Source organism: Camelina sativa, chromosome 7 (genome assembly GCF_030686135.1).
Source record: "Camelina sativa cultivar CO46 ecotype springtype chromosome 7, ASM3068613v1".
NCBI lineage: Eukaryota > Viridiplantae > Streptophyta > Magnoliopsida > Brassicales > Brassicaceae > Camelina > Camelina sativa.
In genome coordinates, this window is record NC_141886.1 from 22,171,806 (window position 1) to 22,314,113 (window position 142,308).

At 33.3% G+C, this 142,308-nt stretch overlaps 16 protein-coding genes, 1 long non-coding RNA gene and 2 pseudogenes across 23 annotated transcripts; 10 read left to right on the plus strand and 9 right to left on the minus strand.

Moving 5' to 3' along the window:
* The first annotated feature begins 1,736 nt into the window (after nt 1-1,736).
* Nucleotides 1,737-3,637, plus strand: LOC104701620 (homeobox-leucine zipper protein ATHB-13-like). The gene is made up of 3 exons (XM_010417336.3): nt 1,737-2,258; nt 2,330-2,715; nt 3,106-3,637. The coding sequence occupies exons 1-3, from the start codon at nt 2,123-2,125 to the stop codon at nt 3,487-3,489; spliced, it is 906 nt and encodes a 301-aa protein (XP_010415638.1). The 5' UTR covers nt 1,737-2,122; the 3' UTR covers nt 3,490-3,637.
* A 6,934-nt stretch (nt 3,638-10,571) lies between these two features.
* Nucleotides 10,572-12,660, plus strand: LOC104701622 (putative serine/threonine-protein kinase PBL18). The gene is made up of 5 exons (XM_087459126.1): nt 10,572-10,871; nt 11,040-11,392; nt 11,476-11,611; nt 11,715-11,845; nt 11,949-12,660. Exons 1-5 carry the CDS (start codon nt 10,814-10,816, stop codon nt 12,459-12,461), a joined length of 1,191 nt encoding a protein of 396 aa, XP_087315252.1. The 5' UTR covers nt 10,572-10,813; the 3' UTR covers nt 12,462-12,660.
* Nucleotides 12,661-12,949: 289 nt separating this feature from the next.
* LOC104701623 (uncharacterized) lies at nt 12,950-17,893 on the plus strand. Its single transcript, XM_087458570.1, has 4 exons — nt 12,950-13,455; nt 13,579-13,730; nt 17,549-17,733; nt 17,827-17,893. Exons 1-4 carry the CDS (start codon nt 12,972-12,974, stop codon nt 17,891-17,893), a joined length of 888 nt encoding a protein of 295 aa, XP_087314696.1. The 5' UTR covers nt 12,950-12,971.
* An 8,685-nt stretch (nt 17,894-26,578) lies between these two features.
* Nucleotides 26,579-28,142, minus strand: LOC104701624 (ubiquitin-conjugating enzyme E2 2). The gene is made up of 6 exons (XM_010417339.3): nt 27,918-28,142; nt 27,513-27,637; nt 27,399-27,424; nt 27,190-27,279; nt 27,027-27,115; nt 26,579-26,945 (listed from the first exon to the last, which is right to left on the minus strand). The coding sequence occupies exons 2-6, from the start codon at nt 27,635-27,637 to the stop codon at nt 26,817-26,819; spliced, it is 459 nt and encodes a 152-aa protein (XP_010415641.1). The 5' UTR covers nt 27,918-28,142; the 3' UTR covers nt 26,579-26,816.
* Nucleotides 28,143-29,933: 1,791 nt separating this feature from the next.
* LOC104701625 (SNF1-related protein kinase regulatory subunit gamma-1-like) lies at nt 29,934-32,032 on the minus strand. The gene is made up of 5 exons (XM_010417341.3): nt 31,580-32,032; nt 31,029-31,471; nt 30,679-30,945; nt 30,427-30,599; nt 29,934-30,335 (listed from the first exon to the last, which is right to left on the minus strand). Exons 1-5 carry the CDS (start codon nt 31,755-31,757, stop codon nt 30,053-30,055), a joined length of 1,344 nt encoding a protein of 447 aa, XP_010415643.1. The 5' UTR covers nt 31,758-32,032; the 3' UTR covers nt 29,934-30,052.
* A 7,897-nt stretch (nt 32,033-39,929) lies between these two features.
* Nucleotides 39,930-42,471, minus strand: LOC104701626 (putative WRKY transcription factor 36). The gene is made up of 4 exons (XM_010417342.3): nt 42,118-42,471; nt 41,003-41,542; nt 40,781-40,894; nt 39,930-40,623 (listed from the first exon to the last, which is right to left on the minus strand). Exons 1-4 carry the CDS (start codon nt 42,181-42,183, stop codon nt 40,189-40,191), a joined length of 1,155 nt encoding a protein of 384 aa, XP_010415644.2. The 5' UTR covers nt 42,184-42,471; the 3' UTR covers nt 39,930-40,188.
* A 10,549-nt stretch (nt 42,472-53,020) lies between these two features.
* LOC109125475 (putative defensin-like protein 33 pseudogene) lies at nt 53,021-53,483 on the plus strand (annotated as a pseudogene).
* Nucleotides 53,484-54,382: 899 nt separating this feature from the next.
* On the minus strand, nt 54,383-59,277 carry LOC104701627 (alpha-amylase 3, chloroplastic). 3 transcript variants are annotated; one of them, XM_010417345.3, is made up of 14 exons: nt 58,853-59,275; nt 58,558-58,685; nt 58,396-58,450; nt 58,221-58,328; nt 58,021-58,129; nt 57,502-57,857; nt 56,425-57,068; nt 55,960-56,149; nt 55,762-55,868; nt 55,429-55,678; nt 55,221-55,343; nt 54,972-55,139; nt 54,697-54,862; nt 54,383-54,576 (listed from the first exon to the last, which is right to left on the minus strand). In XM_010417345.3, exons 1-13 carry the CDS (start codon nt 59,156-59,158, stop codon nt 54,704-54,706), a joined length of 2,703 nt encoding a protein of 900 aa, XP_010415647.2. In that variant the 5' UTR covers nt 59,159-59,275; the 3' UTR covers nt 54,383-54,576; nt 54,697-54,703. The 3 variants fall into 3 exon arrangements, with proteins under 3 accessions (XP_010415647.2, XP_010415646.2, XP_010415645.2); XM_010417344.3 differs by having other exon boundaries at nt 54,383-54,617; XM_010417343.3 differs by having other exon boundaries at nt 54,383-54,862; nt 58,853-59,277.
* An 862-nt stretch (nt 59,278-60,139) lies between these two features.
* On the minus strand, nt 60,140-62,539 carry LOC109124810 (hypersensitive-induced response protein 2). Of its 4 annotated transcripts, none has more exons than XM_010417349.3 (6): nt 62,215-62,539; nt 61,428-61,631; nt 61,211-61,331; nt 61,030-61,121; nt 60,841-60,937; nt 60,140-60,742 (listed from the first exon to the last, which is right to left on the minus strand). In XM_010417349.3, the coding sequence occupies exons 2-6, from the start codon at nt 61,614-61,616 to the stop codon at nt 60,384-60,386; spliced, it is 858 nt and encodes a 285-aa protein (XP_010415651.1). In that variant the 5' UTR covers nt 61,617-61,631; nt 62,215-62,539; the 3' UTR covers nt 60,140-60,383. The 4 variants fall into 4 exon arrangements, with proteins under 4 accessions (XP_010415651.1, XP_010415648.1, XP_010415650.1 ...); XM_010417346.3 differs by having other exon boundaries at nt 62,100-62,337; XM_010417348.3 differs by having other exon boundaries at nt 62,096-62,309.
* Nucleotides 62,540-66,395: 3,856 nt separating this feature from the next.
* Nucleotides 66,396-70,578, minus strand: LOC109124461 (protein NRT1/ PTR FAMILY 4.6). The gene is made up of 5 exons (XM_010417350.3): nt 70,252-70,578; nt 69,987-70,092; nt 69,626-69,843; nt 67,767-68,195; nt 66,396-67,677 (listed from the first exon to the last, which is right to left on the minus strand). Exons 1-5 carry the CDS (start codon nt 70,252-70,254, stop codon nt 66,673-66,675), a joined length of 1,761 nt encoding a protein of 586 aa, XP_010415652.2. The 5' UTR covers nt 70,255-70,578; the 3' UTR covers nt 66,396-66,672.
* Nucleotides 70,579-79,877: 9,299 nt separating this feature from the next.
* Nucleotides 79,878-80,770, plus strand: LOC147941572 (uncharacterized). The gene is made up of 3 exons (XR_015560826.1): nt 79,878-80,124; nt 80,206-80,240; nt 80,315-80,770. It is a non-coding gene; the product is annotated as an uncharacterized LOC147941572 (long non-coding RNA).
* A 19,300-nt stretch (nt 80,771-100,070) lies between these two features.
* On the plus strand, nt 100,071-101,847 carry LOC147941573 (uncharacterized; annotated as a pseudogene).
* Nucleotides 101,848-103,295: 1,448 nt separating this feature from the next.
* On the plus strand, nt 103,296-104,585 carry LOC147941574 (uncharacterized). The gene has a single exon (XM_087458572.1). The coding sequence runs from the start codon at nt 103,296-103,298 to the stop codon at nt 104,583-104,585; it is 1,290 nt and encodes a 429-aa protein (XP_087314698.1).
* Nucleotides 104,586-113,959: 9,374 nt separating this feature from the next.
* Nucleotides 113,960-116,383, minus strand: LOC147941575 (uncharacterized). The gene is made up of 5 exons (XM_087458573.1): nt 115,901-116,383; nt 115,115-115,725; nt 114,767-115,012; nt 114,532-114,592; nt 113,960-114,442 (listed from the first exon to the last, which is right to left on the minus strand). The coding sequence occupies exons 1-5, from the start codon at nt 116,381-116,383 to the stop codon at nt 113,960-113,962; spliced, it is 1,884 nt and encodes a 627-aa protein (XP_087314699.1).
* Nucleotides 116,384-119,358: 2,975 nt separating this feature from the next.
* Nucleotides 119,359-122,235, plus strand: LOC104701631 (putative protein NRT1/ PTR FAMILY 2.14). 2 transcript variants are annotated; one of them, XM_087456639.1, is made up of 5 exons: nt 119,508-119,724; nt 119,826-120,043; nt 120,367-120,611; nt 120,782-120,926; nt 121,369-122,235. In XM_087456639.1, the coding sequence occupies exons 3-5, from the start codon at nt 120,563-120,565 to the stop codon at nt 122,159-122,161; spliced, it is 987 nt and encodes a 328-aa protein (XP_087312765.1). In that variant the 5' UTR covers nt 119,508-119,724; nt 119,826-120,043; nt 120,367-120,562; the 3' UTR covers nt 122,162-122,235. The 2 variants fall into 2 exon arrangements, with proteins under 2 accessions (XP_010415653.1, XP_087312765.1); XM_010417351.3 differs by having other exon boundaries at nt 119,359-119,724; nt 120,367-120,926.
* Nucleotides 122,236-128,837: 6,602 nt separating this feature from the next.
* Nucleotides 128,838-133,312, plus strand: LOC104701632 (protein NRT1/ PTR FAMILY 2.13). The gene is made up of 4 exons (XM_019227727.2): nt 128,838-129,431; nt 129,921-130,138; nt 131,692-132,257; nt 132,352-133,312. The coding sequence occupies exons 1-4, from the start codon at nt 129,242-129,244 to the stop codon at nt 133,241-133,243; spliced, it is 1,866 nt and encodes a 621-aa protein (XP_019083272.1). The 5' UTR covers nt 128,838-129,241; the 3' UTR covers nt 133,244-133,312.
* Nucleotides 133,313-134,624: 1,312 nt separating this feature from the next.
* On the plus strand, nt 134,625-135,990 carry LOC104701633 (thioredoxin H8-like). The gene is made up of 3 exons (XM_010417354.2): nt 134,625-134,898; nt 135,392-135,514; nt 135,631-135,990. Exons 1-3 carry the CDS (start codon nt 134,707-134,709, stop codon nt 135,766-135,768), a joined length of 453 nt encoding a protein of 150 aa, XP_010415656.2. The 5' UTR covers nt 134,625-134,706; the 3' UTR covers nt 135,769-135,990.
* A 430-nt stretch (nt 135,991-136,420) lies between these two features.
* Nucleotides 136,421-138,009, minus strand: LOC104701634 (uncharacterized). The gene is made up of 2 exons (XM_010417355.2): nt 137,259-138,009; nt 136,421-136,986 (listed from the first exon to the last, which is right to left on the minus strand). The coding sequence occupies exons 1-2, from the start codon at nt 137,811-137,813 to the stop codon at nt 136,705-136,707; spliced, it is 837 nt and encodes a 278-aa protein (XP_010415657.1). The 5' UTR covers nt 137,814-138,009; the 3' UTR covers nt 136,421-136,704.
* A 2,493-nt stretch (nt 138,010-140,502) lies between these two features.
* LOC104701635 (uncharacterized) lies at nt 140,503-142,250 on the minus strand. Its single transcript, XM_010417356.3, has 2 exons — nt 141,309-142,250; nt 140,503-141,196 (listed from the first exon to the last, which is right to left on the minus strand). Exons 1-2 carry the CDS (start codon nt 141,966-141,968, stop codon nt 140,684-140,686), a joined length of 1,173 nt encoding a protein of 390 aa, XP_010415658.1. The 5' UTR covers nt 141,969-142,250; the 3' UTR covers nt 140,503-140,683.
* Nucleotides 142,251-142,308: the final 58 nt, after the last annotated feature.

A 142,308-nucleotide genomic window follows, 5' to 3' on the forward strand; every position in this document is an offset into this window, starting at 1 on the left:
CTGACTGGTAATTGATGTTAATTTCATCAAGTTAAGCGTGTCTGGTATATCTCATGTTTGCTTGATGGAGGCTTTAGTATTGCAGCGGGTTTGTGTAGTGTGACCATGGTTTCATTGTTTGTTTTATGTGAGGCTTAAATTGATGGATACGGCTTGTTGTTGAGTTTGAAATTGGATCTTTGCTCTACCTCTCCTTCAAGTCCTCTTGCTGGCTGTGGTAGTGTGTTTGCTCTAGATTTGTTCTTGGTGTGAGCCATTTGGAGGGATTTCGTTGCTGAGTCACCTACTAGCCTCTCTTTGAGTTTTCTTTGGATTCTTTGGAGTTAGGTGTTAGTCGAAGCAGTGGAATCGGTCTCTAGTTCTTCTCTTGCGAGGACGTCACCAGTTTTATGTCTGTAGGTGGCTGAAACTGTGCTCGACGAGTGTCCGCGTGTAAGAACAGTTGATCTTGCGTGGTTTGTCTCCGGTCGATATCAAAGTTTTTTCTTTGTCCCTAGGGTTTCATGCTCTCTACATCTGGCTGGTGAGGTGCTATGGGGGTTGTATTTTTGTCTTTGGTCGTGTGGGTATCTTGCTTTCCTCCCTGTCAGTCTGCTTCTGGTTTGGCTTCGGTGTGAGGTCTATCCGGCTTTATTGGTGCTCCCGGCGTTTAATGGTTCTATAGGGAAGCTTTGTGAGAGTCTCATGCCATTGTTCAATTAGTGGGCTTAGGTTACAGTTTTCCATTGACTTTGCTTTTTAGATTTGTGTTTTGTGTTTGTTCTTAATATGCATCCTCGTTTTTTGAGGTTTGTTTCTTTCTTAGACCATGGGAACATTCAGTAGTCTGTCGCCTAATAACCGCGAGGACTTCAAGTTGTCCGTTGCCTCTTGTAATTTTAATTTAGTATCTTTTATGATGTTCAATAATAAAATTGAGATGACAAAAAAAAGCTATTTATTAGATAAGTTCTCGTCCTATGCAAATGATTTAAACTAAATAAATTAAGTTATCTAGAAATTAGTTTGGAACATAAAAAGAGAGAGAGGCACAAACTTTGATCTACTTATGATTTTTCTTTTTTTTTTTGAACAAAATTATAGCTATGATTTAAGATGAGAATTGGACCCATCTCATTTGGTTTTCCAAAAAAAAAAGGACAAATCTAATTAAAAAAGATGATAGAATAGATAAAGATTAAAGGACAAGTATGATGAGTGAGAGAGAACACCTCTCTGCATGTCTCTCCCAAGGGGAAAAAGAAGAGTCCTTTCCTCTCTTACCTTTTTGATTCTCATCACTTCATTTTCCACATTGTACGCAAACTGAAACCCCTTTTATAATTTTCTTGCATTTTTTCATCATCAAAAATATGTAATATTCTGCGAATTTGATATGAATGGTAACACAATAAAAACATTAGCAAAAACACTAAACAAGTTTGTTCTACCTCTTGATGGTTCTTTTTTTTTTGTTCAACTCAAAGTAGATATTACATCTCAATTCATATTCAAATTGTGTCCTTTTTTTTGGTCTAATCTAAATTTGGTTAATCAATGAATTCGCAAGCATCACGACATACTTTACTAAGTATACCATGGTCAATTAAATTGGATCCCACCACCACTTGGTTGGAATCAACATTTGTTTTGAAATATCTATCGAGAGTGGAAAATAGAAATAAAAATTGGAGTTAAATTAGATATACAACTTTAGCTTAATATAAAACAAGTTTAAGCTATTTGATCGAGTTAATTTTTTTTTTTTTGTTAACGAGAATCAACTGAGTGCCTTGATCTGATCTATACACAGCTTAGAGAGGTCCTCTCTCTCTCTTTCAGCCCTTTCTATATAAAACGAAAAAAAAAGAAGAAAATAAATAACCAGAAGTGGTATAGTCTAGGCCGATACATTTCAGTATCTTCCTCTCTCTCTTTTTCCTCTTTCTTTTTCTCATTTTGATTCTCCTACTCACACACATTTTAAAAAAAATAATAAAAAAAAAAAGAGATTCAGATTTATAAGAGGGTGATGATGTCTTTGAGACAAAGATTGGTAAGAAGAAAAAACTAAAGAGAAACGACCAAAAAACTCAAGCAAACAGTACTTTAATTTTATCTTCCTGTTACAAAACAGAAGAAGATGTCTTGTAATAATGGAATGTCTTTTTTCCCTTCAAATTTCATGATCCAAACCTCTTACGAAGACGATCATCCTCATCAATCTCCTTCTCTTGCTCCTCTCCTTCCTTCTTGCTCTCTACCTCAAGATTTCCATGGTAATACACACACACACACTCTCTAATACATTCATCTCCTCTGTTTCTGAATGATCTGTTTCTGTTTTCAGGGTTTGCTTCGTTTCTAGGTAAGAGATCTCCAATGGAAGGGTGTTGTGATTTAGAACCAGGGAACAATATGAATGGAGGAGAAGAGGATTATTCAGATGATGGGTCTCAGATGGGAGAGAAGAAGAGAAGGTTGAACATGGAACAAGTCAAGACACTGGAGAAGAATTTTGAGCTAGGAAACAAACTTGAACCAGAGAGGAAAATGCAGCTGGCTCGTGCCTTAGGTTTACAACCAAGACAGATCGCGATTTGGTTTCAAAACAGAAGAGCTCGTTGGAAAACAAAGCAGCTTGAGAAAGATTATGATACTCTTAAACGACAGTTTGATGCACTTAAATCTGAAAATGATCTTCTTCAAACTCATAATCAGAAACTCCAAGCTGAGGTAATTATTTATCTACAAAAAAAAAATTTATCTAAAAGATGATATTATTTTTGTTCTAAAAAGATTAAAGATAACAAATTTGGTTTAATAATTTCATAATTTAATTGTTTTACATGTAAAAAGATCATAATTTTTTCAAACTTTTTTTTTGGGTAATAATTGTTTAGATCAAGAGTTGCTTTCAGGTAGGGTTAGAAAACTATACGTGATTCATGACTTTATAAAACATCATTATATCTCTTTTTTTTTTTCTTCACACTTGTCTGAACAGAGATCTGAAAACAATAACTTTCTTATTCAGCTTATCACAAAACACAGTACTCTCTGCATATGACTTTATTCTTTAAAATTTTTGAATTTAATAGTGTTAATTTGTCTCTAATTACGCAGATAATGGGACTAAAAAGCAGAGAACAAACAGAGTCAATAAACCTAAACAAAGACACAGAAGGATCTTGCAGTAACAGAAGTGATAACAGTTCAGATAATCTCAGACTTGACATCTCAACTGCACCGCCGCCATCAATCGAAAGCACATTAACCGGTGGCCAACCACCGCCGCAGCCGCAGACACTCGGTAGACACTTCTTCCCACCGTCGTCGCCAGCCACCGGGACGACGACTACTACTACTACAACAACAATGCAGTTCTTTCAAAACTCGTCTTCAGGACAGAGTATGGTGAAAGAAGAGAACAGTATCAGTAACATGTTCTGTGCAATGGATGACCATTCTGGTTTTTGGCCGTGGCTTGATCAGCAACAGTACAACTGAAACTGGTCTACTTGTCTTTTTTTCTCTTTTCCTTCTTCTTTTTTATTTATTATATATATATATATATATATTTTTTTTTTGTATCATGAATTTTGATCTTTTTTTGTATTATGAATTTTGATCAGAAGAACCCATGCATGTTTCATTAGCTCACTTTTGAAATCTGCAAACCAAACACCACCGAGTCTATTCTCTTTTTTTTGAGTGATGAGATGTTAAAAAATGGGCAATAGTCATCTTTACTATAAAAAAAAATATCTCATTATGGCCCATAGAAAAATAAAATATAACGTATATTATTATATAGTATTGTTTTAGTCGTGGGTACTGGCACCATGTGGTCGTAGTCGTCATATTCAGAAGTGGGAAGAAATAAATGGAATGCACAATGAAAAGGACGTTTTCCATGAAATAAATTATTTATATTTTTGTGTAAATCCATGAATAAATTCTGCCTATGTCATGATTTGGTCGAGCGGGTTAAATTTAAATATAAGATTGAAGAAAAAAAATAAAATGATGGGACAAAATCTAAAGGAGTGAATTTTGTAATCACGAGACCTTACAAAAGACGTACGATATTTAAAATCTGACGATGCAGCAGACCATGAATTTCATAACCCTCTTTTATTCTACAGTCTTCATATTATTCATTTCACCGTGTGTGTGTGTGTGTGTTTTTTTTTTCAAGAAACAAATTAAGTAACATATTATGAAATAAAATAACCTGTTATCGTGTAAAATAACAACTTATTTGTCAATGACAATGTTATACGGAACATTATATTACTTGATATACAATAACACAATATATCGTGTCATCATTAAATAACATGTCAATGTATATATTCTCATTATATTTCATCAACTCAAATCCATTATGTGATTCACATATTCTCAATATATAGTTGTATGATATGTGATTTCACATAGAAGAGGTTCTAAAATGTGATCAGAGTAAAGGAAGCAGCAAGAGACATAGAGACACACACAGATTTCAAGGGAGATAGAGGAAACGGACAAATAGAGTTGGAAGAAAGCAAGCAAACAATTTGGGGTTGGAAAGTTGTCACTCTCCTTTTTAATCGACTCTTCTTCTTTTAACCCCCTTTTCCTCTTCCACAACCAAATGGCCGACACTTTTAAACTTTTCGAAATTTCTTAAAGAAACCGAAGTTTTCTTTTTTGGTGATAAATTTAAAATTTTCACTGCCTTTTTATGTGTAATTTTAAAAATGTTTGAACCAATCATTATAAAGGACGTGAATTAAATTGCATCTGCTTTGTATAATGTAAGGGTGCAAATGGTTGCAAGGTTGAAAAGATTGAATAGGTTGAAAAAAATTATTCAACCAATTTTCACCATTTGCATTGTAAAAGTTGAAGAGGTTGGAAAAAATTATTCAGTCCGTTCAACTTAAAAAGTTGAAAAAATAAATTAATCCTACAACAAAAGTATTCAACTTGTTCAACCACTATTTTAGAGATGAATGAGTTGAATATTATTCAACCCAATTTTGTTCAACCCATTTTTTCAATTTTAAACAACCATTTGGATCCTAAGTGTAAGAAGAAGTAGCTTGTTCGGGACTTAGATGCTAGTGACAAAAGAATGCGACAAGAAGAGCTAGAAATAAAAGTTGCTTAAGACGTAAAGATGTAGAGAGACTAAAGCTATTGTTGGCTTAAGGGACGTGAAACCAAAAAAAAAAAAATGGTTGCCATTAATAAGAGCGGTTATAGTCTCGCACACCGAAACTTTTTCAAAACCAAGAGACTTGAAGTGCAGCTAGCTACGGAATCCTCTAAACAAGATAAATAATATAGTTTACTTAACATCTTCAAGGTTAATTAGATGAATTTATCCAGATATTTGGTGACAACTAAAAACTACATTGCAAATGTGATGCCATACGCCCCAAAGTTCAGCACGATCTATCTCCGGTCTCTAATATATGACCATAAGAAATTTAAATGAAAAATTTAAAACGAAATGAGTTGGTGCGACCCACTAGTATCACCCACTTCTTTCATAAAGTACAAGTTTCTTTTTAGCTAACCGTGTTTGGTTTGCTTTGCTTTTTTGGTTAATGGACCCTTTGTAAACTTGGATGCTTCAACAACACTTATAGGCGTTGCTCACTCTCATCACTAGTTCCACGTAATATACTTATAACTTGCACGACTAGCTAGGAAAGAACTTCCTTGCCTGCATATGTTGCATACTTGCATATGTCTCTATGATAAATCCTATATCATAGAATCATGCATACATGGGATAAAACATTCTTGAGTTTGATGTCTAGTTATAAATTGTTGGATTATACTGGGTGTGATTGGTGAACAAAAACAAAACAATATAAGTGATACAACTTTGAATTTTTACCAATAAAGTCTCAATTTTTTAATGTACTGTTTTTGGTACCTAGGTCCACCCATGATTTCAATACTTAAACATCACATATATAAATGTATACTTACACTATGTAATTTAAAGAACTGTTTACCATAAACCCATATCATGAAGATGTGGGGAGTGGGAAACTAGCTAGCCATATATGGGTAAAAACATTTTGAAGTTTTCACTTTTCCAAATATCATACTTTTTATTCATATTTCAAAGTTTTCTATTCAAGTTGTAAATCTAATCAAGATTTCATATAGACAAAGAATGGTGTGTGGACACAATTCAAGGGTCAAATCCATCAATTATGCTCAGAAGCGTAATTATATCGACAGGACACTTACTCGTACAATCATATTTGGTGGTTATATATTTTAGGAGTTCACAACGTTTTCTTATAATCGATGATCAAACTGAAGCAAAATATCTCTGACATGTTACGTAAAAGGTTACAAGATTAAACTAATTCAGATGACAGCTATAACCTGAGCGTCCAATGAAAATCAACTTTAAAAAATATGTCGATAATACTATAAATACATTTTAAGTCGCTATATTGATTAGTCGGTGTTTAAAATTGACTACGAGAAACTGTAACCCCTTTTTCACGATTTCAAGTTAGCATCTACAATTTGATAACAACCCAGATAATTTAATAACAGCTAATATATTGAAATTGAGTTGAAAAAGGAAGATATATAGTAAACTTGGTAGTTTAAAGGAGGGTTAAAAAGTTATAAGAATTTATACGGAAGAAGCAAGCATGTGACAGAATCTGAAACCCTAGAGGATCAGGATGGTGTTGACAAATAAATGATGATGGGAGAGAGATCAAGTTTGTAAAAATGCGCCATTATGCATTAATTAATGGAAGAATCTTTATGGGATCATGTGCATTTCCATAATCTAATCTTTTGCAGCTTTGCTGGATATTAATTCCTCATTTTCTATTATAAAATCTCTTTGTAAATTGTAGTTTATTTATTTTCTTTGGCATTTTTGGTGACAGTGTATCAGATGCCAACATGTATGTTCAACTAGTTTTATAATCATAGTGTAGCTACAACCAAACAAAGAATCACCCGTAAAGAAGAGCTGGCTATGTGGCCATGTGCTTGCTGCTTCAATTCCCTTATTAAACTACTCACTTCCAATGAAAAAATGGCTCAGAAGAATATCAACTAAAAGTAGATAAGATCACAATATGTTGTCTTTAAGCTACATATAAGTTAACTATGAAAACTATGAATTTTTATAATTTGTTATCAGTTTTACCATTTTGTTTTTACACTGTTGTAAATTTATCAGTATAATGAGTACAGATGCCTTCGCTGATGGTCTCTGCTACTGGTTCCACACAAGACAGCCCTAATCTTACCTCTGTTGTTGTAATTTTGATTTTAAGTTTATGATCCCATTGGCCCTTTAACCCACTGCATTTATTGTAACAAAAGTCTTTTTTTATGAATAAATTTTACATTCATACAAAAAAATAAAAATTATCAGAAAACTACATATGAATTATGGGTATATGTTGTATACGACTGAACGTTTAGGTATAGTTAAATTTCCTCAAAGATGACCACTTTCGGGGAGATGTATTCATGAAATTGAGTATTATATTTGTATATTCGAACTTTCTTTAAAATAAAGTATTTTGACGTCATTCGATACGTGGGCTAAAATACGACACTAAACAGTGTACATACATTGTTTAGAATTGTTATATGCTGTAAGTTCCAACGAAAGATACAAAACTATGAGCAAGATAGTATAAATAATATTTAACAAAACAAAAAGATGATATATATCATATAAACGCATAAGTATACATATTATTTTTTCTTTAGATGTTATATTAGAGTAGAATAATATATACAAATAGTGATAAAGGAAAAAGAGAAATGGGATGTATGTGACTGGCAATGACATGAAGGATAGTGGTTCGATGTTTTGGACTTTGTTTAAGTGTTAGCAATCGATCTTTCGTTGCCATTTCACGTTGCCACATATATATTTTATACTATTTTCAATATTTTTCGTTTATTTTGTCAACGGTCGAATTACGGTATTTTATGTACACATATATGATATCTTAGATTCTAAATATACCAAAAACTCAAGTTGGACTTTGGGACCGACTTTCGGGAGGGATCTTCTTATCGAGTGACCACACTAAATCGAAAACATAAATTCGATTGTCAAAAAAACAAGGTCTGAGTCTAATGAATATATAGATAATAGATTAACTAGTAGTGGCATACATATATGTGTATGTGACTTAAACATGTACATATGTAAATTTCATTGATGTGACATTTGAACTCTCGATCCGGCTTGATTGGCTCGAGTAAAAGAGTATCAAAGTGTAAATTCAAAAAAAACAAAAGTATCAAAGTGTTGTATTTTACTATCATAAATTTAAATTAACTAGAGTACTTCCAAGATTTGATTCTGTTAAAATTGCTAGACTATAAACGCAGGCATTTCAGAATTTCGGTACTCAATTTGCCGCTTAGTCAATATTTATTGTAGGGATAAATGCAGAAATAAACTTCCCGAATATATGCATGATTATAATCGTTTGTGTTCTGAACTTCTGATCAAGAAGACTTGATTAAGCGCTTAAAAAAATGCTCTTGAATTTTTTTTTTAAATGAATGGTTATGAACGTATTCAGTAGAATAAAATTTTGGTTGTTTGATCTACTTTGCACTGGATCCACTCAAACATGTAAATAAGCAGATGTATGGCCTCGATTGTTTATTCGTTTGGATAAACTCTTTGTTAGTTCTGAGTGAAATGGTCAAATTGTTTTTAACTTTCCATCGTTCAATTAGTTGTCCTCATGGTTATGTTGTTCAAATAAATTGTCATATACTGTAAATAATCAACACAATATATTTTTTTGTAGTATTTTTTTATATTAATTATTTTATGAATCAAACTTTTGTTTTAACAATATTTAATTTTAAAAAATTGAAATTTCTTGTCCATTTTTTATATAATTGTATATTAATATCAAAGAAATGGAAAATTTTGAACCAAAAACTTTGCTCAAAATCGATGATGGGCTTATGAGAACGCTTGAGTTCCAGATGATTTATATCCAAATAACTGTATGAACATATTAGAAATAATTTACCATTAATTTATTAATATAAAAACACATATTAGTAATAAAATAACATTAATTTTTTGTTTTGTTTTAAGACCGGGAGAGTCAAGCATTAATCAAATTGATGATGTTAGAATCAAATCCAAAATAAGGAAGTAGTTTGTAAATGGCAATAAAGCTTCAAAATATAATGGTTGTCATCAGTGAAAACGATTTCAAAACTTTGATTTTTTTTCTTTCAGTTTCAAGCCATTTCTTTTCACGGCTAGACGGATCTTTGGATTAATAAAGTCAAATGTCCCCTATCATTCTCGGCCATCATAAAAAAAAAAACAGTTGTTGGAAACTCCTATGTACCATGACGTAGTTAGGAGACAAATAATTATACATGTTAGACATTTGTTTGAACATTAGGTGCACACATTCCTTTGATTATACCAGTTTTTGTTGTTTTGGTTCAATAAAAATCACCAATGATAGGAAGATTTTGTTCTGAATTATATCCAATATTGCAATAATATTGCTAAATATGTTGTATAAGAATTTTTCATTAGTAATTTAAATTTATGTCTACATAGTATTGTATCTTACACTCAATATTACATAATTGACATAATATAAATTTACTTTTGTCTCAATATTCACAGCAGTACAATTATCAAAAGAAAATTGCTCAAAATCGATGATGGGTTTTTTTAAAGCACTATTGGATCTGACATTATTAAAGCCCAATATGAAAAGAGCTTTTGAGTTGCAAAAAAGAGGAAAAATCATAGGTTTGAAATATGACTGACTCAGAAAACCCCGAAAAAGCAATATTTTTATAAGATAAAAATATTGAAACCTTTACTTGGAGGGAAAGCAATAATTCGTCTTATTTTTGGTGATTATTGACTTCACAACCCTCTTCATTGACTATTTTGTTACAAACTTCTTGGAATCTTTCTTCAAATGTTTACAATCATATCCTCTTCACGCTTCATTCTCTATTTAAAAGTTGATTATTTTCTAAAAATGTGCGAAGGATACGTCACTGATCGACCAAAGGATTAGTGATTTACATTTACACAAAGGATTAGTGATTTACATTTACACTGGTCTCAAGGTTTAATATCTTAACATACATTTTTCTTTTGTAATTATGAATGTAATAACTATATATTGTAAGTTAAACTATTGTGATCTAGAATTTTATATCTTTATTATAAGAGTTTATGGTCAGGTTTTAGTTCAAATGGGTCGACGATTCCTTATGTAATATCGAGTTTCACAAACTACAAAAAAATGATTGTTCTTTATTCTCTTGGCAAATTGTAGACGTTTAAAAGATTTTTTGGGAAACGTGATTTTTGCAATATTCGATCGACCCATAAAATATTAATACTAATATATATATCCTCGTTATATAATTTTAGATATAAAATTTTGGGAACTAATGTTTGGGAACTACACTAGCTAGAAAATTCCATGAAATTAGTAGTAAAGATAAAAAGAAAAATGCAAAATTAGAAAGTGCAGCAGACCAAAGTAGTGATGGGTGGTGCACACGTTTTAGGTGTTGACCAACGATAACGACAACGACAGACAAAAAAAAAAAAATCATCATACAAAAACAAAACAAACCCTTTGCTTTTGTCTTTATCTCTTTTCTATTTTTCTAATACTAAAAATCCTCTGTTTCTTCTTCTTCTTCTAATTTTCTCTGTTTCACATTCCTTCTGCCTCTGAGATCCATAAAGATTCTCTGTTTCATTGCTTCGTCAGACAAGAAAACCTCGGTTTAGTTTTGTTTGATCTTTGTAATGGGTAATTGCTTGGGTTCTTCTGCAAGAGTAGATAACAGAGAAAGCACTTTTGGAGGTAAGAATCAAAACCCCACTTAAAGATGGATCTTTGATACTAGGTTACTTTAATTCTCTTTGCCTATATGGTTCCGGGATATGTATAAGTACCTTTTTATTCATTAAAGCTTTCTATCATTTAATTTCCAACTAATATACTTATGTTGATGTCAAAATTTGACAACAGGGTCAACGAGAATTTCACCTAAACCGAATCACTCATCTCGTCTTTCAAGCCTAAGCATACCTTCATACAGCAACAATAGCTTCACTACTAGTTCATCATGGTCAAATCTGACACTAAGAAGTGAAGGAGAGCTCTTACCATCTCCAACGCTTAAGGCCTTTACATTCAACGAGCTCAAAACCGCTACTAGAAACTTTAAGCCTAATAGTATGATCGGTGAAGGCGGTTTTGGTTTTGTCTATAAGGGTTGGATAGGTGAACGCTCGTTGTCACCTTCCAAACCAGGGTCCGGTATGGTCGTTGCAGTCAAGAAACTTAAATCAGAAGGGTTCCAAGGACATAAAGAGTGGTTGGTAAGTTCATCATCTTTAAACTATACAACCAAACAAGATTGAAGTCAAATAAAATAATAAAGGTGTTGGTGTGGATTTTTCAGACTGAGGTTCACTATCTTGGGAGACTTCATCATATGAATCTTGTGAAGCTAATTGGATATTGCTTAGAGGGAGAGAAACGGCTTTTGGTTTACGAGTACATGCCCAAAGGAAGCCTGGAGAATCATCTTTTTAGAAGTAAGGATCAATTTGGGTTGAGATAGAGGTTACATTCAAGTGTATGTTATATTGACTATCATGTGTTTTCATTAATTCTTGGCTGTTCTGCTTGTGTGCATAGGAGGCGCAGAGCCACTTCCGTGGAAGACAAGGATAAAAGTAGCGATTAGCGCAGCGAGAGGGCTAGCTTTCCTCCACGACGCTAAAGTCATATACCGAGACTTCAAGGCCTCCAATATTCTACTTGATGTGGTACGTACGTATGGAAGTTGTTAAAAGCAAACAAAATAGTAAACTCTACTTTATTAAAATGTTGGATGGAAGTTGTTAATGTACTCATTGCTTGTAAATGCAGGATTTTAATGCAAAGCTATCTGATTTCGGATTAGCAAAAGCTGGACCAACAGGAGACAGGACCCATGTGACAACTCAAGTGATAGGCACACAAGGCTACGCAGCTCCAGAATACATAGCAACAGGCAGGTTAACGTCCAAGAGTGATGTCTATAGCTTTGGAGTGGTGTTACTCGAACTACTCTCAGGACGTCCCACACTAGACAAATCTAAAGTAGGAGTAGAACGTAATCTTGTGGATTGGGCAATACCTTATTTGGTTGACAGAAGGAAATTCTTTAGAATAATGGATACAAAGCTTGGAGGACAGTACCCTCACAAAGGTGCTTGCGCAGCTGCCAACATCGCATTACGGTGTCTCAACACCGAACCTAAGCTAAGACCTGAGATGTCTGATGTCTTATCCACTTTACAACAGCTTGAGACTTGGTTGAAAAAGACAGGTCCTAGTCCAAATACATCTTCATCTCACAAGGTGCGAGAGATCTCTGCGACTATTAAGGTGGGAAACTAGGAGATGTAGCGACCTTTTATAGTATGTAAATATAGTTTTGTACTATCTTTTGAGATTTATAGAGTTTTTGGTTAAAAATGTAGATGTATATGTATATACAGTAGTGGAAAACTTGACGATTGGATTTTCACAAATGTATAATGTATGACGATTGGATCTTCTCATACATAGTATTAAGCAATTGGATCAATTTCCAACACTTTCAGTCTTAAAGAGAGAGTGATCGTGAATTTTAATTACATCAAGAAGGGGAGAGAATTAAGCTTTACGAATTGGTTGCTGTTTGCTGGTAATATCCATGATCATTACAAGATTTTACAATTGACTTGGACGACATTCCTAGGGTTGTTGTTGTTGTTAATGTGACAGTTCATAAACCCAGAAAGCTAGAATCTTCATTTAGGCCCATTAGTTTGGTTTGGTGTATATATTTTATACATCAAACTTATAAAAAAAAAAAGAAACAGATCGAGGAGGACTTGGTGCTGTGATTTGTTTAGGGTTTAGAAAATGTCGGGGAACGCAGCGGCGAAGCCTGAATACGCAACAGAAGACATAGCCGTGTGGTGGGACATGAACGACTGTCCTATTCCCGAGGGTTATGATTCTCGTCGGGTTCGTCCGAGTTTAGAAGTGGCGTTCAAGAAACTAGGCTACTCTGGTCATGTCTCCATCACTGCATATGGAAACCAAACACGAACCCCTGATCACCTCCTGCGTGGGCTCTCTTCCACTGGAGTCGATGTTGCACATACCATTCTCGATGTTACATACACGCGCATCTTTTCGGATTTGCTTAAATGGCAAGACCTTAATCCTCCTCCAGCTACAATGATGCTCATATCCGATACTGTGGACCTTGTCTTCTCAAAACCTCTTGCCTTGCTTCAACAAGTGACGAAATACAATCTTTTTCTGGCTTATTCATATAGGCCTTACAAAATGTCAATCCTGGTCACCTCTGCAGAGTGGCTCTGGGACAGCTTACTGGCAGGTGTTTGTTTGTTTGTTTGTCCTCTCATCATCTTCCAGTTACTACTTGCTGAAAGCAAACCTAATTTAATTATTCCTGTTTCTGAGCTCTTGTTCGTTTTGTTTTTTTCTTCTTTAGATACAGTTTCAGAGACAAGAACACACTTTCTTCAGAGGTGCAGTGAAAAGGGCGAAGAATCTACCGGAATGTTTTATTGCAAATTGTTGGATGATTGTGATTGCCAGAGCCTTGATGATTTCAGGAAGCATCTCTCAAGTAAAGAACATGCCCTCGAAGTAAGCATCCTCTCTCTCTCTCTGTCTACTTATATCAATCAATACATTGTTTCATTGTCTAACCATTTGTGCAACAACAACCAGTTTACCACTCGTTGTCTAAGCAGGAGGGTAGTTTTCCGAGTACGAGCAACAACTATCCCGAGAGGCAAGTTTTCTTAATGTTAATTATAGATTTTCTACAGAGAGTAAAAATGCATATATATGTTTATCCGATTTCTCTCGTAAACATTAAGGGGACACCCAAATATGAAAAAAGAAAGAAAGCGTGAAATTGTTTACTTTGACTTTTTGTTTTTGCTTAAAGGCTTTTTGAGTACACCCACTAACTCACCACAGTTTTATGTTTCCAAATACTCATGTTTCATATATATATATATATACTAGAAAGTAGGTGACAGATGTAATTGTTAATATATGTCTTATAGGCAGAAATAGACAATTTTCCAAAGAGCAAACGTTTGAGGAAAACATCTCAGACGGGCTTTCGTTTTCATAATCATTTACTTGTTGCCAATCGTGGAGTTCGACGTAGAGCTCAAACCTGCAATAAAGAGTACTGAAGTCACCACTGGGCAATCATCTGGCTGATGAGACGAGTGTGCCTACCGAACAGAGACATGATCAGCCGGCTGCATCGAGACTCGAGAGTGGGCAATGAATTCGGTTGTGTTTTCCTACTCATGGAAGCTGTTATGTTTCGTTTTTTTTTCTCTTTGTTTCATTCCGTCGGTTTGAACTATTTATTTTCCATCTCAGTTTGTTTGTTTTAAATTAAATTATTAACGAATGTAATCTTTATATATTACTCTCTTCGTTTCAAAATATAATATGTTTTAGAAAAAGTTTTTTGTTTCATAATATAAAATGTTTTCAAGTTTATATGCAATTTTTAGATTAGTTTAGTATTTTATATTATGCAGTATTGTTTTTGATTGGTTGAACTTGTTAAAAGTAAAAAAAATTTAATCTGCATGCTTTAGTTAAAACATCCTATATTTTGAAACGAGGGAGTAATTAAGAAGTTGCCGAAAATCCTGTGTGTCGTTCATAGAACGAATTATGGTACATAATATACTTTAACCAATCAGAATACAATACCGTAAGTTTTATAACTTGTGTATACATGAAATGATCGAAAGTATCTACAAATACTCGTTAAATGTTAGTTTGGTCCATCAATCATATACATATGGCTTTTAGATACAAGTGCTTCCGATCCACACATATTCTGTGTCTCACATGGACAAAAAATTGTATTATCATATGATGAACAGAATATCATACCATTTTCCGAATATGTCTCATAATTTTCAAGAAGTAATTCAACATTAAATAATTCCCCGATCGAGATGTGTAAATAGTGATCCGAGGGACAACTGTTAGGATTTGTACATCACATCCAACATTAACATAACAGCCACATATTTATATATCATTTTCTCTGTGATTCATTTACAATTTTTTCTAAATTCGCTTCACAAACAAATGAGTTCAGCGCTCAAAATAAAGGGGAAAAACCTGAGGGTATAAAAGAATGCAACTAAAACCTCAAAAAGAAAAAACATATTATTCTGCGCAAGAATACTAACTCCCCGAGTGATCGGTAGATAAAATGTTTTAGCTAAAGGTGAAATTGAGAAATATTAAAAAGATGTATAGACAATAGGGTGAGTCAAGGTACCGAAGAACCTGAGAAAACAAACAAATAGAAACGGTTTAGCAGATGATATTAGTATGATATTCTATATAACTTGATGCCTTACCTTACCAATATATATATATAGAAAATCGAACAAATATATGTAACACGTACTAAGTCAAACTGAATCTAGTAAATTGAAAATATCGAATGAGTCCAGGAGTTCCCCCAAACACTTCAGTAGAATACAATTTAATAGACAATAGTATCTCCAATGAAGTGCTCAGAGGAACTCTAGGGAACATCCGACCAAAACGTACGATGTTTGTTTCTTATGTATTTGAACATATACTTCGGTGGAATGGGCAAATTGTGGATGGAAACATTGGCGTTTCAGTTTCATATATATAATTTGGAAGCATTGTGAATGTAGACGTGAATTCAGGTTAAGGGTTTAAGTGTACCTACGTGAGGGAATCAATTTTTTTTCAAGAAAAGTGCATAAATCCTTTCAGCTAGCTTTTTGAGAGATACGGAAGACGTTTCTGTACACGCATAGGCATACACACACACCTACTTCGTTTTTATGATACTAGATTTTAACTAATTTTTTTTATATATATTTAGTTTGTTTTATTTAATTAATTTTGTTTGGATTGTTAATTATTAGAACAATAATAAGACAATTATACATAAATATGTAATTTATAAGCTATTGTCTTATTAAGTCACAATATTACCAATGATTTAATTGTTTTACAAAATTTTAGTTAAATTGTCTGATTTAATATTTCTCATATTCTAATATTGGTAGTATCGGCCAAATAATTAAATGAGGATTTAACCCATGTATCAAGACCGAATTAATAATATATTATATTTATACAAATAGTAATTCAAACCATCATGTATATTTAGATATTCAATTTCTAAATAAAATATATACTGAATTAAATGTATGTACTCTTGCTAAAGTTAAATATTTGTGAATATTGGTTTTTAATCATTATATAATTGGATTTTCGGTTTAGGAAATTTTTTTAATGTTAATATAATTATAGAGATTATTACTTTTTTTTTTAACAAATCTGTTGTATATCATTTAAATTTGAGAGATTCTAACATCAATAATAATAGTTTTCGAGATTTAATTGGTTAAAACTTTAAAGGGTAGAGTTGTTTTTGGAAAAATCATAATGTATCGATGTTGTTAAGATTTTTTTGGCAATAAATGTAACAAATGTTTGTCAATTTAAGAAAATTTAGTATTTGAGTTTTTCTGCAATATTATTTATGGAATTGTTTTAGGGGTTAATATTGTAAAAAAAAATTAAATAAGTAAATTCAAAAGGGATACACCAAAATGTACTTCAAAAATAATAATATAGATATAGGAAGTAGACACACAAAGACAGTTCAATTTTACGATCGAATTTACCATATTTACAATATGTTTAACATAATTATGTCTTAACATAATTTTACATATCTCGATCTGCGTTTAATTTAAACAATTAATAAATATAACACTCCATCCATATCACTTTAAGTGATGTTGTGTGAATAGTTTTTTCCAGTTTAAGTGATGAATGTTTTTAAGTTTTAATATAAAAATTTAAATGTATTTGATTTTTTGACCATTTATATTCTTATATTTGCTTTCTTATTGGTTGAATTAGTTTTAACTAATGATGTTTTTATGTAAAATAGAATAAAGTTTCATGTCATTTCTTAATTTGTGTGTACAAATCTTATACAACACTTAAAATGAAGCAAAGAGAATATTGTGAAATTTGTAAAATACTTTCACAAATTTTTTTAGATGGTCTTACATTTGTTACTTTCATTAATTTTACATTGTTGTTCTTTTAACTTCGTTGAAATGTTCATGGCTTAAGCAATTACATGGAAAAAAGAGAGTAGAAGAATAAGATCTACCGGAGGAAAGTTCTTTTGAATAGCAAAGATATTAATATTCTCTCGGCTCCTTATTCCCAAAATTCCGACTTGGTTTATCTTCATATAAATATATTTCCCTCATGTTTTGCTATTCAATGAAGAATATATAATCTATGGTGAAAGGGTATAGAGATCTCATTTGATCCTTGTAGAGGTTTATGGAAGTTTTTGGTTCCTCATTTCAGTAGATTTGGGTTGACTGATGATATGGCTGAAGACACACGAAAGTGAGGATTTTAGAGAACAAATTGCTCATCTTATGCCATTCTTCACTAAACTAGATGTAAGACCTTCACAGAAAAGTTCTGGAGGACAGCATGGAAAGAACAAGCAGCAATGTTTATCATTGGAAGGAAGGAATCTCCAGTCTACTGCTGATGTTGTAGATGCATTTGAAGGAAGGTAGAATCTTGTGTTCTTGATACATTTAATTGGTTATATCTTGGGGTTGAATATGGTTAATGTATTGATTTTTTTTCTCTCTTGTCTCTGAAGTTTGAAGCCAAGAATGCGTGGAATGAAGCAGAAGAGGAAATGTGCAAGTCCTAAGGTATCCAGTTGACACTAATTACATTGTGCATTTATGATACATTGGTGATAAAGAAAACGCAAGCTAGTGCTTTTAAAGAAGCAATGTTTGATTGTGTTTGTTTGATTTTGTGTCCATTATATTCTTATTGGTTGAATTAGTTTTAACTAATGTTGTATTTATGTAAAAGATGATAAATTTTCATGTGATTTCTTAATTTGTGTGTACAAATCTTATACAACACTTAAAATGAAGGGAAACAAAGAGAATATTGTGAAATTCATATGAACTTGTTTAGATGTTCTTAGTTTTACATTTTTTTTTTAACTTCGTTGAAATGTTCTTGGCTTATGCAATTACAAGGAGAAGAAAAATGAAAGTAAAAGAATAAGATCTAGGGGAGGAAAGATCTTTTGAAGAATGTGCTTCTGTAGCAAAGATGATATTAATATTCTCTTGGCTCCTTATTCCCAAAATTCCGACTTGGTTCATCTTCACATATATATTTCCTGCATGTACGTTTTGCTATTGAATAGAATATATATTTTACGGTTCCTCCCAGAAAAATTCCTCTACAAAAATATAATATGGAGAAGCTCATATATAAATAAGCAGTTTGGGTTGTCACTAAGAAGGTAAGTAAGAAAACAAGCATTAGCAAAGAGACATAACATGTAAAGTCAAATGTCCCCTTGAGTTCCCTTAAACGCTTCATTGTTCATACTATTTTCTATCGACCGATGAATTGATCTGATGAACACTGAAGTGTTTGGGGGAACTCTAGGTGGTATATGGCAACCAAAGGTGTGAGCGGTTCTTTCAATGGTCAGGTGAGTTATGACTTATGAGCCATTTAAACAGTAATGTTATTGTTATCTTCTTGGGTGAATGTCTCTAGATCTTCATCGTCATCTTCACTTCTTTTTTTCGGGTTGTAACAAATGCAAGATTTCTTTCTATCTTTCAGCGAGACATCTACTCATGTCCTGCATCTTTATCTCCATTTCGTACGTTTGGATATAGCCAATGAGCTCTTCACCTTCATCTTCATTACATCATCGGATTTCATCATTGCAGTCTTGTTTTTGAACAAGCTTTTCGGGAAGAGTCGTCAAGACATTCATGATCATGTCCAACTCCGTATATGTCTTTCCAATAGCATACGTTTGTGATATCTCTTAGTTCTTTGTAGAATTCCACAATCGAGCTGTCATGTCGCATTAATAAACTATTAAAACTATATTTAATCATAATGAATTTTGTTTAATTAGCCTTAGATGTGTCTTCTAAAGGCACACAAGATTGATGTTATATAAGAGAAACAAGAAAACAGAGTTTCCAATGTGTTTTTCAAAAAAATGTGTTGCTATTGAGTTTGAAGGATTTCATGAAAAAGATATTGTAAATTACATATTAAGGCACATTATTTCTCACAAACTCTGTTTTTTGGTTTCTGTGTTATAACATCAATATTGTGTGCCTTTTAGAAGGGGACACAATATTTCTTCTTTTTATAGAAAATTTTCCCACCACTCTAACGTATCTGTCTTTTCTCAACATAGAAAAATATCAATCACCACTTAATACAAAGAACTTTAGAGAATAGTATCATAGAAAAAAAGAAAACAATAGTAATTTCATAATTATAACCTTTATCATAAAAAGGAAAAAGGAACAATGCAACACTAGTCTAATTAAAAAAATAGAAACCACAATCTTTTAAATAAAGTTTCAATACTTTACAATTAGAGATAGCTTTTAATCAAGTTCCTTAAGTTTAAACCTATAATGCTTCAAATGATAGCAATTGCATGGTTATGCCGCAATAGTACTAAATGGTAGATCCCGCAAAAAAGTAGTGCTAACACCAAAGTTTGGTATATGTCTACAATAAACTAAATTATGAAAATGTACGACTACCTTAAGTTATAAGTCTTACCGGTAAATGGAGAAAAATCATGGATTATACGTATTTCTAGGGTTGTAAAGATTAAACTGTTATCACACTTGTGAGTTATAATTTTAGACTATTCATAGAGCATCAAACAGTTCTTAAATTTAAACAAAATTCAAGAACATTTTGTCGACATTGTACTTTCCACAATGTCATGGTCATGTAACTTAATTATCTTAATGTAAAAAAGGTAACTCGATCGAGAGTTCTAACCTGTAAAGACGCACGCCAATCATTTGAAACGGATGGGATACCAATTTCTCTAAGCCATATATAGTACAAAGCTAGTGAGTAGTGACACTGGACCCATGACAAATGATCATTTTACCTACCCAAAAATCGGACCTATTTCTAAAAGAACAAAACTATTATTATCGCAGCGGAAAAATATCTAACTATTTTTCGAATATATATCTTGAATGGTGGCAGAGCGCATGAATTTTCAAGAAAGTCATGATGGGGAGTCCTTGTAACTTGTCCCGTATATGGAACTCAGTTATGTTCATCCATTCCTAGACATGACGATCATATAGATCGATAGCGGAAGACATTTCAAGAGTAAGGTTTTCTTTGTGTCTTATTTTTTTATCTACTCTTGTGAAAGTGAAAAGGTTTTTTTTATGAGTCTGTATATATACTTTTGGTAAGTGTGTTGAACAGTTTTGTACTTTCTATTGAGATTATATCTGGTTGAAAATGTAGATGTATATGTTATGGAAAACTTAATAGGAATCATATGATTGATGGAGAATATATCCTTAGAAATACATTTTCTCATCCCTTGGTAATAGTTATCCCTCTTTTCAAATCTGAGATGGAGTAACTTCTTTTAGTAATAGTGACCGAGGTCGGTGATTGCAGAAATTCCAATGACCAAGGTCGGCGGTTACAAAAAATTTGCTGACGGAAAATAGGACGTACATAATGAAAGGAAAAATACAAGAAAAAAGAGTTAGGGTTTCGAGCTAAGCAACGCTTCTCTCTCTCTGAGTAATGACTTCTTGTCTGGATTTCCTTCTCCAAGAGTATCTTCCGCTAGTTATGAGCTAATTTTTTTTTTCTCCCTTGTGATTTTCCTCTTTTGTCTTCCTAGGCGGGGATGCCGCCTTAATAAAATAAGCAGGTTTTCATAAACAAAATCTATGTATAATTGTTTCTTTGAATGACAATATATGTAGTTGTTTTTTTGTTTTTTTATAAGTAAATTTTAGTAAATAGACAAGTTATATGATGTATTTAACAATAAATATTGTTAGTCATAAAAACTGAACAGTATATAAAGGTACCATTTAATACACATGGATTGATATCACTAAATGACATCCGGAGTTCCCCCAAACACTTCAGTGGAATTAATTGTTAGGTAAAAAGAATAACATATTTCCAATGAAGTGTTCGGGAGAACTCTAGAAGAGATCTAGTTGAATTATTGTTGTGTTGTTGTTGTGCTTATTTGGGTTTGAGGAAGATAGGTGGAGTGAAATTTTAATTTATAGTGAAAACTAAAGAATCTCATGTACTTTAGTGTGAGGGGGGAGGGGAGTGTTTGAACCTGGACGTAATGTTGGATTCAAGAGTTGTGACAAGAGAATTAGTCTTTATTTTCCTTGGTGTCTTTTCACGAGATAGAAACATACATACCTAAACGATCTCTGGATGGTCGAATAATAATCTTGATTGGTTTAAATCAGTCAACGATTAAATGAAGTCGCATAATATACCATTTTTATTAGTGCTAATAGCTTCTTCAGGTCGAAACCACATCAAATAAAGTTTATTGTGATTGGAGTCCACTTTATACTGCTGAGCTTCACATCCAGAACATATATATTTTTGATGATGAACTTATATTGTTTTGCTTTCTATAATTACATATGGATATCCAAAATTTTCGGACTGAAATAAAATACCAAACTGGAGCGCATATTTTTTCCAGATTTAGTGTGTACTTATGCATGTTAATATAGAAGATATCGAGCAACTTGTTCCACACATGCTATTGTTAGTTCCAATGAATTATTACGTCCAAAACACGGACCAGGTTCATCTTGGTAACATATATAAAAGTTTTCTACACGTTCTGATAAGAATCTAAACCATGATGCTCCTTGTGGCTATTGGACATATTGATCAGTACGAAAGGCACGAGTCATATGTCCCTTTGCCCTTCAATGTATAATCAAAACTTATAGTACCTTTTACTCATTTTTGAAAATGATGCGATTCCATAAGTTCTTTAATTTACAATTTTACGTCAAAATATAATTAGTTATACAATTTCATTGACCTTTTAAGTTAATGTTGTCCTGTTATACTAGTCTTGAATAGTTACACTTTACAATTACCAGCAATATTAACACCAATTTCGTTTTTAATTATTTCTATAAATGATTACAGACTTCTAAGAAAATCATTACGTAGTCATGAGTGGATCTGTCCATTGCTTTCTTCCAGGGTTCTAGAGATTTAGTGTAATCGCACTTGTGACTTCTAATTTTTACACTATTCACAGAGCATCAAACAATTTATACACAAACGCATATGTCACTATCTCAACAATTCTTTGTTTGTTCTCTACATGTACTAGATTGTTATGACCTATCAGCAACATTTTCATTAATTAGCATTAGATAAAGTGAAATAAATTGTTCTTCATGCGACAATAATTCGACATAAAGCTCATGTGATACAAGTGCTTCTACAAGGATTAAACTTTAATTATCGCAACGAAATACATGATGAATTTAATATCTTACCATTTTCAGAATATATCTCATGATTTTCAAGAAGTTATATGGGGTCAATCCATCATCCATGCATGTAATTGTCCCGTATATGGATCTCAATTTTTGTACACCATTCCTCGACTTGAAGATTTGTAGATAGTGGATGACATTTATAAATTAGAGTAAGGTTTCTTTGTGTCTAAGTTTTTTTTATCTCTTGTTGTGAAAGTGAGAAAGTAATTTCATACAAACGAGAATTGTGACGCTTATAATTATGGTCGATAATGTTGTCCATGTTCACACTATCACATAGTCGGTAGAGTTTCCATATATAACTTAAATGTTTAATTCCATATATTTCATTTGCAGTTGAAGTAATTTTGTGTAAGTATGATAGCTATACAACGTTATAAGTATGATAGCTATACAAAGTTAAGTAATTTATATTGCTATTTTAGTTCATCCTAGATAGTTATGATGAAGGAACTCAAGTTATTCTTGTATAGAGACATTATTTAATTACGTTTGCTTATCTCAAATACCCACTGAAAACAAGTACATTGGAAATACACATTAAAACGGTACAAATAATTCCCCGATCGAGATATGTAAATAGTGATCCGAGGCACAATTGTTAGGATTTGTAAAATAAAAGCCACATATTTTTTATATAGTTGTTCATATTCTTTGTGAAAGTTACATTTACAGTTTTAATAAATCGTCGCTCTACAACAAATGAGTTCAACGCCCAAATAAAGGGAAAAAACCAGAGGATATATAAACAAATCATTTATCCTATAAAGCACAACTCATACGTCGAATAAGATTAAGCCACATCATATTCTTTTTTCTATTTTTTTTAAAAAAACTAAAAAATAATACAACAAATATGCAAAACATTGGAAAAAAACCTGAATTTTCTTGAGTAACTGTCCTCCCACTCCTCGATCTCTGCAATTTCAAAATATAACCACTGCAAAATTATAAAAAAACTTAACAATCATCCAGACCATTCTATTTTTTTCCAACCATCGACACCATATTTGTTTCTTTTTTTCTGCAAAAAAAAAGGCCCTCAATGATTTTCACAATAGATCTTTACTCAACCCTTTAAATTCATCCAATAAGATAATATCATAGATGCTTGCTTCCTCATATCGGGTAGAGAAAAAGACGGAGGCCTAAGGAATCTGAATCAATAGACAAGAGCTCAAACTTTTTTACGGTAACAAACTCACGCAAACTTCCTCAAAAAAAAAAATGCAATTACATCAGCTGAATTTATGGTTTTTCTAACAGGTGCGTCAACTAAACATGATGTTTTTTTCATCTACCGGAACAAGAATTGGTGAGTTTGGTAATGTAATTAATTCTGTGTTATTTAAATGCCTACTAGAATTATCCGATCATGATAAACATAAATTTGACTCTAATTTGCAGTACAGTATTTTCATTTTGTAATATGCGTAGCGATTTTTGTTTTTTTTTTTACTTTGCTATACTATTTGTGTATGTACGTTGATATCTTGAAGGTGGAAAATTAACTGCTACATACATGCAAAGCACAATGGTGTAGATGGAAAAGTGATGAGAGGTTTAGGAGATGCACATGATTCTTATGTCTAAGCTTTTTCCCATACAAGGTACGGGTCTGATACTAGTACATATATATATCTCAAATACTCGAACTACGTACTAGCAACTAAAACCTCAAAAGATACATTTCATTCTGCGAAAACAATACGAACTCTCCGAGTCAATATTAGATAAAGCGTTTTAGCTAAAAGGGTGAAACTGAGAAATGTTAAAAAGGGTATATATATTAACAAAACGATGTATAGACTCCAGTTTATCTCCCTATCCTTTCATTTCATTTTTCGCACTTTCAATGTTGTAGCTGACTCTTTAGCAAAGAGCGCTTTATCTCTTTTAAACTCTCCAACAGAGGTGTAATCCGTTTTGTGATTAATACAACTGTTTGCTCAAAAAAAAAAAAAGACAATAGGGTGAGTAAAGTAAAGGTACCGAAGAACCTGTGAAAATAAACAAATAGAAACAGTTTAGCAAAGATGATATTAGTATGATATTCTATATTACTTGATCCCTTACCTTACCAATATATATATATATATATATATATATATATATATATATATATATATATATATAACAAATATATGTTACACCAAGTCACACTGAGTCTAGTAAATTAAAATTCTATCGAACGAGTCCAGGAGTTCCCCCAAACACTTCAGTAGAATACAATTTAGTAGACAATGGTATCTCCAATGAAGTGCTCAGAGGAACTCTAGGGAACATCCGACCAAAATGATGTGTTTCTTATATTAATTGAACATATAATTTGGTGGAATGGGCAAATTGGGTCTACAAGGGTGTTAGGGGTTTGAAAAAGAATGGAGACATTGGCGTTTCATATATACAATTGGAAGCATTGTGAATCTAGACGTAAATCCAGGTTAAGGGCTTTAAGTGTACGTACGTGAGGGAATCATTTTGTTTCAAGAAAAGTCACAAGTCCTTTCTCCATTCAGCTTTTTGCAAGATACGTTTCTATACACGTTTAGATGCAAAAGAATCACACTCATATACATGCAAATGCACATGAATTTGTTTGCTTCTTCTTGTGCGCATCAGCGCATATACACACCGCTACTTAAACTTTATGATATACTGTAGACATAAAAGGACGGTTTAATTTTCGCTTTTACCATATTAACAATACATTATCATCTCAACATAATCTTAATAATTATTAAATATACTACTCCCTCCGTATCCCTTTAAGTGATGTTTTAGGAATTTTTTTATTTCGGTTCAAGTGCTGTTTTCAAAAATCTATGCAAAATTTTAACTGTATTTGACTTTTTGACCATTATATTCTCTATTATGTTTTCTCATTGGTTAAATAAGTTTTAGTTAATAACTTTTTGTTAAATAAAGAATAAAATTTACTATGTGATTTCTTGAAAAAAAAGTTTGTATTCTTTCACAACAAATGAAACAGAGAGAATATTGTGAAAATCGTAATATACTTTCACAGTTTCTAGACTTTTTTACATTTTGTAACTTTCTTTATTTTTATTTTGGTTTTCGTAACTTTGTTGAAATGTTCTTGGCTTTAAGCAATTACAACTTTACAAGGAGAAGAAAAAAGAGAGTAGAAGAATAAGATCTTTTCTGTAGCAAAAGATGATATTAATATTCTCGTGGTTCCTTATTCCCAAATTCCGACTTGGTTCATCTTCATATATATATTTCGCCCATGTTTTGCTATTCAATGGAGAACATATATTCTACGGTCCCTCCCCAAAAAATTCCTCAACAAAAATATAATATAGAGAAGGATATATATATACATATATATATATATATGCAGCTTGGGTTGTCACTAAGAAGGTAAGTGAGTAAGAGAAGAAGCATTAGCAAAGAGGCATAAGATGTAAAGTCAAATGTCCCCTTGAGTTCCCTTAAACGCTTCATTGTTCATACTTTGTTTTCTATCGAGCGATGAATCAATTCAATGAACACTGAAGTGTTTGGGGGGACTCTAGGTGGCATCATGGCATTCAAAGATTTGAGCGGTTTTTTCCAACGGCCAGGTGAGTTAAGAGCTTTTTCATGTGTACACGGATAAACAAATCACATAATATTTACTTCTCTTTTATAGTAAATGTGACTCTTCTCATTTAATTTCTTAGTTAGCAACTAATAATTCGTCTCATTGGAGTTTAACTAGTTAAATATACAGTTCACTAGTTAAATGTTGCTTAACCACTCAAATGAACAATAAATATATTATGGTTGTATAGCAAAACCAATCCAATATGTAAGAATCATCTAGACAATATCAGCTTTATCTATGACTTTGCTCAAACGTTTGTGAAAAAAACCTAAGAACCTAACTAAGATCTTGAGACAGAGCACTATGTGCTTTGTTTTGTTCTGTTCATCTGAATCACCAACTGATTAAAAACTCCACGATTTGAATTGCCTCCCTTTAAATCGAATCTAAACAGCTATAGAATCCATACTCTATATTGAATAGGTGAGGGAAATACAAACACAAATACAAATTGAACAATCCAGAATATATGGGACTTATCCAAACATTACACTACACATATATATTCAACTGAAGGCATGAAACAACTTAACTTTGGAAAACTGATAAATGTCTCACGCTTTTACCAGTTTGATCGCCTTCACTTCTTCAAATGTTATAAAATCCGAGCGCAGAAGATTTGGTTACCCGATATTAATCAGCGGTCCAACTCTGTTCCACAATCTCCTTCACCCGTCTGTTGTATTCTCGCTTGTTCTCACTGAATAAGCGGGCAGCTTCTGAGTTTGCAGGTGAGTTCGGGTTGGGATCACAGAGGAGTGACTACAAATCGAAAAAAAATCATTCATCCATTGAAAGGGATAATCTCAAAGATGAAATGGTACACAAGGATTGATCATATACCTGGATAGATGTAAGGATCGCTGCAACATCATAGATAGGACTCCATTGGTTCTGTAAGATGTCAAGACAGATACTTCCATCTGCATAGACTGAACAAAAAAGCCAAGCGAAACAATAAGATCAAGTAACAGAGCCAAAGATTAAGCATGAATGAGAGACTTACTATTAGGATGAAACATCCGAGAAACAAAACGAACAGTTGGTGGTTTGTTTGGATAATCCTCTGTAAACTGAAGGGTCAACTTAAAAGTACCTGAAAGATAAAAAACATATACAGGTGGTGTGGTACTTCTTAACAAGGATTGAATCTATACAAGTTCATGTTTCTCTAGTCATATATGTAAAAGGAAAATACACTTTGATTGTACAAACCTCCATCCCAAGGTGTATCATCCGGACTGCAAAGTTCCATGAAGCAGATCAGAATCAACACAAGAAGAGAACAAAAAAAACAGTAATTAGCACAAAAGGCAAATGTTTTTATACCCGAAGATAACAGCGTTCCAGAGCAAGATGTTGTTGTCTTGAGGAGCACCACTGATACCAGCAGGAGGATCTTGCTGCAACCTTTTGAAATCTCTCATAAGCCTCTTCCTTGCTGGGGTTGACATCTTCGAAAACCACAAAGATGCCACCACAAGTCAGAAAACAAAAACTAAGACTAAACAATCAAACGTTCCCAGGATGTCGTCTTAATTGCAAAATCTAAACAGGGGAAGAGGATAGATTCATATCTTAACATGGGCTAGATCAGACCCAGAACACGAATTACGAATAAGGGTCTCAATGAAAACTAACAAAGAGACCAGACCCTCTCAAAATCGTAAGCAACCCTAAATCATCCCTATCAGGAGCAGAGCACCAAAACAGGATATAAGAAATTGGACAAACCTGAGATTCTCAAGATGAAAAAGGGATGAACTTTCGTAAAGATGAGCCGAGATCGAACACTTTTGAGGTAATCGGAGGAGATAGAGATGTCGGGAAATTAGGGTTTATGTTGTGGTCTAGTAAAAAAGACAGGGGATGATGATTGGGGTCGCCGAGGCACCTGAAGGTGACAACCAAACCATGCATTCAGGAAAGGTAAAAATGTCATTAAAACCATCAATTTTCAAATTTTGACCATTTAAATCATGAACTTTAACATTTAAAATATCAATTTTTATTAACTATTTTTTTAAAACATGAAGTTTCATTGACCACATGAAGTTTCGTTGACCAAGCCAAAAAAACATGACATTAAATCCGATAATTGACTTACTAACAGACGTTACTAAGCCGTTAATCATTCCGTTACTGATCTAAAAAACTATGTCGTTTTAATAGAAGTTTTAATTCGAAAAATGTTATTTAAACCATGTACTTTTAAATATAGGTCATTTAAACCATAAACTTGTAAATGCATATCATTTAAACCATGAACTTGTAAATGCATGTCATTTAAACCATGAACTTTCAAATTAATGTCATTTAAACCATGAACTTTCAAATTAATGTCATTTAAACCATAATATATGAAAAATGTGATCAATCCTTCAAACTCTAGTGTAGTGTCCTTTAACAAAATGATCAATCCTTCAAACTCTAGTGTAGTGTCTTAATAAATAAAAAAAACTCAAGACAAATACAAAAGACACAAAATACATGACAAAAATCGAAAAAGAAGGATGAATTGATGTTGTTCTTTCTCTTTTTCAGAACCGCATCATGAGGAAGAGTCGAAGAAAGAAGAGAGAAACTAAACTACGGTTAAATGGTTTAACCGATTAGACATATATACTTTTGCGGTTTCTAATAAACCAATAGGTCTGATTACCGAACTGAACCAAAATCTGATTATCCAAATCAATTGCACCGAATGGTTAGGCTTTCTTTTTTCGGTTTGCTTCGATAACTAAAATTTTCAGGTTGTCTAGTTTTCACCGAACGCCCATGGCAAGTTTTGTGGTTTATATGACAGAAATTTGAAAGTTCATGGTTTAAATGACATACATTTACAAGTTCATGATTTAAATGGCCTATATTTAAAAGTTTATGGTTTAAATGACATTTTTTCGAATTAAAACTTCTATTAAAACGACGTCGTTTTGTCAGTAACGGAATGATTAACGGCATAGTAACGTCTGTTAATAGGTCAACTATCAGATTTCATATCTTTTTTGGCTTGGTCAACGAAATTTTATGTTTAAAAAGCTAATCAACAAAAATTGATGTTTTAAATGGCCTACAACAAAGTTTATGGTTTAAATGACCAAAATTTGAAAGTTCATGGTTTTAATGACATTTTTTCCATTCAGCAAACGCTCTTTTTTTATTTATTTATTTATTTTAATACATTTTTATTTATTTTATATATTTTCTTGGTCAATAAAATTCCAAATTTAAAGAAATTATACAACTCATAAATAAATTTCAAAAATTTATAAATAAATTCTTATATAATATGCATGCTTTCAAGAATAATAGTATGATTTTTGCGTGATTTAAACTAAACATATTTTACTCGAAATGTATTAAATTATATTAGATTTAACGTATAATATTATCTTCGCGCGAAATTTAACTAACTAATATGTTTTTTATTTGAAAACATATTAACTTACATAATATCACATTATTAGCCTAAATGACACTCATTTAAAAAAAATCACCACCATACAGTATATCTTTTTCTAATTTCCACTATGCTTTTGTAAATTATATAACCCAATTTTAAAATCTCCTAAGTTTTGCAAATGATCAGTTCACATCAAAAACCAATTTTGTACACTCATGTGCTGCTGTTGGATGGCAAGTGTCATCCTAATCCCTTTTTATCAGTGTTAAGTTCCAATCATTATCCATCTCTAGGCAAAATTCCAACTTGATTAGATTTTTCTAAAGATAAATCACAAATGACAGAACTTTTAAAACTCAAAATGGTTACATAAATAAAGATATAAAGACAACAAACTCCATAATCTAAAACCAAGAAAGAACAACAGAAACAAAGACAAATAGTAAAGCTGAGAAACAAGAGGTGATCATCGGTTAAGCATTTCTTTAACCGAGAACCCTAGACAGTTCTCAAAGTAGTTTGGAGGTTCTGATACGAAACAAGAGATCACATCCCTCAGTGTTATAACCCCATAAAGCTCATTCTCATCTCCAGCCGCTACATAAACCCGGTGCACCGACCTCGAAGCCAAACTGTTTATAACACTCCCCAAAGTCGAATCAGGCCTACATGTTATCGCAGGAACCGCTAAACCATATTCCTCTCCCGAGGTAGCAATCTTTGTCGCGAAACTCTTCACCGTAAGTTGTCTTTATCATAATAATAAACAAAGAGATCATTGTTAGTAGTTGAACCAGAAGTTGATGAAATGTGAAACAAGCGAGTAAAGTAAATTTAGACCTGAAATTGGAGAAGACTTCAGGTTGTAGAAGCAAATATCTGATATCTCTCATGCTTATGTTTCCAACAATCTTCTTGTTCGGTCCTTCGATTACAGGTAGACCACCAATGTTGTTGTCTCTCATCCGCTTAAATGCTTCAAGAATAAGTTCTTCACTCTCAATGCTAACAACCTGAACCCAACAAGTTCGATTTCACACCAGTTTGAGAGCCTAGAAGGTCGGGTTCTTAAAGAGTTTATATATTGTTTACCTCGCTAGGAGACATGAAAGGAAGGCCGAGATCAGCAATGGGGAGAGCAGAAATGTGATCAAACCAATCTCTACCTTTGCAACCTTCAAGACCTTGAACAACTGCAGATTGAGTAATGTAGTTCTTGATATCTGGTTCTCCTGCTTTAATAACCGGCACATTTCTTAACCGGTACTTGGAGAGTAGCAACATAACACTCAACATTGAACTCTCTGTAGATACAGGAAGAAAAGGAGCCCATCTAAACGACTTAAGTATCGTTCTAACCTGACAACAACAACAACAACATAAAACATATCCATAACACTGTCCACAAAGCAAACAAAGCATTACTAGTTAGTAACACTTACAGTGGTTGATTTGAAAGGCTCTTCTTGAAGAATAACTTGATAAAAATCTTTCCCTAATTTATCAGCAGCAGTAGGAGCATCTTTACCAACCCCACGATCAGCTACAACACCACCAGCAACAGCAGCTCCAACCGCAGCCGCAGCTAACCCCGCTGCAGCAACAGGACCAGTGACACCGAGGGCAGCAACACCAAGAGCTCCAACAGCTCCTGCTCCAACACCAGCAGCGGTTGCAGAAGTGGCAGATAACGCGATTGCAGCGAGTTCAGCACTCTCTAGTACCCATAAGATGATCGAAGAGTAATCAATGATTCCTAGGTATCTGTCTCTCCAATCTAAAGAAGTCTCGTGATCTGTGTTGATCACAGGAGCTGAGAGTATCTTGCTGTCTGATAAAATCTTTACTGCTTCTGAGACTGGTGTCTCCGCTGGTATCTCTATCACTGTCACCAAACAAAACAAAATGGCTAACTACTACAATCACGGACCCCACTCTATTCACGGAATGAAACCAAATTGAGTAAAAATTGGATTTTTTTTTTTTTTTTTACCTCTGCCGCCGGGGACTTGAGGGAAGGAGGAAACAGGGATACCGGCGAAAGCAGAGTTTAGGGTTTCTTGAAGAGATTTGGGGAGATTCTTCCTTGACTGAACTTTATCGAAATAAGCCTCACAGCTCGAAACTGTTGATCTTATCTTCTTATCTACTACTTCTTCGTTTCCCGCCATATCTTGGTACTGCACGAGATCGATTCAATTGAAAAACTCGCAAAGCAATCTACAACGGTGATTCCAAGATTGGAAACGAAGAAACCCAGAAGAAAAAAAAAGGTTTTTTTTGCTTGAGGAAAGAAAAAAAAAAAGACAATCGAGAACAGTGGAGTGGTTCGTGGTCGGGATAAGCGACGTGTCGGGAAGATGGAACCTTTGGTTTCGCAATTACTGGCGGTTACGCGCGCCCTGATGAAGTGCATCGACACGTGGCGTTACATTAAGATGGTCGTGTGTCAAAGAGTTTTAACAGCGCTACTATCGGAGTCGGAGCCTCAGATATGGATGGGCCGATTTCTAAGAGAGAGTGTTATTGTTAAATGGGCCTAAGCCCACAATTGAATCGTGAATTAGAAGCGAATTGATCACACACACCCTAATAAAGATCGTAGTGTTTGTGTTTTCATATGTTTATAAGTTTTTTGTTGGAGCACAAAGTTTCTTTCACCAGTGGAAAAAAGAAGTGATTTTGGAATCCATTGCGATCGGAATGCCAATATATCCAATGTCATATTTTTAAATTGTCAAGAAAAATAAAAATGTTGTATCGGAAATAAGTAGTCATATATAACTTGGAGAGCCTCACAAGTTCCACTTTTACATTTTTTTTCACCATGAAATAATGCAGAAGAAAATATAAAACATATACTATTATTGAACTTGCAAGAAGTTCAATAAGGGATGTAGAGTACTTAACAACTAGAAATTTACATGTAAAGTAATAGCTTACACTAAAACGTGATGGTTATTCTCAGAAGGCATTCGTCACATTACATTAATGTGTTGCATATTATTCATGATACAAGGTCATTATTTCACCAAATATAAGACGTTATTTTACCAAATTTCACGCTATTTAAAATCATTCATGTTACATGCATGATCGATAATTTGTCAAATAACACATTATTTTATGTGATACCAGTTTATTTTTTTTATTAATTGGTTATCTAAATGGAAGAGAATAATGTATATGATTCTTGCTAAACGTGATAAACAATCATGCAGCTCTCTACCGACGAGAAATAACATAAAGATAATTTAATATCTACGTGACTCATGTGAGTTATTTTGTAAATTCACACAATTTCACAAAAGTATAGAGTAAGGGAGATTTTGCCAGTCCGCATGGAAACCTCTTTTATTTACCATTTTGTCACCATATAGTAATTTACTTACAGCTCAAAATTAGACTACCTGCCTATTCACCCAAACCCAAACATTAATGTAACATTGTATTTTCAAAATTTATACAAAAGGTTCTTTCTTTTTTAGTTTAAATAAATACGTTAGGTGCAATAGAAAAGTCAACGGCGAACCGCTGGTTCCCTGAGGATCGAGTTTCCAGCCCAAACCCTACTTCAGCCACGGCTGAAGGCAGTCCTAATCGCCCCCTCCTTTCCTTCCTGACCCTCTTGACCATAGCCTTATTGTTTCACTTTCAGAATTCTCTTCCCTTTCTCCCTTCTCCCCTTCCTCCCCTTCCCCCCACTCCCCTCAAACTGCTTTCATTGAGCATGAGCGAGTGGTACTAGCTCTTCCTGCACATTACAAATCTACTCATGTGGTGGTAAATGCTCAGGCACAAGCCATTCTCAACTCTTACAACCAAATCCTAACTCTAAACTCCAGATCTGAAAATCGTGCTACAGTGAAAGATAGCAGAACTGAGGCTCAAACCGATGGTCTCTTAACTCAAAACCCTCCTAAGGTTACTCGTCGGGTTCTTGGCTCGAACTCGGGAGCAATCTCTGTCACTCCAACTGCTCACAGCGAACTGCCCACTCCTGCATTGATTCCAGCCGGTACAGGTTTAGACTATAACTCCTCCCTCCCCCCCCTCCCCCCTCCCCCCCCACTACTGCCTACTCCGGAGGTGAACTTTCAAACCCCAAATCCCCCCTTGAGTGCTCTGGTCTCGCCACCCTCCTCAATTCCCCTAGGTCCCCCTCCGTCTTCGATGAACCCTCCAACCTCCTCCCCACCCCAAGTTACCCTTGCTCAAAAGCTTAAGCGAGGAGCTGATCATACTCTAACCAGATTGGCTCCTGTAAACTACTCTCCTGAGGGGAAGCCGAGAATCGTAATCTCTGATTATGTTTTTCATGAAGGAGTCGAGTTACATAAAGATTTTATCATTGGTAAATTTAAAGGCAGGCTTCCTACTTACAAACATATTCAGAGTGTTTTGAGCCACATGTTGGGTAAAGGCCAAAGGATAGAAGTGCACCTCAATCATTCCACCAAGGTACTGGAAAAGAAGCTGTGGTATATCGGTGAGTGCATGTTCCTCATGGCTCAGTGGGATTCAACTGGTGGAACTAATACTGACCTAGATACTATTCCAATTTGGGCCCATCTCAAAGGTATGCCTTTTGACCTGATTCATCAGAAGGGCATTAGCTTAGTTGATGGTCTGGTTGGTGAGCCAAAGGAAATGGATGAATTTACAAGAAACCTAGTCAGTCTGACTGAAGCACATGTCAAGGTGGAGAGAAACATAAACGAACCTATGCCTACAACTGTCGAAATTGAAAGATCCAGTGGTGAAGTAATTAATATTACTGTTGAATACCCTTGGATCCCTCCCTCATGCTCCTACTGTAAAAGCATAGGACATTCTATTAGATTTTGTCCCAGTGTTACTCTATCCTGGTCAGAAGCAAAAAAGCCATCTGGTGATAAAGTGGTGGGAAAAAATCAGAATGTCAAAGCTGGATATATCCCCAGATCTCAAAAAGGAAAAGAACACATTGCTCCCGCTTCCTTATTACCTCCCCATGACACTAAAGAGGCAAGCAACTCTACTTCTCCATATCCAGTTGTTGACTCAGTCCAATGTCAGACTAGCTCTGATGCTATCCCGCAAGCCCCTCCTCTTCCAAAATCAGTTGCAGCCACCCATGTTCTTCCAAAAACAAAAAAGCCCTCACTCTCGCTTAGTCACTCATTGGGATCCAACAAAGATTCCACCTGGACTCCAACCCTTGGCTTTTCGGTGGTGACTTTAACCAAATCATTCATCCGGCAGAGCACTCAAATCTGATGGTCAACCACCTAACCTCCCGTATGCTAGAGCTTCGTGATTGTGTGCTACAGATGGAGCTGTTTGATCCTTGTTAACAAGGCCCCCTTTTCACCTGGTCGAATGAAAACCCTATAAATCCCACAGCAAAAAAGTTAGATAGATTGCTAGTAAATAATCACTGGCTCTCTACTTACCACAACAATGTTGCTTCTTTCCTAGCCCCTGAACTCTCTGACCATTCTCCTTGGCTCCTAAATCTAGCTGCTTCCCTCCCCTCTGCTGGCACAAAACCCTTTAAGTTCTTCAACTTCCTCACTTCTCATCCCCTATTTCTCCAAACGATTGGCTCTGCTTGGGTCTTGGCTAGAGGTGTCAATTAGGCCTTAAGCCCGCGGACATAGCCCGTCAAGTAACATTGTGAGGCGGGTATGGGCCTTGTTTTTGAAGCCCAAAAGTTGGCGGGTCTCGGGACTCAATCTGTTTGGTCTGCGGTTTTGGTGGTCATGTCTGTCGTGGGTTTGCGGGCGACCCGACGAGCCATGGAAGGTTTTTCATATTCGTCTTTCTTAGTCTCCAAATCGGACGGTGAATTGGAGGATTCTCGATAAGATGGTAATGAGACTCACTCTTTGCGACGACTCCAAGGACAAATCCTGGTGTCTCTAACCTCCTTTCTCTTACCATGTTTTCTCAATCTCTCCATGTTCGTGAAAACTATCAACTAACAAGGCAAGTTAGACTTAGAGATGGACAACTGAATTTAGAATTGGCTGCTTTGGTTTGTTTTTAAATGTTGTAGCTTTAGTTAGACACTGAACCGAACATTGATTCGAATTGAATTAGCTGATGCCTTGTTTAGGAACTAGAATTGGTTTACCTTTTTGAAAGTTACGTGAGATTTAAGAGTGAACATGAACTTTTTGCTTTATGTTTGTATTGAATGATTAGGTAAATAATAGAGACATTTCAATTGCTGTCTTAAGGGAATTTTTATCGAAGTTCAAGCAAGAGCATGAGGGTAAGCCATATAAAAGAACAAGACCAGCTTCCAAAGGGAACGGCAAGGATTCTTCTGATGCTTCCAAGGTAGAAACTCCTAGTGAGAACGAGATAAATAATGGTGAACACAAAGTAGCATATGTATAATAGTTACAAAGAGTTGCTTGATCTTAATGTTGAAAGAAACATAAGTCATCATCGCAAGGATGAAAGTCTCAGGTATTCTAGCTCATACATAAATTTTAAGTCTTTCATCTTTCTTGGATTAGTTTAATTGATATTTTTTTGGACAGAGACTTCTTTGATCAACCTGTTTTGTTTCCTGCAGTTCGGATGCAGCAAGTTCTGTTTCCTGCAGTTCGTTGCAACCAGTTATAGTTTTGGTCTATGGCCCTAAAAACAGTGGCAAAAGAACATTTTCACGCAATCTTGTTGAAGTACTTCTCCAAAGTTTATTATTTGTGTCTAATGAAATTCAGTTTGTTTTATAAGTGTTGCTTATTTGGACCTCAAACTAAGAAGGATAAGTCTAACGGATTGAGCTGGTCTGCTTTGTATTCAATAATATAAGCTATATACACACACTGTCATGAACGAAGAACCAAGGTGATATGTAGGTTATTGGCGTATGATCTTAGACTCTTAGTTCTTTTTATTGAATCAGTTTTTCATGTGTTAATCTTTCCGTATGTAAACAGGGACACAGGTTTGAGTTCAAGTGGTATAACAACTAAAGAATGGAAAGAGAAACGAATGAGAGAAGAGGCTTTACATGCTAGAAGTCTTATCAACGCCTGCGGGCATGCCCGTTAGTCTGCTAAGCTAAGCGGGGCGGGTATGGGCAGTGATATATAACCCGCCGCCCGTGGCGGGCTGTCCGCAGCGGTTCGAAAGAAAAACAAGACCGTCGCAATCAGTCCGTTCGGTCACGGACATGCCCGTTTGACACCCCTAGTCTTAGCTGAAAACTCACATCCCTTAGAATCAAGTTTGTCAGTGCTGAGTGCAAAACAAAAAACACTAAAGAGAGAGTTAAAAACCCTTTCAAGAGAGAATTTTTCGGATATTCAAAATAGAGTGAGGGAAACTAACCATTTACTTCAAGATGTGCAGGTACAGGCAATGTCTTCACCATCCACTGACCTTTTCTACCAGGAGAGAGAGATGCATGCTAAATGGGAATTCCTCAGGAAAATTGAAGAAAGTTACTTTAGACAGCGGTCCCGCATAAATTGATTAAGAGAAGGAGACCTGAATACTGCTTACTTTCACAGAATGACTCAGATCCGTAACGCTTTCAATGAAATAAGATCATTCACTTCCCCCTCTGGCAGTCTAATAGTAGATCCGCAGGAAATGAGCAGGATGGTTGTAAGTCATTTCCAATCTATCCTCGGGCAAGTCTCTCTGGGAACCATCTCCACCTCCATAGCTTGGTTCTGGTCCTTGATTAGCTATTGTTGCCATCCAGAGCTGAAACAAACAATGATTAAGATCCCATCACTTGAAAAAATAACGAAAGCAATGTTCAAGCTAAATACAAACAAGGCGCCGGGCCCTGATGGTTTTACCTCAGCTTTTTACAAGTCTGCGTGGGAAATTCTGGGTCTAGAAGTTACAACTGGTATTCTCCACTTCTTCCAAACAGCTTTCCTTCCATCTACAATTAATGCAACCATCCTGGTGATGGTTCCTAAGTTCTCATGCGCTTCTTTAATATCAGATTTTTGTCTCATTTCCTCATTGAATACCCTTTACAAGGTCATCTCTAAGCTTCTTGTAACTCGGCTGAAACCCATCCTCCCATCACTAGTCCAACGCAATCAAACTGCATTCATAAAAGGGCGTCTGTTAGTTGAAAACACGCTATTGGCTGCGGAACTGGTTAACGGCTATCACAAGACTCGGGGACCCAAGCGAATAACAATCAAAGTTGACATAGCTAAAGCTTTCGACACTGTTAGATGAGAATTCATCTTTAGTTGTCTAAGAGGTATCGAGGTACCAGAGTTTTACCTGAGGTGGCTAAAGGCATGTGTTTGCACGCCTACTTTCTCAGTGGGTCTCAATGGGCTTCTACATGGTTATTTTAAAGGTGGAAGAGGCTTAAGGCAAGGAGATCCGCTGTCCCCATAACTTTTCGTCCTTGTCATGAACTGTCTGTCTGTCATGTTAGATAGAGCTGCTGAGGAAGAAAAATTTCAATATTATCATAACTGCCAGAACTTAAAGTTAACTCACCTCTGTTTTGCTGATGACCTTCTGATCTTCGTAGATGGGTCCTCCTCCTCTGTAGAAAGTGTTCTCCAAGTGTTGAAGGAGTTTGAGGAAGCCTCAGGTCTAGCAATCAGCCTACCAAAAACAAGTTTCTTATTTCAGGACTCTCACAACCTGAAATTGACCACATCAAATTAGCTTCAGGCATAAACCATGGCCAGTTTCTGATAAGATACTTAGGGGTGCCTCTCTGCACTAAGAAACTTACTCTCCTAGATTGTGCCCTTCTGATCAAAGCAGGTTAAACGCTTGGGCCACAAAGTCTCTATCGTTTGCTGGTCGCCTCCAGCTTCTAAACACGGTAGTCACTGGTATCTCCAATTTCTGGTGCTCTGCTCATGTACCTCTCAAAAGATGCATTGAAACTTTGAATTCCCTCTATGGGGCTTTCTTGTGGAAAGGTACAACAGAGGGTCATCACTCAGCACGAGTAGCTTGGAATGTTGTGGTCAACCGGAAAGATGAAGGAGGTTTGGGGGTTCGTGATCTACGACTGTGGAACAAAGCTTGCTTGATCAAACTTATCTGGATGCTCTTCTTTAGGTCTAGGTCAATCTGGGTCGCTTGGTTCACATGAGCTTATCTCTCAGGAAACCTAACCAACTTCTGAACTTGTAAGCAGAAGAATCACCACTCCTGGTTATCAAACAAACTGTTACAAATTAGAGAGGAGGCTTACCCATGGATTAAGATGAAAATAGGAAATGGAAGAAGCTGTAAATTCTAGAGTGATCATTGGTGCAAATTAGGCCGTATGTCAACTTACCTTCAAGGAGAAGGCCCCTTGGGCATTTATCGAGACATAATCATTGCTGACTTATGGAGAAGAGGCGGCTGGAGGTTACCCCCGGCGAGATCAGAAGCTCAAGTCAGCTATCAAACCGAACTATCCATCCTATCCTTAACGGATCAACCAGATTCCTACATCTGGTGGGTTGATGACCATATGAAAGATGCACATACCACCGAGACTATTTATCATGCTCTTAAAACACATATACCAATGGTTTAATGGCACAAGATCGTTTGGTTCAAAGGAGGAATTCCCAAACATAAATTTCTTACCTGGCTTTTTATGCTGAAGAGGTGTTTAACTCGCGACAGATTACTAAACTGGGGGCTTCAGGTTGATCCCATCTGCCTACTATGTGGATATGCGGAAGAAAGTCGCGACCATTTGTTTTTCAACTGCCAATTCAGCTCACTGATCTGGACCACAATCTCTCGCCGATGCTCCCTCAACGTGTCCTTAACTTGGACTGGAACGATTCAAAACCTCATCAACTACAGGGGATCAGCTGTGGCAAAGAAACTAATCCTCATCGTTTGGCAAGCTACGATTTACTCCATCTGGGCTGAAAGAAACCATCGACTACACCGTAATTCCTTCAAACCAGCAAATCTCCTTCTCCGGCAGCTTGACTCTCTAGTGCGGAACAGAGCATTAAGCTTCCGAGTCTCCAATCCATCCTTAACAACAAACCTTCTGATCCTTTGGTTCGCTGGATCTGAGAGATAAGTTAGCTCCCTCATAAAACACCTAATTGCAGGTGTGGTCCTTGTGATTTTCTCGAAAGCGATTCATCACCAATCAGTGATGGCAAAGCAAAGTGGTTTGAAGTGGTTATTTCCTCAACCGTTTATTTGGTTCCCCCTTAACTAGCTGGTTCGAGTTTGGTTCATTTCTGGTTCCTTTCAAAATAAGTGGGTCATGTAATAGCCTTTTATTTACTTTGATTGTTGGGCTTCCAACACTGGGTCTTTGGCTCTGTTAAACTTTTGTATTTCTTTATATTAAATGCCTTTTAACAAAAAGAAAAAAAATATACAAAAGCAAATATATTTTGTGTAGCAAATTGTTTGTAGGACAATATACATTTACAAAAGCTTCATATATGCTCCATTATATGATTGGTCAGCCACTAATTTAGATACTTGAATATCTACAAGTATATATATATGCAATTTGCATATCATGCCAAAATGTACCAAATCTCTCTTTCGGAGGCTGAAAATCAAATGAATGAGAAAGGAAATGGAAATATATCAATTACTTTCCGGACTTGTATCCCTATACCGATATAGTTACTGTTGTCCTGAAAGTCTCGTTCGATAACGGGCCATTAGGGAATCTGTACTCAAAGAAGCTTGTGTTCGCAAGCCACCAAAGTTCAAAGTTTGATCTTGAGATGATGGAGGTGGAGGATCAGGCGAGGAGAAGTTGAGACTGAAAGAGGAAGAAGATATTGGTGATTGATTGGTATAGTTGGGTCGTGTGAGGTCCAATGTCACGGTGGGGTGGGCGTTAGTGGTGGAGATAGAGAAGTGGTGATAAGGGAAATAGTAGCTTAGGCTCGCTGAGGTGGAGGACGAGGAAGAGGAGGAGCCAGATCGTAATAAAGAGGCAGCTGCGGAAGTTCCAGCAGCCATGTGGGTTGCTTCCATGGGAAGAGGATGGTCGTGGTTTCCTTCGTATGTTGTCATAAACGAGGAGGTATCTTCTTCTCCACATCTTTGCACCTATAGACATATTTATATTTTATGAGTTCTAAAATTTCAAAAACCAGTTGACAATGAATATATATATATATATATATATATATATATATATATATAATGAGTTTTTAACTCAAAACCAATTAACAATGAAAAAAGATTGTTTAAGAATGTAGTATACCTGTTTTCTGACGGGACAATTTGACGACATGGAGCAACGGTAATAGGCTCGTGGAAGAGGATTGGTTTTTGCTGTCTTTTGACCGTACTTCCTCCATTGGCAACCGTCGTTTATCTATACATTCAAGTAACATATACCAATATGATCAAACTAATTAGAATAGATGTTACGTGCTAAATAAACACATATATGTAATGTATGCATGGTTTTGGTGGTACGTACTGATGGGTCTTCACATGTTGCTTTAACACAAACCCTAGTTTTCTTCAAACTTGTTTGCTCATGCTCTTCCAAAACATCTTGCTGATTTTCATTTCTAGCTGTTTTGACATCTTTCCTCGAAGATACACATTTATTCTCTGCGTTTACATTCTTAACTTGTCTACAAAGATAATCTAGTTTCGAGGTTGAATCTTCACAATTTTGGATCTGAAATCCTAACCCCAGTGAAGATCTTTTCTTTTTTGATCCCTCCTCCTTCTCACCAGAAGCCTTGTCCACCTTCTCCTCTTTTTTAGAGATCGTTTGCTCTGATGATCTTCCAAGCCTAAGTGATATATCTACACCAAAATCATTATCTTTGTCTTGATCACGATCAACCTCTAGCTCTATAGAAGCTCCTTGTTGTTGTCGGAGAACTTCGGAGACATGCATTTGAAGAGAGTTGTAGTTATTAAGAATCGTCGAGAGCAAGAGCTTTAATTTCTCATTTTCTTCCCTAACTTTTTCCACCTTTGCTTTTGTTGCATCAAGCTCCTCTTCCTGTAAATATATCCACATGCATTTATATTCACCTTCTAATCTTACATGTGTTTTACACACAAAAGTGAAAATATCATAGAAAATGAACGGAGATGGAAATGCCAAAAAACAAAAACAAAAAAAAAAGAATTTGTATCCGACCGGTCTAGAGAGGATCTTATATAATTGGATGTTAACATCAAAAATATTTAAATACCAGAATAAATTTTGGTATCCTTGAGCATTCAATAACCGACCCGAATTAATTAAAAGCATGCACCATTTTTGTTTGTGTTTTATGTGCAAAGCATGATACTACAAAACAATGAACTTTTCGATACTCGAGACCATTTCTGAACAAGCAAAGTTGACTTTTATTAGAAGCAGCAAATCAAGTATTAATTTTCAAGCATAAAAATTATATGAAAGTAAACTATATGTAAATCTATATGAAAAACCAGAATCATATGAACATGAGATTAATTCTCACCGATTGAAACACCAGAAGGAGATTGAGAAAACAAACAAAAAATTACTTAATTTGAGAAAATCTGTGGTTTAAAACACTTAAATCAAGAAATAGTTTCAAGATTTACCTTATCAGATTCTCCCATAACACCATCGGAAGGTTGGGAGCATGAAACGGTCTCCTCTTTGGTCATGATATATATTATGATTCAGATGCGATCTTGAGATCAACTGGATCTGCTCTTTTTCTTCTTTGCAACAAAAAAAAATAAAATAAAAATTATTGTCTTCTTTTTAGGCCTAAGTAGGTTTTATATAGGGACCCAAAAGCCTATAGTATTTGACTTTGGATTATAATAAGAGGGAATACAGAACTAAAAATATATAATTATATCACCACCACCATGTTACCAGCTCTGTCTCTATTCTTGAATAATCCCCAAACAGACGACTCAGCATTATATAATAAAATTAATTAATGCGCATCATCATATTATAATTGTGGTCATATATATAAATAAATTATCAAATCTTTTATAATTATTGACATTAATAATATCAAATGGTATTGCAATCCAGATGAATCTGGCCTAAACATTAATACTTTGGAATATTTCAATTTCTTACATATTTACATGATAATTAAAGCATGTGTATATAGTATTATAGTTCATATTAGGTAACTAAAAGCAAGTGTTTACTTTCATCTTATCAATAAATTGAAAGATTAACTTTAATATATCATATTTCATCTTATCATTCTTTTTTTTTATAAATGTTAACTAGTTTTAATGTACAATATCTATTAAGAATTTAAGAAAAACAAAAAATTATAAGTGTATTATATTTAACCTTATATTAAAACTACACATATAAATTTATAACTGATACAAGATCAGAACAAATATTTTAATTTTTATCTTTTTTAGTGTGCAAATTTTTTCTTATAGGATCTTAATGTCCCTTAAACTTATGGTTATCTAAATTTTTTAAATGGAATTAAATCAAATAACGAATCAAAAGCATGCTACTTATTATAATCATCCAGCACTAGGACACCGCATGTGAATGAGTGCATTTGCATTTGTAAAAGAAAGTTTCAGCCGTACAACGCGTGTTGAGTATTTGACAGCACGGTTCTAGATGTGCGGGGTCGATTGTGGTGATCGTATCCAATAAAAAAAATGACATCTCATCGATCTCCATGCTAACTTAATTACGTTGACTAATTTCATGTTAATAATAGACACCGTATGAATTTTATAAGATAATAAAGCATCTTTAATGGTCCTCTATTTTTTATTTTATAATAGAGATCCACCTCTATTTTCACCTCTAAAATAGAAATTGCTATTTTTTCCTCTATTTAGACTATCTCCAATAGTTTTCCCTATTTTTACCTCTAAAATAGAAGAACTCTATAATAGAGGTGACTTTTGCTCCAATAGATACCTCTACTTTTTCCTCTAAAAAAGAATATTCCGTAGAGATTCCTTTTTTATTTTACTATTAATACCTTTTACTTATAAAAGTTGCAAATTAACCCATTTATTTTATGAAATTTTCATAAAATTATGATATTATTTAAATTTTTAACATTCATAAATATTATTTAAATATCACATTTATTAAAAAAATACATTGCATCATATAAAATAATAAAACATAGTAGATTTTTTTAACCATCGACATTAGTGTATTTTTCCCACAAATGCTCAATTAATGCATTTCGAAGTGAGAAATGAGTTTCTTTATCTTTGATTTTTCTAAATCGACCTAGAAATTCTTGGAATCGGATATCATAATATTATGGTATGAATAAAAACTAAAATATTTAAGTTATTTATATTTAATAAGATTTTATATAAATTTTCTTTTGCAAATAATAGTCTCAAATTTTAAAAATGTTTTTCTATACAAAAACCTTTAAGATTTTGTTCAATACAAAACCTCCACTTCACTAAATTATTATTAAACTATTTATATATATATTTTATTTATTTTGATCATAAATATAAAAGTGTTAAAAGTTTAAGGGCCATTTTATAAATAAAAAAGTTCAACTCTATTATAGAGGAAAAAATAAAGTTCCTCTATATATAGAGAAAAAAATAGAGATCTCTATTATAGAGGTAGAAATAGAGATGGGTTGGAGTAGATTTTACTCTAAAATAGAGTTAAAAACAAATATAGAGGTGAGTTGGAGATGCCCTTATAGAGGAACTCTATTTATTTTACAAAGGGTTCCTCTATAAATAGAGGAACTCTATTTTAGAGGTGAGAATAGAGGTGGGTTGGAGTAAAACTTACATCTATTATAAAGATCTTTATTATAGAGGACAAAAATAGGAAAAACCATTGGAGATGGTGTAATGAAATGTTAAATTGATGAGTAACTTTCTATGTTTTGAAACATATATATATAAAGTAAGGGGTTATTGAAGTTTGCTACTATTATATTTAAGGCTGCTCTAGTTTGAATGATAATACAAACAACGAATGTGGTCATTTTTTATTAGGTGGAGGGATACTAATCGAATGCTTTTTTAAAAGTTTTGTAAGACATCAAAGAGTGTTTAACCATAAAATATGTGGCCGGCGCATGCCAAATTTATTATATAAAATGTTAAGGGAAGTTTTGATCAAAAAAAAAAAAAAAAAATCTTAAGGGAAGATACAGACATTGCCGAGAGTCGAGAGAGATGTATAGGCGCCTTCACCCGCAATACGCATCGTTCTCATAACTTCATCATCACACGAATCAATGAGATCATCAGACTAGTGTCTTGTTTGGCTCCTCAATTCATCTTCCACAATCCGAGTAGGCTTTAAGTTCTTAACTAAGATTTAGTAAAATCTTCACTTTCTTCGTTTAATGATAAATCAGAAACAAACAAAACATTGTCGACATTTATTATGTAATTACATGTTTACGGGAATTTTATGAATTCGATGTTGTCATATTTTTATGCAATGCTTCTCAATTTTTATAATTTATACTCTCTTCATTCTAAACTAAATGTCGTATATTTTTTTTTTCATCTATATGAAAAGAGCAATTAAATTTTATTTTTCCTTCTTATTATTATATTGTATTGTTTGTTTTTGGATGATATATTAAAGTAATGTAGTAGGAGTAAAACTAATTTTTAAAAAGAAACTATATTAAAAATTAAAAAGAATTTTTATTTTTAAACAAAATTCGTGTTTAAAAACGATATTTAGTATTTAACCGAGAAAAATATGCTTAAATTAACTATAGAAACATTTAAATGTTTTTATGTTTAAGTTCAAACATTTATTAATGTTTTAAACATGTAGATTCTTCTGGAACTTGCGCCAATTCAAATGGAGTATACATTTATAATTAAACTTTTTTTGGACAAAAAGAATATTTTAACATTTTATATATAAATTAATAGTATGATTTCGTGGCCTTAAAGTCTACCAATGATAAGAAAAAGGACCCAGCATCTGACATCTTGTAAGTAAAAATATTAACAAAATAATATAATATCATTAGTTTAGATCTTTTGTTAAGAAGTTACTTATTATGAGAACATGTTCAAGATCATAAGATTTAATAATATAATAATCTTAAACATATTATATTTATAAAAACTTTAAAAATAACATTTAAATTGCAAACTTATAAAACTTTTACTAAAATTCAAAATATAATACCAAATTTTTATGTAACAAAAAAAACATATTACTTAATTAAAGCACACAAACATTTTATTTAATTAATACATAGTTTAATGTCCAAATTTATTCTATATATTCTCAATCAGATCCTCTTTTAATTTGTGAAAAATTGTTTGCAAAAAATTGTATCCATTCATAGCTTGCTACATCAGCTTAGAATTAAACCAAGATCAGTTCTACATTAAGAACTAAAAAAAGTGTTCTAAGCCACTATTCATTGTTTTTCTAATTTTTTTGGACTTAGAACACCAAAGGTATTCTCCCTATAATGATGGCCGAAGTAGTCTACCATATAATAAATATGATGTCATTACAATCTAGTCGTATAAATAATTAAGAACCTTATGATAGTTGAAATATTTATAATTAATAATATGCGATATTACTTTTATATCACACAATAATGACATTATTATATAGCCAATGATCTCTCACATCGTGCTCCAGAATCTATCGCATAATCAAATCCTCTATTATAGTGGCCAAGTCATTTTTTTTGGTATAGGTATAAAATGGTTACCTTATTTAGCAATTTTGTGTTGATACTATCTCGCAAAGTGTTCTTTGAAACTCGGATCCAACTAATCCTCTATCGCAACGCGAATTGACCAATAAATCTAATCCAATTAGATCTTAACATATCAGAATTGACCATGCTATATGTAGCTATCTTTAACCAAATCCACGATGTTTCTTCCACGTTTTCACTATCTTATTAAGTTATTAGTAATTAAGAACTTACGTTTCTAATTTTAACTTCTCAAATCATATATCAGATCTGCAGTGACAAAATGTACATAATTTTTTCTTCTTCATGTTTTTTTGTTTATTGTTAAATATTTATACAATTTTGCCAATTTTTGGCCAAAGTTATATAAAGAATACAAGTAGCAGGAGAAAAAAACGAAAGCTAAAGATAAATACAAAAACTATAACACAACAAGGTAGCAGAAGTAAACACTCAAGGAAAAAACACAGGAATTTGAACCCTTATCATTATTGTTACTACAAACCCTGACCTAAACCAGCCCTCAAACGTCTCTAGCAAGGTTGGTGGATCTCTTTACGAATCATTCCGACTTTGACTATTATGGATTGGCTCCATTTATCTAATTTTTTCCGATCTATATTAACATTTTTGAAATACATCTGGTGTTTTACCCTTGAAGTTATACTTATTTACAAAGTTAATTCCTAAAAAATTTCTAAAAAAAATTTTACTTTCCTAAATATTTTACATTCCTTTTCAACTAAAAAAATTACAGGAATCAATATAAAAACAAAAACTATAATTTATTTAACCACACTTTCTATATTGTGTTTTGAAAATATTTTATCTCTGAATCCTTTGCAAAGTCAAATGCAAACAAACAAAAAACAACAATTTGATTCCCATTTGGTTTTCTAAAACATGTGAGCTTTGATTTTTAACGTAAAAAGAACTTCGATTCAAATATTATAATTAATAAATATAAACTTAATAAAAATTTAAAATATTCTGAGTAAAATTAGAAAATTTTAAAATACTATATAATGTGGTTATATAGTAGATTAGTTATAAAGAAGACATGTTAAATTAATGAAATATCATTAAATTTGTGCTAACACGGGTTAAATCCTTATTCTATTATTTGTCAACACTACTAATACTAGAATATTTGACATATAAAATCAAGTTGATTTAACTAAGATTGTGTAAAATAATTAAATCATAAGAAAATGTGACTTAATTACAATGTGTAAATTACTTATTATGTATTTAGATCTCTTATTTTTTGTTATAATAATTAAAAATCAAAATAGAATCTCAAACACTAAACAAAACAATCTAAATATAACAAACAAATTGTCATGAGTATTGGGGGTTAAAAATTAATATAAACATTTAGCCGCACAAACGGCCAGAAAATTTAGGTATTTCTCTATTTACAAACATCTAATATTTAACAAATAAATAAAACATAAAATATAAATAATAATAAAATTTATATGTACGATATACCAAAAGTTAAAATCTTGTTATATTTCTAACTGTGTACTTTATGTGTTGATGTACCGTATGCTTTTGCTAATGGACGTTGGTTTTATTATGTTTTATATTTGATGGGCTTTGTATTCCTCCTTTTTTTCTTGTCTTTCTGATAAATGTGACAGCCTTTTTTTTGTTCACCTCACAGCCTTTATATATTGTATATACTAGGTTTTCATCCGCGGTACACCGCGAGACTAAATTATAAATTATTGTATTTTAAATAATAATTTTTAATTTATTTAGTTTTCAAATTCTCAATTAATTAACTTTTATCTAATTAATTTATAATTTTGTTTAAAATGTTTTTTTCTTCTTCTTATGTTTTATACAGTTTATAACCTAATTACATTAAATTTATTATTAGATAGAATATAAAATTTTAAAACACTTAGTTTTGTTTTCTATAATTAAATAGATGTATATGCATATATGGTATGTTAGTGTATATTTATGTGTATACAATTTTTTTTTTGGAATATTAAGAATATGTTGTAGTATGTGTAATATTTTGTAATTCATATATTAAATAATTTATAAGTTAATTTTCTAAACTATGACTACAAATCTATAGTATATAAAATAAATTAATAGTTTTAGTATTGGTTCTATAGTCCAAACCTGCCATGCTAGGCGGATCACGCAATATGTTCAAAGATTTTTAATCTGCAAAAACTTATCATACGAAACCCATGAAAGTAAAATATAGTATGTGAGGCTAAAAGTCACTTTTTATCAAATCAGTTTTTTAAGTTTTTAAAAAACAATAGCTCTTCACTCACCTCCTTATAAAATAAGGAAATTAAATCTGTATACATTAACAATTATGTTTGTTACCTTTTAAAATACTTAGTTTGTATAAAAAATCGAATATAAGTAAAGTTAATTTATTTGTTAAATTAATTATTTAATGACAATGGCATGCCTGTAAATAAGTGCCAACTTCATGATTTTTTTTATAAATATCTCCAAAAATGTATATATAGAAGATTTATAAATCACGTAAAACCGAATTTAATGTATATGGGTTGCTGAAATGGTAAAAAAAGATTCTGATATTCGTTTGACAAAGAAAAAAAAAAGATTCTGATATTCAATTCAAAACTTTGTCAAACGTTGAGAGTCCTTGTCAAACAATATGAAACAACCTCACAATGAAGGGTTCGTGCACATTTCACATTCCTCTTTATGATTTGGAAATGGTTGTAAATGTATATAGCTAGTCATATTTGAGGTCTACCAAAGTCTCCTTCTTAGCTATAAATTTACTCATATTTGTAAGAAAAGATAACATCAGATATAAGAAAATGGTAGGCCTGGGCGTTCGGTTTATTCGGGTTATTCGGTTCGGTTTAATCGGTTTTTCAATTTTTCGGTTTTCAAAAATTCTAGCCGAATTAAACCGAATAAAAGTTCGGTTCGGTTTATTCGGTTCTCGGTTTATTCGGTTCGGTTATCTTGATTATCTAACATTCCGAATTAAACCGAAAAAAATTCTATTTCGGTTAATTTAAACCGAAATAGAGCAGAAAAAAAATAAATACCTGCATACTTAAGTAAATACTGCTAAAAACAAACCAAAACAGAAGCGAGGCCTTACAAATACATTACAAACCTTAGTAAGACCACAAGTAAAGCTTCAAATATGTACTACGTAACTCTAACCAATGTACATTCTAAGTTAGTAGTTACACCAAAAAGGCAGCATCATATGTAACAGGTTCATAGTTCACAGAATTGGCTTAGTACCATCCATTGTTCAAAAGAAGAAGGTACTGACTCAATACCATCCATCGTTTAAGGCTGCAGGCTGCTTGTTGCTTGGTTATCCACATCAAAAACAAAAAGGACAAAAGAGCAGCTTCCATAATCCTAGGCTGCAGGCTGCTAATCGACATCAAAAAGGACAAAAGAGCAGCTTCTGTTTCAAACCTGTAATCATTGAAACACAACACAAATTAGCATATGAACCCTACATTATTACATTCAATCAGAGAAAGTGAAATAGAAAGTTAAGAATACTTAACTTACTAAAAGTTACTGAGTGAGCATTGCATTCCGAGAATCTACAGAAACAAACATATTGTTAAAAACTGCAAAGAGTAAAACTTGTATATACAACTAAATTTGATTACTTACCAAGAGACTCAAAGAACGCAGCTTCTTCCAACATTTGCACCAAGTTAGCAACTTCAGCTTGTGTTTTAAAAGAAACCCTCAACCATTGTTGAGTGCATAACAACATTTCAACCATATAAGGAGTCAGAGAACTCCTATATGGATCCAATATTCGGCCACTAGTACTGAAAACTGATTCTGAAGCTACTGATGAGACTTGGATAGCTAGAACATCTTTAGCAACTTCTGATAATATAGGGAACTTTTGGCTATTACACTTCCACCAAGACAGAACATCATAAGGGAAACCCAAAGTAGTCTCCACTCTCATTTCCGTTTTCTCATTCAAGTAGATATCCAACTCACTGCAACCATCTACTTTTCTCTTAGAGTTAACCAACTTATTGTAGATAACCTCCATCCTTTCACAACCATCCTCATCATCATCATCAGATAATTCACAAGTAGTAGTAGGTGTTGGCTCTGAGTCTGCTGGTTCCTCAACCTCAATAGGTTTGCTAAGTCTGAAACTGTATTCTTCATACAGTTTTTTCATTACACTTGAGACTGAACTAGTAAGCTGCTTACATTCAACAGTATCCTTACCATAGAGTTGCTCAATGCATAGATTAGCAAATTGCATCTTGTTGCGGGGATCAAAAACAGAAGCAAGGATCACAAGCGGATTCATATTTATCAATCCATCCCAATATTTTTCAAACTTATCCCTCATTGTGTGTGCATCTTTTCTGACTTTCTCATTACTGTTGCCACACTTGGTAATGAGATTTCTTTCAATGTTTACAATCTCATTGTAACAAAGACTGGAAGTCACTGTTGTTGAAGCAGAGAACAGTAGAGTACACTTGTAAAAGATCTTGAGAAACTTAACTAACCTTGAAACATCTTCCCAATCCGAAAAAGGGGTGGTCCAACCCGTTTTTTCTTTGTCTGCTCATCTATTTCAAAGAAATAATCATCATACAGTTTGTCTTCACTCAACATCCTCTCAAATGGTACTCTTAGCTTCAGAGCAGAAGTTAACATCAAATACGTTGAATTCCACCTGGTGGGGACATCCATTGGCAAACTGCCTCTACAAACTTTTCCCGAGTCACACCTTAGAGCAAATGACTTCACTCGATTGAAAGATGACCTGACATACTTGATAGCATTCCTAATAGCAACTATACTAGGCTTTGCTACTTTAAGACTATCTCCAACAATCAGATTGAGGATATGGGCACAACATCTCATATGAATGAAATCACCATCTCTCACTAATGCTTCTCCTCCTCTGAGCCTCATCTCATCCTTGAACTCTTTCAAAGCCTTGTCATTTCCTTTAGCATTGTCAACTGTAACAGTAAACACTTTCTGAACCCCCCATTCCTCTAAGCAATCTAGAAGCTGTCCAGCAATTGTGGATCCTTTATGATCTGTGACCACCTTGAAACTAAGTATCCTTTTCTGCATTTCCCAATTCTCATCTATCCAATGACCAGTGACAACCATGTAGTTCACAGAAGTTGTTGAAGAAACCCATATATCTGTGGTGAGAGAAATCCTTTGCTTCTGAACACTAAATAAATGCTTAAGCTCCTCTTTCTCTTGCAGATACATTCCAACAATGTCTCTACAACATGTCCTTCTGGAAAAGGTCTTGTATATAGGCAGGATGTTAAAACAGAAACGCTTCCAACCCTCAGACTCCACAAATGAGAAGGGTAACTCATTCACCACAACCAACTCATTAACAGATCTCCTAAAGAGCTGAGGATCATACTTAATAACCCTCATATTCCCACTCTTATCACCACCCAAGACAGTCTGTTTCTCCCTTTCAACATGATCCTTGTACATTTTACATCTTTCTATATGACCTTTCATCGGACTAGTCCCTACTGTCTTAGTGTCACATTTAATCTCTGTACCACAATACCTACAGTTAGCAAACTTATCATCCTCTACCCTTTGTATGAAGTGTTGCCATACCTCTGCTCGTTTAGCAAACTTTTTCTTTGGTTTCGGTGGCAAACCAGAGTCTGGTGTCGCCCTCTTTCTAGTCGCACCATGTTCTTCTCTGGTTACAGGTTCTCCAGTGACAGCAGGTTCCTCTTCGTTAATACCTTGAGAAGCCATCTACAAAAAAGTACAAGTTTGGCATTAGACAAAGTAAATGCAATAAAAAATTTAGGGTTATAGTTTAATCTTTGAAATCTGAAGATTAACATGAACAAAACCTCATAAATAAAAACCCAGATGAAGAAAGATGAAAAATTAAAAATGAATCGGTTTCTCAAAAATTAGGGTTAGAGTTTTTGTTTTCAAATCTGAAATTAAAGATGGAGAATTATAGATTTTAAGATGATCTTACAAAACAAAGGGTTTACAGACAATTTCACAAACTAAGGCAAAGAAGAAAGCATTACCACTCTGAAACTCGCGGTTAGGATTTGTGTTAGACAAAGTCGATTTCTACACAACGTCTGACATAAAGAGGAGCTGTATGTGACGATGATGAAGAAAAGAGGTGATGATGATGGGTGATTGAGAGGTTTCTCGACTAATCTCACTTCGTAATCGCCTATTTTCAGAGAGAGGTAAGATCGAAACTCGAAAGTCAAAACCGAGGACAAGAAATGAGTTAGTGTCGGCAATATTTGTTTATAGGGCAACATGTTTTTACTAAGTAAAAATAAAATAAAAATATTAGTGGACTGGATCACATATTTTGTTTTTATTGGATATTAGTTAAACAAAAAAATTAGTGGATCACGTGGTCCATCAAACTTTTGTTGGGCTTACTAAAAAACAATGAGAAGCAGCCCAATGCCAAAACAAATTAAAAAGAACAAAATAGAATTTATCTAACCTAAATCGATGGTGAGAGAGAAGGGATTAATGGCCGCCACCTGCGACTTCTCCTTCTGCAAAACACACAGAGGCTAACAAGTGAAGAAGAAGATGGAGTGATGTAGAACAGAAACCGAATAACCGATCGGTTTTAGGCCACCGAACCGAACCGAATCAAAAACCGAAATCCCCTAAAAATTCTGCCGATCGGTTCGCTCCATCCTTCATCTCCGGCACCGAAAACCGAAAAAGTCGGTTCTTTCGGTTCGGTTCTTTCGGTTCGGTTCTTTCGGTTTATTCCGAACGCCCAGGACTAGAAAATGGCATCTAAAAAGGTTTCATTCTTGTTTATATATTCATTTTTCTATGTGTCCTCTCAACCACAGGTAATCATTTTATTTGGCATATGGTTCCCTTCAGTTAAATAGATTTACGATATCAGATATTCTTCAGATTAATTATTTACGTTTAGTTGGAATTATTCACAATATCTATTATACATTCAAAAGTTAATGTGTTTACCTGATTCATAGAAAACATCATTTCTTATTTTCTTATTTTAGCAAATAAAACCATTAATTTTCCTTTCAACATAGACTGATGGAATTTGGAGAAGCACAAAACCCAACGGGAAAAAAATGCGAAGATCCAAACGGCGTGGACAGAAAATCGAAGTGTTAAGGATACACCAATGAACAAGGGTTTCTCGGTGGTTCTTGTCAAGGATACACCAATCATTATATGTGTGAGTGTTATGTAGGAGTTAAACAGACATCTCACTGATATAAGTTTCTACTCATATATAAAAATGTAACGTTTTCTTCTCTTGGATACTAGTTATTATAAAGTTCTTGTCTTATATATTATTATGATTTTGCAACTAATGCCATGATTTTCTCAAATCCTGCAATACTTTTTGTGTGTACAAAATGAAATATGTTTCTATTATTCAAATTTATCAAATCTAAGAATGAAATATTGTAAGTTTTACATATGATAAAGTTTAAAAGAATAGAATCATATTCTATTTGGTACATACAAAAAAAATTGTTGTTGGATTTGATAAAGATTTTAAAATAATAATAGAAACAAATTTCAATACACGTTTATGGAAATACTTGGCCACAAATTATATCTAAGACTTTTAAAATAATAAAAATATATTTTATTACACAACTAATTCAATAATTGGCTAAATGTGAGTATATATATATAAAAAACATCCCTATTTTTATAGAAAAATATCCATAAAGGTTTGAAATTTATTATAAATCTATAATATATGAAACTCTTTTAAACTTATATATTTGGGGTCTAAAAAAGTCTATTTCCTTGTCTAAATTCATATATTTTGTATTTTGTGAAAAAAAAAAACTTCGATAAGAAAATGGCATCTAACAAATTCACAATTAAACTATGTATCTTCTTCAGGATACATGTTCTTGTCAAATTTTCATCGTCATATTAAGAATAATTAGTGGGATTTATCTGGGAGAATTTGAAAGAGTAAAATATTTTGTAATTTTTGTTTATGAATCAATCATAAATATATAAAATAATGAGATAATATAGTTTGCGTGTATGAACATCTTATATATCTTACCATTAAACGTTTTAGAATTTTGGTTCAATGTTAATCTTTTTACCAACTATGAAGTTGAACAAGAAATATACCACAGAACTACAGTGACAATATCATCTTCACTACTTTATTCACCAAATCACCTTAACACATATCCTTCATATATATATATATATATATATATATGCATGCACTTTACAAGCAAGTAAGCAACCAATACAACAATATGAATATACTCTCAATATTGTAAAAACTGGGACAAATCTTAAATCTGGTGTTTAGTCCCACCACACCCTACATCACAATTTCCAGGTAAGCTTATTTATGGTTCTTCCCTGAAATAATATATATATAAATTTCCCTCCAGGAACATTTTTTTATTTACTTACTACTTCACACACGTACAAATTTTACCTGCTTCTTACGATGATTCCCACACCTTGTAGTCTCTGCCTTCGACAGCTACAGACCAGTTTTTGGATCCGTTTGGTGGTTCGTAATGCCCTGGTCCAATCTTCATTGCAACCTTATCATCTATTATAGCTGCATAGACATCTCTCTCACTCTTGTCTATATTCACCTTTATAATAAACCCCAAAAACAAGAAAACAAAGGAGGCTAGTTTCAAGATCCGTCGGGTTTCGTAAGATATATGTTTAGAGAATGTGGGTTCCTTAAAGTAGTTTTACCTCACTCCTACAGTGGAGCTTCTGTCTGCTCCTGAGAGAGAGAAGAGAAGCAATCTCGGAATGATAATCTGAGAAGATATGGTCGAAGAAAACAGCCGGTGTTCCTGGATGAGTCAAGATGTAAGCATATCCTTGCATTTCTTTCCCCTCTGGAAATCTCCAATGGCCCTTTAGAAACAGAGAAAAATAATCATTAAAACGGCTTCAAACAGAGACTTGGTGATAGTTGAACTGGTGAGAAACAAAAACCTGAGTAGAGCCAGTGTCATGATTCTCTATGAATGTTACAGCACGAGAAGGCCACCATCCAACTACACCTGGAGGCTTCCCTTTTGGATCTGAGAGTCTCCAATACTCACATTTTTGAAGAGCCTACACACAGAAAGTTACCAGATCTTATTTACCAAAAAAACCCCCAATGTCGTATCAAACGGTACAAGATGGATATTTTTAGTACCGCATGAAGAATTCCTTTGGTTGTGACATCAAAAGCACCAGCAGCTCCACTAGTTGCATTAATCCAGTCAACAATCCTTTGACGATGTGCGTCTTGATTGTAGTCCATTTCTCCATACGTGTAACTTAAGGAGTCCCAATATTCACCAACAGCAAAGTACGGTTTGCTAGCATCCATATAGTCTTTCACATAACCTCCCCAAAACCCTCTTACAAAATCAAGCCTCCATCCATCATACCCAACTTCTTCTCTGCAGTTGAATCGAAATGGTAGATGAAATCAGACACGAAAACCAAATCAGTAGAAAATCAAAGAAATGACAGGGGAACTTACCTCATCCAGCATAGCCACTCCTTAATATCCTTTCTAACAAAGTCCTGTGAGTGATCTATGTTTGGTGCAGCATGGAAATTATCTCCACTGCTCTTGTTTCCTCTACCCTGAATCAATGTATAACCATCAAAGAATTTGCTTGCATTTTGTTATATAACAATAAGATCAAAGTTCTATTTATATAAAGGGGAAATATACCTGAAAATGAGGGTCATCTGCAACTACTGCCCTATCATCCCAGTTCAAACGTCCTCCAAATAAATTCCATACACCATTTTGATTCTTGAAGTGTGCACAGCGGTGATTCAAAACAGCATCACCTAAAACTTTGATCCCAACCTTGTGAAATTTCCTCACAGTATCTTTTAGCTCATCAATAGTTCCATATCTGAAAGTTAGCAACAAAGACGAGTGGGAAAACAGGTATTCCGATACATGCTACTATATTTTTTTATTATCTGATACACACTATCACTGCATCTTGTAACTGTCATAAGACAAAAACAGTTCCACTCTGGCTGACCATGCATTTAAGACAACAAAAACAGCATTCAACCAGAAGTTCATTTCATCCCATTTGACGATTGAACAACCCCAGATTCATGATGAAGTTTTAAGCAACTAAGAGACAATATGACAGTTTAGTCAAAATGTAGAGCTCACCTGGAATTCAAGTTATACAGGTCTTTAGGCATGTACCCTTCAGGTGACACAGATTCTGTCGGTGGAGGTAACCAAAGAACGGTGAATCCAAGTGAAGCTAACTCCTTGGCTTTTTCTTGAAGTTCCAAGTACCATCTCCCTGATTTATGGGACTCCCAGTTGAATCCCTGGCATAATATCTCAAATCCGGAGCCGGTTCCTGAGGAGATTTTAATTTCAGGCTTTTCATCCTCTGATTCTAAAATACTTTCCTCGGTAAAAGTTGGAGTTGTGCTTCTAAATATGCTGTATGCCTCCGCAGCCAGTTTCTCAATTTCTTGCAGAATGTTTTCCTGCACTTCTTTTACGTTTGTCTTCTGATTCTTATGATGGGAAATGTCAATGGCCAAGTTCCTAATCTCAGTGATGATTTCATCAGTAAATCCACTAGCAGACACTTCTTTATCTGTTTTTGGTGTGTGTTCACTCACTTGAGCAGCTTCAGTTTCAACGGGCGAGCTACTTGAAGTAAGGAAAGGGACGTAGAAGTCTTCCCCCCTATAATTTAGCCAAGTATTTTCATTTAACTTAAGAACAAAACATAACCCTTCAAGCTTTCCATCCAGAGAGAATAATCCAAACGATCCAGTTCCATCGTCTTTTCGCTGCAGAATGTTCATATGCATAAACACTTAGATAATGTCACTGATAGAATCAGAAAATATTCTAATAGGAAGGTTAAACAAAAGATTTGAATGAAAACATGAAAATGATCTCTAGGTGCCCAAAAAATATCTGAAAGCAGCCGCAAAGATATAGTGACAGCATCACGTAGTAAAGGTATGACGGCCATGTCTTATAGGATGCAAAAATAAAGAACCAGATGCATTCTGTTGCAAACCACCCTAATGCTAAGTTAAAAAACCAGGCATGCACAACCTGAAAATTGCTTGGACAGATGCCAATATGGCAGGTGCTAACCAAAAACTAATTTGAATCTCACAGACTAAAATTAGAGAGACACAATACATGTGATTCTCGCCAGATTTTCAAATCTACACATGCGAATCTTGCCAAGGAACATACTTCTAGACGTACCTGTAAACGAGTTCGTAATGCCTTGTTCTTAAACAACAATGTTTCTTCGGGGTAAGGTTCAGATGGAATTTCCCATCTTTTGCTGCCGTTTTTGCAAACTCCCCAGTGGACAGTAACATCACCCGGTAAATCGGTTTCAATTGATACAATGTTCTTAGATGTTTCAGGGCATTTCCTTGCAGTGACACTGACTGAGTTATCATCGGCAACACGTTTACTAATTGGCATCTCCTCGTAAAACTCTTGAAGACCTTTCCTTTCTATCGTAGAATCGGATGAGCTATTGCTCTCTTTTTCAACTTCTGCACCAGATTTCTCTTGTTTGAGAGGTATGTTTGAAAGCTGCCCAATGGCACCTAGAGATTCAAGAGAAGCAAGTCTCGATCAGTTTGAAGATTCAAGAAAGTAACTTGAAAAAGAATAGTTCTACATTAAAAAGTAAAGGAATGCTTAAGTATAAGAATGAAAAACCTACAGTCCGGATAACAGTGGTAGATATAAAAAATCCTGGCCACTTACCAAACCCTTTCTTTGCTCCGATCAAATTTCCGTTATCAGGAACATCATCCACAAGAGGAACCTTAAAATCTCTCCCTTTGTGCTGATACCATGCCCCAGTTTCTTCGTCCTGGAAAACAAACAGTCCCAAATAAATGCACAATACAACTAAGGGCAAACGAATAACCATCTTTATCTAGCAAAGGGTTAAGAAAGAGAACCTTCAAAACAAAATTGAGAGCTGCTACTGAGCTTTCCAGATTCAGATTAATAGTAACTTCAAAATCTCCTTCGGATAACTTCTCCAAAGGTGTCTCTATAGCATAGTCCTGATACAAGATAAAACTAAAAGTGTTACAACTATCCAAAACCAAAAGTGAAAATGCCGAGTAGTACCTTGATGGCAAATGAACCAGGAGGTCTCATATCTTCCGGAGGTTGATCCCATTCACTGTAAAATTCAAAGTAGAGAACATCAAGGGAATAAAATTTTCCCCATTAGTCCATTACTATAATGAGGATACCAAAAACAAAAGGTAGAAAGGAAAAGGAAAGGACCTTCCAGTATCACCCACATATGAAACTCCCCAATGCAAAATCCATTTCCCAGGAATACTACATCCAACACTCAGCTCCCAATCATTCTCTTTAACTTGTTTCAATCGTACATAAATCTTTCCTTCTGCCTACCATTCCAAAATCGAAATCAAAATCCATATATATCATCAAAAACACACACACACACACAAACCAAAACCTATGATATTTAACCTCGTCGATCCACAAATCAATCAATCGATTCGATTCAACTAACAACAGCAAATGTGAGTAAGATACGGGGGATTGAGAACACCTTGTCGATTCGCTGAACAGGGAAATTTTCCTTGAAAACTACATCATCCGATTCCGATTGAGAGGTTTCCACGACGGCAGTATCGGAAGAGCTAGCACGAACCGCGACGGAGTTGGAGCTGCGAAAACCTAAGGCACTCGTGGCGGAACCAATCGATGAGTTTAGTACTAGTTGTTTGTTGGAACTAGTGAAACGAGAACGGAGATTCAAAGAGCAAGGAGAGAAGCTTCTAGTTCCGCGGTAGGTTCTAGAGCTGTGACGAAGATGAGAATGGTGGAGAAGAGACTCAATGGGAACGGTGGACATGGCAGCAGCTTCGTGAGCGAGAGAGAGAGAAGAGAGAAGATATTTTCGTTCTTTTTTTTTTTTTTGTGCAGCGAGAGAGTGAAGAAGAGGTTAATAAGAGTCGTTGAAAATTAATATACAATAAATATATATATATATATATATATAAATTACTTTTATGACTTGGTGAAAGGGAAGATACCTTTATTGAGATTCGAGTTCGAGTAATGCGTGGACTTAAATATTTAAAAATACGCCACGTAAGCTTAAGCGGGCCATACTTTTTCGTGATCTCTGCCCCGTCGGTAAACTTAATATTCTCTCTATTACATAAGATTTTCATATAGATTAAGAAAAACATTTAATGTTTAGCTGCATAATTTATTTTTAACAATACATTTTTTATTGTTATTAACTAATAAAAATTTATTAAACTTTTAAGTTTTCATTTAATGATTTTCAAAATTTACAATTTCTAGCATTAATTGAAAAAAATATATAAAAAATCAATTTTTATAAGATAAGAAAAAATCTTAGAAAATCATCTTTTAGAGAGAATATATATTTATGATTTCTTTTTTACAAAAAATATGATTTTTGTGTTTAGTTGCGATGGTTGTTTTGTTTCTGAATCCTTAGCAAAAGATCCCATTGGTTGGTATCGTAAATATCTAAAAAGTAGTAACAACTTTTTGTTAAACAAGTTATTTATTTTTAAAAAATTTGATTTCCTTTTAAGAAAACGCTATTTTCTTTCTCCAAATTTTGGAATTTAAATTACTTTTGAAAAATCTGGCCTCTTATAATCAACTAAAACTTATTAATGCTCTACACTCAATAATTTCATTATTCAAATACAAACTTATGAAAAATATACCAAAATATTCATTTTGTAGTCCTATGATGAGTGATGAAATTATTTTTATTTTCATTTTTTTTTTCCATATAGCATATAGCGTATGTTTAACAGAAACAGAAAACAATATTGAAGAGAAGACAAAATAAAGATGAAAAACATATTTTTAACAGAAAACAATCATGAAAAATGATAAATCACACTAAAACCCGAAGTGTGTCAGATATTTCAAATCCCAAATCATATCCACAAACCAGTCTCACAAGCCTAAACATATTTGAAGAACTCCATATAGATTTCGTAGCAAACGCGAAAGAAGAAACTATAAGTAGCAAACACAACTCTAAACCCCTGAAAAGCTTTAGTACTTTGAGAGACCTCTCTCTCTCCCTACTCAGCAGCGTTACCCTGAAGAAGACCGTCCCTGATCTGTGAAGCAATGTCCCTAACAGCACCTGGACCGTGAGGTATGAACACCGAGTTTGACTTTGAAGACGCACCAATTTCCTTCAATGTGTCAAAGTACTGAGTCACCAGAACCATATCCATCACGTCTTTAGAAGATGTCCCTGGAACAGACTCAGAGAAGGCGAGCACGCTGTTTCTCAGACCGTCCACAATGGCTTGTCTCTGACGGGCTATACCCATACCTGAAAGGTATTTCGATTCAGCTTCTCCCTCAGCTCTCTTGATCTGCAGAATCTTCTCTGCCTCAGCTTTCTCACTAGCCGCCTCTCTCATTCTAGAAGCTGTTTTTTTCATCAAGAAACAGAACAAAACATTGTAAGATTCTCAGCAAATACTAATAGAAGTCGAAAACTTGTATATCAACAACAATTGAGCGTACCAGCATTGATCTCATTCATTGCCCTCTTGACGTGCACATCAGGCTCAATATCCACAATAAGGGTCTGAACAATCTCATACCCGTAATGAGACATAGCCTATATTATACACAAAAGCAGTTAAGAGTCTATTCTATGTATATCATTTTTTCCAAGCAGAAAATACAAAATTGTTGCTCAATGAGATGTACCTTTTCGAGCTCATTCTCAACGGTTTTTGCAATGTCATTCTTTTGCTCAAAGGTTGAGTCAAGATCCAGCTTAGGTACACTTGCTCGAATCACTATTGTGGATCGATTAGTTAATCATTAGGCAAACACAAGAACATCAAGAAGCACAACAAAAAAAAAAGGAAGGACATTTGAAACAAACCATCAAAGACATAAGCTTGAATCTGATTCCTCGTGTTGCTGAGCTTGTAAAAAGCATCTTGAGCACTCTCAGGTTTGGCACGGTATTGAATGGAAGCAACAACAGTGACAAACACATTATCCTAAAAAAAGAAAAAGAAACCCACAACATTCATTTCAACAGTCTCAAAGACAGTTGATCATGAACTATATATAGAGGATGGAAGTGTCAATAAGACCTTAGTTTTTGTCTCGCAGCGAACATCAAGCTGTTGAACACGTAAGGAAAGGTGACCAGCGACTTGACTCCCCAAGCACCATGGCAAACAGTGACAACCAGGCTCAAGAACTTCGTCAAATTTCCCAAAAGTCTCTTTGATTGCTACATTCGACTGATCAACTTGAATACAACCCAAAGCTTGACCCATTTTTCTTTTTCTTTCCTGAAACAAATACAAGGAAAAAAAAACATCAGAAAACATGAAAATTCCAAAACTTTACAACTCAAATCATCATCAAATACTAGATTATGGGATATAAACCAAGAAGTAAGCAACAAGGGGACTAAACAATACATCAAGTCAAAGAGAAAGGTTTAAAAACATATCTTTAAGCAATTTTCAACGACAAGTAGACTCAGACCTTAAAATTTTTTTTTTGACTCTGCTCTTAAAACAATATTATAAGGTTTTGGTCAGAACGGAACATAAGACCTAAGAATTGAACCAAAAAGAAGTCACAAAACCCTAACAGTCACAGAACCCACCACTACACAGAAGAACGAAACCCTAGGATTGATGGAGTCCAAAAGGGTCCACGATTCAAAGAAAGACACGAAATCAACGAGTAACGAAACAAAATTAGATTACAGAGAGAGAAGAAGAACAGAGGAGTTTGAGAAATTTACACACAAGGAGAGAATAATCTGATACGGCTGCGTAAGTTCAGAGGAGGAAGCAAAGTCGCAAATTATAAGCAAAAGCAAAACAGACAAAAAGGAAAAAAGAGCAAGTTGGAGGAAATTACTGAGGAAGGTTCGGCGAAATTGCTTAAGCAATTTTGTGATAATTAACGAAATTAGTATAAAATCTTTTGGGTTATTGTTGGGATTCCTTCGTGACAAACCTGGGTAATAAATACCTCGGATTTATCTAGTTTCTATTTAAAATAGATTTTAGTTGAGACTTGAGACTGCTTTAATAGTCCTTATCCAATTCCTTTTTTAAGAATTTTATTCTATTTTACAAGTATTTTATGTTAGCATTAATAATTTTATTTTGGCATTGGATTTATTGAAAAATTCACCCAAAAAATCCTTAATCTAGCTTTGATTTTTTAAAAAACAAAGATTAATTTAGTTTTACAAATAGAAAGAATACTTATATTTTACTGTTATTATATATTTTAATTGATGTTAAGTTGAGGTTATTGGTTTGAGATTTGAATAGAGTTTTAAAGGCTTTAAATGTTATATAGGATCAGTTGTTATTAGATAAATTTTTTGTTAAACTATGTTAAAATTTACTGTTATTAGTTTGTTATTTGTAAAAATTTATTTAAAATCTTAACAAATTTGAGTTATTAGATTCAAACTTTTATAAAGTCAATAAAAGTTTTGTGTTATTCTATTAAAAACAAAAGAATTTAGAATTGTTAATGAATTCAATTATTATATTATTTTTATGATTTTATACATTTTTCACAAAATAAAGTCATGGAAAGTATCACAAAAATACAGAGATTGTTTGGAGCACTTTACAAGATTTTAGAAAACTAAACAACAAAACTATAGAATACTTGTTGAAGTTTTCAAAATTCTTTATAAATTATAATCCAATAACACTCCCTTAAAATTTTTACACACAAATTAAAAAATATATAGAAATATGAACCCCAATTTAGTTTAATCCTTTTTACATAAAAATATTACTAAATAAAATAATACAACTAATAAAAATATAGTTTAAAAAATGTTTGATAAAAAAGTATTTACATTATTTAAAATAAAATAAAATAGAAATATATAAAAATCACTCAAAATGATTATAATATCTTATTATATAAAGTTGGGTTTTGAATGTTAGCCATTAACAAGATTTTGACATGTGTCAAGTTATCACTTTCAGATTCTGACATGTGTAAAAGTTAATATTTAATAGGAGGAATTTGATTACAAAAAAGTAAAATATTTTGTTTTGAAAAATATTAATAATGTAAAAAGATAATTATCAAAAATTACAGTATTTATAAAAATACAAAGTTTTTTAAAAATAATTATAAGGAGATTATATATATATATATTTCATAAAATTCAAATTATTATATTATTTACTTATTTTTTAATTTCAAGTTATTAATTTTACAAAAAATATAGAAAAAGGGATTAAGGAAAATATACAATTAATTATTAATTCTAAATTTTGTAAATACTCACTTCTATATAAACATAGATTGTCTTATATTTAAATAATTTATTCAAAAACACTGCTTTCAACTTTGTTTAATTGGGAAATTTTTTAATGGGAAGGTAAATTTTTCTTATTTTTTTAAACCAAAATTTTCTCATATTTTCTCCTTTTTCAGTTGGGAATATGTAAGATTAATATATTGACACAAAACAATCATTAATATATGTGTCTTCTTTTCCTAATACTGTATTTTAAAATTTGTTGTAGTATTTTAGATTGTTTTATTTAATTTATATTTTCATCTTTGCATTATTTGAGATTCATATATTACCGTGATTATAATTTTCTATTGCTTCTTTAATTATGCCAAATTAATTTTCTTCTAATTTTTCAACCTTGATTGGTTGGTCATAACCCTTCTTTCATTTGCAAACATAATTATTATCATTATTCATTCAATCTCAAAGGGAGACAACGAGTAGAAGCTCATCAACCTAATAGATGGATAAAATAGGCTAATTAAACACAATCTTACAACAAACATAGATTTAGATAGATTGGAAAAACATAGATCGTTGTTGATAGATCCATAGGATTTTAAAGACTGTGACACCCTGGTTTGCGGAAAGGTTTAAAAGAATTGATTTGACCATATATGTCATCAAAATATACTTATTTTTTTGGTCAAGGGTCCTGAGAGAACTTCATGATGGGTGACCTTCCTGGAAGTGATTGTTGGAACTGTGCGAGTGAGGACAAAACACAGGAAAAGATCAATTGTTGATTTGTAGGGTCGGTAAACAAGTTTTTAAAGCCTCCCAAACGTAACAAACCCGCCATCGAATATGGGTGGATCCATGGGTCGGGAATAGAAGTAGGGCCCATGGACTGAGAGTGAACATGGGCTCACTAAGCAAGGTGGCGGTTGAGGCGTTACAGAGACATATGCTACATCATGGTGTGTCAAACACACTTCCCGAATACATTGGGAAATTTAACATTAGTTACTATCAAAATATTTTGTAATGTTTTTACTTTAATATGTTGTTGTTGCAAGCCATTTTGAGATAGCGAAAAGACATGAACATTTTCTCTGCACACAGGAGGAGGGTAGAGCCGAGGTTCGATTATGGTGGAGAAGCTTGGATACAAGGTTATCTCCCCAAGGGAGGAAGGTGGAGGAGGTTGGATGCAAGGTTATCTCCCCAAGGGAGGAAGGCGGAGCCAAGGTTCTCTCCATGGTGGAGGAGGTTGGACGCAAGGTACTCTCCATAAGGGATGAGGGCAAAGCCGAGGTTTTCTCCATGGTGGTCATACATTATTTTGATAATACATCATTGATTAGTATATTATGTAATCGATAAACACATTAAGCCAACTATTTAACTTTCACTTCTGCATAGTTACTATCACGAATACATTGGGAAATTTAACATTAGTTACAATCAAAAGATTTTGTGACGTTAGAAAAATGTTTTTGGTTGTTGGAGCAACCCATTTTGAGATAGCAAAAAGACATAAACATGTTCTCTCCACACATGAGGAGGGCAAAGTCGAGGTTCTCTCTATGGTTGAGAAGGTTGGACATAAGGTTATCTTCCCAAGGGAGGTGAAGGAGGTTGGACGCAAGGTTTCTCCCCAAGGGAGGACGGCGGAACCAAGGTTCTCTCCAAGGTGCATGAGGTTTGATGCAAGGTTCTTTCCATAAGGGATGAGGACGGAGTCGAGGTTTTCTCCATGGTGACCTACATTATTGTGATGATACATCATTGATTAGTATATTATGTAATATATATTTTATTCAAAATATTTTTTGAGCCAACAATTTTTAATAATTAAAAAACTAGGCAGAATTGAAAGTAAAATAGTTGGCTTTAATGTATATAGACATTTTCTAGGTGGTGATAAAGAATATATTTGTAACATAGAGTATATTTATGTGTAAAAAGATACGCTTTTAATAGTAACATACATAAAAGATTTGTAAATAGATATAAATCAGTGTATTATAACAAAAATAAAATTTACAAAATAACATACAACAAATATTAATATATTTTGTTAAATTTAATTTAATTTATAAAACTTTAAACTAGGCCTGAGATTAATATCTGATATCCTCGGATATCCGTATCAGTATCCGAATCCGCTCCAAAAAACGGATATTCGGACAAACGGATACGGATACGCTTAGTGAAATATCAAATAAAACGGATATGGATACGAATACGGATATTGCTAAATTTTAAAACGGATAACTGATATCCGTTTTTTCCAAATATATTTTATTATATATGGATACGGATACAGATTTTGCTAAATTTTAAAACGGATATTTGTTTTTCACGGATATCCGGTATTTATATACGGATATTCGGTATTTTGTCCAAAATATGCGGTATTTTATACAAAATACGCAATTTTTTTATTTTTTATATAATCGGATTTTTAACGGATATTCGGATAACGGATATCTAAAATTTTTGAATACGAATACGGATAATAAATTACGGATAAAACAAATACGGATACTGATACGGATATCCCAAAAAAAATACGTACATCGGGCGGGTCCTCCTCTAGTTTTGAAATAAATAAGGGATTAATATTTAAGTAAAAAAAATTACTTACCAATATTTGACTAACCCAAACCTAAACAAAAGGGCTTGGTTACATTATTTCTTGTAGGCCCGTGTTAAAACTCATTGGGCCTCGTTAGTCATCGTTTTCACTTCTTTGGTATGAAGTTATTTTAGCTCAAGTGCTCAACTATTCAAAAAAAAATCTCCAGTATCCACATTTGTGAATCTTAATGTTATCAAGCTTAGCTCAGTTTCGTACAGTACAAGAAACAATTAAAAGTAAGCTTCAAGCAAGTTGAAATATCCATTCGCTGTACATTCATTGTCCAACGATTTTTAAAAAAAAAACTCCAAACCCCCAAATATTTACCTAACCACAACATCACTACTTGCATATCCCCCATTCATCTCTTTATATAACAGCCGCTCATGTAAAAACCATTTTCTGCTCTAATTATATATTTAAAAAAGGCTCAAAGGTAAACCACTCGATATTAGCTTCTTGAACCAGTTGATCTATATTTGTAACGCATTGCCCAGAAGAGATAGTGCAAGAAGTTAGCTGCGCTAAGAACACACATTAGCCAGTAGAAGTAGTCTAGTTTGTAACGGTTTATGCTCTTTCCTCTCAGCCATGGTGTATTCCCTGAGCTCCCTGTGATGCTGTTTACTATCGATACAATCACTGAGCTTAGATAGTATCCCATTGCCAAGGAAGCCCACGAGAGTGATGTCGCTAGAGATCTCATTGAAGAAGGTGCTTCTGTGAAGAAATACTCTAGCAGTCCAGCTAGTGTGAATAGGTCAGCTGACCCTAGGAAAAGATACTGAAGAGCGATCCATAGGAAAGTGACCGGTAAGGTTTCTTTCGAGTCAAGCAAGCCTTCGTCTTTCGCCACTCCCTTTCTTTTAATCTCAACCAATGCTGCAACCGCCATTGCTAATATAGAAAGAACTAAACCTACTCCGATTCTTTGTAGATGAGTGACTCCTGTTTCGGTTTTGGTAGCTTTTCTAGCGAATGGGATAATGAGATGGTCGTAGATAGGTGCGAGGATCATGATGAACACGACGGGGAAGACCGGTAAGGAAGCTGGAGGAATCTTTAGGCTTCCTATCTTTGTGTTCATTGAAGCAGCTTGTTGGACAGAGAATGTCGAAAGCTGAGCTAAGCAACAGTTGAGCATGATGGTGCAAGCAAATATCGGAAGCATTTTCAGCACAACCTTGACGTCCTCAACTTGTTGGACCGTGCATTCTAACAATCTATGGACAGGTTTCTCATCGGCAGCTCCATTTAAGCATCTTAAACTGTTGGTTAGTTGTGGCTGAGGAGGCACGGCTTCTTCTTGACGTGGCTTTTCCACTTCTCCTTGTGATTTAACTTCTTCTTTTTTTCCTTTTGGTACGCTATAATTAGAGGGACTAACGGCCATATTCACAACTGCATTGCTTGAGCTTCCACTCATGAAACACTTAAACGAAGCCGCAAGAAGGACCTGAGTCACACAAATCATATAAAACATTACTTAAGGGCACATGTTTATTCTCATTCTCAAAGTCAAGAACTAAAGAGGTAAAAACAAACCTTGGAGATTGTAGTGAGAGGACTTCCACATGGGATCTTGTTTCTGTAAAATCTTGATCCAGAGAGAAAGATGAGAATCGAGACGAAGATAGCAATTGTAGAGACACCAAAACCCCATTCCCATCCTTTGTTGTCTTCTAACCAAACCACAAACGTGACGGCCACGAGTGCTCCACAAGCAAGACAAAACACGTAGTAGTTGAAGAACGTTGACCTCTGTTTCCGACCTTTAGGCGTACTCTCATCAAACTGCTCTGCTCCGTGAGATGGTAACGACCCTTTTATTCCTCCCACTCCCAAAGCCACAAGGTACAATCCCACAAATAGCATCGCTTCCTTCGAGCCACTCACTTCAGCGCACGTAGGACCATCGCAAGATGGAGGCATTAAGGACGGTGTTCGAGCTTGAATTGTGAGTACGATCAATCCCTGCACGTCACCCAAATCACATTTTAATATGGGAATTACAAATGTGATTTACAAAGAATCACATTTTGATTTGTTAAAACTCATTAATTCGAAATAACGGTTTTTTTTGGGGGAGTTACAAAGAATAGTATGGGAATGGGACCAGGGCACGTGAGAGAGTTTAACCCTAGTGGTTCGTGAGAGTCAGACCAGCGACGTGATACAAATAATTGAAACCGTTACGAACGATGAGACGTCGTTATTAAATGAGGTATGGACAAAACCTTATTTTCTGTGTGGTCGTCTCATTGGCTAATCCCTTTTCTTGAAGAAATAACTTCGGTTACACTGACGTAACAGCAGGGGTTTAAAAAGAATTTGGACTCTAGTATATATTATCCAATAATATATCGATTCTAGATTAATGTATATATGACTCCATGGAATATCAATGATTTTTATCATATAAGTAAATGACTCAAATCAATTTAAAACAAAACATATAAGAAAAAACACTTTACTAAAGTGAGTGAAATTATAAGCTAAGTCAGCTATATATATTTATGTGTAGTTATGAATTATGATAGGTAGAGCCGTAGAGGTATATATTACATGAACCATCAAAATTTATCTATCTATATATAATGGTAAACAGATATAAGAGTGTTTGCGTTTGCACTCGTATACGAACGCACAAACGCTACCCACAAAGCATTAAGAGCCCCAACTGTACTTTTACAACTAGTATAAGTTTGTTTTGTCTTTTGTACCATTAAGTGGCAGAGTCACGAGGGTACGAGTGGCAGATTGTTATATAAGTGGACACTATAGTTTCATACCCTATCAAACGTAAAGACAAGATAACAAAAACAATTATAAAGGTTGTTGTGTTGCTGAAACCCAAGAAAGATGTTTAAATTTCCTTTTTTGACCCTGAGATAGTGACAGTTATAACAAAACTAGGGTGTACGATTTTTTTTTAATAGATGTTATCACGTATAGGTCGTGTTAGGATCATAAACATAACAAATCATTTTACGTATAGATACGGATACGGTACCGTATCAAAGTCACGCTCCTCTTCTTGCTTCTGTCCTTTTTATCAGCATACCAATGCACGCATGGTTCGTTGGATTTTTGCTTACAACTATACTTTTTTTTTCCTTCCATATGTGATAATTTTGTTATATATATATATATACACTTTTACGATAGATATTCATGTGGATCTATTATAATGTGAACGGGTTTATGATTGTGGTGGCTAGACAAAACAAAAAAGTCAACGCTAATAACTTAGAACTTAAGCTAAACTAAAGTAATCTAACGGATAACAAAGTTTCTGAATATTTTTATATAAGTGGAGTTTGATTTGTTTGTTTGTTTGTTAGTGTTGTGTTTATAATTTGTAAGGGTTAAACAAATGTAAAAGAAATGAGTGAAAGGCTTACCAAGAACTCGATGGAGGCTGAGATGAGGAAGATTTGAAAAGTGGAGAAGAAAGCATCGGAGAGGAAACCACCGAGGAGAGCTAGGAGAAAAGCTGTGCCCATGAAATTGGTGACGTCATTTGCCGATTTAGATGGAGACATGTGCATGTACTCTCGTAGGTATAGCACGAGATTACTAGCATTCGCCAAATACGCCAGATTCTCTAATATCTCCACCACTTCATAATGTAAAAATATACATATAACAAATCAATCACAATGATCCATTAAGAGAATCGTTTTAAAATATAAATGTGTGGTTAACAAAGGAAAAAGATGCATCAGAACAATCGAGGGGTAAATATGGAATTTAGAAACTGACCTAAGACGAAAGAAGCGGCGAGCATGCCACCGTGACGGCCTTTCACGGCAGCTCTGTTTCTCCAGTCAGAGTAGCCTTCCCATCTTGCGACCTCTTCTTCCACTTCCTGTAAGTATACGGCAAAGACACAAGAAACAAAACTAAACTTTGAGAAAGAAAGAGATATATTACTATTAAAAGAAACATCATCACACACTAATCATATATTTGATTTCTTGAAACTATGAAGAGAGCAAAAATAATGTGAGAAGCTTCAAGAACCCACCATTCTCTCTCTCTCTCTCTCTTTCTTTGTTTCTCTCAAACTTTGAGGTAGAGGAAAAATAGATAAAAAGGTTTAATGTAATATAAGAGTGAAAGTGGGAAAGGGGTATTAGCGGAATTTAAAGAGAGGAGAGGAGAAGAGATTTGAGGAAGGGTCCAATTGGGTGAGAAGAAAGGAGAATTTGGGCCCTCTTTATTATTAGAAAATGACTTCATGTTGTAGTTTTCTTTATTCTCTTCTTAGGAAATTACATTGTTTTTGCTCCTCTTATTGAAAAAAAAAAAAAAACTTTATTTCTTTGTTTTTAGGGCAACTAAAGATGATATTAATTCCTTGAATTGATAAAGCTAGTAATATAGTGGTGGAATAAAGGCTAATCAATCATGTTTGTTTTACCCTTTACTTAATTGGCAAGTTGGTTTTGAAATGGAGTTTCCGATACCAATGTAATTAACATATGTAGAATTGATTTTGTCTTTTATTCTCCACAAGGTAATTGTTACTAGTTTGTAACAAATTTTTGAGGATTGATTGAGTATTTTGATTACTCACATCATAATATTCGTTTCACATTTACATATAGACGAATCATAAATTCTTCTAGATTGTTTCACATAAGAATTTTAACGAGCAATAAATTCTTCTAGATTTGTTTTCACACAAGAATTTTAACGAACAATAAATTCTTCTAGATTGTTTCACTTAAATTTTACTTTAAAGTCTTCCACATTTTGTCTCGACATAATTCATTATCAAATAAAATACAACATATTTGGGTTTGGTTTGTTTAATGGAGAACGATGCAAGTAAATCCAAAAAAAAAAAAAAAAAGTTGAAGGGCAAGATAAAGGTGATGGTAGGAATCAAACCCTCCACTTAGTGGATTTTAAAATAAATTTAGTGAGATTTTAACTTTTTTGACTAACACAAAAATGAGGTAGAACATTCACTTAATCTAGACCTATTTATTCCACATCTTTCTATTCATGGTATAGTTTTGGCTTTGGAAAGTATATAGCCAATTAACTGTTGTTACTAATTACTTCCTTTTCAACCTTTTTAATTAATTTTAGATGGAATCATAACTAAATTACATATTTGTTTGTAAGGTTAGTAATGAACTATATATGTTTATGGCTGATATTAATTAATGACACATTTTCTCTATACTTTTTTCTCTTAGCAATTTGTGCAAGAAATTTTGTGATCCTATATTTTTTTAAAAAGATAATATGCATTGTTGTCTCTTTGATGGTTTCACCAAAAGATCTTGCTTTCGAAACTCCATTGGTTTTAGATACGTGTAGACTACATATAACTTTATTGTTACAACACACACACACACACACACAGTGTGAAGAAAAACTTATTTAATTTAATATATATATTTTTTTAATATTAATTTTTTTTTAATTTAATATTTCTATATCATTTTTGTACTTATCATTTTTTTCTGCGGTAGTTTGATGACCGGCGGCTAAGGGGACGAAGGAGGAGCTATAGTGGCTCAAGAAAAATTTGTATTTGTATGTTCAGTAACATTCAAATTAAAATTTCGTATATATTTAGATAATAGACAATTAAAAGAACTATTTATCAAACGAAATAACCATTAATTAACGTGGCATAGATGCAAGAATATGCTGAAATTTAACTAATGTTTTTTTCGCCAAGTGCTATTCAACTATTCTCAGAATTGAATATTTTGATTATTTCAGTGCCACATATGAATACGTATCTGTGTGTACGTGTACATATGTCGAAGTATATGATTCAAATTCACAACGCTCTATTTAACTACCCATGAGGTCTTTAAGTCTTTTATAGCGAAGAATCTAATACTGTTTGGGAGGACTTTAACATTAAAGTGATCTCATGCAACTATAGAAAAAAGTTGCATAGACAAGTGTCGTGTTTTCTTATCCATGCAATATTTATTTGTTTTCTTGATTTATTTCCTCTCCGTTTTGGAATTTTAATGTAAACCTGGTTCAGTCTCTATTACAAACTTTTTCTCCTCGGAAATTAATATTGTGGTTAGAATTACATAAACAGCAAATTATCTACGTAAGTGATAGACCCTTGAAACACGACACATTGTCAATGCAAATTACAATATTCTGATGAAATATATAAATCTTGAAATATATTTTCCAATATTCAACTATGTGGATTCATTTATAAACAGTTATCGAAATTTGACTAAACATAATTTGACTAAACGATAAGAAAATCAAATTTCTTCACTAAGTGTTAAAGACTCGAGAAAATTTTTTCTTGATTTTTCAAAGCAAAATAGATAGAATTAAATATTCCTTTTCTTTTTTTGAACAACAGATAGAATTAAATATTCATATGTTTATAATTTTCTTAGAAGCAGTATTGTTTTAAAAACCCAATCTTATAAAATACCTAATAAACCATTTTAAAAGGTACACTGTGCCGAAAATAAAACAAAAAGATCTTCAAATTGAAGCTTTGTGAGGTTTGAAGGACACAACAAATACCAACCATTCTCCACTTCCGCTTAATTGTGGCAGTGACCGACCCTCTCTTTTGTATATATTATTTATTTCATTTTTCATTTTTTTTTAGAACTCTTTCTCTCTTTTCATAAAGCATACAACAAATTGACATTAAAATACACGAAATGTTCATAAACCAAAGTCTTTTAGACTGCCCGTGAAATTATATCTCTTTTTTTTTTTTTTTTTTTTTTTTTTACGATATCGTCTGTATATGAGCTGTGATGATATGTTTGACCGCTGACTTCTCCATTTCATGGACTTGACTTGAAGCTGGGGAGATTTTTTTTAAAATTTGCTTTTTCATTTCTTATATTATCAGTTCTAAAGTTGGGGCCAACCTTGTAGGCGTATGCAGACTGCATAACCAATGATATGTATTAGAAAGTCATATAATGTTAAAAATCTTACATATATTTTATTGCACCTGAATTATTGGACGGTCTAACTATGTCAGCACTCATTGAGTCATTGTCTATAAAGTAAAAACATTAGATGATCATCATGATTTTGTATGATGAGTGATATCGAAAGTTGGCTTTCATGGGAAATTGTTTGATTGTGATTGTTTCTATTTCTAATAAGTTGATTTTAAGAATAATTAATTACATTATATGATTTTTTTAGCTCATAAAAATTCTAAATAAATAGATTAATGTGTAACCCCTAATATATAATAAGGGTTTTACATAACAAAATCCAATTATTATTTTTTATTCTAATTTCGATGGAAAGTATACTTGTTTTCTTTAATTTACTAGATTAAAAAATATCTAATGTTGAAAAAAACTATATTTGCGTTAACAAAAAAATGTTGAAAAAAACTATATATACTATCCTCGTTTTTTAACATTTAGTAGATTATAGCTTATGTTTAAAATAAAATAAAAAAAATATATACTAGTACTTTTTATAACTATATACTATATAAAAGATAAATGACTTTCCCATTTATTGTCGATTACTCTATGGAACCAAGAGTTCTTTTACCTAGTATTTAGAGTCCTAGAAGGGTGCAAAATATCATATATGTAATCCAGAGAGGTATATCCACTTCAATGAAAAATTATCAATGTACATATATTTTTTTTTGGTAAACATCAATGTACATAAAGGTCTACACAAACATATAACATGACTATGTTTGTTGAGAAGAACAAAATATATGACATTATATAGATAAAACACGACCGTTGGTACATAAAAAGAGTTGTGTGATTTTACTAGTCAACCGAAATAAATAATCAAACTAGATGAGTACCCGTGTTATTGCACGGTTGAATTTTATTTTATACAAAAATTATGTATATATTTTGTATATTAAAACAATTTTCATATTTTTATTAATTTTTAGACAATATTATCATATAATCTTAACATTTTACATTTAACCAATTGTCCGTTATAAAGATCATAACTCAATTCATCATATAATTCATTACATTTAAACTCATATATCACTTGCAATTGTTAATTCAGAAGATTTTGTAAAACGCTTGTTTATATTATTAAATTTGGTCATATTTTTATTCCTTAAAGTGATATTATTTTTTCGAATTAATTGGTTAATAATAGTGTGAATGATTAAGATAATTTTTCTTTACATATTCTGGTTTGTGTTCAAGATTTCTTGTGAACCCGTAAATTTAGAATATACAAATAATATACTTAAATTATTAATGTATTAATTTTATTAATATACTTTCCTTTTACCTGTAAATTCAGACTATACAAATAATATTTTTTTTGTATGAATATAGTGTATTCCGGTGAATGGAGATGTCACTGATTTATACTAAAAGTTTGGATATATCTGTTAGGTAATATTTTATTTTGGTTGCATAATCGAAAATCACGCTTAAGATTAATTAATTTATGAGATTTTTTTGGCTTATGTAAATATACTCTTTGAAGATTTTATTTTATTCTTTGGAATATCCTAAATCTAAGTTTTTTTTAATTTTTTTAATGTATTATTTTAATTCTAATTTTGCTAATATACTCTTTTGTTAATTTTAGTGATTTAATCTATAAACCGCACAATAATTTTAGGTACTCTTTTGTATACCGCACAATAATTTTTGTTTATTACAATCTTAATTAAATCAGTTTGATTCGACATATTTTATATTGGTGTTGTTAAAACATTAAAATGAGGATTTAACCCGTATTAAATTACCATATTACTGATAGTTTATTTTTTAGTATTATCAATTCAATCATGTAATGTCATATAACCAGTCATGTAATATAACTCGTTTGCGTAATTTTGAAAATTTAATATGTTTAATTTTTTTTCAGATTTAATATTTATAATTTTAAAAATGTTTAAATATTTATAATTTTAAACTTTTTATTAAGTTTAGATATATCAGTTATAAATTATAAACTTCTTAAAATTTTATAATTTACTATATACAGTAAATTTACTATATATGTATGTTGAACACACACATTTATATTAATTGAGTACTATATGTTTGTTTTTAAAAATTGAAATCACAATATATGCAAGAAAAATACACCTTTTTATTAACTTTATGTATTATATAATGATTTACTACATTTAAATTTTAAAATCAAAAAGAGATGATAGGAGAATATTTTTTTTTAATTTGGAATAAATCTTCTAAATATCTATATTAATTATAGAACATTATATATATGAATATTTAAAATATTTTTATTGTGTTTGGTTATAAGGATAGTAGAGAAAGTTAAATAACTTGTTTGGCTATGAATATAACATTAAATAGTATTTAATATAAAAACTTTCCAAAAAATATTTTTAAACAAAAACTGCTGTAAAAGTACTAGTACAGATTTTATAACCAACTAATGAATCAAATAATAATATAATTTTATAACATATAACTATTACATAGTCTACTAAAAAAAAGTTATGTACTTCCCTAATATTACATAGGGGATGTGAGGAGTTCCCCCATGCGTTCGTATTGAGTTTTAGTCCCAATAAGATAATGCAACGTTAGAATTGTATAGCTCACGAATATATTCTACGTGTGGATAATTCAAAGTTGACTCTACACAAACATGAGGATTGGCTGTTTTTGTTCGCTGTGAAAGAGATTTCTTGTAGGTACGTTAAATAATATCGCTTCATATTTTATGATGATGGTGATGGATATAATTGGCGTACGAAACTATTTTTATTCAGAAAAGATTTATGACGAATTATTCTATATATTTTTTAGGGAAGTTGGCAGAAATAATACAAAAGAAAAAATTATATTTAACTTGGTAACTATTATAACCATCGAAAGATTATATAGGGTATCCTTTTATAACCACCACCCCTACCACCATTAGCCACCGTCCACCACTCCAACTACCGCTCTAGCCAGCTAACGCCCAGTCACCTTCGGCCAGCCACCTCTCTAACTACCTGAGAGTATTATGATAATTTTTCTTTGCCTTTTGGTTACTCACCTAATATCTAAATTTAATGTACTATATTCTTAATTACATTCCCAATTTTGGCTATCTAGCTAATTCACCCTGTTTTTTATTTAGAATTTTCACACTTGTTTAAACATTTTACATATTTTTTTAACATCATCTGTTGATTCTTGAACTATAACTGGGTCATAGTTTTTGCATAATTTTATAGTTTGACGACTATTCCATTTTTTTGTTTGTTAAAAGTACTCCATTATTTTTCCTTGATAATTATTTTTCTTATCAACTAGCTAGTATATAACTGAAAATAGAGATGATTCTGTTGCCTTTTCATTCCATTCATCAATGTTATTATATATAGCTCAGAAGAGAGGTATAGAATCCTTATAAAATAATTAGTAAGTTGGAGAGAATCCTAAGCTAATGACAAACAGATAAGAAAAGTAAATATCTACGTATTTACAGTTCATCCTGAATTATGCAACTAAAAAAAAATCACAAAACTTTGAAATTGTTTAAAGTTTCTTATATTGAGGAAACAAATCAGTAATACTCGCGATTTTTGGATAGGATAATATGTATTGCTTCTATTTTTATCCAGATACGCCACTAACACATATCGCATTTATATTATTGGTTTCATCCATCTTATTACAATGGATGATATGTTTTCAAATATTACATAAAATTAGCTTTAGTTCGTTATAAATGATAAAATCTTTATTTATAATAAAATAAACATAGATCAATTTTTTTTTAATATGAAGTACTAGAGAGAAAATAATCTCTCTTTTTAAAAGATAACTTAATCTAAAATACAGTACACCTATAAGGCTATAACTTATCAATCAAAATACCTAAATATCGAATCCAAAAATATCTTAAGCGGAATAATTTTTGTTTTAAAGAAATCCGAATAACAGAAAAAAGAGTAAATTATAAACCAACCACACATATTAAAATTTTCGTATACACCCGTAAAATATGCTTGAGGATTTGGAAGAACCCGACAAGTCGAGAAAAGTCAACTATTCTGTCGCAAAGGTAAGAGCCATACGTACGCACTTGAAGCAAGCATGCAACAGAATCCAAACCACCACCTCTTCCTCAATATCTTATCTGCCTCTTGTTGTTTTATATATTTTTAACTTCTGAAAATACAAATTTAGTTAATCATAATTAATTCTCTCTACTCAATCTATCCTCACCGTCCAATGGTTCGGCTTCTGAAAATACAAATTTAGTTAATCATAATTAACGTGGTAGTGGGACCATTTTCTTCAGTCCTCACTACCCGACAAAACTTATTTTGCAATCGCCACGTTATAACTCACACAATCTGTCCGTGGCATGCGGCGGTCTTAAGGCCGTAAATAGAACTCTCGATTAGCTCAAACGCAGGGAATACATCTACATGCGTAGGTATGAAAATGCGAAACTTTACGAAAGCATACAATTTACGGTTATAATCGTTACTATTCGTCCTGGTTGGTCTGTCGAGTTTTAGTGACAACTTAAGAAAAGTTACTAAAGTGAAAGTGTGGAGACATTTTTTAATTCTATAAAAGTGAGATGAAGTGAAAGAGCTATAAAATTGTGTTCACGAGAATATATAATGTACACATTATTGATGGAAATAAGTTCATTGGCAGCTGCATATAAAGATACGATAGGTTTTTTTAGTTCTTGATATCAAAATATACGATCAGTTATGTTCACTGAATTTTTATATGTATTTTTTTTCTGATGTCCAGTGGAATTGATATTCTCGCAGTTCGTGGCTCTTGTTATTTACAGAATTACAGTGTTATCAGAATGTATTTTATTAAATTAGAGAAAGGTACTTTTTGGCGAGTGATTTATAATTTCTGTGAATCTTGGAATAGTTTTATAGACCACTCTCTTTGGGCCAATCATGAGTTTTCATTCTCTGTCAATTTCTATCTGACACTATCGCTCATATATGTTTTGTTCATGAATGGGTTTAACGAGCCAACGTATACCTTTAAATTGCGCATCATCAGTTGAGTATATATATATATATATGTTTTCAGTTGAGTATATTTTAAATGATTCTAAAAACAACTTGAATTCTTTTAACGAATTTGAAATACTTTTCATGGCTTGTCGTCGTCTTAGTACTTGTTGGGGTTAAAAGATACCCAACATAACATTAGAATTTGATAACACTAGATTTAAACAAATACATTTTCGTGTTAGCATGCATATATATGTCTCATTCTATATATATATACTAGGAGATATTCCGTGCTGTATACAGCACGGGTCAACATGTTTTTCTAAAAATTATTGTTATATTTATTTATAAAAATTATTTTGTTTGAAATATTATTTATTTTTGTATTGAAATTATTTGGTAAATTTGCATACAGCTTTTAGAATAGTAGTTATTTTAGAATATTATATATTTTATTTTTTTTGATGTATATTAAAGTTTTATATTGTTGGTTTGTTGTATTTACATCATTATTTTGTGAAATATTTTAAAATATTAATTATAATATTATAATTGTGAGCAAATAAAATTTATTAATTTATCATCAACATAAAATTTAGTTTTACCAACCTACCAATGTGGAACATTAAACATATTTTTTTCTTCATAGAATGAGTAATATGTGTTTGTTTTAAAAAATTCAAATCACAACATATACAGAAAAAATTCTACATAATTATTAATCATAAGTTTTATATGATAATTCAAAACAATTTGTAAATGAAATAAAAGAAAGATGATAGGAGAATCATAATTGAAAATCTAAACAAAAATTTTAAAATATAGTTATTAAAAATAATTATATTGTATACTTATATATAAAATCTTAGTTTTTAAAATTCTGATTGGTTTATAATTTTTTTAAAATTTAATTAGTAATTTTCGTCCATATAATTAATTAGATAGAGAAAATAAATTATTTTGAAACTAATAATTATTTAAAAGATTTTATTAGTCTAATATTAAATTATATTTTTACTTTTATTGAAAAAATAAACATTTGTCTTAAGACCAATGACATGATAATGTAATTTTTTATAAGGTTAGTTTCATATTTGTACTTCTCAATTAATATAGTACGATGTAAACACAAACTATATAGTCTCTCTTAATTACTATATACGTTAATACATAGCTACATATTCAATTAGATCTATTCATGTTTTGTGTTAACATTATACCACCATGTGCTCTATAAATTATAGTGCATATCTTATTATATAAAGTATGGTTTCAAAAGTTACTAACTCATAAGATCGTGACACATGTCAATTTCAAAAGTTACTAACTCATCAGATCGTGACAAGTGTCAATTTTACACAAATTTATAATTTTAAAAGAAAAAATCTTACTAACTCAACATATCGTGACATCTATCAATTTCAAAATTTACTAACTCACCAGATCATGACAAATGTCAATTTTACACAAATTTCCAATTTTAAAAGAACAAATCTTTTAAAAAAATCAAGAAATAAAAAAATTACTAATCATAAAATAAATTATAAAGATAACTTTACGATAAAGATACATGTAGTTCATAAATAAAATCCTTTTACAATAATTATATTTATACAAAACAATCCTATGTTATATTGAATTTTTTGCCTAATCCTAAAGAAAAAATAATTTAAATATTAAGATATGTAGTCTCTCATATTTTTGTCATATATATAGAGAGAGGAAGAGGTCATTCCAATGTATCAAACTCAATTAGAATTTTTAAACATGAGCACTAGAGATGGAAATTGAAACTGTGAAAAAATGAAAAGTCACCCAACAAAAGAAATATAATTATTATGAACAATGATCAGATTGTTATGATGGAGAAGGCACTTAGAGATGAACCTCATATGCGGCTGAAACTAGCTACACTAGAGGCATGCATGGGTCAACAAAATAAATCAATAAGTAAATATAAAACTCATATTCAGCTTCACAATCACATACATATTTTTTCATCATTGACTAATATTATTTTACAAAATATAGGGACCCTAGCTTTCAACTATGCAACTAAGAAAATGGTAACAAAATTCAACTTTTTTTTTTCCTTTTTAATTTTCCAACCCATTAAATTTAACCACATATATATTTAAAGGGAATCTTACAAAAAAAGGATAATTGAAGATATTTTTGATGCCAATCCATCTACTAGAGGATGTATTGATAACAATCAAGATAATCACGCTCTAAAACAAAAATGAAGATGTCTCCGGAATAAAACGTCAAACAAGTGTGGTAATAATTATATTCTATATTATGAAATTAAATATCCTTTATTATAATACTTATACAATTAAATAAAATTTCATAAAATAACATCTTATTATATAAAGCTTGGTTCTCAAAGTTAAAAACTCACTAGATCGCGACACGTGTTAGTTTTAACGATTAAATATCCAAGTTAGTAACTCATCAGATCGTGACACGTGTCAATTTTAACGATCAGAAATCACAATTTTCAAGCTTGGTAAAACGAAGCATAAGATAATTGTAATCTTATTATATTAAAAAAATTTGTTAATCTTAAAAGGAAAAGGATTGTAAATACATATATTACACCAAGCAAAATATTTTCTACTAGCTTTGTTGTTCTTGGTAAAATTTTCTTCTTTGTTTTTTTATTAACCTTTTGTTTGACACATCATTGTTCTTGAATAATTCTTGAAGGTAATTTGTTTGTTGTCTAATCGAAACAACTATATAAAAAGATTCCTAGATATTACCACATGTTTTCACAGTTTTTTTTTTGAATTTTGTTTTGTTTCTCAATTTCATAATGCATACCATGCAATTTTTGACTTTGAAGTATTAACAAAGTTTCTTATGCATAATAACTAAGGTTTTTGTAACGCCCGTGCCCCGAAAAATATGAAATATGGAAGTTTATATCGAAAATTGGAGTGAAATCGGTTTAATTTGCGGTTAATTTACTAAGCTGGTCGATTTATTAATTAAATCAAAGAATGATTTAATTAATTCTGGTTTAAATAAATCTTGGTTTAATCTAATTAAATCATGGTTTATTATAATTAAACTAAAAACCTTTTTTGTTAATAAGAGGACGCCTCCTTCTTATTATTGTCGTGAATGACTAAAAGAAAATAAAGAGAAGAAGTGCTCATTAACGTGTGAGAAGAGGAGAAGGGAGAGTAAACTAGATTTTTGGTGTTCAAAGCAAAAGGAACAGAATCGTCAGGGTTTGGGAGAAGGAGGATCCGACTGCTCAAATCATTTCGAAAGGTATTGATTTTTGGTATGGTTGTAGCTAAGAGATTTTCGTACACTCTACTTTTTACAGAAGTGAATTTGAGTTAATATTTTAGGAGATATCAGCAGTTTCGTACGGTGTTTCTTCTCAGTCGCAGATGGAGACCAGCGGGTGTTTCGGGATCGATTGCGGTTTCATCTGAAATCTGATCGTGCTAAAATTTTGTGGGAAGCTTTGTGACATCTAGGATTAGATTTTGCATTGGAGGGATTTGATAGTTAACGGTTGATTTTGATTTTAGGGTTTCGTCTTTGAGATTGTTCTTTTCTGATGTTTCTGTCCAGTTTTGCTGTAAGTCGTTTTTAGTTGTGTGGCTTGTTGTAGGGCGTTGCTGGGCTGTTTCAGACGTTAGGAACGTCTCAACTTGTTGTATTCGTTGTTATAATCATTTTGACAAGGTGAGTGCGTGACCATAAGCTTATCTAAGTGAGTGGGTTGTATGACTTGTTTTGTGTGATGATATGTAGGTGTGGTGAATGTGATATTGGGTGACATGTTCAATGACTGTTTTTCTATGTTTTATTTGTGGTTGTACTCTTGATTTGCTTGTGTGTATAGCTTGTAGATGGGAGGATCGTCTCAATGGGTATTTCTGGTAATACTCACGCATCTCATTGTGTTTGTGGTGCAGGTAATGTGCAACGTGGAATCATGGCGATGAGGAGGAGGATGATCTAGGGTCTCGGTTTTGTGATGTCGGTTTTAGTGTTTGTGTTGTAGGAACCTGGTTTAGAAACATGTTAGGTTGCTGGTTTATATTGGTTATGATTGGTATTGTATTTAAATTGAATTGGAGTTGGTTTGATTTGTCTTCCACTGTGCATGTTAATTTGTTATTGATTTATTGTTTGGGTTGTAATTAAATATTATGGAGTATTTAATTATATTATTAGTACTAAAAAAAAAACGGGTCGGGTCGTTTCAGTTTTTTTGGGATTAACAAATTTCTCACTTTGTTATTGTTATTTCTATTAATTTACAAGACATGTAGCATAAAAAAAATACACAAATTTAAGATAACAACATAGATTATATAAAACTAGATCAACTAAACAGAAAGCGTTCTTATCGTCGAACGATAGTACGTCTTACAAGAAAGTGGGAAGCAAGAATTTTTTTAAAAAAACAATGAGCTCATTGGAATAAATTTTCTCCTACTTGATGAGAAGGTAATTTTTTACTTTTGAACCAAAATTTTTATTTCTTTATTAATTAATTAATTAATCTAAAATTTTAATTACTTCCAATACGAAAAATACTATTCAAGGCTCCGTACATCATTCTCTTATTGAAAAGTTTGGAGATCGGTTATGTGAAGGAAGTCTTATTGAAATTTGTAACTTTAATGTTCAAGTTTGCAACAAGAACTACAAAGTCTCTGATCATAAATATTTTTTATTTTAAATTTTCAAATTTTATTAATATATATTTAAATTAATGTGTTTTTTCCCATACAGATATAATTGGCTATATCCAAAAAAATTGAAAAACGGATGTTCATACTCCTACTACACTCATTCTCAGAAGGGTTACTCTAACTATGTTGTTAGAAAGGTACATATTTTTTCCTTAATAAATCTCTCTACTTACTTTAGTAATGAGAATTGCTATCTTGTTATATAAAGATTGATGTCAAAGTTACTCATTAATTATATAAAGCTTGATGTCAAAGATATTCATTAATAAGATTGTGACACGTATCAATTGTATTATTCAGATGTTGAGACATGTTAATTCTAAATTTATTAATATTTTTTAAAAATAGAAATGTAAAAATTCAAAATCTACCATAAAAAGGTTTTATATAAAGGTAAAATAGATAAAAGAAAACATAATTTTATTTAAAATATTTTAAAGAAAAAAAAACTTTGCAATTCTCCAAATGTAAAACAAAAATATTAACAGTTTTAAAAATATTAAAAGGTAATTATAAGAAAATTTGAAAATCTAAACAGCTTTAAAATTTAAAAAATATCATTATAAGGAAATTATATATATATATATCATAAAATTCAAAATTATAATATAGTTTATTTATTTTAATTTTAAGTTTACAAGAAAAAGGATTACTTTTTATATAAGATAAAAAAATGATTGTGAAAATATACAATTATTTACTGTTTCTAAAAAAATGTAAATACTCACCTTTACATAAAGAAAAATATGGTTGAAGTAAGAAAAAAAATAGATCGTCTCATATTTTTTTTCACCAATCAAATAATTTATTCAAAAAGAGTGCTATTGTAATATATAAGATATGAGTATGTAATATTAATGTATGCGTTTTTGTAACTATAAAAATGTTAAAGTGAAGAGACATATAATATGTTATTTAATGTGTTCATAAAGACAATTTGTTGGTAGTAGTAAAGACTAAAGAATATATTTTAACAGTAAAATATATTTGTGTGTACAAATACACTTTTAGTGGTAATGTATATAGTAGATTTGTAAATGGATATACATTAGTGTATTATAGCAAAAAAAAACAACTATTTTTTATAACTAAAAGTTTATCTCTTTATTTTTATAAATTGTTTTTACTTATGAAAATAATTAAATATATATTCTTTGTTAAATTTAAATTTATTTTAATAACTTTGAACTCATCTACAACTATTTTCTTTAACTAAAAATGTATCTATTTACTTCTTTTTTTTCAACCAAACAATAAATTAAAAGGAAATTCCTCGGTTAGTTGTCCAAGCTAGAGGGAAGGAGTTTACAAAAGAAACTTCAGAGATAAGAGAACGCGAAGCACGGGCAAGACAATCTGTCTTCGTATTTGACTCACGCGGGATCCAAGAGATATAGAATAGTAGGAAGGACTCCAGCGAGTTAAACTCATCAAACATGTTAGAGAAGGACGGCCAATCTTCAGGGATTGCACAATAGTGAGTAACACAGCACAATCAGTCTCGAAATGTTGACAAGCGATCCCTACAACATGTATCCGCTCCATGATTCACAACAACGCTTTTAACTCCGAATATCAGGGGGAAGGGCTCCGTATTAGACACTTGGCCCCCAACAACAAGGTTCGCTCCTCACCAACGCAACACCACCAGCCCAATCTTGAATGCACATTGGTTGCTTTCCAAGAACCATCAATCTGACAACCAAGTGAAGAAACCTGGACATCCGAAGACGGAGATGAAGTTTACATGACTGCCATAAAAGAGAGCGCCTCTTCCAAGGCTAACGTATCGTCCAAAACCTGAGCAATTATATCATTTGCCTCGATCTCTAAACCTTGAAAAACTTTTTTATATACGGCCATCCAGATTGCCCATAAAATCCATGGTAATTGAAGAAAATTTGATCAGGATCACCTTGTTGAGAGGCACCCTTCTAGAAAACAAATCCAAATTCGAGTACACTAACTCATTTGGAAAACCCTCTAACGTGACCAAAGTCGGAGATAAATCCCAAACTTCACACGAGCGAGGGTATTCAAAGAAAACATGATTAATAGTCTCAACCGCAGAGTCGCACCCTTTACACCAAATATCATATTGGACAACTCCGTGTATCAATTTATTTATATAGATAGTTTTTACTTACTAAAAAGATTTATTTTATTTATTTTATTAAATGTAATTTTATTTTAAAAACTCTAAACCCGCACATCGGGTGGGTCCTAATCTAGTTTGTGTATAAAAGTTAGTATCAATAAACTCATAAGTGCAAGTATCACGACATTTCTTCATAACACGACAAGTATCACGACATTTATATATACATAACACTACATTTATATTTTCGTAAATATTCTTTGCTATAGTAAAAAGTAACTAACTTTTAAAACGCAGTTTCATAATTATCTCTTAAAACGCATTATCCGAAGACAACAATATGTATTCAAAACCTATTTGCTTTAACGATCTTAAAAAAAAAAATTGAAAACACATTATCAGATTTATATAGGTAACAAATAAAGTTATGGCCGGTAGGAAATGAAAAATTGTAGATGTACGTATTAGCAAAAGAAAGAAATGATCATATGATCAAATAAAGTTCATGCATTATTTTTAGCTTTTCTACCTGTTAGCTAAATTAAAAAGATTTTCAAAATAGACAAGAGATAAACGTATAAAGGTTAAGAATGTGATATAACGAGTCAACAACACTTCTATCTTGAAACTCTCACACTTTATCTTTATCTCTTTGTTTGTCACTTTCTGATCAAAGTATTAAGGGATATGAATTTGTAACTTACACATTTGGCCAAGTCAACAGCTGACCAAATTTTATGGGTTTCGTTTCTGTAATTAGGCAAAGGCTCTAAATGTAGCTTTCAGTTCAATAAAATAATATAAAACAACCTCGATTTTGCGTAGAACTAATCATCAATATATTTGCCAACTTCTTTCTCTTACGCTATAAAGTGATACTTTGCACTTATCACGTTTGGTGGTATGAGCAAAACACAATGTTTTAGAACTATAGTTTACGATAGTTAAGATTAGAATTAGGGGTGAACCTATGTATTAGGGATGTTTCGGACGTATCAATTAGATTAAGCATGATGTAGCATTTTCTTATTAAAAGAAACTAGTATATATTATTCCTTGTACCCATGGTAAAGATTTGTGTTAATTTTTTCTTTCTTAAAGTAATATTCTTTATAATCCTAATAATTAATATAGGCTATTCTCATAAATACCACTAAAATAAGTTTTTTTTTCAAAAATACTATTTTGTTTTATTTTTCTAAAATACTACTAAAATATTTTCCTCCCAAAAATACCACAAAATTAAACTAAGAAGGGATTATTGGTTTGAGATTTGAATAGAGTTTTAAAGAATTTAATTGTTATGTAGGATCTGTTGTTTTTAGATCAAAATTTTGTTAAACTATGCTAAAGTTTGGTGTTATTAGTATGTGGTTTGTAAAAAATCATTTAAAATTTTAACAAATCTGAGTTATTGGATTCAGACTTTTATAAAATCATTAAAAGTTTTGTGTTATTCAATTAAAATAAAAGAATCTAGGATTGTTAATGAATTCAATTATTATGTTATTGGTTCATGATTTTATACACTTTATTCACAAAATAAAGTCATGAAAAGTATAAAAAAATACAGGGATTGTTTGGAGCATTTTACAAGATTTTAGAAAACTAATCAACAAAATTATAAAATACTCTGTCGCAATCCTTAAAAATCTTTCACTTATTCACTTTTCATGATTTTGTTGAGGGTGCAAATGGTTGCAAGGTTGAAGAGATTAAACAGGTTGAAAAAAATTATTCAACCAATTTTCAACATTTGCATTGAAAAGGTTGAACAGGTTGGAAAAAATTATTCAGCCCGTTCAACTTAAAAAGTTGGAAAGATAAACTAATCCTACAGCAAAAGTTTTCAACTTGTTCAACCACTATTTTGGAGATGAATGAGTTGAATATTATTCAACCCAATTTTGTTCAACCCATTTATTCAATTTTAAACAACCATTGTCTTTAAAATCTATATTATTATATTTGAAGTACATTTTGTGTTATGATCTTGAAGTTTTGGTTATTTAATTTGTTTTATTTACAACATTAACCCCTAAAACAATTCCATAAATAACATTGCAGAGAAACTCAGATACTAAACTTTCTTAAATTGACCAACATTTGTTACATTATTGCCATAAAATCTTAACAACATCTATACATTCCAATTTTTTCAAAAACAACTCTATCCATTAAAGTTTTAACTCATTAAATCTCCAAAACTATTTTTATGGATGCTAGAATCTCTCAAATTTAAATGACATACAACAGATTTTCCATAACAAAAGTTTACAATCTCCATAATTATATTAACATTAATAAATTTCCTAAACCGAAATTCTAATTTTAGAATGATTTGAAAACCAATATTCACAAATATTTAACTTTAGCAAGAAAACATACTTTTAATTCAGTATATATTTTATTTAGAAACTGAATATTGTTTGGTAATAATATAAACAATTAAAAACGGAATACAATTAAATTTCGCTTTTATTGGTCTCGATAAAAGACTCCTTCCTCATCAAGCATATTTAGATATATATAAATATCAACTTCAAAAACTATACAAAACATCTATAACCAAAACCTACAACCTCATATCTAAAAGAGAAATGGCGGCAACATTTGGTTTTTTGAGAGATACACAAGCAGCACTGCGGAAACCTGGAGCTGATCTTGGCACTGTAAGAATCACACAAAAACATAATTTTCATTATTCTCTTTTATTATTCACATGAATCTTACTATACTGCTTTAATCATTTCAGAGAATGAAAATCCACACATCAGTCAAAAAAGACATGGTTACACGATATGTTTGATTATTTTGATTATTTTTTTTTACGCAAAAACTTATTTTGATTATTATTTTTTCGCAAAAACTTATTTTGATTTTGGTGAGACGGGTTGGCATTAATCCCATATAGGGAGTTAAGTGGAATTGTTTTTTTTTTAAAAACACTTTTAGATGTGTATCAGGAGATAAATTTATTACTAGACTATACATATACCACACGGGTTAAAACCTTGAAAAGACTAAAAAAATCCTATACTTTGAATACTTATATCAAATACCTGTAAAATTTTATATTTTTAAAATTAATAAAACAATAATAAAATAACAAATAAATACAATATAAATTTTAAAATTTTAAAATTAAAAATATTGTCACGGGGTGTACCGCGGGTTAAATCCTAGGTACTTATATATTAGAATCCAATAACACCCCCTAAATTTTTAATATTCAAAATTAAACTTTAAATCCTAAACACAAACCCCTACCTCCTAAAAACTATATCATAAATCTAAAATTGTCAACCAAACCTAGAAAATAAATTATACATCCTTAAAAATCAATTTTTTTTTTGTGTTTTTGGTATTTTTAGAAAAAAACTTAAAATTTGATATTTTTATTAAAAAAAAACTTTAAAAGTGGTATTTTGATGAATTTCTCATTAATATATGTAATTGTGATCTACCTATTAAACCATTCAAGTGTAACCCTCCCTCCGCCAATCACGAGACACTAGAGTGGTGTATTCAGTTTAATATCTTAAGTGATTTGTAAAAATATTATAAACTAGATTAGGATCCCAGAGCAAATTATTTATAACTAAAATATTTAAATTATAAATTGTATTTGTTGGTTAAATATGTTATAATTATATAATAATTGCTAATTTTATGGTTTAAAGATTAAACCATATAATACTGCAATATAATTTATTTCTTACATAATATTTATTTAATCAATTTAATTAGATATGTTTATTCATTGATACCGATAATGTTATGTGTTAACAAAATAATAAAATGATGTTTTTGCCCGTGTAACACCAAATTAATGATATTTTAAATGTATATAAATGTCGACAAAACTAGTCCCGCTATATAACTTCGTCCCGAGATATTTTAACTCGCACTATATTTGTAACATCCGCGAACCAAAATCCCAGTTTAGGGGTTGCATCGGTCGATGCAAGGTTGGTTTTCTGCGGATAAGTTTAAGTTAAACGCTGCGTTTTGGGTTAGGAAAACCCTTAACTCGAGTTTGTCTCATTAGTCGTGTTTAGCCGCTTTTGAGAGAAAAGAAAAGAGAGAAAAAGTTCCCTAAGTGTTCTTGAGTGTTCTTGGTGATTTCTGGTGTTTGGAGGCGTTTCCTGTAAAGATCTGTAGCTGAGATCGTTGTAGGAGCTTCCTAGGAGTGTGTTCTTGCTTGTTTAAGGTTCATAAACTTAGGAACGAAGATCCGGCGAGAAGCTTCGGGATAAAACGATGCTCAGAAAGTGCATCGTTCGATGCACTTTGTACGTCGGTCGATGCAAGTGCGAGGACGAAGTGTAAAACCTAGGATTTTCGTGCTATGTCGAGCATGCATCGGTCGATGCAATGGGAGCGTCGGTTGATGCAAGTGAACCTTGCATCGGTCGATGCATATCATGCGTCGGTCGATACAACCCCAACTGGTGTCGGTCGACGCAGAGTCCTGGTTTGTTATTGTTGATTGTTGATTGTTGGTTGATGGTTAGAGATATCTCTATTGCTTGTGTGTATGACCCAGTAGATGGTAGGATTGCCTTACTGAGTGTTTATAAAATACTCATACATTGCAATTTGTGTTTGTGGTGCAGGTAAAGGCAAAATGTGATCATGGAATCAAGGCAATGAAGAGGAGGATGTTCTAGGTACTCGATTGATTGTTGTCTGGCATTGCTAGGTTGCTAGAGTTGGATCATTAGAAACATTGCTAGGTTGCTGGTTCTATGATTCCTGTTGGTTGATTTTTAGATATTGTTATGTTATAATTATTGGAGTATTATTGGATATTGGTATTGGTTATTTCCGTTGTTGGTTGTGATTGTGGTTAGGTGGATAGTGGATATGAGACCACTAGTTGTAGTTTATTTATTATTTGATTTATTATTTATTTATTTAAAAAAAACGGGTCGGGTCGTTTCAATATCATCTTAATTTTTAATATTTATTGTTTTGTATTATAAATGTTAGATTATGTGATATGTTATTTATTAAGATTTTAACCATATAAGATTGGCGCTCTTATAAAGTTTAAATATTTATAATACTTAGAATTCTTAAAACGGTCGAGTATTTCTCATATTTGAAGTTTCGTAAAAGTTTAAATATATTATTAATATTTTAAAGATCTTCTAACTTTTTAAAAGTTGAAATATTTATAATATTTGAAACTTCACAAACGTTTAAATATTATTAATATTTGAATATTTTATAAAGTTTAACTTTTTAAAAAATATAAATATTTATAATATTTAACTTTTTAAGAGTTTTAAATATTTATAATATTTAACTTTTTAAAAATCATTAAAATAAAGAACCGGAATAAACCAAATAAAAGTTTTTTAAGTTTGAATGCCTGATAAATCAATCTTTCTACTCATTTGTATTATGAATCATTCTAGTCTATTTTATAATATGACTCTGAACCATTGCCCAATTTTTTAGGCGATGTAGGATATTGTTGTACCCGTATTTTTTATTCGTCTATTGAGTAATATATGTCCGTTTAAAAAAAAAATATTACATCATATGCCAAAAAAATCGCAATTTTTATTAACTAAATATATTATAGAATAATTCAAGATAATTTAAATATAAATTCAAATTAAAATGAAAGGGAATCATATATTTATGTTTAAATGAGGTAGAAAGATTTCTATATTTTTTTAAATCTTATCTATAATATTAAAGTCAATGCATTGAATGCTAATTGTTTCCAAAATGATTTTTTTTTGTCAAAAATTGCTGCAAAAATACTAGTATAGATTCTATATTATTCCATTATTGATTTTTAAAAATCTATGAAATCCACGATTATGAACAACAGTTTATGTATTTGATTTTTTTTTTTTTAAGGATTTGAAAGGATTTCTTTAGTTAAAAATATATAAATCTAAATATATTGTTTTAGCTGAGATTTGAATTTTTTTTATAATAAATCATATCAACTTCTCTAAAATAATTAAAATCATATAAAAACTAAAATCACTTAAAACATTTGTTTGAAATTTTGAATACACCTTCCCCCTTAGTTTTGGAGGGTAATGCATTTGATTCAATCATTTACTTAAAGTTTTAAACTATATTCCAAATTAAATTATTTCCAAATGATTTTAAGCTTTTCCATTTCTTGAACTTTTAATTATAAATAGACTAAACCAATAGTCCGTGACAAACAAAAAAAATTGTATAAGTTCTTTTATCTTCTTGTTGTTAATATAATTTAGAAATTATAGTCTTTGGTCATCGTTTACTTATATACTAGATGATCACATCAATTTTTTTTTTCTTTTGAAAAAGTAAATTGTAATTGTTGGAAGGAGGAATCAAACCTCAGACCATAAGGTTAAAAGTCACACATCAATTTATTTTCTTAATCAACTCCATGTTGAACTAGATTAGTACATTTTTCAGTCAAAAATTTTAACATTACAATGAATCAATACTAAGTGATGATGCTGGTCGGTGTTCCTCCTTTCAGGATGATTATTGTTTGGTATGGATGGTTAAATCTGACTATCATAATTGAATATCAAAGCTAAATGTCTAATTATGGATAACATATCTCTCATCACTTTATACACTATTTATTTGTTTTTCTCTGTTGAATTTCATATTATATTGATGCGAAAAATCATTTTCTCGTACTTTATAACGATGGTTTCTTTTATGCCTATATGAGTCGTTGAGTCTTCACCGACAAATACATTCCATCAAAATGCCATTCGATGATGGATCAGCTCTCAACAAAAGTAAGTGATTGACATGTATGTTCAAGATTTGTCTCCTAGTTTCTTATTCTTTCTTTATTTTATTTTCCGTGATGATCAATCATGGTCTTTAGAAGAACTTGATGAAGTTCGAAAATCAGAGGACTCTAAATGAAATAAAACGTAGCAATTTATCTAAGATTTAGAGGAATAACAAATTTAAGTCTTATATTCTCTCTATCATTTTTAATACTTCTATTATTTGCAACAGGAATTTGTTTCTTGAAAATTTTATTAGCCAAAAACATCATCAAATTATCACTAATACCAACAAAACACAAATGACATAACAAAAAACCAAAATTATAATATAATAACACAAAATAAATAACAAGCATCAAAATCGCAAACAAAACATTGCACGTACATAATCACAAGAAAATACAAAACATCAAAATCATAATTCTAAATAAATTTTACACACAAGCACATCGTTTAGAACACAATTCCTTACATAAGCATATATATATAAGTCACGCGCACAAACACATAAAGAGAAGTCTCAAAACATATTTTCTAACAAAAGCTCACACAAACATAATGCTCAACATATTACTAAAACAGATGTAATATCGAAATTTCTTGAATTATTCATTTTCTAGTGGTGACTGCTTCTTCTCTATTTTTCTTTGGATTTTTCCTAGTTGATTTTGTAATTTTATTTATTTACAATATTTAATTGTTAGTTTCTCTATTCATGACTTTCGAATTTTTAGTGTAATGAATCAGTTGTAACTTGTAATTTAACAAATATAAATGAAGTTTCACGAATGTACCTACCTATCTCTCTGTTTTTATTATATACGATTCTTGTCTTTTAAGCTGATAGTTAAAAATTAATTTATTTAACTATGAATGCGTTATGGCCGAAATCCAATCAGTATGGGCCGTATCAAAACAGGCCCACGCAAAAGTCACGACCTAATTTTGGTTTACTGAGTTTTTCTACTTTAGCCGAAGCCCAAAACCACTCATAATTACCATATTATCGAGTAATATTTTCACTGGACTTCTAGGATAAATCTGAACATATTTGTTTTCTGGTTGGATCATTGAAACCAATGAAAAATTTCGTGTCAAGGCACAAAATAAAGACTTTATTTTAAATCCGAAACATACGATATAATTCATAGACTTGGAGATTAATCATCCAAGAAAAAGCTAGCAAACATCATAAACCAAATAAGAGTGTGTTTCTTGGTTCATGTTTTGTTCGAGAAAACACTAATAAAGAAAGACGAACTTAGAAGTTGAAGGAACTCGAATTCCTCCTGCACTCGAACAGCGAATCCATGAAGAAGTGGCATTTTCTTAGATTGTTCCCTTCAACATTCAAACACTGCAATATCATCAAGAAATCAAATACATTAAACAAAGAATTTTGTAAATGATCCAACAATTAATTAAGAAAGACTCCATCAAAAAAGATTATACGTATAGTAATACTAAAAATGATGGGTTTTTGTGAGTCTTACGTCTTGAAATGCATTTTAGCTGATACCGCATGTTTCAGTATAGTCCTTGAATTTATCGTTATCATCCTCGGCAGAAACAATAGCAACTTCTTTAACCTTTTCAGCTGGTACTACTATTTCTTGTCTAACGGTACGAGGACCAAAAATGGCTTCAAAAAATCTGTGTCCCATCATATTTCCAATCCCCCAATTAAAACCTAGTTTTCCCCAAGAAATCAACTAATTAAATTGAAAACAAATAGATCAAATGCAAAAGATAATTCACTTTTATTTAATTTATTAAGACTATACCATCAGCAATGGATGATGACCCAAAGACTCCAGAGTTGGATACAACATGAGTATCTTTTTCAGGAGGAGGTACTTTCTCATCTTCAGTTTTAGCTGAAGATAAAGTAAGCATTAGAGATCATATATAATATTTTGGTTTTCTTCAATGTGACTGAGCAAGTGTTTTGTTTTACCAAGCTTAGGAGACGACTTCTTAGATGACCATTTAGACCATTTTTTTCCAGTTGAATACGATCTACGTCCTGCAATCACAAGGGTAATCGAATTACTTAAGACAAATAACTAGCTACTGTATTAGGATTCAACAGGAATTAGGGTTATGAATTACTTAAGATGAAATAGAACGATTTGAGGAAAGGATATAATAAAAAAAATTATTTGATTGGTTCTTCTGATAGAAAAAAAAAAAGATCCGTTTTCTTTGACCGTATTGTTCGTTTAGCCACTTAAAAGTTCCCTTTTTTCTTAAACTTTTTGGATAAGATCACATTATACACATTACACCACATATATATACTCTACTTAGTTTTAACCTAAGGCTTATAAACCATTAAACCCATTAATAGAAATGGGCCTAATAAGTTTACTGATCCAAAAGTCTTTTAAACAAAATATGAGTCTCTCTCTCTCCCTCACGCTTCTTCTTCTCTTCTTCACTTCTTCTCTTCTTCACCTTCGTGACTCTCTCTTCTCAATCTTCAGCTCTTGTTTGCCAATTTGGTGATTAATCGAAAATCTGATTTCCAACACTCCCTCTCAAATCTTTCGATTAATTCCCAAATATGGAACTAGAGTTTTGTTCTCCATCTCCTTTTGATTTCTTCTCTTGATTTCCTCTTCCATTTGAGGAGCCCTTTTCACGATTTCTGCATAACTTACGGGTAAGTTTTCTTTCTCCCTCATCATCTTAATCTTCTTCATTTGTTCCTCAGTTTCTATCAAATTCACCAATTTCCATGGTTGAGTGATGTTCTCGATTTTTCTCTGTTTTTCCCTGATTTCGGTTGATTGATTCCCCTTTCTTTCGTGTAGGTTTGCTTCCTCTACATGAACTTGTGTGAAATCTTCGTTCTTTGGTTTCTGCCTATTAGGATTTTGAATCACTTCAAGCTTTCTTCTGAGTTCTTCAAAACGCTTTGTCCCCAATGGTTAAGTATATCTGCAATTTGTTCATCACCGCTGCAGTATCTCAGATTGATGACTCCTTCTTTTTCTGCTTCCCGAACCACATGATATCTTATTTGAATGTGTTTGGTTCTTTTGTGTTGAACAGGATTTTTTCCAATGGCAATGGCTGATGTGTTGTCACAGTAGATTGGTACTGCCTTGGTAGTATCAACTGTCATCTCCCCCAACAGTCTTCTTAACCACACTGTGTGATTTGTAGCAGCGCTCAACGCCATGTACTTTGCTTCTGCAGTTGATTGGGCAATTGTGTCTTGTTTTTGTGTTTGCCATGTAAACATGGCGCTGCCCAAAGTGAAACACATTCCTGTGGTGCTTCTCATATCCTCCTTGCATCCTGTCCAGTCTGAGTCTGAGAAACCAACCAGCTCCACATGTGTTGTCTCTCTGAAATTCAGTCCATAGTCTATGGTTCCCTATATGTACCTTAACACCCTCTTAGCTTCTTGTAAATGTTGTTGTCTTGGTTTAGACATGCTTCTAGACAAATACGATGCAGCAAATGCAAGGTCTGGTCTTCTAGCAGCAAGGTACAATAGTCCTCCTACCATACTTCGATACACTCTAGGGTTTGGAAGTTCTTCTCCTTCTTCGAGACCCTTGGTTTGGGGCAGCAGGGGTGTCCCAACACTTTTGCAGTTTTTCATTCCAAATTTTTCTAGCAGTTGTTGTGCATATTTTCTCTGACTTAGGAACACTCCCTCTTTTGTGTAGGTGATCTCAAATCCAAGGAAATACTTGAGTTTTCCCAAGTCAGTCATCTCAAAGGTGTTCTTCAATCCCTCTTTGAATTGCATGATCATGATCTCATTGCTCCCAGTGATAATGAGATCATCTACATAGAGGCTAATTATCATGACTTCACCTTCACACTCCAGAGTGTACATTGCTGCATCATAGTCACTTCTCTTACATCCTTGTGACATAAAATATGCATCGATTTTGCTGTGCCAAGCCCTTGGTGCCTGTTTTAAGCCATATAAGGCCTTCTTTAACTTGTAAACCATATGTTCTGCTCCCTCTACCTCAAAACCGGGTGGTTGTTCAACATAAACTTCCTCTGTGATTTCTCCATTTAAGAAGGCAGATTTGACATCCATTTGATGCAACTTCCATTTATTTTGTGCAGCCACATTTATAAGAATCCTGATGGTGTCGTGTCTAGACACTGGAGCAAAGGTTTCTCCATAATCCTCTCCGTAGGTTTGTGTGAATCCACGAGCAACTAGTCTTGCCTTTAGTTTTTGTATTTTACCATGCTCATCAGTCTTTATCTTGTATATCCACTTGACAGATATCACTTTCCTGTCTGCAGGTCTCTCCACTAAGTCCCAAGTTTCATTCTTGTTGATGTTGGTAATTTCTTCATCCATAGAATCTCTCCAATCTTGATCAACTATGGCCTCTTCAAAAATGGCAGGTTCTTCCCAAGTGAGGTAGCAAGTTTCCTCAGTCTGGTTTGCTTCATTTTCTTCTCTTTCTGATTCTCGATAAACATCACTTAGCATTTTAACCTTGTGTATAATTCTGGATGAACTCCCAACCTCAGATACTCCTTCACTCAACTGAAATGGTATGGGACTTATGGAATGTCGACCCAGCTCTGTGTGAGTTCTAGTTTATGGATTTGTGTCATCTCTGGCATGTGCTTCATTGCTTGGCTTTGGTATGGTATTAGATGCCATCTCAGGTTGCTTCTCACATTCTTCTTTAGTTTTCCAATTCCAGCTTTTATGTTCTTCAAAGACAACATCTCTTGACACTTCTATTTTCTTGGTACTAAGCACATAAACTCTATAACCTTTACTCACACTACTGTAGCCCATGAAAATTCCTTTCTCTGATCTATCATCAAGTTTTCTTCTCTTTGCCGCAGGAATCCATACATGGCATATGCAACCAAACACTCTAAGGTGATTGACCGAAGGCTTATGTCCGCTCCAGACTTCAAGTGGGGTCATTTGGTGAAGGGCTCTGGTAGGTAGTCTGTTTTGAAGATATGCAGCTGTGAATGTTGCTTCAGCCCAAAATTCATTCGGCATTCCCTTATCTTTTAACATGCTTCTTGCCATATCCATCAAGGTTCTGTTTTTGCGTTCTGCAACCCCGTTTTGCTGAGGTGAGTATGCTACCGTGAATTGTCTCTCAATTCCATTCTCTTCTAAGAACCTTGTAAATTGTTCTGACTTGAACTCTCCTCCTCTATCTGATCTTATCTTCTTTATCCTTCTACCTGTTTGTGTTTCTACCAGATTTTTGAACCTTTTGAAAGTTGTAAAAGTATATGATTTCAGCCTGAGAAAGTACACCCACACCATGTGAGAGTAGTCCTCTGTGAATGTAAGTATGTACATGCTGCCATTGCATGATGGTGTTTGCATTGGTCCACAAACATCTGTGTGGATTAGACCTAGAAATTCATCATGCTTGGTTTCTGACACCTTTGGAAATTGATCTCTGCATTGTTTACCTTTGACACAAGCCTCACAAGTATCTTGAATAACTTTGAATTTTGGTAATCCTTTGACCATCTGATTTGCTTGTAGGCTTTGTAGGTTGTGCAGACCTGAGTGACCCAATCTTTTGTGCCATAATTCGGAGTTGTTCTCCTTCATGGCCACCCTCGCACTCTCTGTAGCCAATTGCATCCGTAGCAGGTAGGCCTTTCGTACCATTTCTACTTCTGCTATCTTATCTCCCCTTTGGTTAGAGATTATGCACTTGGTTCCCACAAATAAAACTTGATATCCATTTCTTACCATCTGAGGTACACTTAACAAGTTTTTAGCTATTCCTGGAACCAGAAACACATCTTTAATTACTCTCACACCCTTCTTGGTCATCACCTCAACGTTTCCTTTCCCTGTGGTCACCAATCTAGCACCATTTCCAATTCTAATAGGTACTTCAAAAGATTTATCTATGGTTGTAAATAGCCTTTCTTCTCTAGTCATATGATTGGTTGCTCCACTATCTATCAACCACACCTCATCACTGTTTGTTTGCTCTACAGTGTACGCAGCATCAAACAAGCCAGCCTCCTCTTCTTCTGGTTGTTCTTGGGATTGCCTTGCTTGATGTTGTTTGGTTCGACAATCTTTCACAAGGTGTCCAGGTCTTCCACAAGCAAAGCACCCTCTTCTTGGTCTGAATTGCTTGGAGAAGAACTGAGTCTCGTACCTGCACTTCAGGTAACATTCTTCTTTACAGTGATTATTCTTGTTGCAAAGTTTGCAGTGCTTTCTTTCCTTCCCCATCGAACTTAGACAGTATTCCATTCTTGTGCAGATTCTTCAAGCTCTAGGAACACCAAGATCTGATAGCTCTGATACCATGTTCGTTTAGCCACTTAAAAGTTCCCTTTTTTCTTAAACTTTTTGGATAAGATCACATTTTACACATTACACCACATATATATACTCTACTTAGTTTTAACCTAAGGCTTATAAACCATTAAACCCATTAATAGAAATGGGCCTAATAAGTTTACTGATCCAAAAGTCTTTTAAACAAAATATGAGTCTCTCTCTCTCCCTCACGCTTCTTCTTCTCTTCTTCACTTCTTCTCTTCTTCACCTTCGTGACTCTCTCTTCTCAATCTTCAGCTCTTGTTTGCCAATTTGGTGATTAATCGAAGATCTGATTTCCAACACGTATTAGTGGGACTCTCTGGTTTTAAAAATCTCAGTTCAATCAAATGCAAAAGAGGGAGGTAGATTTAAACACAAGGGGCACAGATTCTTATCAAAACGAAGCGAAATTGTTAATAGCCAAAAAAAACAAAAACAAAAACAAAAGAAAAAAATTGCAAAAGGAAGAAGCAAAATCAAGAACAAATTTGGAAACGTAGTGAATACGAAGATTTACCACCGAAGTTTCTGCGACCCATTGTGAATCTGTAGAAATGATAGGGATTTTGGGGAAATGTGGGCTTTTCTTATATAGGTCTCTTGTGCTTTTCTTATATAGGTTTCGGAGAGGTTGTTTCATAAATCACGCATTTAAAAATAACCAATAATATCAACTAACCAAGGGATAAGAAAAAGGCTTGCATGTTCCTTTTTTTTAATAAAAAAAATGTATTATAAAATTTATAATTCTAGTTTTTTCCTAATATTTACTTTTTGTCAGGGTTTTTTCCTAATCCCTTTTTATTAATTGTAAATTTTAATTAATTAGTCTCCACCACTTTTGCTAAATATAATAATGTATTAATATATAGTATACTAGTGATTATATCGCTCTCTACGAGAGGATTTGTTTACGTTTACTTGCATCAAAACTATAGAGTAAGATTGTAAAATTTTGTTTTTATTTGTAGTTGATTGTTTTTTTCATAGTTATACTTTCTTAATTACATTTTTTGTTGTGGTTATTTAGTATATTGTATATATATATATATATATATATATTTTAGATGTGTTTAAAATTTGGTTTCATAGTTTTTTTGGGTAGAAGAGAGGAGACTGAATCTCCCTTTATTAATTCAAACTTAAAATTACAAACAAACCTGTCCGAAAGAATTGACGCAACACCATTCGGAACAGTATCAAATGAATGAAAACCTAACTGCAATGAAAAGGTGTAGTTTGCTAATCCGTCAGCAAGACGATTAGTCTCCCTATATGCATGAGTAATCCGGACAATCCAGTCCCGTAAAATTAAGCCATGACACAGACATATTAAGAACGATAGCGGATGAACCTTGCTAGTTTGGTTTCATAGTTTATTGTTTGTTTTGTTTTTCCATAATTTTATATTTTATATTATAGTTTGTTAATATCTGTCTTTTTTTTTTTGGGTTATTCGTACAAAAAGTTTGTTTGATTTTGGAATGCGTAATAGTTGTAGTATTGATTGCATTGATGTAGAATTTTTTTTTCTTGAGTTAGACCATTGTAGTCCTACATATTAGACAATTGTTTTTTGCATACAACTGTGTGATTATACATTCATGGTGATAGTCATTTATGTATGTTGAACACACACTTTTATATTAATTGAGTAATATATGTTTGTTTTTAAAAATTGAAATCACAATATATGCAAGAAAAATACACCTTTTTATTGGAACGAAAAAATTTCTTTTTCTATTTTTCTTTTTTTTTCTATTTTTTTTTCTTTTTTTTGTTGCAGAGAAAAGCTTGTTGCGGAAGGAAAAAATTTGCCACGTCAGCAGCAGTACGATCACGAAGGCAATTTAGGTTTGCCTCCACGCTAGGGTTTTTAGGGCCGCCGCCACCGGCTGGCGTCATGACGGAGCCAGTTAACGTTGTGCTGCCACCGGAGGATAGCTCCTCTTCTCAGTCTAAACAACCATCCTATGCCTCGGTGGTGCACAAGCGTCCTTCTCTCAAAAAAACATGATTTCAAAGTCAACCTAATTGATGGAGTCCCTATGATTGCAGTTCCAGAAGCCGTCCTACAAGACTTGGTCCCTCTCTGGGAGGATTTTCTCGTTGGTAGATTTACATCTACTGCTCCTCATGTCGCTAAGATCCACGTTATTGTCAACAAGATCTGGCCATTGGGGGACAAAACTGTTAAGATCGATGTGTATGAAAATAATGCCAAGTCTGTCCGTTTCGTATTCGTGATCCTCTCATGCGCGCCAGAGTTTTGCGGCGAGGAATGTGGAATATTGCGGGTCTCCCTATGATTTTAGCAAAATGGTCTCCAATACCGGAAGAAGCTCAGCCTGAAGTTACTTCCATGCATCTTTGGGTTACTTTAAAAAACGTTCCTCACTCTTTGTACTCCTGGAAGGGCCTTGGTTTTCTCACTAGTCCAATTGGTCAACCTATTCGACTACATCGGGAAACGGAACTCTGTCGTCATTTTGAAGAAGCAAAGGTGTTTGTTGAGGTTGACTTGACAAAACCTCTACCGAAATCTTTCTGTTTTCAGCTTAACCAACACTCTGCTGCTACTGTTGACTTTAGTTATACATGGCTTCCCCCACGTTGTTCACGGTGTAGTAAGTGGGGTCACACTGAGGAGGTGTGTGTGATGAAACAAGGGTCCCCTGCTCTTGGCAGTGATACTGCAGTTGAAGTTGAGGAAGGTGAGTTGCTCACTGGCACGGCTCTGCCTGTTGCCCCTGTCGTTAATTCACCGATCAAAACGAGTGCCCCAGTGCCTGATGACCCTGATAAGGAAGGATGATCTACGGTGTCTCCTGGTAAAGGTAGTCGCAGTGGTGACAAACCTCGTGGTTCAGCAGGATCTCAAGAGGTCCTACATTCTCCGTCCCGCTACGCTGTGTTAGGGGATAATGTTGACGAGTTGCTTGGGCAGAAGGATGTAGGCGACAACAGTGCTCTTCCTACCAAGTCGACGCTGGACCTTAACCTTCAAGCTGATGCGTCTAGTATACAGAGGAGTTTAACTGGTGATGAGTCTCAACGACCTATAACTAGACAATTGGCTCAAAAAGGTTATTCGGAGTCTCTTTCTCTCAAAGCTAAGCCCCCCCCCCCCCTTAGCAACTCGAGTAGAAGACACTCCTCCAAACGCCATTAATGTCTGGGTTCTTTTGGAATGTGCGCGGGTTCAATATATCAAAAAAACATTCCAACGTCCGAGACTGGCTTCACTCTGCAAACCTGCAGTTTGGTTGCTTGCTAGAAACGCGAGTTCAGGAGTGTAATGCCCCTTGGATTACATCTTCTGTCTTTAGAGATTGGTCTTATATGACAAACTATGAGTTCAATAGACTGGAAAGAATTTGGGTTGTCTGGAAAAATAACCTTAGGGTGTCTCCGGTGTTTAATAGTGGTCAGCTGATCACTTGTTCGATCTTGTTGGATGGTGCAGTGGAGGAGTTTTTTGTTTCCTTTGTTTATGCCTCTAATTTAGAGGAGGAGCGGAAGGAGTTATGGGAAGATTTAAAATCACATCATGATTCGCCATTGTTACGTAACAAGCCTTGGCTCATCATGGGAGATTTTAATGAAATTTTGGATGGTGAGGAACACTCAAATTTTGAGAGTTCACCTCTCCGTCTAGTGGGGATGCGAGACTTTCAAGATACAATTGCTTATTGTTCCTTGATTGACATGAGTTATCAGTTATCATGGACCTTTGTTCACTTGGAGTAATAGACGTGAGGAGGACCCCATATGTAAGAAGCTGGATAGGACTTTAGTGAATGAGGTATGGGCTCGTACGTTTCCGGAAGCCTATAGTGTGTTTGAATCTGGAGGGTGCTCTGACCATCTGCGGTGCCGCTTCCAGTTAGGAGCTTCCGTACAGCGGTCTCGTGGACCATTTAAGTTTTCTAATGTGGTTGCTTCTATGCCGGATTTTTTGCCCACAGTCAAAACCTACTGGGATGACACGAGACCACTCTTTCACTCAACCTCATCTCTGTTTCGTTTCGCAAAAAAGTTAAAGGGGTTGAAGCCCATCCTACGAACATTGAGTCGAAATAGCCTTAGTAATCTTTCCACTTGAGTTACTGCAGCCTATACAGACCTATGCACTAAGCAGTTGGCCACTCATATTGTACCATCCTCTATAGCCATGGAGGAGGAAGTAGCAGCTTTTGAGCATTGGAACCAGGTTTCTGATATTGAGGAGAAACTCTTGAAGCAGAGATCCAAACTTCACTGGCTGCAAAGTCGGTGATAAGAATAATAAATATTTTCACCATTCCATTGAAGCTAGGCTTGCGGTGAATGCTATGAGGGAGATCAAATGTTAGGATGGTTCTACTGCCACCACTCAGAAGGAAATTAAAGCCAAAGCTGTTCGATTTTTCAGTGATTTCTTATCTCATAAGCTAGCAAACTTTGTAGGTCCAACAGCTGAACAAACTGAGCAATTTGTTGACTATCGTTGCTCTGTTTTGGAGCAAGCTCTATTGGTCCACCCTGTTTCAGCGGATGAGATACGTGATGTGGTGTTTAAGATGCCGAATAACAAAGAGCCGAGACCCGATGGATTCTCAGCTGAGTTCTTCAAACAAACTTGGCCTATTACTGGCAAGGATTTCACGATGGCTGTTCAGTCCTTCTTCTTGAAGGGCTTCCTGCCTAAAGGCGTGAACACCACCATACTTGCTCTACTTCCAAAAAAGACTGATGCCTTGGAGATGAAAGATTACCGTCCCATTTCATGCTGCAATGTAATGTATAAGGTAATATCGAAACTTTTGGCTAACCGACTAAAGAGAATTCTACCCTCCTCTATAGCCCCGAATCAATCAGCTTTCATTAAGGACAGACTAATGTTGGAGAATGTGTTGTTAGCCATTGAGCTAGTTAAAGATTACCATAAAGAATCTATCAGTAGTCGTTGTGCAGTGAAAATTGATATCTCAAAAGCTTTTGACTCAGTACAGTGGCCGTTTCTTCTTCTTGTCCATAAAGCTATGGATTTACCGGCTAAGCTTCTACACTAGATTGAACTCTGCATATGAACGGCTTCTTTCTCTGTTCAAGTGAATGGTGAGCTAGGGGGTTTCTTTCGCAGTACGAGAGGTCTCCGGCAAGGCTGCTCGCTGCCGCCGTATCTCTTGGTCATTTGCATGAACTTTCTCACTCGTATGATTGATAAAGCGGCAGTGGATCGTCAATTTGGCTACCACCCTCAATGTCGCAAGATGCAACTCACACACTTGTGTTTTGCAGATGACATTTTGGTCTTCTCAGACGGGACAGCACAGCCTATAGGGAGTATCCTGAAGATATTTGCTGACTTTTCCGTTTGCTTCGGGTTAACTATCAGTTTGGAAAAGTCAACCATCTTTATGGCAGGCATCTCCCAGCAGAACCGCAGTGCAATTCTCAGTCAGTTCCCTTTTACCCCAGGTGCCCTCCCAGTCAGATATCTAGGACTCCCTCTGCTCACTAAGCGAATGTCAAGAAATGACTATCTCCCTTTGATAGAGAGAATACGTTCTCGAATCTCCTCCTGGACGAGTAGGTTCTTATCTTTTGCGGGAAGGCTCCAGCTCATTAAATCAATGCTTACAAGTCTCACAAGTCTCTGGCTCTCTGCTTTCCGGTTACCAAAACAGTGCATCGCTGAGATTGAAAGTCTTTTCTCGGCTTTCCTTTGGTCTCGTCCAGCTCTTAATCCTAGAAAAGTGAAGGTAGCTTGGTCTGAAGTTTGTAAGCCACGAAAAGAAGGAGGCCTCGGTGTTCGGTTGCTCTCTGAATCAAACACTGTTAGCCTTTTAAAACTTATTTGGAGGTTGCTATCGGCAAAGGACTCTCTATGGGTTACTTGGTCTCGCATTGCTCTCCTTCGGGGCAAGACCTTGTGGTCAGTTAAGGGTACGACTTGCTCAGGTTCATGGATATGGCGAAAACTCCTGAAATACAGAGATAAAGCCATGTTTTTTCACAAAAAGGAAGTGCGATCAGGCACGGAAACTTCATTCTGGTATGATGTTTGGTCCCCTCTCGGGAGGCTCATTGATCTACTAGGTCCTCGTGGTAAAATTGGTATGGGGATACCTCTGAATGGCACGGTTGCCACAGCCCTTGCCAACCATAGTCGACGACAACATCGGACTCCTACACTCCTTCAGGTAGAGGATACGATGGACTCTCTTCGTTTAACTACGGGTAATGATGTTTCCCTTTGGCAAACAAAGTCGGGTGTGTTTAAGTCACACTTTTCTTCGCGTGATACTTGGCATTTGGTCCGGCAGACACACCCGGTCTGTACGTGGTATAAAGTGGTCTGGTTCCAATACGCTACCCCCAAATACTCTTTCCTCACCTGGCTTGCAATTCGTAACCGTTTAGCAACAGGGGATAGAATGCTAAAATGGAATGGCTCTGCAAATGGAACATGTGTGTTTTGTGCGTCGTCTATTGAAACATGAGACCACTTGTTCTTCTCCTGCCCGTACTCCTCCCAGGTTTGGTCAGCTCTTACGGAAAGGATTCTCGGAAGCCGATTCACAGTAAGCTGGGACTCACTCCTCACCATACTTGTTACTTCAGCTCCACGTCTTCACATCTTTGTGCTGCGATACACTTTTCAGCTCACCATTCACAGTTTTTGGACCGAACGGAACCGCCGCCGCCATGGAGACCCTGTGACACCGCCCTGTTCTCTCACCGCCATGATTGATAAACATGTCCAGAACCGTCTGAACACTATAACAAGTATTCCGGCTTATACTGATGACCTCCAGTTTTGGTTTCAACACCATAGTTACTAGTTTTTTGAATTTCTAGCAACACTTTTCTAAAATTTCAGCTTGACGATGCGTTTATTGTAACACCGTCTTTTTGTTGAATATAATTTTACATTCATACAAAAAAAAAAAAAAACTTTCAATAAAAGTATGTTTCGTACTTTCGTTCTCTAATCCCTTTAATAGTTTTAAGGTCTTGGGTTGATATACAGTGTATGACCTGTTTCTGTTGTTTATTATTCCAGAATTAATAAAATCATATGTTGTGAACAATCTCATTAAGTGTCTTAATATTGATTCCAGCTTACCGGTTCTTAGATTTCTGCGAAAGACACTTTAGATGAATCTTTGAATTACTACCATGCTAACTAATTACTTGTATTGAGGGTATATTTTTTCTAACTGTGATATAGGCATGAGATTCTATTAACACAACCCACATTTTCATGCCAATTTTAAAACCAAGATGTTAAAATTAAAGTAGGTTACGTTAGGAAGTAATGAACTCTTTTGCCAACGGGTAGCTTACGACAATATATAGCAACTCTAAAGCTGCAAACTAAATAAAGAAAATAACCCAAGGCATCCGGTACAAAAGAAAAAAAAAGGATAATTATGTATAATGTATGGTTTCAAATGTCATGTTGCTGCTACAGGTATTTGTAATTTGAAGAAGCAAAAGATAGAGAAGATTGTGAGATCCAATTAAGGAAAAGATTGTTTTAAAAAAAATGATATGTCAATGGTCTCATCTTACTTCTTATTGTACTATTTATTGTATATTTGTATATAATTTGTAAGATGTAAGTGTAAGTTATGATTAACTAATTCAATTGCACAACACAACGATCGACTTCTTATTGACTCTCTTATTTTACACGTCATCCTCTCAATCTTTACATATTAGTTTGTTCCTCTCATTCTCTGATATAGGAATAAGAGGGTTAAGAAGATGAACACGTGGAGAGTGGAGATTAGAATTTTAAATCAATGGTTGAGATCAGTTGGAACTCAAAGATGTTTAAAGGGAAGCAAAAAGCTGAATTGGATCATTTATGAGATTTGTGTTGAATTTGTTATTTTCTTCTTCTTAGTTTCTTAAATCTGTGACCATGGTGTTGTACTCATCTTGCTGGAGCTGTTTCTTCTATCTATGCTCAAGGTTGTGAGATTTGGATTCTCGTTACATGAACGACGAGTCAATTTGGTGTGTGATTTGAATTTAATCAAGAGTTACAAATTTCTTTATCAAAGGTATCATAGCAAAGACGGTTCTCAGAATCGATGGTGGAAACAATAGCTTACAGCGTCAGACGACTCTCACCGCTTGTCAGAAAATTGAGCTATATCAGAAATATCAGCGACTCTGGAATTGTTATATTATTCATCGGAGCTGATGCAATGTCTTAGATCTGGTATATATTCAAATTGCTCTGGTGTAACTAGACTAGCGAAGCTGGATTGTCCTAGATTTAACGGTGATAAAATCAAAGAGTGGTTGTTCAAAGTTGAACAGTTTTTTGAAATTGATAGAACACTGGATGAATTGAAGATTGGCTTAGCTTCTATTCATTTCGACGACTTTGCAGCTATGTGGCATCAATCAATTACTCAGTCAGTTCTATGGAAGCATGTGATGCACGATTGGGTGACTGATAAACTGTTGTTGCAAGGAAAGTATAATAAGCATGTGGATGATTCAGTTGCAAAACTGAAACAGTTGCAGGAGACTAAAGGAATTGAAGAGTATCATGCTCGTTTTGAGTTAATTAGCAATAGAGTGAGCTTCTCCGAAGATTACTTGGTTGATGTTTACTTGGTAGGACTGAGAACTGATACTCAGATAAATGTTAGAATGTTTCAACCTAAGTCTATTCAGCAATGCTTATTGGTGGGAAGATTATATGAGAAAATTCAAGCTTATCGGGAAAAAGTGATTATCATAAAAGATGATGATGATGATGATTATCTTAAAAGTGCTCAACCTTTAAATATTTCAAGTGAAGTTGGAGAGCCTTCTTTGAGTAACATTCACGTGTCTAATTCCTTACATAAGGATAAGAAATTCTCTGAAAGGAAACAAGCTCATCCCAAGAAGAAGAAGTTACACAATAGCTCTGGTGCTAAATGGAGTGGCAATAGCATTCAGTATAAAGGGATTTTATCATCCAAACCAGAGCCTGTTCATTAAACAGTTCTTATTCCTACTATGGGGAAATCTAAGGATACTATAGTGCAGCCTCACAAAAGAGATTGTAGAGAATCAAAAGATGTACAGGTGGAGAAGGTAGCATCAGAAGAAACCGGAGTTATAGCTCATATTTCTGTTAATGCAATTTCAGGAGTCTCTGATTACCGAACAATGAGAGTGAAAGGTTCATATGGGAAGCAAGTATTGTATATTCTCATTGACACAGGTTCTACACACAACTTCATGGATACCAAGGTGGCTGAGAAGATGAAATGTGTTTTAAAATCTGCAAGTATTGCTCAAGTATCAATAACAGATGGGAGATTGTTGGGGGTTGATTCTACAATATATAAGTTCCAATGGGAATTTAGAGGCACACCATTTCAGGCTGATCTTTTGGTTCTTCTCTTGGGTGGGTGTGATATGGTGTTAGACAAGTAATGGTTGGATACTTTGGGGTCCATAACTTGTGATTTGAAGAAGTTAGTGATGTAGTTTCATATTGGACATTAAAAAGTTTTTCCTCAAGGTATTAGGAAAGGCTTCATCAGAGACGTGAAGGCCATAAAGCTTAATAAGCTAAGGGAAGATCAACTTCAACTTTTCATGATAGGTGTTCATGAAGTTCCTGCGGATGAACTGATGTTAGTGTGCTCTTTGGAAGTTAGACATCAATCCGACCAAGTAAAGTATGAAGAAGAGCACATGGTTCAGAAAGATCATTCTGTTGGTGGAAAGAAACTGCAGCACGAGCTGGTTGGTGAGAATGATTTTACAGTAGAAGTGGTGGATTGCTATGAGCGATCACCAAGTGTGAAGAAAGAAGAACCAGCTTGTGTGAATCTCAATGAATTAATCTCATTCTCTTAGTTTATCTTTGGTGTGATGGTGATCCATGTTTGGCATAAACGGAAGTCTAAACACCTACAAGCAGCTTTAGAGGGTCGTGATGTATTGCTACTACAACAGTCTCTGCTTGATAATGAGGGGTTCCAGATCAAGCACAAGTGGCCATTTAAACTCTTGCCTTCGATCTTAGAGCTGAAATTATACTTGGACATTCTTGTGCTCGTCCCTAACTATGCACCACAATTTCATAGCTTAAGACTGACCATTCTTATGAGTATGGGGTTGTTTACAAAGATGATAAGCCAACTGCTTCCTTCGGCCTGGAAATGAGTGTACAACACTTGTTCCTTGCAAATCAGGTAGTTCCTTTCTCTACAAAACCTTGAGGTCAAGGTTTCTCAAAGGGGGCAGATTTGATATAGGAATAAGAGCGTTAAGAAGATGAACACATGGAGAGTGGAGATTAGAAGTTTAAATCAATGGCTGAGATCAATTGGAGCTCAAAGACGCTTAAAGGGAAGCAACAAGCTGAATTGGATCATTCATGAGATTTGTGTTGAGTTTGTTATTTTCTTATTCTTAGTTTCTTAAATCTGTGACCATGGTGTTGTACTCATCTTGCTGGAGCTGTTTCTTCTATCTATGCTCAAGCTTGTGAGATTTGGATTCTCGTTTCTTGAACGACTCAGTTTGGTGTGTGATTTGGATTTAATCGAGAATTACAAATTTCTTTCTCATTCTCCGTCATGCTGGAGTCTTTTTCCAGACCCTCTAAATCGTAGCAGTTAGTTGTTTATTATAATTTCATTTATCTTAAAACGATCATGTTTATATAAGGTGAAGACGATTAAAAAAAATATATATATATACTGCATAGTTAAAGTAGAATGTACCTTTAGAGTTAGTCATTATTAGTCATGACATGACTGAGCACAGTAGACTTTGTTGCTTCAAAATCTAGACATCAGTGGGCACCATTATTAAAGATAGGATTCATTTAAATGGTCTAAGCAATACTGAGTAAAACAATTTAAGTTTGAGATTAAATCAAGCAAGGAGTTGTGGAATATAAAAAATTGTTACTATGCATGATTGAGTTGCCTAGAATTTATGCATATCAATATATATATATATATATATATATATATCAATATATATATATATATATACACACACTTAAACAAAAAATCCAAACTTGTTAAAAACTCATAACTACTCAAGTTATAAATATTGTGGATAAATTGAGCTAAAGAGTAAAGTTTATGGAGTTTACCTGGAACATGATGAGTGATGGCTGATATGAAGTCTTTAAAAAAACTTGTTGGAGAAAAATTGAATACAATCACTTCCATGTTAAATTAGACCGTAAACTCGATCCTATAAAATTATTTTTTCTGAACCATGTTAATATTTTCCTCTCAACTGTGCAACACTAAGAAGGTCGTTTGTTAGGTTTTGTACCTCAACATATCTTGTGAGTACTGCAAAGTCAACTGCCCCTTAAGTGAAGAGGTTAATTAGAGAGGTGAGACTATATATTTATGTATGTATTTGGATTCAACAAGTAAAAGACATGGGAAGAGAAAAGAAACATGTACCTTAACTGAAATGTTAGAGAGGTGGACTATATATATAGGACACCAGAAACGCCATGCATATCTTGAAACTATAGGACTGATGATTCAAGATTTTAAAGAAATAAACATTAGAAAGCAATTAGTCTCGAGCCTCTGTTGAGATAATATGGTTAGATGTGGACTTTAGCAAATATTAAACCTTTGATAGATAAAATTATGTATGACACGATTCAAAGGCTACCTACCTAACTCTAAGCCGCCATGAAATATGTGGAAGCTATTTCAGAGTAAAAGCACACACTTTAGTATTTTTAAACTCCAGTTCTCCAAACCCAAACATCAATCTCGATAACTTCTCTCTTCTCAGTTTACAATTGCATAGGCCATCGCTGTACAGAAGAGTTAAAATATTACGATTGAAAGATGACTGTTGAGATGTCGATTTTGTAAGTTGAAAGAAATGCATATGGAGTGTAAAACCCTGGGAAGTGGGAAGATTAAAAGGTAGGTTGATGCAATTTATTGAGTTTGGAGAGGAAATCTTAAGGGTTCGATTAGAGGGAGAGTTGACATGGCATGGCTCTCGTTTAGAGATTGTAATTGTACTATTGTTTATGCCACTTGGCACCCATTAGAAGTAAGCTTTTTTTTTTTTTTTGCTTAGGTGGATAGTTTGAGAAGCCTCAAATTGTCGCTTTTATTAGTAGTACCAGATTTATAATCCGCGCGTTGTGTGGGATTATAATTTTTTATTATTATTAATGCTATCCATTGAATATAATTATAATTGTTTAATATTAAAAATATAAATCTATACATATGTCAAATTTATTTTATTGACTGATATATAACTTATCTTTATCGTTTTAATATTTTTTCAGTATTAAATTTTTCTTTTTTTTCGGTATACACTCGTAATCTCTTGCATCTACTCTCTTTTCACATTCTATTATCTCACTTATAATATATTGATTATGAAAACATATCATAACTATTTTTCATCTTTCTTCGTCTTCCAATACTCTATTGTTTTTATCGCTTGAGTGATCATTACTTACTAATATAGACGTACAAAAATGTTAGAGAATATACCCACCAATTATCGAGAAGTTTCTTTAACAATGTTGTACTACACGTAAATTTTGCTTCCTAAAAAAAAAAAAATTGCTTCCTAGTACTGAATCTTATACTATAAGAAAAGTGAGTATTAATAGCGCGTCATATCCACTATGGTAGGATTCCATAGCGCTCTTACGGACGTTGTGTATACGCCCGTTATAAAAGGTATGACAGTTTTAATAACATTTTTCCGAAACGCTATATTTAAGTCGATTTAACATAGCGGTTTTCTATTGCAATATGTAAGTATATAATAACGCTTTTTTATGCAATATTAAATTTTATAATAGCATTTTTCCTATGCAATATTAAATTATATAATAATGTTTTACAGGTGCAATTTTAAAAGTATAGAATAGCATTTTTATTTTGTTATTAAAACTATTAAAGTATATTGTCATAATGCTATTATTTAGTGGTCTTTTATTCAAAGTTAAAATTGGGAAAATCTGATAAAACACAAATTTTAAATAGTATCAAAATGTATTACAAAAGACCACTCACACAGTAACACAGAAGCAAAAAGGTTGAGGTTCAAAACAACACAAATGTAACAAGTTCTTGCATCACTTTAATTCAATCTTGTCATTAGGCCAAGCAACCGTTGTACCTATAGCATCAGCAACACACTTGATTTCAGAATTTGGTCTCCACACTTTAGCATCTCCATTATTTGACACATCTACCCAAACCTTGCTAGCATTATGACCTAATGGGATGAAGTGCACTCGATCATCTGGGTCAGATGAACAAACACGACCTTCTGCAACAATTTCTCCTGAACCGCTGCAATCGAACAAGATACATTTCTTTTGGGAACTTTTGGTGCTACTAGCGCTTTTACTTGTACCCTGGCGGACAAATTGTCAAATACATCTATCAGATATCTAGTAACGTTTTAAAAATGAAGGAAAAACAGAGTTAAAAGATATTAACATCAGGTGATGATTTTGCTGAAACATCTGGTACTGATGTGTTGGCGTCGAATCCAATCTTATCAAGTGGCCATGCGATGGTCTCATTTAGAACATCACCAAGTACTGCCATATCAATACTTGGCCTCCACAAAAAAGCATCATGATGAATCACCTTGAGAACCTTAACAATTGCAGCATTAGGACCCAGAGTGATATGGTTAACCTTGTCAGTTGGGTCAACTGAACAAATTACACCCTCACCAATAATTTCAGTTCCATTCCAAGCAAAGATGTTGCATTTATCATTTGTTTCATCGGATGCCTAAAGAGTCATTCATATATTAGTTATTATCCATAATGATATGGACGTATAAAATCTGATATACTTCGAGAATTTACCTCAGGCTTATGTCCAGTTGTGGAGATGTTGTCTGAAGCCAAAATTACCCTTTCAGCTGGCCAAGGAATTTCAAGTTCGACAGCTTCAGCAATGGTGTAAAGCTTTTTGGTAGGCCTCCATACAAATGCATCTGGATTTGTAGCAGTGTGAACAATAATAGCCGCCGCATCTAAACCGAGTTGAATACGGCCAATCATATAGTTTGGGTCGGACGAGCAGGATTTCCCGTCCCCCACAACAACTTCTGGCCCGCACCAAGCCAATATCTTACACTTAATTCCTCCTTTGTTTGTGATTGAAACATTAGACTGAGCATCGAACTCTGCACCGGATGGCTAAAAACCAGAATTGGTTAATTAACCATTACCCATTATTGGCCATTATCAAAAAACAAGTGTGAAACTTACCCTTCTTCCAGATAGTAAACAACGAACTTCATTCTGCAATTCTACTATCTTGCCCAGCATTTCAGCTTGTGAAGCCTCAAGCTTCTGAACATGTGTGTCTCTAGCGTTAAGATACTCCATCTTGTTTAGACTAATCCCTCTGCTCGTCCCTCTAACTCTTCCATATTTATATTTCCCTAAAACTTGACTGATAGCGTCTTCTCTTACATTTTCAGTAGTGGTGGAGTCCATTTGACTATCAATTGATCGTATCTTCTCCTGATACAAATATTAGTGAACAATATCAGTTAACCAGTTTATCATGATTCTAAAATAAAAAATTGTTGGCTAACACTCGAAGAACTAGTCTTACAATTGTATCCTGAAATTCTAGCTTCACAGGTCTCCCATCAGAGTGAGTGTGGCCAGCTAACCACACCTTACTTCTTGTCACCTTCCTTGGGTCAGGACTCTTTTTCTTCTATTAAAATTTTAACGAAAGTATGTAACCATTTCGTTTAACACTTTAAAAGTGCAATATACACGAGAAAGGCACACATACCATTTCCATAGATAGACGGAACATGCTCTTACGGCTGGTTGTGTGAGGAATTTGAGACTTCCTTAGGTTTCTGTATTTCTCACTTTTAACCTGCAATATTTAAAAGTTAATTAATCCCATAGCAAGTACAATGAACTACAAGAACAAATTGTAATAAGTACATAACCTTAAAAGCAGGGGAAGTCCTACTCTTCACCCAATTGTTCCAAGATGCTAGAGACTGAATGTTGCTTGGTTTTAACTTAAGCCTCTCAATGCCACTCTTACATTTTTTTTATTTTAGTAACAAGTCTACATTTATAAGCCCTCCAGCTTGCACCCATCTGTTTGAAAACATTGTGTCTTTGCCAACCTTCCTCCAGATTAAACCTTGCCTACACAAATGTACAGAAAGCTTAAACACTGAGATAGGTTAAAATATTGAAATCACATTCAGAATAGCATAAACACTTAGTACCTTAATTTCCTCCCACATAATGTCTTTAGTTGCACAATCAACTGCCCTCCAATCGTCAAATAGTACCGGTACATGCTCCCTCACAAGAGCACCAAGAAACGATGAACGTGTCACTGATCCTAGGCCTGAATCTTCGCCAATAGCTGAGAAATCCACATCTACCTTCTCCATAGGTTCTTTTGCCAATTTATGCATCTTAGTTGGTCCTCGTGTTCTCTTTTTGTTATTTTCAGTCTGTGTCGTTTCCCTCTCTTGTTGCTCAGACTCAGTTTCCTTCTCTGGTTGCTCAGTCTCCGTTTCCGTCTCTGGTTGCTCAGTCTCTGTTTCCTCATTAACTTGTTTGCGCTTGCTATGTCGGACACTAGGCTCAGTTGCTTTCATGTTTCACCCTTCAACAAGAACAGTCATCATTAGTAAAAACCCTATACAATTATTCAGAACTCTACAACACAGAAGCATTGGTTGATATTATTATATTAAAACCCCTTCACATTCATCTCCGACACAAAAACTTTCATCATCAGACGCTTGATTATTCAGGTCATCTTGCTGCACGACTGATACTGATCCACTAACAAATTCCTCTTCTGTCTCCAATTCATGATAAACCTCTAGGTGGCGCCCGCATAACAACATACCAAGATGAAGAATCATCTTCTCTAGAGTAAAAAACTTGCTTTGCTTGTGATGGCATAATGTATGGATCTTGTAGAAAAGATGACTGGTACATATAGAGGTTCACAAGAGTGAAGTTGTCTTCTTCCTTTACACCATACCCTCTGTTTGCCCAACTGCACTTAAATAGTGGAACTTGGAACATGTGATAGTCAAGGATAATGATCTCCTTTACCACTCTGTAGTATACAACCATGTCAGCCATTTGTCTACTATCTCGAGCACTAGATCTACACATATTGAAAGCTTCGTATGTCACTCCACTGTTCTGAGTTATTCGCTTTACGTCGTCTCTATGAAATCGATGGGCGTTAATGACATATCCCTTGTAGCTTTGAGCCGTATGTCGTGGAACAAATGCTAACCATCTAAGCTTGGTTGAATGACCCTCTGAGTTTGTAGGTATCTAAAGATAAAGTTACATTCTTCGTCAGTCAATGATAAATAAAGAGATAGAATTGAAACTGATAATATGATAGTATAATTTGTACAAACCTTTGCTTTTATCCACTTTGCAAACCGGTCAGTATGAAGTTTCCAACAATAAGTCTCATCTCTTGCACATCGTAAATTAGTAGCTTACAATTCTTCAAAAGGCAGTCTGAATCACAAAGATTAACAAGATGTTATTCATAGATTCTTAACTGATCGATGGCAAATTAACAATGTCAAATAGACGTAAACTTACTCAATATAAGGATCCATAATGGTTGTATTCATTAAAACATACCGATGAGCTATGTCTAGCTCTTTAGATGATAGTGTTACTTCCATCGGTTTCTGTAGTGTATGACCTTCGAGGATATGTTCATCACTTTTAACATATTCATTACGGTTGATGGCTTCTTGTATTGGTAGAGTGCTCTTAAGAAACTCTAAACAAAAGGCAAGACATTCTTCAGCCAAATATGCCTTTGTCATACACACTTCTGGCCTAGCAAAATTCCTTACATATGTCTTCAGTGTTTTCATGTACCTACAGGTCAATCCCAAAACATATTTGTCAAATATGTTTACAGATAAAAACAAACTACAATATTATTTAAAAAATAAGAAAGAGTATCTCTCAAACGGATACATCCACCGAAAGTGTACAGGTCCACCCAACCGTGCTTCCCTTCCTAGGTGTAGAGGAAGGTGGAACATGATATAGAATAGTGAAGGAGCGAAAAACCGCTCCATTTGACACATTGTTTCTACAAACTCAGACTCAAGAGTAATAAGCTTTTCTGGATCAATCACACGCTGGCATAACCGGTTGAAATAGTTGCATAAACGAGTAATAGCAACTCTAGGTCCTTTTGGCAGCAATCCTCTCAATGCAATAGGCAATAATTTTTGCATAAGGACGTGATGTTCATTCGACTTCAAACCACGAATAACCAGAGGATCCAGAGAAACACAATTTGCAATATTTGCACAGTACCCATCAGGGCCTCTAAATTTGGCTAACCTCTTGCAAAATCGGATCTTTTCATCCTTAGAGAACCAATAACCTGCTGGTGGCAGGTAAATTTCCTTTCCCTTGGTTTGTGTGTGCAAGTTTCTTCTAATCCCCATCTCTTCCAGGTCTTTCGTTGCCTTCACTCCATCTTTTGATTTAGCACTATTCATCATAATAGACAGTATAGCGTCTGACAAGTTCTTTTCAACATGCATAACATCGATGTTATGGCGAACCGGCAAATCCTGAGACAATAAATCGAGAGGATTAGTTAATTAACAAAGACTAACATAGAGTAATATATTAAATATTTAACTAAGTACTAATACTAACCTTCTAATATGCTAACTCAAAAAATATTGATCGTTTCTTCCACCGCCATTGATCAGAGTCCTCTTCATATTCTTCCTCTGAGCCTACATCATCTTCACATAACTCAGCTTGTTTTCTTTTACTATCCCTACTTAATGGTTTCCCGAAGTCATTCTTGAAATTCTTAATCGCCTCAAATATTTCTGATCCGGTTTGAATTCTTCTTGCAGTCTCCTTCTCAACTATGTTATCAAACCATCCTTTCCTACGCCTGTAAGGATGTCCAGTACTAAACTGTTTCCTATTTCCCAAATACACATGCTTCCTATTAAACTTCAGCCATCTATGTGGTGTATCCTTCCCACAAACATTACAAGCTTGTTTCCCCTTCACTTTACATCCAGACAAAGTCCCTGAAGCTGGATAATCACTGATACTCCACAACAAGATAGCTTTAAGTGTGAACTTCTCTTTCAAATATGCATCGTACACTTCAATACCTTCTTCCCACAAGTCCTTCAATTCATCTACTAATGGTTGTAGATAAACATCAATATTATTGCTTGGTGCAGTTGGCCCAGGGATTAGCATCGTCAACATAATATTCTTAGCCTTCATACACATCACTGGAGACATATTATAATTCACTAAGAACACTGGCCATGTACTATATTTGGTATTTTGAATAGCGAAAGGGTTCATACCATCTGTAGAAATACCTAGTCGAAGGTTCCTAGGTTACGCAGCAAACTCTGACCAGTTGCCATTGACCTGAGCCCAAGTTATCGAGTCCACCGGGTGTCGTATTGTACCATCCTCTGATGCATTGTTGAAATGCCAACACAACTCCTCAGCGATCCTTCTTGATCTAAACATCCTTTGAAATCTTTCCTTGATTGGAAAATATCGAAGGACCTTGGCAGGTATTCCATCCTTCACAGTATCAATCTGTTTATCGATTTCCCATCTTGAAGAACTACATCTTGTACAGGTTTCCATCTTTTCATATTGCTTCCTATAAAGAATGCAATCTTTTTTGCTTGCGTGTATGACATCATAGCCAAATCCAAATACCTTCAAGAACCTTTTCAACTCATTTGTTGACTTTGGATGTACGTTGTCATCAGGCAGCATGTCGTGGACCATCATCAGAAGCTGGTCAAAGAAGTTTTCTGACATCCCACTCTTCACCTTAATGCGGTAGAGGCCCATAATTGCAGAGACTTTGGTGTAATTGTGACATGTCGAATACATTGGTGTTTCAGCTTCATTCAACTTCTTACAAAACTCAGAATCTTCTGCAGTTTCACCATTGTCAAACTGAGATACATTAGGCTTCTCTGACTATGGACTATCCCCATCATCACTGAAAGCTGACCTAAACAACGCATAAGCATCTAATCCAGAACTATGACCATCATCATTATTTGCCCCTTCAGCATACTCACTGCTATTCCTATAAGTAAAACAATGAAGTCCAACTATCAATATAACTCACATACACACTAGTAATTTAAAATTATAATAATATGACGAAGAGTTTCATACCTAGGTAACCAAACCCATGACTTTTCCATAGTAAACACAACTCTGCTCCTCCACCAAATATATAAAGCCAATTGATCAGACACTCAAATAACTAGCTAACATTACAGAACAACAATATATGAACACTGGGAGAAAGGATTCACAATCTTACGATTCAGAAAAAGTCTTCCTCGACAAATTCTGAAAACAAAATTTACAAAGAAAATTCAGACAAAGAACATTCTGTAATAACAAAAAAATTCAGACAAACAACGATTAATACCTGACTCTTTGAATTCTGACACAAAGAGCTACCTGCGAAAATCAGAACCCAGAAAACTTAATCGAATATGGGTTATTACAAGAACCCTAAATTGATACAAAAACCTAAACCCAAAAAAAATTATTCGGAAATGGGTTATTAGGAACCCTAAATCGATACAAGAATCAAAGGGATCGACAACAGCTGAGAAATCACGAAGTAACTCAAGAACCGACGAAGAGAAGACAACGACGGGATTGGCAACAGCTGAGAAATCCACACGGCAACGACCACGATGTGCAGTGAGTGAGAGAGAGAGTGAGAGAGACTGAAAGTTTTTTTTTTAATTTTGCCTAAGTGTTTTTGTTTTTAGTGTAAGGCCAAAATAACACGCGGGGAACAAAAAATGAAATCCCTGTTAAACATAAGATAACACAAAAGACACTCAGGTGCAATTAAAAATAAGTACAAAGTAAAAAAAAAATCACACTTTCTAACCCCACACATTTTTAATAGCATAACCAATACGCAACCGCTATTAAAAAGTAGCGTCTATCTCTTTTATTGCGGAAAACAAAAAAACGCTATCTTTTAGTGCTATTAATACTCACATTTCTTATAGTGTCATAATTGGGCTTGTTTCTATCCATAAACATTATAACATCAAATATTACATTTTACCTTACCTGTTTGACAAAAGAAAAATTATGTTCACATATATATTTTTTGCTACTTTAAAATATGTATAGTTTATTATGTTTCTATATATTGTTCTTTTATTTTGATTCTCCTAAATCTACAAACTCATAAGAATTACTCTAAGCTGGGGTTATAGGTTTGAGATTTGAATAGAGTTTTAAATACTTTAAATGTTATGTAAAATCTTTTGTTATTAGATTAAGATTTTGTTAAACTCTGCTAAAGTTTAGTGTTATTAGTTTGTGATTTGTAAAAGTTCATTTAAAATCTTAACAAATTTGGGTTATTGGATTCAGAATTTTATAAAGTCATAAAAAGTTTTGTGTTATTCAATTAAAACAAAAAAAATCTAGGATTGTTAATGAATTCAATTATTATGTTATTGGTTCATGATTTTATACATTTTCTTCACAAAATAAAGTCATGGAAAGTATCACAAAATTACAGAGATTGTTTGGAGCATTTTACAAGATTTTAGAAAACTAATCAATCTACAAATCCTTATAAATCTTTCACTTATTCATTTTTGATGATTTTATTGAAGTCTTCAAAATTCTTTATAAATTAGAATTCAAGAACACCTCCTAACTTTTAAATATGTGTATTTATCAAAAGTATAATTGTTTTTTAATTAAATTTCTACAATCTACCACTACAATTATAATTTATTTTATTACAAATAGCTTTCTCAAATTTCTTCTTAGTATTTTCACTATTTTGTTTTGGTGTGTGTGATGTTCAGAATAAGTTTTCTTTAATATGTTATATTTCAATTAACCTTATATATTTCACTTTTTTTTTTACAACACCTTATACATTTCACTTAAGTATATACATTTCAAGTAAAAAAAAAATTCATTTCATTTTTGGTTTATATATTAGTTTAAATTATTATTTTTAATAGTAATAAAAATATTACAAAAATGAATTAATTAATTGATGCATTCATTTTAGATTTTATTTTATTTTTGATAATGTGGACTATATTGTTAATATTGAAAATAAGAAGTGATAAAATGGAAGAAGGAGAAGAGAGAAGAACTAACTTTATATATATGGATCCTGCTAAATTTATTTCAAGACTTTATTTTATTTATTAAACAGATCTTGTTAGACACATAGCTTGATTTGACTGGTTAAAAAATTTGCACTTATCTTTATTGTTTTCATTTAGTGATTTTGGAAAGAAAATTGTTCAAATATTCTCTCGTATCTCCATGTCTTCTTGTCTTAGTTGTTCGAAGTGTATATAAAGACTTCTCTTTACATCTGTTAGAACATGAACGGATCGACATCAATACCAAAAAAAAAAAAAAAAAAAAAAAAGAGGACTACTAGAAGAGTTTTAAAAAAACCATGGATAATGAGGGAGGGACAATTTCTTCGGATTCAACGATGAGACAAAGGAAGCCTCTTGGTTGGAAAGCGATGCCTTATATCATAGGTACTTATAATCACTGTCAAAATTAATTTCCATATCTGTTTACTGTTATTGTAATTATAAGATACCTACGGCTAGCTTAAGACATCACATTGATGATGTAGGGAATGAAACATTGGAGAGGCTTGCGACATTTGGATTAATGGCAAATTTTATGGTGTATATGGTAAGAGAATATCATATGGACCAAGTCGAAGCTGCAACTCTAATCAACACTTGGTCTGCTCTCACCAACTTTTCTCCTATCATCGGAGCTTTCATCTCCGACTCATACACCGGGAAATTTAATACCATCGTCTTCGGTTCCATCGCTGAGTTGTTGGTAATAAAGCTTTTTTTCTTATTTTGCGTAATACAGTTTTCAATCAATTTTTTAATTGATGTTTGATGCTTCATGTGATATGTCATATGATCTCAATTATTTGTTTACGTTTGCATTTGCTTTTACATTTCTTGTGAATTCATTTTCCATGAACCCATTTTTTAGCATTCGGTTTGCTTTTACACTTTGCAAATATTGTTTTTCAAATTTTTTTAAAAAAATAATTCAGTTTGCTTTTTTCTTTTTTCACATGTAATGTTTCATACGGATTATGGGACCATATTTTTGTTTCTAATGTTTGGAACGTGACAAACATTCAACAGGGCATGCTGGTGTTGACGTTCACGTCTCTGATCCCTAATCTACGACCACCACCTTGCACTGCCGATCAAATCACCGGCAAATGTATACGTTATAGCTCTTCGCAGTTATACGTTTTACTCTCAGGGCTTTTCTTGTTATCAGTCGGAACAGGAGGGATCCGCTCGTGTAGTATTCCTTTTAGTCTCGATCAGTTTGATGATTCGACCGAAGAAGGCAGAGAAGGAAGTAGAAGCTTCTTCAGCTGGTACTATACAACTCATACAATTGTCCAGTTAATATCAATGACTCTAGTGTTGTACGTACAGAACAACATCAGTTGGGCCATTGGATTCGCAATTCCAACCGTTCTCAATTTGTTTGCCCTTGTTCTACTTTTTGTGGGAACTCGGTTTTATGTCTTTGTTAAACCCGAAGGAAGTGTGTTCTCTGGGATCTTCAAGGTTCTTGTGGCTGCTTATAAGAAACGCAATGAACGGTCTCCTTCGGAGACTGACTATTATCGACCGTTACTAGAGACAGATGTACAATCAAACAAACTCGTACTCACTGACCAGTTCAGGTAACCCTTTATTACTCTCTTCGTTTCATATTATTTTTTGTCTTAATATTTTCTTTGTTGGCATTTTGTTCAAGTCATAATTGAAGAAATAATTAAGCAAAATATCAAGAGATAAGCTTGATTTTGCAAGGATATAAAAGAATTTTTAGCATATTTTTAAGTATTAAATATTAAAAATGACACTTAATTTGAATAAAATGAGTAAAGAATATTGTTATAAAACTTTATTTTTGTTTCATAATTTTTTATTTTTATGTATTAGCAGTGCAAAATTTAGTAACTCCCAATTTTTTTTATACTTTTTTCTTTGGATAGAGATAAAATTGTTGAGTAAAAGTACTAATAACGAAATGGAGATAGTGAGTGATACGTACGTTTAGGTATCTAAATGCGAATAAATGTGATTATTAAACTCTGATTTTTGTCTTTAATTTGGTTCCAGATTCTTGAACAAAGCTGTGATAGTGATGAGCAACGATGAAGCTGGAAATGAAGAGTGGAGAATCTGCACGGTGAGGCAGATAGAGGATATAAAGTCTATCATCAGCATTATTCCAATATTTGCTTCAAGCATTATAGGATTCTTGGCTATGAACCAACAACAAACTTTTACAGTCTCACAAGCGCTAAAAATGGACGTCCAATTTCCCGGCACTTCTTACCTAATCCCTCCTGCTTCTATAACCGTCGTATCATTATTGACCATAGGCATTTGGCTTCCCTTCTATGAAACCGTTTTGGTCCGACACATTGAAAACATTACAAAGCAAGGAGGCATTTCTTTACTCCAAAAAGTTGGCATTGGAAATTTTTTCTCCATCTTGACGATGTTTATATCGGCTATTGTGGAACAAAAGAGAAGAGATTTATCGCTTACCGGGGTAAACATATCGGTTTTCTGGCTAACACCGCAGCAAGTACTGATGGGGTTTTATCAAGTCTTCACCATTGTTGGTCTCACTGAGTTCTTCAACAAACAAGTTCCAATCAACATGAGAAGCATAGGGAACTCGTTGCTTTACTTAGGTTTGTCTCTAGCCAGTTATCTAAGCAGTGCGATGGTGAACATTGTTCATAGTGTCAGTGCTCGTGGAGGACGACAGAGTTGGCTAACGGATGATATTGACACAAGCAAGTTGGATTATTTCTATTACTTTATTGCCGCTTTAAGCACTCTTAATCTCATCTTCTTCTTATGGTGTGCTCGAAGATATCGTTACAGAACCATGTCATAAATTATACTATGAACACTACTTGTGTGTACACATGACATTTTAAAAGTCTATAAATAGTTTAACATGTTACAAAATTTTAGATTTTCTAATTCTGTATTTAAATATATATACAATATGTTGTATTTTTATTTACTTCGAACATCTTTGATTATAATTAATTCCCTTTATAATAAAACGGAAGTACACAACATTGTTTTGTAGACTATATAATTTTAATAAGTTAGTAACAAATAGGTTATAGATTAACTGGTTACAAGTTAAATAGTGGATGCAATCTTAATTTATTTTCGGAAGATTTTATTACTATAGCACGTTGTTTTCAAAAATCTTAAAGAGAATATTCTAAAGAATCATTTTATATCATCTAACTTACCATATTAATTTATTTTATTAAATTATTCATCAAAGAAAATCCTTTGATATATAACTTAACATATTAATTTGTTAATTATCATTATACTTCACCTCTCATTTTTATATATGAGTCTATTTTATTTTGTGAAACAAATAAATTATCATATTATTTATTATAATTAAAAAATAGTTTTATTTCTGGATATACCATAAGTTGAATTTTTAAAAACAAATATAAATTGTTCAATCTATAAAATATTCAAGCTTTAGTAATATTATTCTTTAAAAATAATATATATTGAATTAAAAAATTTACTGAGTAACGGGTCAAAATTTGAATTTTAAATTCAATTTCATATTTTTTGTTGAATTTTATAATTTTATATTATATAATAACCTTTAAATAATTTGTTTTGGAATATTTTTAAAATATTGAAACTTGATATAAAAGTTAGAAACTATAAACACTCTAAATTGATTTGTTATAGCAATGTCAATAATATGTCACTATAATATGAAAGAATTTCAAGAAACCAAGTATATTAAAAAAAAAAGTATAACAATATATTCAATTACTCATAATATAATAACTCGCTTTTAAAAAACCAAATTTACAAAATTATGTTTTATAATAACACTCAAGTCATAATATAAAATATACATTGTTGAACTAACTTCACATACATAAACTAATAAAACATTTTAAAATTTTATTTTAAAATAAAAAATATACAAAATTTTGTATAAAATAAAATTTAACTAATGTTATAGCACAAGTACTTATCTAGAATCATTAACAATATAAAATTTACAAAATAGGTGTTTTTTTTCAAATCATCATATTTAGCATATGATTTTCTTGCATAATGTTTTATCCAAAAAACTTTTAAAACAATCACATTAATTATATTTATATAAAAAATAAAATATAAATAAAATAAATTTCAGTCCGTGCTCTAGCACGGTCTTAATCTAGTTAATTATTATATGAGCACTCAGTTGTATATATTGTGACTCATGACATTTTAATAATCCACAGTGATTATTGACATACGTTTACACTTTACATGTTGTAAAGTTAGGAATTCCTAATATTCATAGTCCTGAAAAGAAAATTATAAGATTTTCTTTTAGAAAATTTTCATATTCACTTCTCTATTATTATATTTCTCATGTATTTATAATTCTTTTTTTCTCAAATTTCTGTGTTTCACTACCAAAACTTTTTTTTCCATCTCTAATTAAAAAAAAAATCATTCTATTCAGTGTCGGCAATGAAACATAAAATATATATATATATATATTTCAATTTGTAAAAGTTTAAATTATCTTATATATTTTTAAAAATTTGTTTTTCAAACCTTTTTTCATCATTTGAGCATTATAATAAATAACAATCTTATTTCATGATAATATACGAATGGAGTAGCTATCGAAAAGTTTCATCTTCACTTCTCTATTATTATATTTCTCATGTATCTATAATTTCTGTTTTTTCTCAAATTTCCTTATTTCACTACCAAAAACTTTTTTTTCTGTCTCCAGTTTAAAAAAAAATATATATATATATATATATATATATATATATATATATATTCTAGATGGTGTATGCATGCGCAATAAAACTTAAAATATATATATATATATTTCAAATTTTAAAAGTTTAAATTATCTTATATATTTTTAAAAAATTGTTTTTCAAACTTTTTTTCATTATTTGATGCATTATAATAAATAACAATCTTATTCCAAGATAATATACGAATGGAATAGCTGTCTAAATTTTCATATTTCTTCATGTAAATTTTGACTTTGGGTGATGTGTTACTTAGTTGTCCATTCATATTAACCAGGAAAAAAAATTCATTACTTCAATAATTGGAGTAACGATTACTCGACATGAACAAAAGACTGCGGAATATTCAAACGTTGGTGGGCATTTGATCAAACCCTATGTGTTTGTCTACCTGCAGTCTGCACAACTGATCACATGCATATGTTTCTAACTATAATTCCGTTCATAATTTACTAATAGTATAATTATTTATTTTTTTGTGAGAAATATTGTACTGTATCAGATAAATTCCATTCTATGACCTCGTGATAGATCATAGATGTCTCCGAAAAAAACCTTTTCATTTAATGTCTCTTTGGATTCAAAGTTTTCACATACTGTATTTTAACTTAAATCGGGTTTAATTAATTTACGATCTAAACCGATATTGTCAGACCACCTAAAAACCAACTCTAAACCGAATTAATGAGATCAAGGAAACCTCAAATCAATTTATGGATCCTTGTTGGCGAAATTGAGACTAAAACTATAACATTAACTTGTATTAATATATAGGAAACAAAAATTCTCAAAAGCCTTTACTTTAACAAAAACCTTTGCAGTCACATGTATTTTGCCAGCTCTTTTGAGAAATATCAGCAAGGAGAGACCCACGAAAAAGGAACAAATCGAATAGTGACCGTTAAAAATTATACAGGCGTTAAAATTACAGGAGTCACTCAATTTTTTTTTAATAGATAACCCTAAATTTTCAGACCCAAAAAAAAAAGAAATAAAAAAAATACCTAAATAATACTAAAGAATAACAACTCAAAACAGGTGGAAAATGTCAAAATGAAATCAATATGATGTGATCAGTGTATTTAATGTAATTTGAAATTAATCACTAGAGTGCAAATGGGAATGCAAAATACGATGGTCCACCGATCCTTGTCAATTGTCATGGTCTTGTACACACTCGAAACAGAATACAAGTCAACGAAGGTGTCTCATTGTTGATTACTCTTTACTTCTTACTTCTCAAATTCTTAGGCTTGTACGTAGCTCTCCATTCTGAAAGTTACAGAATATTCTCCCTTTCATAGAATCTTCAACTTTCTATTTTTCTTCTAATCGTTTTAAGGTTAGCGTAATCTTTAGTTTTATAATGTGTCTTAGGTCTAAATGAATTCACTACAAACTTGATGTAATTTTATATTTAAAAGTACAAGTGTTTTCTTATAACATACTCGAGATAGTAATATAAGAATTGATTTGTAGTTGTGTCGTTCAACAGGGTCAAAAATGTATTCCCACATTTAACATGCTTTTGCTTTAGTTAGTAATTATGGTATACTTTGTAAGAAGATATAAAAAAGATATATATCTCTTTATATCTAACCATATGAAGTCGGTAGATATGATCCTCCCAAATACAATATAGAGAATTGTGACCTTTCTAAGAGTTGGAGTTATCTATCAAACACCATATACATTTTTCATTATTCGACCGTGACCACTAAAAATGCACATATTTGATAGTGACCCGCACTACACACAGCTCAGCATATTGAGACAGGTTATATTAAAGCGGTCCAGACCTTAGGTGCCAGTCCACGGTTCATTTCATTTGACCATAGAGAATGGTGAAGAGTGAAGACGCGCATATGTTGATAAGATGATCGAACGGTGCTAAAGATCTGACCACATAATCGAACGGTGACATGGTGCGGATCCCACTTCAAGGTCCAAACAAAATAGAATTAATAAAGAAGAAAAGACAAGGCGGGTTAGCGAAGATATCTTATGGCTCGCGCATGCGACAGTGTTAGGCACTTGCATTTTGCCTAAAAGGCGATAAAAGCTTACCTCATCATTTCATATTTCTCTATCTGTTTCTGTCTTGACTCACCGATTTTCTATTTGTGTTCAATTTGAGTTTTACAAGTTTAATCTTTCCTTCTAACATAAACATCCAGTCTTTGAATATCTATCGATAAAAGCTTACCTCAACAAACAATAATGCTTTTATTTATTTTCATTTGATTTCTTGTGAAGTCTTTTCACTTTTGTTGGCATATGTATTACTTAAAAGTTAAACAGTAAACCTATGTGTGCTAGAAAAAGGGTGTTTCAAGTATTTTTTTTAATATATATAAAATTATTGTAAGTGAATTTTTTATATATAATAAGAATGTTTTGTGGTTTATCAATGTTTTTTACTACAATAAAGAATGAAATTTGAATTTCAACAATTTTGCTCGGAGTCTAAATACCTCCCACGGTTTTTGTCCGTCAGAGAACGTTGAGGGTCTCAAATTCATGGGTGAAAAGAGCTAGCTAGTGCTTCTACCATTTGTGACTACAGTGCATGATAGATTCCTTTGGACATTATCTTATCTTCTCTTTCCATTAGTTCTAATCCGCACTACTGGCCTCGTGGCCCGTGTGTAGAATAGAACCTGATTTAAACACGATACTCCAAAAACCCTGTCTTTGACTTGACTCGCTATATATAATCTGCTCTCAATGAGCGACCGAATAATTTGACAAATTGGAATTTCCAAGTTTTGTGTCTTCTGTTAATTGTATAAAGCATATCTTCCTCTTATTACTGATTACAAATTAATTATTAATTAATTTGAAACTTTGAAAAAACTATCGCTACAAATCCAAAATCGTATAAAATGAAAAAAAAATTAAAATATTTCAAAGGTTCCAAAAGTTAGGATAGAACTATGTCAACTAAATAACTAACAGAAACTAGGGATCCAAATCTCGCTTCGTTTAAGAAAAATAAAAGAAATTAAAGTATGCTTTAATAATATTATTATGAGATATAATATCTCAGATATTGTATAATGCTTAGGTAAAAATAAGATTGTCTTATTCACACCCATCATCCACCATACTCCAAATATATGATCGACAACACACATAAATCCGCATGAGGAGTATTATCATCGAACCGATGATAAAGAGCCTAACAAATGACAACCGTTAGGATGCAAATGTACTCTAACCGATGGTTCATTAATTTACATCGTATTTTACCGTAACAAATGTATGAGACATTATTGTTTTCAATATATATATATATATATATATAGATATATATATTTCAAAAACTTGTATGAGACATGGAAAGGTTGACGATACGTGGAAGGTGGAGCAAAACAATAAAATTACGGACAGCCTAAGAAAAAAAAAACATGGTGTCACAGAAAAAAAAAAAAAAAGATAACATATTACTAAATTGGGGAAAAGTCATTTAATACATCAATTTTTAAATTTTGGCCAAAAAAGAATATGAACTTTGTGAAAAACTATTTAACACATCAAATTCTGTTGATTAACCATTTAAAACATTAGATATCGTTGATCAAATCAAAATACAAATGTTGTTAGTTAAATAAGATAACTGAGCAACTAACGATCCTTACTTTACCGATTAAGGACTAGTCAACAGAATTTGATGTATTAAATGATCTTTCACAAAATTAATGATTTTTTTGTCTAAATTTGTGAGTTCGTGTATTTAACCAAAATTAGACAATTTAATATTTTTTGGTGCTCATGAAGACGAAAAGACTTTAATCAAATTCTGCGGAAGTAAAAAAAATTATGCATTTTGATTTATTTTTTTGGTTCACATTACTCAACACTCTTTGATTTATATCGCTATACCATAAAATCAAGCTTAATTTGACTATTATACAGTTAAGTGTCATTTGAACATGTGCAGCAAATATCTTTTGCAATAATATTTCTGGGTAGAATTGAAAAATATATTGTATTTGTTTACATCAATTGAGTTGAAGATTTTTTAAACTTAAGAAATTTTCATGAATATAATCCATGACATGGATATTATTTTACAGAAAATATATAATCTACTATTTATGTAATTAATACACATTCCTATATTATCTCTATTATTTGAGAGGTGATTTGTTAAATTTGTTGATGTATTGCTCTCTTATGTTTTCTGAAAACAAAAAAAATAATTAAAAATAATATTTACTTTTCTAAAATACTATAGAAACCACTATGGTAAATTTTATTTGTCTTTTAACAAACAAAAATATTATACATATGATCAAAATTCCATAATTACATTTTTATTGACATATTTTACAATTCAGCAATGTGTTTATGTGAATTTTATGTGAATTATCTTTAAAATATAATATTTGCTATATTTTTTTTTTAACTTTTTAAAGAGTATAGAATGACTTTGATTTTGGATGTTTTACTAACTCATTCAATAATTAGTCATTCTTAGTTGAATAATAATAAATTGAACTATTCAAATTAGATATAATGCAATTAAATACATCAATTTTTAAATTTAGGCCAAAAAAATCATGAACTCTTGTGTGAGGCCATTTAATAGATCAAGTTCTGTTGACTAGCCGTTTAAAACACTGAATATCATTGATGGAGCAAAAAACAACATGCCTTTAAACGGCAAAGTAACAGTCATTAGTTACTCAATTATTTTATTTAACGACATATGTATTTGTGGTTTGATCCACAATATTTGATGTTTTAAATGCCTAATCAATAAAACTTGATGGTTTCTTACAAAGTACATCGCTAGTTTGGCCTAAATTTAAAAACTCATGTATTAAAATATTTTTCCTTTACTAAATTTGTTTTTGTTTTTTTTCCGCTTCTAACTTCTCACGTGGAGGATACTAGTGGCGAACGTCATTCAAATTCACCCACACCCACCATATAATATCTACTTACTTGCTTATATATACTTACTTCCACAAATTATTCACTACACCCAAAAGAACTTCTAACAGAGAGAAAGTTTGTGTGTATGTTGTGCCCACTGCATTTATCAATCATTTCATGTGCTTACATTGATTGATTTCACAACATTAAATCCACCCCAAAATCGAAGTGAATATATATATTCCGAGTGTAGTAACATCTTAGAGATGGTTTTGGAGGATAGAAAAGAAGACGGTTCTTCTTTACCACAACCGTCCGGTAGTTTCTCCAAATCGTCACCGTTGGAGTTGGATGTCGTTGATCCGTCCAATCAGAAAACTTCGCCGGGAACTGTTTTGGATGGCGAGAAGGTTGAGAAAAAGCCTGGAGGATGGAGAGCCATATCGTTCATTTTAGGTATTTTATTCGTAAACGTAACTTACGTTTTAGTTTACCAACTCCTTGACCTTTCCTCAATTTCCATAATTGGATACATATAGTTCTAGAACCCATTGAGTATATTGATATAGTTGGCCGTTTCATGATTCTCGTTTTGGTTGGTCTTTTCAACCCGATCAGGAAGAGATTCTATCAAAAAAAAAAATGGTTCGTTTTAGATCGTATTTTATTCTTGTAACCGTCGTCCAATTTGTTTGACACTCGTCTATCTGACTACTTATATAACGGAAACGGGAGAAACTTGCATTTTAAAAAAAAAGTTATATTTAACTAAATTTTTGTTTTACATTTTTTAACTTTGGTTTCCTCTGATTACTTATAACAAAGGATGACTAAAACTATTGTTGTTCTAATAATTGCTGTATTAAGTAAAAACATCATTCAATATGAAAAATATGGACGATTTGTTTTTTTTACAAGAAGTTCTAATAAAATGTGTCGAAACAGGTAATGAAACGCTGGAGAGACTGGGAACGATAGGGTTGTTGGCAAACTTTATGGTTTATCTAACCAAAGTGTTCCACCTAGAACAAGTCGACGCTTCAAATGTCATTAACATTTGGTCTGGTTTCACTAATCTCACTCCTCTCGTCGGAGCGTTCATCTCAGACACTTACGTCGGCCGCTTCAAGACCATTGCTTTCGCCTCGTTCGCCACTCTACTCGTACGTATAATTTTTATCCCTTTAATTGATTGAACTTTAATCCAATGTGTGTCTACAGATGCACACTTACGTACGTGCTCATAAATACATCAAATCTGCAACTATTTGTGGCCTAGTGGTGCCAGCATGGGTCAGTGCTTTAGCGTATACTGTTCGAATAGTTGCGGCCAACCAAAAAAAAACATAACAACTCTAATTAGAAACTTATCATATTAGAACATCTCCAGCGTCAAGTATGAGGATCATAATCTATTAATATATAATTATATTATAATAACTAAATTATGTATTTAAATTTAAATTAAAAATAATAATTTAACCAGTTACATAGTGTCAAATGGTATATACGTTTCTGAAAAGTTCTCAAATTAAGGAGAACCCGTATCTAATTCTTTCTCGAGTTGTTCATTTGTTTTTTTTAGATACCCAACAAAATAGTACCGCTGGAGATGCTTATCACTCAATTTATGTGTTGTTGTGTTTGTGTGGCGAAGATACATGATACTTGGCAAATTATTTCATCGCGCACGTCGACATGATAAGGACCTACGTTAAGACAAACTATAATAACAATTTATATAGTATTTTCTACCTATTACATTACTATATATTTATTTTATTTTGTCAAATATATCAAATTACTTTTGTATCGTAAGAAAACGCATGAACTTGTAGAGCGAGTGAGGGACCACGCTATCGAGGACGATAAGGTCGGTCTATAATGTGAATCATTGGAAGAAAATAATAATTTGTTAGTACACTTATCGTTGTCGGTATTTAACTTGAGCTCACGTAATATATCATTCAAAAAATTATAAGAGAACCACATACATCTCACAAAGACAACTCTGGTTGATTGATGAAACATTTCCCAATAAAGGAGTTTCGTTTAGAACGTGCGTTATGTCTTAGAGATAACGAGATGTGCGTAGAAAAGGAAGACATACGCAAGTGGTCGATATAGATTATAGACTGTGAGATTGTCCAATAATTGAGTTCCTTGACGATATAGCTAGCTTAAAGGGGTTTAGATTTTGTCAATCTCACAGTGACGTTAGGTATATAATGATAGTTACTTTTCTAGTGTCTGTTTCATTGACTATATTAGAATCATGATTGCATCCAACTTGTTGATTTTTCTTACACTTTGTTGTCATTTTTGTAATTATTTAAACGCTAATAAGGAACATAAACTGTTACAAGTTACAACTAACTTCTTATATTACTAATACTATATAAGGTTACAACAGAAATAAATGATATTAGGTACTACGTCGTTTGTCAGTTCAGCTATTGAAAGTTACATTACCTTTTTAATCATATGAAGTCAAAACTAATTAAGACTATTTGAAACTTTATAATAATATTGTACTTGTTTGTATTTTGATCTCACAACTTCAATTTATCCCACAAAATTAATAGTGTTCGCCTTTTTCAGTTTTAACTATATAACAAGTATCCAATTCATTTTCAAGTTATAGAATCACACTACTCATGAAGAATCGGTTTCAAAATGAATGATGACTAATGATAGTAACATTGACAATATGCAGGGACTAATAACAATTACACTCACAGCATCGCTTCCTCAACTCCACCCAGCATCATGCAACAGCAAGGACCCACTCAGTTGCGCCGGTCCGAACAAGCTCCAGTTCGGAGTTTTGCTATTGGGACTATGTTTCCTCTCTATAGGGAGTGGAGGGATACGACCTTGTAGCATCCCATTTGGGGTTGATCAGTTTGACCAACGAACTGAGGAAGGGGTTAAAGGAGTGGCGAGTTTCTTCAACTGGTATTACATGACTTTTACTATTGTACTGCTCATTACACAGACCGTAGTTGTGTATATCCAGGACCAAGTCAGTTGGATTATCGGCTTTAGTATCCCTACCGGACTCATGGCGCTTGCGGTGGTTATGTTTTTTGCCGGAATGAAACGTTATATCTACGTTAAACCTGAAGGGAGTATATTCTCTGGGATTGCTCAAGTTATCGTGGCAGCTCGTAAGAAGCGAAAGCTGAAAGTTCCGGCAGAAGATGACGGCACTGTGACCTATTACGACCCATCCAACAAATCTAGCGTGTTATCCAAGTTACATCGCAGTAACCAATTCAGGTACTTTATAATATTTTTTTTTTCACTTATTAAATTCAAGAGCCGTCTTTGTTACTTGAGACGACACTGACTACATGATTTGTTTTAAAATTAGGTTTCTTGACAAAGCGGCCGTGATATCAGAAGGTGACCTAACACCAGAGGGAGCTCCGGCAGACAAGTGGCGGTTATGCAGCGTCCAAGAAGTGGAAGAAGTGAAATGTTTGATCCGAGTCGTTCCTGTTTGGTCAGCTGGAATAATCTCACTCGCGGCCATGACAACACAAGGCACTTTCACTGTCTCTCAAGCTTTGAAAATGGATCGACACTTAGGTCCTAATTTCGAGATTCCGGCTGGTTCACTCTCTGTCATCTCTCTACTCACAATTGGCGTCTTTCTTCCCTTTTACGACCGCGTTTTCGTCCCGTTCATGAGGCGAATCACCGGCCATAAATCCGGTATCACACTCCTCCAACGTATAGGGACAGGGATCGTTTTCGCTATATTTTCTATGATCGTTGCGGGCATAGTGGAGCGTATGAGACGCAGACGCTCCATCAGTGCTGGAGATCCAACAGGTATGACTCCAATGTCAGTGTTTTGGCTCTCTCCGCAACTTATTCTGATGGGACTATGCGAGGCTTTTAATATCATCGGACAAATAGAGTTCTTCAACAGTCAGTTTCCGGAGCACATGAGAAGTATTGCTAACTCTCTCTTCTCTTTATCCTTCGCTGGTTCAAACTACCTTAGTAGTTTTCTGGTGACTTTCGTTCATAAATTCTCTGGAGGGCATGATCGTCCGGATTGGCTGAACAAGAATCTCAACGCGGGGAAGTTGGATTACTTCTATTATCTGATCGCGGTTTTGGGTGTGTTTAATCTGGTTTATTTCTGGTATTGTGCTCGTGGATACCGGTACAAGGTCGCTTTACAGATTGGAGATTTTGAGGAGGACAAGCGTTCTGATGATCTTGAGATGACTTCGACAAAACCGATGAAATGATCGATATTGTTTGCAAGATTACTATGACAATGTTTCAACTAGATTATATAAATACAATAAAATTCTACATGCATGTTAGTATAATATATATATATATATATATATATATGTAAATTACGCTCATCATGCTTCTAAAAATGGTTTTTGATCAGTTCGTTTGATTCTTCTTAACTCATGGTAAGTCTTTTTTCCTCTTCGTTTAATAGTAGAACTTCATCAGATTTGACACATATCTAACGATAAACCAATGAAAGTTTTGGCACCTTTCTAGATGATCACATACAAGGTGCCTTCCTAAAAGTAAGCAAGTTTTAAAATCCGTACAGAACGTTACTATAAAAAAATAGTTTGTGGTAGTTATAAGTTGTAATTAAGTTTTAGAAGAGTTGTGCTTTATTTTATGTTTTTCTCAAAAAAAGTAAAGAAAAAGCACATGGTATTTTGACGTTTATAAAATACAATTACACATGTTTAACTTTTATTGATGTTTTCTATGAATTGAATCACGTTATGAGACATATAGTAGTTTAATTTTATCCCTTTTCGGAAACCAATTGTAAATCACAACGCAACTATTTTGACAAAACAACCAATACTACTATTTTAATTTTATTAATCTTATTGATGTTAGAGTCCTAAAAGGACAAATTCATAACAAATTTGATTTGAAACAAAAAGAATCTACCGTTATTTTGTGTTTGCCTCGTTGCCATCATTCATATCACGTACATTGAATCCCGTTTCGTGTATGCTTTAAACATTTTTACTTTTGTATAAACGAATCAAGCGGAGCTGTTATCCAAAACTCAAATAAACTAAAATAAAATGAAAAGCTACGAAATGGGAATCATATATATTGTGTAGATTTTGATTCCACAATTTCACGGCTGTAAAAAAAAGTCAAATACTTCTGCTCCCACCTTTTTTTTTTGTCTCCTTTACGAGTACAGCAAAAAAAAAAAAAAACTCTCACTTTTGAAAAAAAGAAGATAAAAGCTTTTGATGCACCTGGGAAAACAACAAATACAACTCCTGCAGTATTATAACAATTAGTATATAAAACTAAAACATTTTATACAATTCCAGATCTATTCAATATATTTGATATGCGATTACAAAAGTTAAATCGATGAACAAAAACTGGTAAATTAAAACGTCTTCATAGCATTCTAATTACAAGTTGTAAGTATCCAGACAACTTGATCTCAATATGTTGACAGTTTATTAAAGTGGGTTTGCTGGAAACCTTTTTGCTTACTTGGTAGAATCTTATTTTTCGTTACCAATTAGAGTTATAAAAGTTGGTTACGGTTTACGGCTACTTGGTCCACAACAAAAGCCAACAAGAATATTTGACGTTGTTATAAAAGCCGACTCTTACGCTCGCATTATGCTCATCAAACTAAGAGCTTCAATCTACTAAAAAACACTTTCCTTCTTTTTGCTTCTAGAAACAAACAATAATGGGTGCTAACGTTTCTTCTCCAGACAAGAGGTTTCATCAGGTAACTCACTTACGTTCCATGAAGTCATCATGGACACCTCAACCTGAGAGTACTTATCCTTTCAAAGCCAACAGTCCTGGTATTGTGGAGATAAAAAACAAGAATCAGTGGAAATCTCGGCTCAACGCTCTCAAAGATACCAACAAGCTGGTATACAATTTAATATGATTGGTTGAACAGGCGTTCTTTAATTCAGATTCGAGATATGTTTAGGGGTCAAGATGACGCATTAAGTTATATGAATTTCTAACTTAAAACAAAATTTCAGTAAATAGCTTGGTCTACTACTATGTTTACTATATAGTCTAAGTCACATTTCAAACCTGATGTGAGATTTCTAACATGCACTCACGAGTCGATGATTTTTTTTTACTTATCTAAACCAAAGCTTATTATAAAATCGAAATATATCATTCTTATGTCACCATACTTGAATCAAATTCAGGCTATGATAATATGTTAATTCTTATAGGGATTTTTAATTTATAACTCAAATCAGCTGAAAATGAGTAGATTATTCGTTGTTCTATATAACATATATCACTCTAAATCCCAAATCCTAACTCAATGCAACTAACCTTTCTCTTAGGTTTAATTTGAAAATATCATAGTGAACATTCAATTTTCATGTTTTTATATATAGCTGGTGATCGAGTTCACAGCCAAATGGTGCGGACCGTGTAAATCCCTTGAACCAAAGCTTGAAGAGTTTGCAGCTAAGTACACTGATGTTGAGTTCGTGAAGATTGATGTCGACGTGTTAATGGTACTAATTAATCAACCTCTTTTTCTTCATCGTCTTTCTCAAAGTTTAAATAGAAAAGATCTCAACAAACTTTGGGTTTGCTTTGAGTAATAAAATAGTGTTTGGTTGAGATACAGAGCGTGTGGATGGAGTACAACCTTAACGCATTGCCTGCGATTGTATTCATGAAGAGAGGCCGAGAAGTAGACAGGGTTGTGGGTGTGAAGGTTGATGAGATAGAGAGGAAGCTCCAGAAGTACACACAATCCTTATGATGAAACTATGAAGCTTCTAATTACGTTACACGCCAAACAAAACTCCTCATCACTTTGTGCCAAGAATAAATAGTATACTACTATATATAAATAATTGTTTGAACCAGGATTCAACAAAATAAAACATGTATGTGATGTAAAGGAATTGGATGTTGGATTTGCTATGTAATATAAATGTACGATCGGTGATTTGTGTTGCTTTAAGTGATTTGTGTTGCTTTATGCTTTCTTGTCGCTCCCCCAATCATTTTTAATTTATATACATGCATGAACTATTATAATTTTTTTTATAATCGAAATCCAGACAATAAGAAAGTCTCTGAAAAAAATGTGTATTCTTGCCATATTATAATAATCTGTTCCTAGTGCTTGCTTATTCGAAAACCAGACCACTATGAATTGGTTAAGAAAGAACCATTGCGTCTCCCTTGGTCACTGCTGTCATGAATCGAGATTGTTCATTTCTTATATTATTTTTTTAGTAAAACAAGCTCTTCACCAATACCACTTTAGTGCTAGAAATTAGAAAAATATTAGTAACACATGTCATAATTCTTACAACTTTAGTATAGTAACACATTTTATCTAAGTGGAAGAGTTGGTGAAGACTTGCGGTATGATTGGGTTACACTTTAATAATTAAGCAAAAGTCTTTTAATAATAAATCAATTCTAGATTGCGAATGTTCACATAAAAAAATGGCGAAACTAATAGCTTCGTTTACAAAACAAACTTATGTACAACAACAATTGAAAGATTATACCAATCCACAATAATAATCTTCTAGATTTTCTTATAATTAATTTAACACTCTTACGTCTTACCTAACATAAGCAAGGACTAAACTCTCAATCTTGACTCTTGAGCCTAATACTACTTCGACCACTACTATAGTACATTCGAAATGAAGGGAAACCACACAACTTGCCTTGCCGTTTAAGAACTACTTGAAGGTACTAGCACGACATGCATTGTTCCACTATTTGGAGGAAGTTGCAAACGAATTGGAAACAGCTTGCCATTCAAAGGATTGCGTGTACACACCACAAAATCATCCATGCTAGTCTCTTCTTGAAGCGCCTGCGTCAACTGCTCAACGCTGTTTCCTTTGAAAGTCAAAGCGTATCCAACGGCCGACTCGTCCTCCACATGTCCTTCCTCGTCCGCGATGTGGTAATAAATGATCCTTCCTTCAGATTTCGGCGGCGACGGGGTCAACTAGTCAAACCAAAAAACCAAGAAATTATTAAGACAACAATCTTTTCGTAAATAGGAGTTTGGTAAAATCTTTGGACATGAAATGAATATTCTAATAAAATAATTGAACGAATATCTTATCATTCGCTTTAGTCCAAAATATTTTTGGATATTCCAAGATTTTTTTTTTCTTTTTTGGTAAAAATATATATTCCAAGATTTGGACATCGAAAAAGATTCCAATGGCCAAACATAATGGATTGAAACAGCGTTAATGGATAAGGATAACCAACCTCTTCCTCGGATTTTTCTGAAGATGATCTAGAAACTGGAGAATACGATGGCCTCCTATGGGGCGGAGGAGTTGTCACCGGAGCTGGAGCTGGAGTAGGAGTCGCTGTTCCCACTAAAATCTCGACGATATCAACATCCCACAAGAAAGAGTCCGATACGTGAGCAGTGTCATGAGTGACAGAGTTACGCCACGGGGGAAGCCCACCATTGGCTCGAAGCAAGTTACCGTATCTCGTCTTAAGCGTCATTTTGGATCCTTCTCTGGCCGGCTCCCACTCCACAGACGAGTCGAGACGACTTGGTTTCGACAATACCACTTTACGCCCAGTGGCACCGAGCAAGAACCGCTCATTCGAAGCGGTGAGGTAATTGCCGTAGCAACTCTTCAAACGAATCACTTCAAAGGAACCACGAACCGGCTCGACTGTCCATCTAGCTCTCTTGTCGGAACCATTCCTGTCTTGAGTCACCGTCTCCTCGTCCTCGTCCGCCGCTAGATACTTATCATGGACGTTACGCATCCTTACGGCTTTAGCTTGATTGAAAAACTCCATTTGCTGATGACTGATGATGATACTATGTTATTACTATTTCCTTCTTGTCGAAGCTTAAAAAGTTTTTTTTTCCACAAAACAAAATTAATGTCAAATGTGATGTTTGGTGTTGTATTTATTATAGGGAGACTAAGTCCAAAGCGGTGCGCCCTGACGTGGACCTTTTATAATTGGTTTATTAGATTAAGACTCGTGATAGAAATTCATTTTATTTTTATCGTAATTTTTATATAAAATATAATTTATGTGATTTTTTTTAAAAGTTTTTTGGATAAAATGATATGCTAAATAAAATCATATATTAAATATGATGACTTAAAAAAAGACATATATTTTATAAGTTTTATATTGTTAATGATTCTAGATAAGTATTTGTGTTATAACACTAATTAATTTTTGTTTTATACAAAATTTTGTATATTCTACATCATGACTTGATGTCATTATAAGACATAATTTTGTAAATTTGAATTTAAATATTCAAATTTTGATCCGTTACCCAATAAATTTTTTAATTCAATAGATATTATTTCTAAAGAATAATATTACTAAAGCTTGAATATTTTATAGATTGAACAATTTATATTGTTTTTAAAAGTTCAACTTATGGTATATCCGGAAATAAAACTATTTTTAATTATAATAAATAATATGATAATTTATTTGTTTCACAAAATAGACTCATATATAAAAATGAGAGGTGAAGTATAATGATAATTAACAAATTAATATGTTAAGTTAGATATCAAAAGATTTTATTTGATAAATAATTTAATAAAGAAAATTAATATGGTAAGTTAGATGATATGGTTCTTTAGAATATTCTCTTTAAGATTTTTGTTATAACCTATTTGTAACCAATTAATCTATCATTAATATATAACCTATTTGTAACCAATTTATTAAAATTATATAGTTTACAAAATAATGTTGTGTACTTCGTTTTATTATATAGGGGATTATTGTATTTTGAATTCGTTCAAGTATTATTGATATACATATATAGCCATGTGATGAAACGAGTTTAGCCGCTAGCCATGGAAAAGTCATGCTTAATTGACGTGTTTCACCAAATTTTGTTTTTCCACGTTAGCATCCATAATTCCATATAGATAAGATCTCTATAATAGTTAATAATTCTATGTTCATCCTTTTACATTTCCCTTTGTAACTAGTAACTTGTAAATTAGAGACAAGAAGAGTATCAATTAAGCGATCATATCACTCTATCTCTATATGTGCCACGTATATAGATACATTTTCCAGCGATGAAATCATATAACTGAAATTAAAAAGTAAATGTCGTAAATAAGTGAAACGTACGATGCTTGTTATAAAAAAAATATATAAATTTTTCTTTGCTATAGATCCAGAAGAATATATGTGCATAAATGAAGAAGAAATGTAAAATGTATTGCCCGTAAGAAACAACAAGAGATGAGAGTGACGAGTGCGGGACTCTCCTTAAGGCTTAACTCTTAAGCCATGCATGCCCCCATGACAAAGATATCGTAACTAATACCAACTTTTCCCAGTGATACGTTACTCTAATTACTTACGTATAGGGTCGTTCTCATGGGCCGGACAAGTTGCGTTTGAGCCTAATCCACTTTCAAACACAACCTGCTTGAGACTGATCTCTTTTGGTCTTTATTTAAGAGTTTAAATCTGTTCTTAATTCTGGTCCGCCGACCGCAATTAAAATTAACTAAGAAAAACTTTTAAGGGAAACTGAACGGATGTTTTAGAATAGTTTGCTTATGAATTAACATCGTATGCAACTTTTATTAACATAACTAAAATTAGCGTTCCAAAATTTAGACGAATTGTTTTTTCCACACTACACGAACTAATTTATAACCGGAATGGCGTTACTTGGTGTTATATATGGAGTTTGACTGCTTAAATAGTTACTAATGAAAATGTAGTAAGAACTAGTGATACTCTTAATACCAGTATTACTTAAAATTTAAAAATTATGATTATTATTTTTAACTATTTTAGTATTGTTTACCAATTTTTTTTACTCACTAAAAGTTTTATATACCGTTTTATGTAATAATTTCAAGGATATATTCAACCCACACCACCGGTGCGTTAGGCTAGTGGTTTAATTGTAGGAGTTGGATCCATGTGCTTCCTAGTTCGATTTCCGGTGGGAAGGATGCTTTACGCCATGTTATAAGATATTAACAAAGGTTGGTCCTGAGCCATGGAGAAGATTAAAGTCGACGCCCGAAGTCCTCCTAGTTAACAAAAAATATATATATATATTCAACCCACTAAAAAACAAAAGCAACGTCATTTGGATACATAGCCTAAATTCCAACACTAACTAAAAGTGCCTAATACAACAACTAAAATAGCCAAACATTAACTAACTACATAATAATCATATTGTCATAATTGCACTCATCACAACAATTTTAAAGACGTTCAGTTTCAACGATGTAGATTAGACTGATTAGTTAGTTTATATTGTCATATGACAATATGTAGACGTTCAGTTCCAAAAGCTAGTTCAAACTTCAAAGTGACAATTTGATTATTATTTTTCTGATGATTGTTTTATTTAGAGGTTCTTTCCCATTTGAAATTTCTACCAAAAGATGCATATAATGTAAACATGGTTTTTTTTTATTGATTAAATTTTACATTCATCCAGAAAAGAAAATTATTACTCCCAAAATTAATTAGAACAAGATTTTGTTATATATCAAGTGATTAAACTGTGTTTGCTGAATCCTTTTTTTTTTTACAAATGTCCCACACGCATTCCAATTAAATCCAACCAATCATCAGAAATATCAAAATTAATATTTGTCGTAAACACATTGACAAAGTTGTGAGACTAGTTCAAAAGTCATGAATCAACCGGTCCCATGAACCTCGACCACATCAACATCCCAAACCACCGAACTCTGCGTAACACTCCGATGCGGTGAATCATGAGTAACCGTATTCCTCCAAGGTGGCATTCCCCCATTGGCTCTTAGATAATTCCCGCCGTTTCTACTCCTTAGCTTCACCTTTAAACCTTCTTTAACCGGCTCCCACTCCCCCGCTGGCTCGTCCGCTCGTATCCTCCTCGACTGCACCACTTTATGCCCCGTCGCTCCCAACATAAACCTCTCATTTGACGCCGTCAAGTATCCACCGTGACAGCTCTTTAACCGTATCGCCTTTTCGGATCCCGGTACCAACTCAACTGTCCATCGAGCCTCCTTAGATGACCCGTTTTTTCCCATCACCACACTCTCTTCATCGTCATCAGCAATCAAATATTTCTCATGTGCACTGCTTCGTAATCGTACCGACTTCGCACCCCGAAATATTTCCATCGCTGTTACATTTTCTACGACTAACTTATTCGAATGTTTCCTCTGTACCAAAACAAATTACACCAAAGTCAATATTTTTGGTTACGTGAATGTAATAATCAAATGATATTAAATGAATTATTGTGTTGAGAATATAGAATTGACGCGTACGTACCTCGGTTTGTTTTGGGGACAATTTACCCGACATTGACGGAGTAAACATAAGTTTCGAAGAAGTGACCGACCCATGATCCGACCCGGTAGATTCAGAAGATCCATAAGTCGGTAATTTCTGAACCGGTGGTGACCCGTCATCAAAGACCGACGAGTTAAAACTCGAAGCCGGGGACACGAAACGATCGGCAAACGAAACCTCCTCAGGATTCACAACAAGCTCAACGGACCACAAGATCCATTTCTTGGTCGCCGGTATGTGCGGCTCACGATCGCACGTCACGGAGTTTTTCCACGGCGGAGATCCTCCGTTCCCGCGCAGATATTTTTCGTTCCACGACATGAGTTTAACCGTTGACTCGTCTCGTATCGGCTCCCAGTCGCTCTCGTGCTCCGCCTGACGAAACGGCGGCGTTTGGATGACTCTCGCACCGGTCATCCCAAGAAGAAACGACGACTCGCTCGCCGTTAGATACTTGCCGTAGCAGCTCTTGAGACGTATGAATTTGGGTTTACGCGGCACCATCTCCACCGTCCATATAGATTGCCGTGACGTTCCGTCGGAGCTTTGACGGACGGTTTTTTCGTCGTCGACGGCGTAGATGTATTTCTCGTGACAGCTCCGTAATCTAACGGCCGTACCGTTGGCGAACAGCTCCATTTTTTTTTTTTTTTCACTTCTTCGTTGAGGACACCCCGAGATGGTCGTATGAGACTATGATGAGTAACATTATTTATACGCCGTATTTTACTTATTCTTGTTTGCCAAGTATTACCAATTCATAAAATTAAAATTTCCGCGTAGATTGTTTGGAGATTATGTGTTTTCTTAGTTATGTCATTTTCATTACATTATTATTCTAATAAAGGATTAGTTTTTTCAATTTAATTTCCAGGCTGTGTATCAATGGTCTCTGTGACTTGGTCCAGATGTTCCACAGCCAATGGAGTACTTTGTTACTTTTTTTTTTTTATTATACTAGTTGTAATTTATGATATTT

Coding starts and splice junctions, on each gene's coding strand:
- LOC104701624 (XM_010417339.3), bottom strand. CDS start 27,637: ATGTCAACCCCAGCAAGGAAGAGGCTTATGAGAGATTTCAAAAGGTTG. Junction 27,280..27,398: donor TGATACACCTTGGGATGGAG/GTTTGTACAATC, acceptor TTTATCTTTCAG/GTACTTTTAAGTTGACCCTT. Junction 26,946..27,026: donor CGATCCTTACATCTATCCAG/GTATATGATCAA, acceptor TTCGATTTGTAG/TCACTCCTCTGTGATCCCAA.
- LOC104701631 (XM_010417351.3), top strand. CDS start 119,637: ATGGATAATGAGGGAGGGACAATTTCTTCGGATTCAACGATGAGACAA. Junction 119,725..119,825: donor AGCGATGCCTTATATCATAG/GTACTTATAATC, acceptor TTGATGATGTAG/GGAATGAAACATTGGAGAGG. Junction 120,927..121,368: donor GTACTCACTGACCAGTTCAG/GTAACCCTTTAT, acceptor ATTTGGTTCCAG/ATTCTTGAACAAAGCTGTGA.
- LOC104701625 (XM_010417341.3), bottom strand. CDS start 31,757: ATGGCGGGAAACGAAGAAGTAGTAGATAAGAAGATAAGATCAACAGTT. Junction 30,946..31,028: donor AGCCTTTCAAATCAACCACT/GTAAGTGTTACT, acceptor TGTTGTTGTCAG/GTTAGAACGATACTTAAGTC. Junction 30,600..30,678: donor CTTTCATGTCTCCTAGCGAG/GTAAACAATATA, acceptor TGTTGGGTTCAG/GTTGTTAGCATTGAGAGTGA.
- LOC104701633 (XM_010417354.2), top strand. CDS start 134,707: ATGGGTGCTAACGTTTCTTCTCCAGACAAGAGGTTTCATCAGGTAACT. Junction 134,899..135,391: donor TCAAAGATACCAACAAGCTG/GTATACAATTTA, acceptor TTTTATATATAG/CTGGTGATCGAGTTCACAGC. Junction 135,515..135,630: donor TTGATGTCGACGTGTTAATG/GTACTAATTAAT, acceptor GTTGAGATACAG/AGCGTGTGGATGGAGTACAA.
- LOC104701634 (XM_010417355.2), bottom strand. CDS start 137,813: ATGGAGTTTTTCAATCAAGCTAAAGCCGTAAGGATGCGTAACGTCCAT. Junction 136,987..137,258: donor CAGAAAAATCCGAGGAAGAG/GTTGGTTATCCT, acceptor TGGTTTGACTAG/TTGACCCCGTCGCCGCCGAA.
- LOC104701620 (XM_010417336.3), top strand. CDS start 2,123: ATGTCTTGTAATAATGGAATGTCTTTTTTCCCTTCAAATTTCATGATC. Junction 2,259..2,329: donor TCTACCTCAAGATTTCCATG/GTAATACACACA, acceptor TTCTGTTTTCAG/GGTTTGCTTCGTTTCTAGGT. Junction 2,716..3,105: donor ATCAGAAACTCCAAGCTGAG/GTAATTATTTAT, acceptor CTAATTACGCAG/ATAATGGGACTAAAAAGCAG.
- LOC109124461 (XM_010417350.3), bottom strand. Junction 69,844..69,986: donor CGCCGCTTCTTTCGTCTTAG/GTCAGTTTCTAA, acceptor TACATTATGAAG/TGGTGGAGATATTAGAGAAT. Junction 67,678..67,766: donor CTCTCACTACAATCTCCAAG/GTTTGTTTTTAC, acceptor TGTGTGACTCAG/GTCCTTCTTGCGGCTTCGTT.
- LOC104701632 (XM_019227727.2), top strand. CDS start 129,242: ATGGTTTTGGAGGATAGAAAAGAAGACGGTTCTTCTTTACCACAACCG. Junction 130,139..131,691: donor CCTCGTTCGCCACTCTACTC/GTACGTATAATT, acceptor GACAATATGCAG/GGACTAATAACAATTACACT. Junction 132,258..132,351: donor CATCGCAGTAACCAATTCAG/GTACTTTATAAT, acceptor TTTTAAAATTAG/GTTTCTTGACAAAGCGGCCG.
- LOC104701627 (XM_010417343.3), bottom strand. CDS start 59,158: ATGTCCACCGTTCCCATTGAGTCTCTTCTCCACCATTCTCATCTTCGT. Junction 58,686..58,852: donor CTGTTCAGCGAATCGACAAG/GTGTTCTCAATC, acceptor TTGGAATGGTAG/GCAGAAGGAAAGATTTATGT. Junction 55,140..55,220: donor ATGACACTGGCTCTACTCAG/GTTTTTGTTTCT, acceptor CTGTTTCTAAAG/GGCCATTGGAGATTTCCAGA.
- LOC104701622 (XM_087459126.1), top strand. CDS start 10,814: ATGGGTAATTGCTTGGGTTCTTCTGCAAGAGTAGATAACAGAGAAAGC. Junction 10,872..11,039: donor CAGAGAAAGCACTTTTGGAG/GTAAGAATCAAA, acceptor ATTTGACAACAG/GGTCAACGAGAATTTCACCT. Junction 11,846..11,948: donor CCAATATTCTACTTGATGTG/GTACGTACGTAT, acceptor TTGTAAATGCAG/GATTTTAATGCAAAGCTATC.
- LOC104701623 (XM_087458570.1), top strand. CDS start 12,972: ATGTCGGGGAACGCAGCGGCGAAGCCTGAATACGCAACAGAAGACATA. Junction 13,456..13,578: donor CTGGGACAGCTTACTGGCAG/GTGTTTGTTTGT, acceptor CTTTAGATACAG/TTTCAGAGACAAGAACACAC. Junction 13,731..17,548: donor GTAAAGAACATGCCCTCGAA/GTAAGCATCCTC, acceptor ATATGGCTGAAG/ACACACGAAAGTGAGGATTT.
- LOC104701626 (XM_010417342.3), bottom strand. CDS start 42,183: ATGACCAAAGAGGAGACCGTTTCATGCTCCCAACCTTCCGATGGTGTT. Junction 41,543..42,117: donor TTATGGGAGAATCTGATAAG/GTAAATCTTGAA, acceptor ATATATTTACAG/GAAGAGGAGCTTGATGCAAC. Junction 40,895..41,002: donor CAACATGTGAAGACCCATCA/GTACGTACCACC, acceptor TTGAATGTATAG/ATAAACGACGGTTGCCAATG.
- LOC104701635 (XM_010417356.3), bottom strand. CDS start 141,968: ATGGAGCTGTTCGCCAACGGTACGGCCGTTAGATTACGGAGCTGTCAC. Junction 141,197..141,308: donor TGTCCCCAAAACAAACCGAG/GTACGTACGCGT, acceptor GTTTTGGTACAG/AGGAAACATTCGAATAAGTT.
- LOC147941574 (XM_087458572.1), top strand. CDS start 103,296: ATGATTGATAAAGCGGCAGTGGATCGTCAATTTGGCTACCACCCTCAA.
- LOC109124810 (XM_010417349.3), bottom strand. CDS start 61,616: ATGGGTCAAGCTTTGGGTTGTATTCAAGTTGATCAGTCGAATGTAGCA. Junction 61,332..61,427: donor GCTGCGAGACAAAAACTAAG/GTCTTATTGACA, acceptor TTCTTTTTTTAG/GATAATGTGTTTGTCACTGT. Junction 60,743..60,840: donor AATGAATGAGATCAATGCTG/GTACGCTCAATT, acceptor TGAAAAAAACAG/CTTCTAGAATGAGAGAGGCG.
- LOC147941575 (XM_087458573.1), bottom strand. CDS start 116,383: ATGCTAATCCCTGGGCCAACTGCACCAAGCAATAATATTGATGTTTAT. Junction 115,013..115,114: donor CCTGTACACTTTCGGTGGAT/GTATCCGTTTGA, acceptor ATTGACCTGTAG/GTACATGAAAACACTGAAGA. Junction 114,593..114,766: donor GAGCTAGACATAGCTCATCG/GTATGTTTTAAT, acceptor ACGATGTGCAAG/AGATGAGACTTATTGTTGGA.